Below are 144,179 nucleotides of genomic sequence, written 5' to 3' on the forward strand. Positions count from 1 at the left end.
CTCCTCTCTTTTGTTACTTCTTCTATGTGTTATTCTCATTCTTCTATTTGTTGTCCTTAGTGTTGTCTACTTGAGGACGATGCAAAGCATTGAGATCTCTTTTGGTCTCTCTCATGTTGACTCAAAAGACACGTGTTCCCTTCTTCTAGGTGACCTTCCTTGATTGGGGAATGAAGAACAATTATGCATACATACACATGATATACATGAATTATCATACAGCATACTGACCCCAAGGAAAGTGAAGTCACCTCGTGCTTTGTGTTTTGTGTCTATTATCCTTGGGTTTATCTCACACTTGGGGGCTAAATCTTTGTGATAACGTGCTCCTTTCCCTTCTCATTTCTTATGTGTATCACTACCTTAAAGAAATCACCCCCATTGAGGCATGTGCGATCGCTTTAATGTAGGGGGGCATACACCCCGTCCATATCTCTTCAAGATACTTGAAAATTTCTTGGCAAACTTAGCTTTGCCTTGAAAATTTTTGGTATTTCTCTTGCATGACTCATAGTGAGGGAACCTTACTACTGACAGTCATGGTTCTCCCTCATGATCTTCCCTTTTACTTTGTCAATCGAAGTCGTAAGTTCCTTAGTCCACTGGGGGCTTGGTGTGTCTTGCCTCCTTGACGTGGTGAAAGTCTTTCAATGTTGTTTCCTTGTACTTTACCGCAAGTATGAGCATATGCTTATACTCCCACTAAAGTGGGGGCTAAATGTAGCATCCTAAAATTGCGACACTTGCAATTTCGACTGCATTTGGGTCTTCATGATGGCGATGTAACATGGAACCTAAATGGAGACCCCGAAACTTGTCCACAACATCAAAAATTGCATTTTTCAGCACCCTTGCCTGATCCTCCTTGCACCCTGCTATCCCTGGAGGTGGGACCATGGCGCCCAGCACCCTGGTCCTTCAGGACTAGGGCGCCCAGTGCCCTGGTCCCCCAGGACCATGGCGCCCAGCGCCCTAGTCCCTGGCCCTATTTTTGGGCCCAGTCTCTTTTGGGTCTCGGGTCTTTATGTTTGCAAATTTGAAAATAATATTTCCTGGTCGGCCTAAGGTCGGGAAAATTAGTCTTTCAACCCTAATTGGCAAGTATATAAACTACATTTTCCTCTCCCATTTGGATGGATGGAAAAAAGGTGGAAGCGATACTCAAGTATAAAAACATTCAAACATTCAAGCATTCAAGCATTCCTTCAAGCAATTGATCATTCTAAGTCTCCATTCAAGGCTAATTGTTGCATTCAAGACAAGGATTCAACCATTGAAGAGGAGATCAAATACAACATACAACATACAACAACATCTACACCTTCGCATGTAAGAATACAAATATTCTTACAACAAGGTATCAGTACTTGTTTACATTACAATCATTTACATTTACAGCAATTTCTCATTTCTTGGTTAATTCCAAAACTGTGGTTTGACCTAAAGGCAAACCCCTTATCCCTAACCCTCCAATTGTCCTCTCTTTTCTATGTGTAGGTTACAGGTACGTGGCTGTAATTGAAGATCTGGAACCCTTGTGCAGAGACGAACAGATCCCCCTTCGTTTCGCGGATTTTTCGGAGGACCATGTGCCCGCCGGGCGCCATTGTCCTATCAACTTTCGCTCAAATTTGTAGGACAGTACCGTCTCAATATTTTACTACTAATTCCAGGTTTGTAGCTTCATCCTATATTCCTATCTCTATTTATAAGTGAATCTTTCTCACTTTACATGCATTCCTAGCTAAATCCTTCTATCTACATTCTTTACAAAAGAGGGTAGCCTTGCTGTCTTAACCCTTGAAACTCATTTAGAATCCAATCTTGCATTGTGTGGGATTAGATCTTGTGGGTTTCAACCCCTCTTTTGAAGGTAAAGTCTCCCCTAAGTGAAAACCGTCAACCCTAGTGACTCTCCCTTCTCTCTCCTTGGAGTTGGGGAGGGGAGAACAACTGGGGTTCGCGATTTTTCCACTTTACAGATACCTACTGTATAAGACATGGATGATTGAGCGTCTGGTTTCAAGAATGATACTGCCTATATAAGACATGGATGATCGAGCATCTAGTTTTAGGAATGACACCACCTATATAAGAAATGGATGATCGAGCATCTGGTTTCAAGAACAATATATCCTATATAAGAGCTGATCAAAACGTCTTGTTTCAGGAATGATATATCCTGTATAAGAGTTGATCAAAACATTTGATTTTAGGAATGATATATCTTATATAAGAGATAATCAAAACATCCAGTTTCAAGAAAGAGACAACCTGTATAAGACATGATAGAAGATAGTTTGGAAGAATGATGAAGATATGAAAGTGAAGAAAGATTCCATGATGATGCGATAGATATGCATGCAAGGGATGCAATGATGAATGTGACTAGAAAATGATTATGAGATAGATCTTGAAAATGAGATGTATGATAATGATAATGATGTGCAACTAAATGCAAGATTAAAAATGATGTGCAACCTAATGAAATATTAATATTTTAATGATGTGCAACTAATGCAAAGCTTGATATGCATTCTCATTCTAAATGTTGTCATCTGTTGTGATCAAAGTGTCGGTGCTTCCTTTGTTTTCATCATCGAGCCTTGATTTGTTGAAAGTTGATACAAGCATAATGGTATAATTGAACCATAATGACATGAGTATAACTTACATGGATTTTTATATTGAAAGATGACATAAGCATTGAGGTATAATTGAACCAAGATGACCCGAGTGTTGCTTGTGTAAACAAACAAGAGTTAACCTTTGTCCCATACAAATCCGAATTGTCTTTAGTCATATGTTACCTAATCACATCATAAGACAAATTTGCATAATAGAAGGCCTCACTCCCAAACAACAGACAAAGAAAACATCACATTCCTTGCTTGCTTCTCTAGTCATTGAGACATCCTCGAGTTACTTAGGAGATATAATAAGAAAAAAATTAACAACCATAAGTAAGAATGCATGCTATTTGGAATGTATTCTTGTCAAATAAAACTTCTTGCAAATAGATCTGTGTTTAGTTAAAATCAATTTAAGTCCGCCATGTCTAGCCTTCTTGCATTGTCATTTGTCATTTGTTGGTTGTTTTGATCTTTGTTGTCTTGCTACGTGTTTGGTCTGATGTTGAAAGATCCTGAAGATGAAATGACCCCAATGAGGTCAAGATTTTACCCCTTGTTGTTGATACTACTTCAATATGGATATGTACACTGATTAGGAATCCATTATGGGATATGATTTGGATAACTGATTCAGATAAACCAAGGACAATGACTACACTAAGTATGTCCAGGATTGATAAGCATTTGTGAATTTTTGCTGATGTCTTAGATGGGTGGATATGATATGTACAATATGACTTGTGAAACATGTACTGCCATGAATTGATAAAGATAAAGCTAACTATAATAAAAGCCAGCAGTCATACTGATCTATGTCATTGTTTTGATTTGTTCGATGATTGATAAGAATGTCTAGTTTCAAAGAATGAGTACCCTGTATAAGACTGATCTATTTGGTTTCGAGTGTACATATCCTTGTATAAGATATGTCGATGTTGATGTTGATAGATGGATTGATTATCAAGACTTGGTGATTGATAGGAATGTCTGGTTTCAAAGAAGGAGTACCCCGTATAAGACCGATCTATCTGGTTTCGAGTGTACCTATCCCTATATAAGACATGTTTGATGTTGATGTTGATTTCGAGTAATGAATTGATTAACAAGACATGTGATCAGTTTGATTGTAGACTTTGAGATTTTTCTTGTTGTTGATATGATTTGATGGATGGGTCATGCATTCATGTTTTGATTTTAAATTTTTATTTGATTTTGTTGATTTTGTTGATTTTTAGTTTTTGGATGTTTTGATTTTTTTGAGTTTTTTTTTTGTCCCAATGTATAGCAAGAAAAGGAATATTATGAATGGATGATTGAACCATTGAGGTGGAAATAGATAGGAGAAAGATGGAGGTAGCTTATGAGGAGACACATCAAGAGCTTTTTGAAATCATGTTTTTGTCCTTAGTTTTGATCAAGATCAAGGATGGAAAAGGGGATATGGATAGAGATAGGATATGGATAGCACTGGATGATGGAAGAAATGAATAGATAGGATAATGGATATGGATTAGAGGATATGGATGAGGTGTAGCAAGATTGTAGATAGAACTATATGATAGAAGTAATGAATAGATAGGATAAGGGATATGGATTAGAGGATATTTATAAAGTGTAGCAAGATCGTAGATAGCACTGGATGATAGAAGCAATGAATAGATAGGATAAGGGATATAGATTAGATGATATGGATGAGGTGAAGCAAGATTATAGATAGAACTTGAGGATAGAAGCAATGATTAGATAGGATAAGGCATATGGATTAGAGGATATGGATAAGGTGAAGCAAGATTATAGATAACATTGGATGATAGAAGCAATGAATAGATAGGATAGATGGTATGGATAAAGCGAAGCAAGATCATAGATAGAAATAGATGATAGAAGCAATGAATAGAGAGGATAAGGGGTATGGATTAGACGATATGGATAAGGTGAAGCAAGATCGTAGATAGCAGTGCATGATAGAAGCAATAAATAGATAGGATAAGGGATATGGATAAGGTGAAGCAAGATTATAGATAGCACTGGAAGATAGAAGCAATTAATAGATAGGATAGATGGTATGGATAAGAGGATATGGATGCGGTGAAGCAAGAGCATAGATAATGATGAAGTTAGATAGGGGTAATGGATATTAGAGGAAGGATAATGGGAGATATGGTAGGAAGAATAGAGTGGATGAATTTTGCCCCCAAGCATAGAGGTTTCTATTTGCAAAGAGGTGATATGTAAGATTGTCTGGGCATTTAGCACCATCTGAATAAGTGTTCTTGAACTTTTCAAAGATAGAGATGCAACCCACACTTAGAACCTCCAGAAAATTCAACCAAACATTTCTAGCAACTAGGAAGTAGACTCAAAAGGGAAGAAGAATGCCAAACTAGATCAAGGTACTTATTCTTTGATTACCCATGTGTGTGCAAGTGGGTTCATTTCGGCTCATATAATCATTGTAATCTTCAGAATCTAGCATGGCTAGCTACATTAGTTACCTTGACTTCAAAAGCATCTTGGATAGAGCGTCATTGTCAGCGAGCGTCCATAGCCCTGATGAGGTTATCGTTGTAATCTCACAAATATTGCTGCATTTCTAGCTAGGCATCCATAGCCCTGATGAAGTTACTTGCATGTTCCCATAGCCAAGCATTTTGATATTGCTCTTTTTTTTCTTTTTTTTTCTCTTGGTATTTCTTTTTGCTCTTTATTTTACTTGCATTGGCTTGTAAGTGATGAAACTTACATGAGTCTGATGATTACAGTGGTGCTGAAGCAATATTTTAGATTTTTCACTAGCCATGTCTTCAATTTAAGAGATCACAATGATTTTAGAGAAATCGATTAAGTGACTGAGATATAGTAATCAAAAGATGTCGATACCAAGATACGATAAGTGGTTCTTTTCTAGATTGAGTGTGTATCCCAGCCAAAGAAAATATTAAAGAGGAACAACCTCAAATTCGTAAGCGTTTCATGAATAGATATCTAGGAAAAGGACTAAACATGAGATTCAAGCATGGGATGTGACAAAATGACACAAATGTCTATCTCATAGATGAAGGATTTATGAAAACGATTGAATGAAAGGGATGGAAGGATAGAAAAGAGGCATTGGATAAAATATATAATGTTTGAAGATTTGTGTGAGGATAGATGGAAATGTATTCAGGATGAGTGTTGGTACACAACTCAAGAAGTGATGAAGAGATAGAGGAAAATCAAATTTTGGGACATAAGGACCCAAAATAGATAGAGGAAATGATGGAAGAATAGTTTTGGAAAGATGTTTAGATAGAGGGTTGAAAGAAGTTCAAAGATATGTGCCTTTGTTGATCTTTCTTCTGGATCATTTGAGGTGATGGATTGGTGGATGGAGGGAGGTAGGGACCCAAGATGGATGGAAGGGATGGAGAGTTTGACTTTGGAATGAAAGGACCTAAGATAGATTTGGAGGAAGAAGAGTTTGAATTTGGAATGAAAGGACCTAGAATGGGTTTGGAGGATGAAAAGTTTGGCTTTGGAATGAAAGGACCTAAAATGGATTTAGAGGATGAAGAGATTCCTTGATCTTGATCTTGACTTGGAGTAGGATCATTTGAGTTTGTGCTTTCCTCTTTATTTGGAATTAGAATAGTGGACGAGATGGAAAGGATATCATGCTCTTACTTAGGAGGTGGATGTTGAATGGGACTCTGCTCTTGAGATGAAAGGGGATCATCATGGATGGAATAACAAAAGATTAGGGAATCATCATAAGATTCTTGATAGGTGGGATCTTGATCAAAATTGGGATTAGATTGGAGAGCCATGATATCTTGATCGAGATTTACGCTAGGAGTCATTTCCTTTGACTAAGTTTCCTTTTTCTTGGTTTCATGATAAATGGTCATACAAATGATCAAAGTTGATGTTTTTGATAGGTTGATGTAGAGAAATTTACTCCTTTTGGTAAGGGCCCTAGGACTAGGTTGTCTCTTCTTTAACTTAGTTTTGTGATGAAAAGTTTTTCTTTTCAAAATATGAGGAGTGGTCATACACGAATAATCAATGGTTTCCTTTCATGCTTGGATTGAGATACTTTGTTTGAAAATCTCAAGCTTACTTTATCAAGTAGAGGTTTAGATTCGCCCCCATGACAAAGTGTGTCAAATGATATGGATAAAGTCTCTTGATATGGAAACTTGATTTGACAACTTAAGGTTTAAACACGGTATGTTGTTTGTTTGATAGAATTTGTTTAGATGGTGGAACTTTTGATCAATGTGATGGTACTACCTGATTTTGGTTGGATGAAGTCATACCTCTAGCTAGTTTAAGATCGATAAATTTTTTTTTAGGATGCTTTCTTGATTTGGAATTATTTTCTCTGATAATTGGATTCGGATTCTGACTGTTGAGTTTGATAGAAGACCTAAAATGGTACTCAAGAATGTTGATGAAAATTTCCTTAAAGACCTAATTTGCTCTCTATTTTTCTTGGTTTTTACCATGCACTAAAATAGAGACTGGATGTGCTAACGAATGTTCTAGATTGTTTGAAAATGACTACTCTAGATGGGTTATGCCCTAATATGTCCCAATTATGTGCTTTTGTTTAGACTGAAAGCGCTATGATATGTCTCGAATGCACTAGACTAATGTCTAAATGCACTAGAACGATGCTGACAAGCACTACCTAAAGTTTCACTAGTATGATACTAGTTATGCGCTATTTTGATTGATGAAAGTGCTAAGATTCAACTCGTATGCACTAGAGAATGTTCTAGATGTGCTAGGAAGTTGCTCCTATGTGCTAAACTGCTATGATTGCTTTGTTTTTGTTGTTTTTGAAATTTAACACTTGTGATTTTGATGGATGATTTTGTTTTGGATACTCAAGCTTACTAAGTCAAATAGATAAACTCTTGATTACTTGGTTTTATATTCCCCTAATCTTGTTGGATGAAAGTCTTTCCTAAAGATAGTTGAAATGTTGATAACCATCTCAAAAGATTCTTTCTTGGATTTGGAAATCTTCTCCACTTTATGATTTTTCCTTGTTTGAACTTACTTTTGACTTTTATTGTTGGATAATTTGCAAGATATTTTAACATTTGTGACAGGAATTCATAGCACACATGAAGACAATGGTCATCCTAATGCTAAGCATTGAGTGTATGTTGTTTTGAGGATGTGTTCAAATCCTCGATGTTATCACTAGTTTGATTTACAACAAAACACACATCAGATAGACTCTTTATTCAAAGGTCATTGACAATATCATAGCCCACTAGTCTCAATACTTCGTCAGCTCAAACAGCCATGTCACCCCCTAGGGGGTGCCCATTATTTTTCTTTTTTCCGGAAATTAACTCAAAGTGAATTGCTTCACAATTGAGTAGTTATCTTGGGAGATATATGGTGAGTAATCTTGGGGGCGGATTCTTCCCCAACCTTGCACTATGATATTGCCAATGTTTGGCAACTGACTCAGCTCAAAGTTTCTAATGCTAAGGTTTGTAATCAGGCTTTTGTTTGGTCTTCTATGATAAAATCCCTTAGGAGGTTTCCCAACCTTTAGAACAAAGGCTTTACGTATCGTAAAGATAGTAGGGAAAGGCTAATCATTTAGAAAACCCATTAAAGGGACTTTCGTCATCCTCCACTTTTGATTATAGCGGGTTGGAACACTTGGCGATAAATTCATTTCCCACTTAGGTCATTCCCCTCACACCGGCCGTAATGGATTTAAGAGTTTTTAGCTCCTTGGGAGGGCAAGATTGCTAAAGGATGTAAATGCTTGAAATGAAGAAAGCATAAGAGTTGTTTGGCTTTTTTATCACCCAGTTAAGGGGAGAGCATATACCTTCCACTTTTGAGACAAGGCAAACAAGGTTCATTTTAGCCTTCAAGACAATGATTTTCTAAATTCTATTTGGAGATGTTGCTCCAAAAAGCATGGTGTTCTTTTAACCTTTCATAGCAAAGTGTGTATTTAAAACACCTTTGAAAAACAAGCCTGGTCAACAAAGTAAATCATGATGTTGGTCAACAAAATTAAAGTCGATAAGAAAAAACTTTCCCTCTTTGCCTTGCACAAAATAAAATGAGGTTATTTTACTTTGCAATGAATTGAAATTGATCCTTTTAGGAACCAAAGGAAGGTGAAGTTCATTTTAATCTTGCTGAAAGTAAATTTGCTTGTTCTTTTTAGAGGCCCAAATGAAATGTTTTTCCTAACTTGCAGGAATGAAAGGTTTGTTTAGTTGTTATTTTTATCCATGCAATAAGGAAAAGATGAATTTTTCTTTCAAGCACCAAAAGGAAAGCCTGAAGTTCATTTTATGCATCCAAAATAAATCATCAAGTTCATTTTAAGCTTTTGCAAAAAAAGAAAGGTGAGTTCTTTTTACTAACTTTGAAAGAAAGTAAAGAAAACTAAATTAATTCATTTTGTTCCTGCATAAAAATGTTAGAACCTATACACAATCAGTTAGCAAAAAAAATCAAATCATCATGGTGGGCTTCATAAGCCTAAATTTTGATCTTGGTTACAAATTTTACAATCCTGATCCTAAATGCCCTGAAATTTGACTAAGTTTGATATTTGGAGGATCTTCCAAAAACTAGATTTTGCATTATAACTCCTAGAGGTCTGAAACCCCTCTCAAACATCCTGACAATATATATTTTGCCTCCCACAAGCCTAATTTTTTACTCTGCTACAATTTTTTGCCTCTGCCAACTCTATGCACTAAAGTTCGACATGAGTGTGCTACATAAAGGAATGGATGTGCTAGCAAAAAGACCCGATGCACTAAGATGTTGCTTTGATGTGCTAAAATAGTGCTCCTATGCCTTTGACAAGCACAAAAGAGTATGCACTAAAAAGAAGATTAGATGTGCTGAAAGATGGTTCCTATGCACTAATATGTGCCATGGATGTGCTAACTTTTAGCATAGATGCACTACAGAAGGTTTCAAATGCGCTATTTTGGTATTTTAGCATGATTGTTGTCTTCTATCTGCATGAAAAAATGATGTTATTTTTGGGGGCGTGCCCCATGGTGGGCACCATAAATGTATGCTGGAATGTGGTGTCAACCTATAATAGGATGAAACATTGCGTTAGAGGTTAGAAATCAAAACAAAGGAAGTGAAATGAATCTAAACTCTTTAAAATCATTCCATGTTCCTCTATCTCCAAGGATCTTCAAGATTCAAGGTGGCTCTTAGCTGGGAAGAGAACTTGATTCTTTAGGATGACAACCTAAAGAATGAGATTTAAATGATTCTAAGATCTAAATGGAATGCAACCAAGGTCCTAGTGATGAACTAGATATGAAACTAGATGATGATAGGGTGCAAGATATTGATATGAAGCTTAAACTAGTATTAAAATGATACTAAGATGAAGCTAACATGATATGAGATTAACATGATATATCTAAGATTATAATTCTATCAAAATGATCTAAAATGCTATTCTATCAAAGAGAGATAATGTGCTTAATGTTATGAGACTATAAGTTTGATGCACAAACACTTGATTTTTTTGAAGAATGAATGAGCTCTTTTTATAGGGCAAATAGGGCAATGGATGGTCCAGCTTGGATGATCTTATCAAGGGTTAGGATTGAAAGTTATCAATCCATGTTTACAACTCTCACTAATGAAATGGTGACAATTGTCAACATAAGATTGCTTGAGAGGGGATGTAAGAAGCATTAAATGCTTGAGAAGACCTCATGGTTACCTTAGGAGGTAAGGGTTAAGGTTAGGTTAGGGTTATCCATTGGACAAATCTTTTACCCAAGGGCTAAACTCTTATGCAAGGGTTAAGGAGATAACCAAGGGTAAAGCCATGAGTGCTTGATAAGACCCCTAGGCTACATAAAGGTTGAGTTAGGAAAAAATTCTCTAACCATGCCACAAGGGTGAGTTAACCATTAATGGTTTGGAAGACTTTGGAGACAAATTTGTAAGAGTCCTTCCAAATTTGGGCCAACTCAACAAGTTATCTTGTTGAAGACATAAAGGCTTTATTGCTTTTGGAAGACTTTCCTCCAAATTTGAGAAGTGACATCCTCAAATTTAGGGAAGGGGGATAATTAAAGGGTTTAGGCTAATTGATTAGGATTAGATGGGTTCTAGAAGAATTTAGAAAGAGGGTTAGGAGGCAAGTGGGAGATGTAGGATTTTGCAAGTGGATGGAGAGAATAGAATTTAATTAAAATAAAATTAATTTCTTTCAATTCTGGTTGCAACTTGCATTTGTAGGATTTTGCAAGTGGGGGGATTTAATTAAATGTAAATTTAATTAAATGGGCTAGAAGGGGGATTTAATTAGATGGCTTAGATAGAAGAGGGGTATATTAATTAAATCTTAATTTAATTAATAAGAAGAATTAAGAATAATTAAATGAATTAAATTCACTTAATTCATTGTGCTACTTTTAGGTGTCTACAATTATATATTATAGCTGAAATAAAGTTGCTCATATGAGTCATGAATGTAGAAGGAAATCATGTAAGTCAGATGGAAACCCCCACACCTCCACTTTCAACAGAAATGTAAGGTATAACAACTATGGTTAGTATGGAAGAAGCACAATATATGAGAGATAGAGACATGCATGGAACAAAGTCAGAAATGCTCCTAGAATATTAAGAAATCAATTGGTTCCATCAGCTGGTCACAAGATTGTAGATTGTGGGAAAAACCACAAGAGACCATCTAGATATAGAAAGAAGGGTAGTGCCTCAAATGTTTAGAACAAAGGGTCTGCAAAGGTATGGAGAAGAACATGTAGCCAAAGAAATTAAAATTGTAAGAATGTGTTCATGAAAAGGTATTGTGCATTCCATGCATAGCTGACATCTCCTCAAGATTAAGGAGATGAAGGATGCTAGGGGGAGCTATACATTGATTGCATCCTCCAACCCCCAAATTTGAAAAGTACTAGTGTAAAGATAATTTATTGGACAAGAACCAATAACAAGGATGTTGATTAAAATAATGATTGTTTATGTATAGTTTAATTGGCATTGAGTTAGTCAAGATGTTGCATATATGTTGTAGTTAGTTCAAATTATAGACGTTGTGCATTGGCATTATCATGCTTTAACATTGTTGGCATTCATATTTCTCTTGTATAGCATATGTTTTTGGTTTCACACTCACATATATGAGGTTGAGAATGGATACAAGTGAAGAAGGTAGTTAGAAGGTAGCTCACAATGTGAAGTAGGTTTATGCTACAAGGTTGCAAACAACCATTGCAAGCAAAATGTTGCAATAGAACTTGCATATGAAGGAATTGATACGAGTCCAAGTTTGAAAGGATTTTTGAATATAGTACGCCTCACAAATATTGGTGAAAATACTCTACTTGGGTATGGTGGAATGTAAATCATTGGATCAGTAGGTTAATTAGAATGGTGCAGCTAAAAATACAAGGATAGAGACTGTAAGAGGATTGATAGTTGTAGCAGGCATGAAGGACAAAGAAGTAGTGTTGAGAGTGCACTCATAAGAAGTCATGCAATGTATGAAAGAAGACTTGCAACAAACATGAAATTAAATAAATAAGTCTAGTCAAAAGTTTGGAGCAATGAAAAAGGAGGCCAAGCATGGTAACAAAGACATAGTGTAATGCTCATGAGGTAAATGCAAAATAAAATTTGTGATAGAATAGTGCATTTAAACAATGAGAGAATGAAGAGTATTTGTCTCAGGGGAAGCTTATTGATTACATCCTTGTTCATCCTTGAATATGTGTGTGTTCCAAGGGAAAAGGAGCATATAGGTTATCTCTCCTAGGAGAAGACCACTTCTCAAGTGGATAACAGAAAGATTGCATGAGTAAAAGGTGAGAATGTAATAGGAGTTAGATTATTGCTTAGAAAGGGATAGCTTATTGATAGAACATGTTGATGTTGTAAAAGCAGGAGAAGTTATGGTGTTGTTGAAGTTAGCACCGTGTTATTGACCACATGTACAATGCAATTGTCATAGGGGATGTGACATGTGTTTCCAACTAAGTGAATAGGTCAACATAATGGTAGCAAAAACTACAAATGTATCATAACCAAAAATTAAAAGTTTCATTCATTGCTATGTATCGGAAAAAGAGGTGCCTCAATTTTCTTAAGGATCAAGAGGATGACTATAGAGAATCTTCTAATAAAGATGCTCTAATCCAAAAGGGGAGAAGTATCTTAGCTACACATTGCAGTCAATTTGAAAATCAGATGAATTTTTACAGGCTACTTGGCCCCTTTGCCATTGTTGTCAAAGGGGAAGAATGAAGATAGGTATCGACATCAATGTGAAAGGGGCAGATTGTTGGTATTTAGGTTGTCATTGATGTCAGCATATGTGTGTGCAAGGCTAACTTGATGATGTTGTAGAGATACATACACTAAATTCACTGGTTGAAGATGTAGTAGGCATGCAGAGTTGATTGATATCAATAGTGGAGATGTTGCAATGGAAAATGATGTAGAGATGATAAGTACCATAAATGCCATGAGTAGCTTGAAGAGGAATGTGCAAGTGATATCTCCACACTCATTGGAGTGTAGAGACATCCAAGACACCCACTGTATGGAGAGGCAGAGAGATGCAAAGTCATGAAGAGACATCAAGATGGCAAGTTCAATGATGTAGGAATGATGAAAATCCTAGAGGAAGATTAGAGTAGCTAATATAGTGTTGTATTTGGGTATCAAAGTTGTGCAGGTTAAATTAGTAAATCAGTATACTTGGAGGTTGATAGAGGTGGATAGAGGACCAAGGGCATAAGTACTACTGCAACATCATATAACACACCATGTTCTATGCACAAGGAGATATAGAAGGAAACCCTGGAATGTTCTAAGAGAACAATTAATTGGATGAATAAGACAAAGGGAAATGCAGTGGTGAAGGCATCAACCAAACTGGTTTGAGTCAGGAAAGGTGTAATTGCAGATGTCAATAACACGTGACTAAGTTGTCAATAATACGCAGTTTATTACTATTTCTATGACCAAAGGGTTGTTGTGTACTATGAAAGGAAGTGTCAATAACACAATGGTTATGTGTCTGCATGTGTCAATAACATGTTGGCTATGTCACCAGTGTTGTCAATAACATGACTAGTTGGTAGTACTAGTCTCATGGTAGAGGATATCAATAACGCTCAACTTATGTAATCTCTGCTATCCCGCAACAAGAAATACCTAAGGAAAAACCTCAACGAGCTAGTCAGTAAATTGTCATAGAGATTTTAGTAACACACAGGCTATGTTGCTCGGCTTATTCTGCATATGTTAAGAAACTACAAACAGGTGACGTGGGATAACAAAGTAAAGCGAAGAACATTAAGGAAATCCTTATCTCGTGAGGGTTGACAAAAACAAGAAAGGCGTCATGGGATAAGAGTATAAAGGAAGAGGAAAGGTTTCCTTATCCTACACATATCTACGGGGATAAGGAAAGGGTCGCGGATAAGGAGAAGCTAGTCAAGGGAAGACAAAGCTTATCCCACATCAAAGGAGAAATGAAACACAACTAACGCGTGACAATGAATAATGCTTTTCTGCCATGAAAAAAACCTTATCCCACATGAGATAGAAGATTATGCAGTGGTCCTGTGAGATAAGGAAAAGTGAAGACAAAAGAGAGAAACCTTATCTCACATAAATTAACAGGCTGCCAAAATATTGTGAGGGCTAACAAAAGAAAAGGTACACCACACAAAGATAATGAAGGCTTATCTCGCGTAGGCTTATCTCACACAGGTAAATTGGACAGGCAAATGGTCTTGCAGGGAAAGAAGATAGTGGCCTTCAAGATGCAGAGATCCATGTGCTAGTCAACCAATTTTGACCAAATGACCTGGATGAGGATTAAAAAGAATTTTTATGCCATGAATGCCTATCGATAGACTCTGAGGTCCATGTGGATGATTGACCAAGTTTGACAAACATTGACCTGATGACATGGTGTGTATGGAGCGAATCAAAGAACACCTATCAAAGTGATGAAAGGGTATTTTGCCGATAGAAAATTAAAGATTGTGATCGACTTTGCAGCCATGACTACAAGCCAATAGTCTTTGAGGTCCACGTGGTGGTTGACAAAGATTGACTAAGTGCCTTGGACGTTGAATAAGAAGATGTATGCATGCCGATAGGAAAAATGATCTACATAATGGTTGACTAGGCTTGACTAGATGCTTTGAATGCTGAAAATGAAGACATGTGGCTCTCAAGTGGCCGAATATAGAAGTTGAAATACTATGTCAATGGATGCAGAGTTGGTGTACATAAATGAGGTGGTTGTCGATCAAATCTAAGCTGGTCGACAAAGGATGAAGATTGCATTAATGGTGAACTTGCAGAAGATCATGTGAGTGGCTCAAGAACATCAAATGATCTTCTATCGATAAGATGTCTAGGCTAGAAGCAGGTGAAGATTACTAAAGATAGTAATCTGAACCCAGTATTTGAATTGAAGAAGAAAGATACAATAATTATTAATGTTTGACAAAAAATTTGTGGGGCAGATATTAAAGATCAAATCTACTTGATCTCTTAGATGTACATTTGAAGTTCAACTCTTGGCAAGAATGTATGCATCCTCTCAAGAAAAAAGTGTGAATGCATATTGAATGAGGTGTCTGATTGTGTGGCACGTGGAAATGCTATAATAAATGGTCTTGAATCTTGGAGAATATAGGTTGGTGCAAGATTGACTTTCTAAGAACTTGAATTGCCAATTGGACTTATTAAATGAACTATCTATTGGCATTTTTAGATTGTTGGGATTTTGCATGTAGATTGCATTAGTAATATGTTGTCATTGATATCAATTGAATTGACATAATGGTATTCATGTTATTGCTGATGTTATTGTTGTTTTTGATATTGTCTTGTAAACTAGTGAGCCTATATGAAGGGTTAAACATGTCTATGAAATGTAACCGGTAAACCCTAACCTATTGATAAACCCTGACCGGTCATGTTTGTTGGTTTATTACCTGTTGAGTGAAAATGATGGAGACACATGAGATCATTGTATGAAGATATATTCAAATTGATTTGTCACATTTATTTGATTTCTTGGAAAGGAGAAAAGTGAATTGCATCTAATGCACAACAAGTAATGAGTTACAAGTTCCAATGGAGCGGTTCAAATTGTCTTGAAGAATGTGAAGAGATTGTTATGATTTCTAATGGTCAAGATTGTACTGACTTGTTTGTAATATTGATGATGAGAATTAGGTTTTTGTTTATGTTACCGACCTAATTGTTTGTTTATTTAAGGTCGATGAAGTTGTTTGTAAAAGTGTTGGCAAAGTTGACAAGATTGGTAGAAACTTGTGAGTGTGCAGTTGCCTAACTGATGGATGGATTTGTACTTTGAGTAAAGATAGATTGAAGGTTATAGAAGGATCTTATCAAGCAAATGCAGTGCTATTTAGACAAATCAAGAAAACCTGTTGTTTTCTAACAATTACAATAGAAGTAAAATCCCCTAACCGGGTAAGCTCTAACAAGCTTGGTTACTCATTAAATCCTCTAACAAGGTGGTCCATTAGCTTGGATTCTTAAATCCTTCAGCGAGGTTACTCCTAATAGGGTATTGTGCTTTTTATCAAGGCATACTTGTAAATCCCATAATCGAGTGATTCCTAAACATGAATTAGTTCTTAACAAGACCTATTGTAAAGCTCGAATAGGCTTTGTCTCCTAACAGCCTAGTGAACTTCAGAAGAGTTTAGATAGCTATCTTTGTGAGTCCCATCTCACCGTGGTTTTTACCTATTTGGATTTTCCACGTATAAATATTTGTGTCAAATGGTGAATGATTTTGTGGATGTGATGTTACATGATTAGATTAATTTCTGATGAAGTATTGAAGGTTATGATTAAGCATTATTGATTTACATAAAGGTTGAAGTTGATATAAAAGTCAACCAATGAATGTCAAGTATTTCTATTGATCTTGACTGAGATATGTTTACTTTGTTTGACTGAGTTTTAGTTTGGGAACTTTGTATCAGTTTTTCAATATATTGATTCACTCCCCCCCTCTCAATATTCTACTAAATACTAATTCTTTCATCATACCATCAATTGCTATTAGAGCATCTCAGGTCCTCTTTATCTAAAGCCTAACAACTTGAGGAAAATATCTTGTAGATCATGATAAAGAAAGAAGGTCTGAAGTTCAAAAAAGATAACTATAGAATATGGAGTGACAAAATGAAGATTTACATCAAAAGTCTTGGTGGCTAGTATTGGGAGCATGTAGAAACTAAGTATAACACACCTACTGGAATCCTAACTGATGATTAGAAAAAGGAACAACCAGGAAATCACCAAGCATTAGAAGCTATTATTAGTTCCCTGTCTGATGTTGAATATGTAGATGTTCATGGTCTTGAAACTACATATGAAGTATGGAAGAAACTAGAAAATATCTATAGTGGTGATGAGCATGTCAAGATTTCTAAAAAAGAGAGTCTAAGAGGAATGTTCGATGATATGAGAATGTCTGAAGGGGAGAATATCCAATAGTATTGTCAAAGGATAAAAGAGATAGCAGGAGAGATTAAGAGTGCAGAAGGAAAAGTGGAGGATGCCACAGTAATCAATAAGGTACTGAGAACCCTATTACTGGTCTATGTTATTTGAGTTGTAGCTATTCAAGAGCTGAAGTCCATTGACAAATCAAAGGTATCTCTTAACTCTATTATTGGCAACCTTACTACTTTTGACCTTAATGGCTATGATGGTAGTGTACAAAGATCATAATCAACATTTAGAGCCTCTGTTTCTAATCCATCTGTGAGAAGAAGCAAAGATGCTAGCCATAGCTATGAATCCAGATCTAGCAGAGATGTTGATGATGAAGACAACTTAGTGAAACTTGAAGCATCGTTGGCAAAATGACTTTCGAGAGGCATTGGTAAATATAAAGGTAACTTACCTTTAAAATGTTTTGCATGCAATAAAATTGGTCATATAGCAGCTAATTGCCCTAATGGTGAAAATGAGTACAAAAGAGACAAATTTAAGAAGTATAGGGGTAAAGGAAAGAGACATTGTCTTGTAGCTATTGACAGTGGTATCACTGATGAAGAATCTGATGATGATGCTAGTGAAGATATTGTGTTTGTAGCTATTAAGGAAGAATTATCAGATCAAAAGGCACTAGTATCTAGAATGGATAACTCTGATGATTGGATCATTGATAGTGGTTGTTCACATCACATGACTGGTGACCGAAGCAAATTTATTTCTCTAAAGGAATTCGATGGCAATATTGTTAGATTTGGCAATGACTCACCTTGTATGGTGAAAGGAAAAAGAGTTATTCTCTTAATTGGAAAAGCAATGTTGACGATGTCTACTGGGTTGAAGGCCTAAAGGACAATCTTCTTAGTGTGGCACAAGTTAATGACAAAGGATACACATGGGAATTCAGAAATGGTATGTGCAAAATCTTTGACAACAAAGGTGAATTGATTGCAACTGGTAAATAGACCAGAGGTAATCTATTTCATCTCAATCCTAAAGTTAGCAACTGTTTGATTGCAAAGATGGATGATAGCTGGCTTTGACATAGGAGATTTTATCATATTAATTTTCACAATATTATTAAAGTAAGAAAGTCAAAGACTGTAAGAGGTCTACTTCATCTAGACAAACCAGTCAATGCTCTTTGTAAATATTGTCAATTAGGGAAGATGACTTCCTCAACTTTCAAGAGAAAGTCCTTCTCAGCTGAACACTTGTTAGATTTGGTTCATACTGATCTATGTGGACCAATTAGAACAAGAAGCATTCAAGGTGATAGATGCTTTATGATCTTCATTGATGACTATTCAAGGATGATGTGGGTCACATTCTTGAAGGAGAAAAATGAATCTTTTGGTAAATTCAAGGCATTCAAAGCTTTAGATGAGAAAGAGAGTGGAAAGAACATTAAATGTTCAAGAAAAGATCAAGGTGGTGAATTCACTTATGTGGATTTCACTAAGTATTGTGATGATAATGGTATCATGCGGTAACTTTCTTCACCAAGAACACCACAACAGAATGGTATGGTAGAGAGAAACAACTGGACAATAGTTGAAGCGGCCAGGACAATGTTGATAGAAGGAGATGTGACAAGAACATTTTGGAGAGAAGTTGTAAGTACAACACTCTACACAATGAACTGGGTTCTGATGAAAAAAGGTAAGGACAAAACCCCTTATAAGTATTGGTATGGAAGATCACCTGATGTTATCTATTTTAAAATATTTGGAAGAAAACGTTTTATTAAAAGAGGTGATTATATAAGCAAGTTTGAAGCTAAGAGTGATGAAGGCATATTTCTTGGCTATTCCACCAAGAGTAAGGCCTATAAATGCTTCAACAACCAGATAGAAAGAATTGTTGAGAGTGTTGATGTTCTTGTAGATGAATGTCTTGAAGTTGCTGTGTTGGCATTTTTGATGTTTTTGTTATGATTGTCATTGATGGACACACACTTGCATTGAGATCCTCTTTATATGTATAAGTTAGAGCACAATCAGTATTTGTTCCAATCGGTATGTTGTATTATAGTCTTTAGACTATTGGTGCTTTATAGAATGTGTTTCCCGATCTGAAGCGGCATGTTGACCCCAACCGGTTCGTGGATCCCAAGCGGTATGAAGGACCAAAGTGGCATAACACATTTTTACCAGTCTTCATTTTTGTCAAACTGGCAACCAACATTTTGTATGAACCGGTAATACTCTGTGATGAGTTACCATCCACCGATTGTTTGACAGTGCCAACACATTAACAGTGCTTTTTGTGTTGTGTTACCAAGTTTGTCTAGGTTCATTGAACCTAGGAAATTGTAATGTAGTCCTATTGGACCGACATGAAATCAGATTTCTTTATAAGGACATCATGTCTAGGGTTTTAGGTTGTTGATGAGGTCGCAGCAAAAGTTTTATATTGTTGCTAGGGTTTAAGGTGGTTGAGGAGTTGGAAAGAATATGAATGTGTAGAAGACTGAAGTAATGCAAGATTGCATTAAGAATGAGCTATCAAGGATCTAACTAAGCAGTCTATGCTATTAGATAGATCAAACACTTGTTGATTACTCACATCTTTGGCAAGTCTGTAGCACTTAAGCAGGTAGGCCCAAAAGCCTTTTTGCAAATCCTCTAACAAGGTGGTTCACATCTGTGGATCTAAAATCCTCTAGTAAGGTAGTCTTTAATCGAACTTATCTCCTAACAGAGATTGAGATTCCTAACAAGATCTATTCTAGTAAAGAACATTGTAAGACCTTAACTGGTCTGGTTCCTATTCTGCAGATAGTGACTTGTGAGTTCCATCTCACTGTGGTTTTTCCCATTTGGGTTTCCACATCAAAATCTATTGTGTTATGGTGTTTGTGCTTCTTTGGGTGAATGCATTATTAGCTATTTGGTTTACATGTTTGTTAACCAGTTTGTCTATTAAACTGTTTTACTGGTTTACTATTAGTCTTGCAAAGTGTTTAAGTGCAAATATTTTTGGCATACTAATTCACCTCCCCCTCTTAGTATTCATCAATTGGTATCAGAGCCAACCTTTCTATAAGTTTAACCACTTGGAAAGAGATATGGGGGGATACACTTTGAGGGAACTTACCCACCGGCTCACTCAGTCTGAACAAGTGTATGATGATCTTATGGTCAAATACAAGGCATCTCAAGCAAAAAGAAGAGAACATGCAGAAAAATTGATGGAGCTATCTAAAAATAGTTCTTCAGAGTAAGCAAACATGGAAGCCCTAATTGCTGAAGTAAATAAGTTGAATGAATCAAACTCCAACCTGAGAAAGGAGTTGGAAGGACTGACTATCTGGATGTGTCAAGAACTTGAGAACCAGAGGAAAGCTGAAGATCTGGTGAGAGAAAGAGATCATGAGATCTCCAAGATGAAACAAGAGATCAATGCCCTAAATGCTCAACTCCATGCAAGCAAAGTGGAAATGGAAGACATGCAAGGAGAACTGAACACTGCCATCTCTGAGAATGACAACCTATTGGTAGAAAATGCTGCTATTTCCAAAGAACTCTCTGAGTCAAAGGAAATACTTGCTAAGTTCAACAAGAGCATTGTCAAGCTAGAGAAAAAGCTTGAATCTGCCAAATCGGTCAAGAATACAAATGGACTTTGTTATTTCAGTCATGAGGAAGGTGAGACCTCTGGTACAAATGTTGGAACATTAAAGAAACAACTAGCATCAAAGGATAAAGGTATGCAAAAGTTTAAGCATGTTTGTTTCAACTATCTTAAAGAAGGACATACTGCAAATGTGTGTAGGAGTAAGGCTTACAACAATTTTCCTTATTTCCTAAATAATAAGCCTAGATCCTATAGATTTGATGGTAACTATTATGCATGCAACAAGTATGGGCATAGAGCATCATAATGTAGGTCTATTATGAATAACACTGGAAGATATCCTCAGAGGACCTAAGGTGTTGGTCCTGAACCTTTTGTGAACCGGAGTCACAACCGGTTTAATGCCTTCAATCATCAGCCAAGAAGCGGTGGTTATCAAGCAGCAACCAGATGGAGAGAAAATTATATGATCTGTCATGGTCATGGTCACACTACTACAACATGCAAAAGAAAGAATGGAAACATGAACAATGGACCTTGGAGAGCACCTGGATTGGTCAGCTATCATTGCAACAAATTGGGTCACATTACCAGATTCTGCAGATCAAGAAGGAACATATCTAATGATATACTAGTCACTCCAGAAGGAAACATTGATGTTGACACTATTCAAGCGGACATGAACAAAACCTAGAAGAAGAAACCAATGGTGTTACAAGAGGAACCTATTTCTGCACCTAATGTGGACATCATGGAACCGACAAACTAAGCTGAAGAAAAGCTTAGGGGGAGAAAATGGCAAAATGTTTCAAACCCCTGGTTTACATTGGTAAAAAACCTTAACTGGTATGTGATACCTATCGTTTGGCAGAAGACCAAAAATGGTAAAAAGGAGAATTAGGGTTTATGCCGTAATGCAGGAGCATTAATGACAACAGGTGAGGAATAAGTTTAAAAGCATTTTTCAAATCATTTCTCACTATTAGTTTTCAAGTGAAGAAAAGTTTTTCAAAGAGAAGAGCGACGATAAGGTGATTTGAGCAAGGATTTTGAGAAGTTGAGAAACTACGAAGGAGATTCAAATTCAGACTGGAAATGGTCAAGTGGAGAACACAAAGCAGTGATTCAACAACCAGTAGAGTGTGAAGTGAAGGAGAATTGGCAAGCCCTAATTGCACATGTTTCAAAAGGTATTTCTTGAGTTCTTAAGATTTCTATCATGGCTTCTACAACTTATTCCAGTTCTAGTGCATCTGTTGAGTCTGCAAGTTTTATTCAACAGAAGTCCAAGTATAATGCCCTATCACAAGTTCCGGCTGGTGTGATAGTAGAAGAGGGAATTTCTGACTACATAGATTGCAAGATAGAAGACCTAGGGTCTCTAGCTATCCACACCTACTTAGGTTTACTTTGTGGTAAAGATAAGAAGATCAAACTAAAGTTTAATATTTTGGAGAAGAAAAAGCTCCACAATGTTGTTTACTTCCTGGAGGATTTCACAAAGGATCATATAAGGATCATTCTGAGTAGAGTCCATGTTGACAAGATGTACCTGGAGAGAACACATGATATCATGCCATAGGCAATTCATGTAGTCACCAGTTTCTGCAACACAAGGGAAGTGCCAGCCCTCAGGACGGTAAGCAAAACTGAAATGACTAAGCTCACTAGTTTAGTGAGCGACTCTCGAGGCATGACAGTCAATTCTATCAAGGATGATTTGGTAAAGTATGCATGTATGGTGATTGGATACCAGACATTCTCAGCCAACAGAATTAACTATGTATCTAATGCAGCGGTAAATGCTGCTTGCCGGATGATAAAGGAGGATGCATCATTTGATCTGTACACCGGTATGTAGAGACAACTCCTATTGAATCTGAAGTCGATCAAACAGGATAATGCACTAAGGTTCAAGTTTAGACAACTACTGGTTGGGTTGTTCTTCTATTTCCAAGGCTACTTTCCAGGAGTAGGAGATGTCCAATGGTTTGGTGACCAACCGATGACCAAGCAAATCAAGGAAAGCATTGAAGTAATTGGAACTAGCTACCCTGATATTTTGAACAAGTATTTTGATGAGTTCAGAAGGAAGATGAGTCAAAGAATGAGGATATCAGGTGAAATCGTCAAGAAATATGAAGACAATATCTACTTCACCATCCAAGTAGATAAATGCATAATGGAGGTTGTTGAGCCTAGACAGGAAGAAGTGGAGCTAATGAGCTATGAGGTGATGTACAATATGCTGGAAGGGTATGCCTCTACCCTTATTGCCTCACCACTTGATCCTAAGGAAAATAGAACTGGCACCTACTGAGAGAGGATAGCACTAGTTGAGGAACCATCAACAATAAAAGAAAAAGAACTGGCAATAGAGAAGGAAAAGGCAGTGCCTGCAGCATCAGCACCGGTTACTACTGCAACTCCAAAAGTGCCCAAGTGGTCACTAGCCAAGAAGAAACTGGAAGCAGCACCGACTAAAGTGTTTGAGAGAAAGAGGAAGACAAGGAATACCTCTCCAGACTTAGAAGAAACTGTGTTTGAGGAGCAGCCAAAGAAGGCGAGACAGACAAGAAAGAAGACAAAGAATGAACCAACATCATCTGCACTGGTAAATATTGATATCTCCTCCTACAAACCTTTGACACATTGCTAAAGAACCATAAAAAACATTAGGAGAAAAGTATTAATTGATTTAATTGATTATTTTGATGACTTTAATGATGATGAAAAGGAGGCGGTGGAAAAAGAAATAATTCAGTATTTATGTGTTAATGACCGGTCCCCTTCAGAAATTAGATCTAAAACACCGAATTCTTTGTATAAGTCCTCAGACAATAAATGGTGCATTGCCATAGAGTAGGAATAGGAAATAAGAGAAAAAGTTTTTGCTAAACATTTTCCTGATGTATCAAATTTGGAACTATTCGATGTAATGAACAAATACAAAGGTCTTTTCTTCTTGAGAAAAAGAAGACTCCTATTATTGGAAGGAAAAGGTAAGGAAGTGCTCAAGGATACACATACTCATGCCCTAGATGTTCTAAAGATGCATCAAGTGGCTGAAGCCAATCGGCAAGCTGAGAAAGAACCGGTTATATCCAAACTGGGTGAAGTACTTGATGATGAAGGAAACCTGGTTGATGAACTAGTTGACACTATTGATGTCAATGCCCTGGATGAAGAAGATGTTACTCAAAAAACACCATTTGAGGCAACACGATAGGAGCAATAGGCTAAATAGGTTAATAAGCAAGCCAAAGATAGACAAGAAGTGGTAAAGGAACAAGAAGAGAAGAAGAAAAAGGATGAAGAGGAGAAGAAGAAAAAGGATGAAGAAGAGAAGAGGAAAAATGATGAAGAGGAGAAGAAGAAAAAGGATGAAGAAGAGAAAAAGAAAAAGGATGAAGAAGAGAAAAACAAGAAGAATGAAGAAGAGAAGAAGAAGAAAGATGAAGAAGAGAAGAAGAAAAAGGAGGAAGAAGAGAAAAGAAAAGAAGATGAAGAGAAAAAGAAGCATGAAGATGAAAGGAAAAAGAAGGAAGAGGAGGATAAGGAATAAGAGAAGAAGAAGGAGGTAGAGAGGAAGAAGAAGGAAGAGGAAGATAAGGAAGAAGAAAGAGAAGAGAAGCAGCAAGGAAGAAAGTAGAAGAGGATAAGGAAAGAGAAGTAGCAAAGAGAACCCAGATGGAGAGAAGGCAACTAGTAGTCAAGCCAAACCGATTGACCTCGCCAGTCCTATCAATCTCTAGTCTGCAAGTGAAATAGAGCTAATGCAAAGCATCAACATAGCTCAAGAGCGCCTTGAAATCATTCGAAGCAAGAAGGAGTAGACATGATTCAAGCTGCTATGGAAACTCTTACCGGTTTGATACCTGGTACAAATCTTCCCAACACTGATTCATCACTAGCTAAACTCAAGCTCCTATGCACAGTAGTGGATGTTCAGGTGTAGAGCCTTGAAGAGGTAGCAAAGGCTATTGTTAAGAATGAGCATCAAAAAGCTCTTAATATAGCTCTAATGAAGAAGTTGAATGAGCTATGGACTGAACTGAAGAAAGAACAAAAGGATATAAGGGACGCTCTAGATGAGGGGAATCTACTACTCAACAAAATCTACCAACCCCATCTGTTCTATGATGATGTGCTAGCTCAAAAGAAAAAACTTGAAAAGGACTTGTAGTCCTACTTGAGCACATTCAAGCCACCTTATGATTCCTTTACAACTTATGGGGAAACCATTCACCGGTTTCACATCCAGTCAGCAAAAATGGAGGAAGAGATCAACACTCAGTCTAGAGATTTGCAGGAGCTACAACTAATTCTACTCCCATGATTGCAAATTCTTCAGAAGTGCTATCTGAACCTGGATGCCTTAATAGTTACACAGGAGATGAGCACAATTGACACCATGGAAGAATAGGTCTCCCAAATGCAAACAGAAAAAGAAGTAGCCACCTCCCTACTTGAGTCCTGGTCTTTGTCGATGAAACAATTCTTGCAGGACTTTAAATCTATTTTTGACAAGTATCATTCCTTGTTGTCATAAAATTTTAATATCAAATGAAAATAGGGTTGTTCAGCTATACTTTGTCATTATTGGCAAAGGGGGAGAAGAATTCTATTTGGAGAAGTATCTAGTAATCAAAATTTTGATTATATGCTCTGAATATCTCAATGTTTATACTCTATATGCAAAAGTGCTATACATTGTATTGTTAAAGGGATAGTGTATATGCTTAGGGGGAGCAATTTTGCTAATGGCATGATTTTGTTGTAAAACACTTAGAGGTCAAAATTTTATTTTCCTAAGTGTTTCCATCAATGCCAAAGGGGGAGATTGTTCGCATTTTTGATGTTTTTTTTGTGATTGTCATTTATGGACACACACTTGCCTTGAGATCCTCCTTATATGTATAAGTTAGTGCACAACTGGTATTTGTTCCAACCGGTATGTTGTATTATAGCCTTTAGACTATTGGTGTTTTGCAGAATGTGTTTCCCGGTTTGAAGCGGCATGTTGACCAGAACCAGTTCGTGGATCCCAAGCGGTACGAAGGACCAAAGCAGCATAACACATTTTTACTAGTATTCATTTTTGTCAAACCGGCAACCAACATTTTGTATGAACCGGTAATACTCTGTGATGAGTTACCATCCACCGATTGTTTGACAGTGCCAACACATTAACGGTGTTTTTTGTATCGTGTTGCCAAGTTTGTCTAGGTTCATTGAACCTAGGAAATTGTAATGTAATCCTATTGGACTGACATGGAATCAGATTCCTTTATAAGGACATCATGTCTAGTGTTTTAGGTTGTTGATGAGGTCGCAGCAAAAGTTTTATATTGTTGCTAGGGTTTAAGGTGGTTGAGGAGTTGGAAAGAATATGAATGTGTAGAAGACTGAAGTAATGCAGGAGTGCATTAAGAATGATCTATCAAGGATATAATCGAGCAGTCTGTGCTATTAGATAGATCAAACACTTGTTGATTACTCACATCTTTGACAAGTCTGTAGCCCTTAACCAAGTAGGCCCAATAGCCTTTTTGTAAATCCTCTAACAAGGTGGTTCACATTTGTGGATCTAAAATCCTCTAGCAAGGTAGTCTTTAATCAGACTTATCTCCTAACAGAGATTGAGATTCCTAACAGGATCTGTTCTGGTAAAGAACATTATAAGACCTTAACCAGTCTGACCTTAACCGGTCTGGTTCCTATTCTACAGATAGTGACTTGTGAGTTCCATCTCACCGTGGTTTTCCCATTTGGGTTTCCACGTCAAAATCTATTGTGTTATGGTGTTTGTGCTTCTATGGGTGAATGCATTATTAGTTGTTTGGTTTGCATGTTTGTTAACCGGTTTATCTGTTAAACTATTTTACTGGTTTACTATTAGTCTTGCAAAGTGTTTAAGTGCAAATATTTTTGGCATACTGATTCACCCCCCCCCCTTTTAGTATTCATCATGCTGAAGGAACAAGTTCAGACAAGAAGGATGAAGATCCTTGCATTTTGCTTTTGGAACCTAAAACTAGTAAGACAGAAACTGGTAAAGCAAATCCTGATGTACCTGTTCAACCAGAACAAATAAAATCATAAGAAGATGACAATGATGAAGATGAACTTGAAGAGAATGATCATGTTTTACCTAGGTATGTGAGATTGAATGACAACCCTGCATAGATAATTGGAGATAAGGATGTTGGAGTACAAACTAGAAGGAGATTTAAAGAGAACTCTTGCATGATATCCACTTTTGAACCTAGAAGTGCTAAAGAGGCATTTGGTGATAATCATTGGGTGAAAGATATGGAGGAGGAGTTAGATCAAATTGAAAAGAGCAACACTTGGACCCTGGTACCCCCGACTAGTAAACAAGAATGTTATAGGTACTAAATGGGTATTTAGAAACAATTTAAATGAATATATTGTTGTAGTTTGGAATAAGGCAAGATTAGTTTGCAAAGGCTATGCACAAGAAGAGGGAGAAGATTATGGAGAAACATTTGCACCAGTAGCAAGACTGGAAGGTGTTAGAACATTACTTGCATTTGCAGCTCATAATAAGTTCAAGGTATACTAGATGGATGTTAAGTCTCCATTTTTTAATGGGATATTGGAAGAAGAAGTTTATGTAGAGAAGCCTAATGGCTATGCATTGACAAATAAGGAAGATATGGTATGCAAATTGCATAAATCTTTGTATGGATTAAAGAAGGCACCTAGAGCATGGTTTAAGATGATTGGAAAAGTACTACCAGTGGAGCTTTCTTTCTAGGAGGAAGGTTAGTTTCTTGGAGTAGCAAAAAGAAGACTTGTACTTCATAATCTACTGCTGAAGTTGAGTATGTGGTAGCATATATGAATTGCACACAAGCTATGTGGATGAGACACATTTTGGAATGGTTTAAGATGAAAATCTCAGATCCTATAAAGATTATGTCTGATGACACAAGTGGGTAAGTGCACAAAGATGGTGATCAAAAAAGTAGACACCAAAAAAAAACATGAAAAACACCAAAACGGGCATGGGGTATTTCAAATTTAAAGAACCCCGTACGTGATTAGGCTCATTTTTCCAAGCCTAACCAAAGATAAACCACATACATGATTTAAAGCATACTAACCATGTACGCGGATTAAAAAGCTATAACCGCATACACAGTTTAGAAAGTAGAAACCTCGTATGTGGTTTTAGTTTATAAACCATGTACATGTTTGTCTGTCAATAAAATGCAATTCATTTAGCATTCCATTAATTTTTTCGGTAGGATATATCTTTCTTATACTTTAAGTTATATTTTATGTATATATTGTCAGGATGTTTGAAACTGGTTCCATATCTCTAAGAGTTGTAATGCGGATTCTAGTTTCTTGAGTATTCTTATAAATTTCAGAATTAGTCAAATTTTAGTAATCAACATGCTCATATCAGCATTATCTCTCTCATCTCTTCCCTAGATTCCTCCTCTCTCTTCCTTAACCCTTACTTTTTTGTCTCTTAGGCATCTCCCTCTTGGGTATATCTCCCTCTTTCTCATCTCCCTCACCCTCTTTCTCTCTTTCATCCATCCCTCTCTTTCTCTCCCCCTCTCAAATATCTCTATCTCTCACTCTCTCCCCCTCTCTTAAGTGTCTCTCTCTCTCATTCTCTCCCTCTCCCTCCCCCTCCATTTCTCTTCCTTTGTCAAGTATTTCTTTCCCTCTAACTCTTTCTCTCTCCCCCTCTCACTCCATTTCTCTTTCTCTCAATTCTATCTCCTTCTCTCTATCACGTCTTTAGCTATCAACCTTTATCTATCTCTCTCTCCTCTTCTCTACTCTCTCTCTCTCTCTCATTCTTTATCTCTGAAATCTCTCCCTCTCATCCTCATTCTCTCTATCTCACTATCACCTTCTCTCAGGTGTCTCTCTCTCATTTTCTCCCTCTCCCCTCCCCATCCCTCTCTCCCTTTCTCATTACCTCTCTTTCTCACTCTCTCCCTCTCTCCCTCTCTTCACACCTCTCTCTCTCTAGTCTCTTGTAATATCCTTCCATCCCTTCCTCCCTTTCACTCAGACTCTCTCTATCTCTCACCCTCTCTTTCTCTCTCTCTCTCACCTTTCCCCCCTTCACCTCTTAGGTCTCTCTTTCTCTCCCAATCCCTCTATCCACCTCTTAGATCTCTCTATACCTCCTCTCTCTCTCTCCTCCTTTGTTAGCTGTATCTATCTCCCATTCCCTCCCTCTCCTCCCCCTCCTCCCCCTCTCTCCCTCTTTAGGGTAAAATGGTATTCTTAGGGCTCATATGGTATCCTAGGGATCCATGCATGTGTCCTAAGGGATCATAGGACACCATATGACCCCTTAGCACACCATACAACCCATAATGACATAAAAGGGTGTTTTAAGGGGTTATAGAGAACTATATGGCCTCTTAAGACACCATACGACCCATAACGACACTATATGGAGTCCTGAGGGTTTGTAGGAGAACCTGAACTTGGGGGACACCATATGGAGTCCTAAGGGTTCTTAGGAGTCATATGATATCCTAGGGATCCATACATGTGTCCTAAGGGGTCATAGGACAACATATGACTCCTTAGGACACCATATGACCCATAACAACACATAAGAAGTCATATGGAGTCCTAAGGGGTAGGCCATACAACACATATGACCACTTAGCACACCATACGACCCATAATGACACCGAATGGTGTCCTAAGGGGTCATAAAACACTATATGACCTCTTAGGACACCATACGACCCATAACAACACCATATGAAATCCTAAGGGGTCAAATAGTGTCCTAAGGGGTTGTAGGAGACCATATGACCCCTTAGGACACCATATGACCCCTAATGAAACCATATGGTGTTCTAAGTGGTCATAAGGTGTCCTAGGGGTCATATGACAACATAAGACACATAATGATACCATATGGTGTCCAATGGGTCATAGGACACCATATGACCCTTAGAACACAATATGACCCCTAACGACATCTAAGGGGTCATATGGTATCCTAAGGGGTCATAGGAAACTATATGATCCCTTAGCACACCATAGAACCTATAATGATGCCAAATGGTGTCTTAAAGGGTCATAGAACACTATATAATCCTTTAGGACACCATATGGTGTTGTTATGGGTCGTACGGTGTCCCGAGGGGTCATATGGAATCCTATGACCCCTTAGGACACCATACAGTGTTGTTATGGGTCCTTTGGTGTCTTAAGGGGTCATATGGTTGATAACTCAATGATGAACAAATATTAACAAACCAGTACTAAGAGGGGGGGTGAATCAGTACAGACAAAAACACACTCTTGAACCAGTTTTTTTGCAGACACTGTGCATTGACAAACAAGTAGTAACATCGGTCCTTAAATAGAGTACAATCGGCAAAACAAAGAATAACTGAGACAAGCATAAACTGGTTGATACTTATCTTCTCATACAATCTCACACTTCATTTCCATTTCACTCTAATGCATGAACAAGTAATCTACCATCAAAGATATACATATAAGCAACTAGATCAACATGATTCACCGCTTGATAGAAAACAACATAGCATCACATGAAGAAGACATCACACATGACACACATATTTTTCATGTGGAAACCCTCTTGGGAAAATCCATGGTGGGGATGAATACCCACAAGCTTGTTTTTAAACTCTTTAGAAGTCTGCTTTGTTAGGAGCCTTGTCCGGTTAAAGACTAATACAATAGGTTCTATTAGGAACTGATCCTATTAGGGATCACCCGGTTAAGGGATGGCTAGAATACCCGATTAAGGGTTAAACCCTGTTAAAGGTTACCTTGTTAGAGGATTTCAAGAACTCAATGGTTTTGAGTCACCTTGTTAAAGGATTTACAGCAAGCTGGTTAAAGCTACTCTATTAGGGGATTTCTCAATTGTTGAAGTGGTTAGAGATCAACAGGTATTGCAATGATCTGGTAATAGCACTCAAAGCCAATACATATATGCTTAAGCTCCTCTTCATGTTCTGCACTCACACTCTATAGGTATCACTTCTCTCCTTTGGTCTGGCAAGAATCACGTATCCCTTCTCTTGGATACACACACACAACTTTTGCCAACAACCCTAGAAAGAATCACAACATTGACCTTATAGGAAAATAGATAAGTTGGTAGCATAAACCCTAAACCATAAACCTGTTAGGTTAAGGAATTCAAATGGTTCAATCCTAACCATTGAGCATATAGCATTAAGCTCCATTGTTTGTTTTTCACCAATTTCATGACAGCAGATAACCCATCACACATTATCACCATTTACATACTTCGCACATTCCTGAGGTAGATAGGAACAATCTTGTTCATGCAATATCCTTCATGCACACAATGCATACATGGAAACATGATTTTTTCTTCGTTATCATGCTCACTCATCACACAAAGTCACCAGTTGAGTGATGGTATGGGGTATGGGATAGACTAGCCTAGTCTATGCTCTTGGATCCTTCCCTTGGATCACTTGGTGTTCTCTTCACACCCTAGGGTCTCTAGGACATACCTTTCCTAAGAAATCCCCTGACCTTACCCAATCCACCCACCAATGAGTTGCAATGCTGCTCCTAAGGTCTCACCTACTCACGAGACTCAAAATCCCTTACTATGGCTAATAAGGGCTTGGCTTGTTCCACACCTTCCAAGGTCTTAGAAATGATAGGTCAGGTATCTAACAAGTTTTTCCCACCCATCCATGTGCCCCCAATAGGTTTCAAGCTTTCAACCCCTTACTGATTTCACTGTTTTGTGTTTTTGCCTACAAAATAGGGGTACAAGGATTTTGACCAATTAGGTCTCCTACCCGGTCCTTTAGGGCTCTCTCTCACAAATGGTGCACAAACTACCCAAACTCCCAAAATGTACTATCATTCATTTGGAAAGGGCTCAATAATTTCTCAGTTTTGGGCCTCCAAGTGTCCGTACAGTGCCTTGGGCCAATTTTGGGGTTTTTAAGGGTTTTGTGAGGGTTTTTATGGTCTGCCTGGGTCACAGTGGATGTTTTGTGTTTTAGCCACCTTGTCTGGATTGGTGGAGGCTCCTCCTTCACACTATTGGTGTGTCACACACCCCTCTACACCTCCTTCCAAGGGTGCACTTTCCTCTGACCAACCTTGCTCTCCAAGACCTTTGCAACTTAACCCTTCCTAGTCGGGCACTGTTCAGTCTCACCTAGGATTGGGTCTTTTGATGACCTCCTTGCATTTTCAAGGGCCCTTATTTCTTTTTAGTATAGTACAAGGTCTTCACTCTCATTTCCCATGGTTTCATGGTGGTTCCACAATGGGGAATGGAGTCATGATTCCATTTCCACAAACCAGTCCAAAACTAGATAGTGAGAAGACAACTTACAAAATATTTACAAGCACACCACACTTACAAGCCAAAAATTAATCTACTTGCTCAAAATGAAATTATTTACACCATAGAAGACACTTTACATAGTTTTTCATGTAAATCAATCCATTAACAATTCCTTTACTCCATTTGTGCCGACTGGCAACAAAATTGCAATCTCAGTCAGGTCACTTTGCTTGGGCCATACAATGTCTGACATCCAACCCATTAATTTAGGGTTTTCAAATACTTATACTACCCTCTCCTTGGTCTATGTTCCCATATTAGGGTTGTCCATGCCAAACTAAAAATTTTGGCTTCTAGGTGAAAAAGTTGCTTGACAACTTTTAAAAGTTGTCATGCAACTTTTGCAACCTTTGAGCAACTTTCTCAATGTTGCTTTTCTTGACTCCTAGACCCACATTGGGCCAACCTAAGGACACTACCATGCTATGAAGGACCCCTAAACACCTCAAGGGCACACATACCCTCAAATTTCAAGAAAATCTCAATCTTGACTTATGACCCTAAGACCTCAACTAGGACCAATGAGCACATGGCTCTTTATTTTATATACAATGGCTTCAGAAAAAGCATAACACCAACAAAAAAAAGAAGGAGGAAGAACTTGGAAGGGTGCTCCTACACCATACTCCCCCTCTACACACAACTAAGAAATAGAAGAAGAGATGAGAGCCGGGTCTATGCCAAGTGTCTTAAACCTACTCTCTTCAACCCAGGTAGCTTCAAACTCAGGCTGACCTGCCCACTTCACCAAGTGTTCCATGTAGACCTGGTGTTTGGTGGACTTCTTTACTCTGGATTCCAAGATCTCCTCTACTATAGGCTTCTTCACTTGTGGTAAGGCATTAACATCTGTGTCCTACAGCACCTTGGCTTGGGTCTCCTTTTGCCCTGCTATTTCACCCTTGTACATGATCAGGTCAGCTACATTAAAGACTGGTGATAAAGCCGAATCTGAAGGTAGGTCAACCTTGTAAGCATTCTCCCCATACTTTGACAGAATTATACAAGGTCCTACACTCTTCATCTGCAGTTTAGTAGGCTTGCCGCTTTACATTCTAGCTTTGCTCAAATGGACCATCACAAAGTCACCCACCTTGAACTGAACCTCTCTCCTTTTCTCATCCATTTTGGCTTTCAATTTTTTAGTGGATTCAAGGATGGCTTTCTTGACTTGCTCTTGAACTTCCTTGATGGTTTGAATGAATTCCTCTGCTTGCCCACTCTTCATTTCCAAAGTACCAAGGTCTCTCAACTCACATACTCCCCTTGGATGTCTGCCATAGAAAACCTCAAAAGGACTTCTACCAGTGGTCCTATTCACATTGTCATTATATGCATACTCTTCTTGAGGAATTATTAGGTCCCATGTCTGCCCATACTCCTTAGTTAAACACCTCAACAAGTTTCCTAACACCCTATTGATAACTTCAGTTTGACCATCCATTTGTGGATGGTAAGTTGAGCTAAATGACAAGTTAGTTCCTAGTCTCCTCCATAATGTTTGCCAAAAATGGCCCATGAACTTGTTGTCCCTATCTGAAATAATGCTTAAAAGGAGTACATGTATCCTAACAATCTCGTTAAAGAAGAGATGTGCAACATAGCTAGCATTATGTGTAGTCTTACATGGAATGAAATGGCCCATCTTGGAAAATCTATCTACTACCACATAGATGTTGTCCATACCTATCTTTGTCTTGGGTAGTCCTACTACAAAGTCAATTCTTATGCATTCCCAAGGCCTATTTGGGATTGGTAATGGTTGATAGAGACCAGCATTGCTTGATCCTCCTTTTGCTCTTTGACACACACCACGTTACTCCACATACCTCTTCACATCTCTTGGCAACTTTGGCCAATAGTATTACCTTTATACTAAATCCAAGGTTTTGTTGACTCCAAAGTGTCCAGTTAAACTACCATTATGTTTCTCCTGGATGAGGTTTTCCCTCATGGATCCTCTTGGTACACATAACTGATTACCTTTGAACAAAAGACCATTTTGGAGAGTATAATCTACATACTCACCAATGAAATGGTTCTCAAACTCCTTGCAAACCTTTTAAGCTAATGAGAAGTCTTCATCTCCTTCATAGAGGTCCTTGAAACCTTCTATTCCTATGCTCTGCAACTGTAGTTCTTGAACTGTCAACAACTTCCTGCTTAAGGCATATGCCACCTTGTTGAGTTGCCCCTTCTTATGCTTGATGGTGAAGGTGAAGGATTGGAGGTATTCCATCCATTTCAGATGTCTATTGCTAAGCTTCTCTTGAGGGTTAATGTAACTCAATTCCTGGTTGTCTGTGAACACCACAAATTCCTTTGGAAGTAGGTAATGCCTCTATTTTTTAAGAGACTACACTAATGCATATAGCTCTAAGTCATAGGCTGAGTACTTCTTCTTTGCTTCATTAAGCTTCTCACTGAAAAATGCCACAGGTCTTCCCTCTTGACTCAATACACCCCCTACTACAATTGTACTTGCATCACACTCCAATGTGAATAGCTTATCAAAAGTAAGTAGGAGAAGGATAGTTTTTGTGGCTACCTCTTGCTTCAACAATTGAAATGCTTTGTCAGCCTGCTCAATCCATTTAAGCTTAGTTTTAAGGCCTCCTTTTATGGTGTCAAGCACTGGTGCACATATGCCACTAAAGTTCCTCACAAACTTCCTATAGAATTGAGCTAAATGATGGAAAGTCCTGACTTCAGTCCCTATTCTAGGTGCAGGCCAATTCAAGATTGCCTCCACTTTGCTTGGATCCATTTTCAAGGTTTCCTTAGACACCACAAATCCTAAGTAGACCAGTTCTTGCTTCAAGAAGTCACACTTCTCTAGGTTGATTGATAACTTCTCCTTATGCAACCTTTCTAAGACTAACCTCAAATGCTCAAGGTGCTCCTCTTTGGTTCTTTTATAGATGAGAATGTCATCTAGGTATACCACCACAAACCTGCCTGTGGAATCTTTTAACACCTCATTCATCAACCTCATGAAGGTGCTTGGAGCATTGGTGAGCCCAAATGGCATCACAAGCCATTCATACAATCCTTCTGTGATCTTGAAAGCAGTCTTCCACTCATCACCCTCCTTGATTCTAATCTGGTGATAACCACTTTTAAGGTCCAACTTGGTAAAATCCATGGCACCTCCTAAATAGTCCATCAAATCCTCTATTCTAGGAATAGGAAACCTATACCTTATGGTGATCCTATTGATTGCCCTTGAATCAGTGCAAAGTCTCCACTTGCCTCCCTTCTTTGATGCTAGCACTACCGAGACTGCACATGGGTTGATGCTCTTCTTGATTAGTCCTTGTTCCAATAACTCCTACACTTGCCTTGCTACCTCCTTGTTTTGATCAGGTGTGAGCTTGTATGCAACTTTGTTAGGTAGGGATGCACTAGGAACAAAGTCTATTTGATGGCTTATAGACCTTCTTGGTGGGAGTGTTACAGGTGCTCCATCACTCACTATGTCCTTATACTCTTGCAACATTTGCTTCACCTCCTTAGGTACTTCTACCTATGACTTGTCTTCTTCCTCCTTTGGTTTCACAAATATGGCACACTTCACTATCTCCTCTAGCAAGTTTAGGAACTCTTTACCAGTAGCCAATAAGACACTACGTGTTCTTGAAGTTCCCTCTTCATTCTCTATCAAAGAATGAATCTCAAAGGTCTTGCTATCCTTTTTGAATGAAATGGAGTTCTCCTCTCCATCATAGATCACCTTCCTATCAAATTACCAAGGTCTACCTAGTAATAGGTGATAGGCATCCATAGGTAACACATCACAAAGGATCTTATCCTTGTATCCTCCAATAGAAAACTCTACCCAAGTCTGTTCATTGACAAGCACACTTTGTCCTGTGTTCAACCAAGTCACCTTGTAAGGGCTAGTGTGGGGTAGTCTTGTGAGTTTCAACTTCCTAACTACCTCTTCTGATATGATGTTGTCAGTTGATCTTGAATCAACTATCACCTTGCACACTTTACCAATAAATTTGCATCTCACCCTAAACAATGCTCTCCTATGTTTGGGTTCCTCCTCAACTGGCTATCTTATCAAAATCCTATTGAACATCAGATTCTCACCAAATTCTAATTCAATCTGGTCCACATCCAGTGTTTTGTTGTTTGATGAGTCTTCATGAGCATAAGCAACCTTCTTTCCACTGTTTGATGAGGTAGGCTTGTTAGGGCATCTATATGTCGAGTGTCCCAATTGACCACAATTGTAACATTTCATAGTTGCAAAGTAGGAGTTACCTCTGTTGGTACCTCTACCCCTACTTGGACCACCTTGTGCACCTCTTCCTCTAGAATGGCCCCCTCTAAGATTGGTTTCACTACCATGTTCAGTCAACTTGGCTTCTCCTTGGTTCCTTTGCTCATTTGCCTTGCTTTGGTAACCACCTCGGTGATTCATTTGTTCTCTACCTCTTCCTTTACCACTGGTATTGGAGTCTCCTTTCCTTTTGTTCCTCTCTTCCACCTTAACAGTAACCTAATGACATTTTTGAATAGTAGTAGGAGTCCATAGGCTTATCTCCTCTTGAATGTTCCACTTTAGGCCGCTTAGATACCTAGCCACCTTAATAGATTCATCTTCTTGGACTTTCGATCTAAGACAAAGTTTTTGAAATTCTTTAGTGTAGGAGGTCACATCAAGGTCTTTTTGCTTCAAACCCTATCTCTTCTTATGAAGTTGGACTTCATAATCCTCTAGTAAGTAGTTCTCCTTGATCTTACTCACCATGGCCTTCCTATTGGCAATAGGTAGCTTCCCCATGCTAACTCTCTCTTCTTGCAGGTACTTCCACCATGTCAAAGTTGCTCCCCTTTGTCTTGATTTGGCAACTTTAACCTTTTGAGCCTCTATCACTCCCTCACACTCAAAGTGGTTTTCCATGCCCTCTATCCATTCCATGATAGTGTCAATGTCCATCCTTCCACTGAAATGTGGCAATCCTTCAAAAGCTTTGGTGTTCAAAGCTTTGATAGCTTTTACAAATGGTTCTTCATTAAACAAGGGATCTGGTTCAGGTATAATGTCATCTATGTCTAAAGTTTTCCTGCCTTTATCCTTGGTGTCTTCTCCCCAAGGTCCTTCTGTCCTCTAATCCACCACTTCCTGTAGCTTATCCCTTATCTCACTCATAGCTTCTTCAAGGAGTCTATTCTTCTCCTTCTGTTCTTCTACCTCCCTAGCCAATTCAGCATTAGTGACCATTCTGCTCTCCCCTATTCATTCACTAGTATATAGAGACATACACAATCCAACAAATCTTTAACTTGCTCTGATACAAATCTGATGGGATGGGGTATGGGATAAACTAGCATACTCTATGCTCTTGGATCCTTCCCTTGGATCACCTGGTGTTCTCTTCACACCCTAGGGTCTCTAGGGCATCCCTTACCTAAGGAATCCCCTGACCTTGCCCAATCCACCCACCAATGAGTTGCAATGCTACTCCTAAGGTCTCACCTACTCATGAGACTCAAAAACCCTTACTATGGCTAATGAGGGCTTCACTTGTTCCACACATTCCAAGGTCTTAGCAAGGATAGGTTAGGTCTCTAACAAGGTTTTTCCACCCATTCATGTGCCCCCAATAGGTTTCAAGCTTTCAACCCCTTAGCGATTTCACTGTTTTGTGTTTTTGCCTACAAAATAGGGATACAAGGATTTTGACCAATTAGGCCTCCTACCCAGTCCTTTAGGGCTCCCTCTCACAAATGATGCACAAAATAATCAAACTCCCAAAATGTAATACCATTCATTTGGTAAGGGCTCAAGGATTTCTTATTTTTGGGCCTCCAAGTGGCCGTACAGTGCCTTGGGCGAATTTTGGGGTTTTAAGGGTTTTGTGAGGGTTTTCATGGTCTGCCTGGGTCACAGTGGATGTTTTGTGTTTTATCCACCTTGTCTAGATTGGTGGAGGTTCCTCCTTCACACCATTGGTGCTTCACACCCCCCTCTACACCTCCTTCCAAGGGTGCACTCTCCTCTGACCAACCTTGCTCTCCAAGACCTCTACAACTTAACCCCTCCTAGCCGGGCACTATTCAGTCTCGCCTAGGATTGGGTCTTTTGATGGCCTTCCTACATTTTCAAGGGCCCTACTTGCTTTGCAATATAGTACAAGGTCTACACTCTCATTCCCCATGGTTTCATGGTGGTTCCACAATGGGGAATGGAGTCATGATTCCATTTGCACAAACCAGTCCAAAACTGGACAGTGAGAAGACAACTTACAAAATATTTACAAGCACACCACACTTACAAGACAAAAATTAATCTAATTTCTCAAAATGAAAGTATTTACACCATAGAAGACACTCCACATACTTTTTCATGTAAATCAATCCATTAACAATCTTCCTTTACTCCATTTGTGCTGACTGGCAACAAAATTGCAATCTCAGTCAGGTCACTTTGCTTGGGTCATACAATGTCTGACATCCAACCCATTAATTTAGGGTTTTCAAATACTTATACTACCCTCTCCTCAATCTATGTTCCCATATTAGGGTTGTCCACACCAAACTAATAATTTTGGTTTCTAGGTGAAAAAGTTGCTTGACAACTTCTAAAAGTTGGCATGCAACTTTTGCAACCTTTGAGCAACTTTCTCAATGTTTCTTTTCTTGACTCCTAGACCCACATTGGGCCAACCTAAGGACACTACCATGCTATGAAGGACCCCTAAACACCTCAAGGGCACACATGCCCTCAAATTTCAAGAAAATCTCAATCTTGACTTATGACCCTAAGACCTCAACTAGGACCCTAACTAGGACCAATGAGCACATGGCACTTTAGTTTATATACAATGGCTTCAAAAAAAGAATAATACCAACAAAAAAAAGAAGGAGGAAGAGCTTGGAAGGGTTCTCCTACACCATTAAGCCAAACAAGCATGAAGCACTTCAACCGGAAACCCTGAAGTTGAGACTACCAACCGATAGTCATACAATGCTTCCATGTCCCGGTTCCTATAACCATATGTCAATTCACCTTGAACAAGCACACCACTTCACTTTGGCACAAATGTCAGTTCACAGTGTTATACCAATTCTCTTCTCTTCATCATATTGACATCAATGACAACACACAATGTCATTATATCCTCATACCGGTTCACATAATGCCAATAATCTCCCCCTTTGGCGTTGATGGCAATATACAAAGATATCTCTTTTCTTCACATCTTCTCCCCATTTTCTGTAGATATATTCTCCACTTCACATCTTCTCTCCCTTTTACAACAATGCCAAAGTGGAGGCATAAGCTTCCCTATTCCATTACGGTGCTCCCCCTGAGGAGTAGCATCCTTCAACACATCAATCCAAAAGAAGTTTGACTATGCAATACCTGATTGATGTGGAGCATATGCTTTTAGTTTACCTCCTAAAGGGGTAACACCCCTAATTCACCTCTTAAGTACATAAATGTAGCCTTCTGGAGAGGCTTGGTGAATATGTTTACTAACTGATCCTTACTGGAAACATGTTCCATTGCAATCTCTTTGTTATGAACCTTTTCCCTCAAGAAATGATACTTAAGCTCAAAGTGCTTGGTTCTAGAATGTAAAACTGGATTCTTGGAGATATTAATTGCACTAGTATTGTCACAAAATATACTTACCAGTTTAGATACAGGAACTTTGAAGCCATTTAATACATGCTTCATCCAAATTGACTGAGTGTATTTCATGAAAGCTGCAACATACTCTGCTTCCGATGTAGACTGAGAGATACAACTCTGCTTCTTACTTATCCATGAGACCAGTCTACCACCAGGAAAGAATGCACCACTGGTTGTGCTTTTCTGGTCATCTACATTTCCTACCCAATCAACATCTGTGTATACTTTTAAGTTGAAATAATTGCTATATGGATACCACAATCCATAATAAACAATTCCCTTCAGATACCTAAGAATCTGCTTGACTGCAACCAAGTGGGAGTCTCTTGGGATTTTCTGGAACCTTGCAGTAATGCCAACTACATGTGCAATATCTAGTCTACTATGCACTACATAATGCAACTTACCAATCATTGATCGGTATTCCTTCTCATCAACCAATGCTGATTCATCATCTTTGGATAGTTTACAACCGATCACCATCGGTGTACCAATCGGTTTTCTATCTTCCATGCCAATGGTCTTCAACACCTCTTTGACATACTTGGACTCAGTGATAAATATTCCATCTTTCATCTGTTGAATCTACAGTCCAATGAAGAACTTAATCTCCCCTATGAGTGACATCTCAAACTCTTTCTTCATCTCATCTACAAACTCATGACTCATCTTGTCATCTCCATCGAAGATAATGTCATCAAAAAATACCTCATAGATCAGGATCTGATCTCCTTTAGACTTCAAGTAGATATTTCTATCTTCACTTGTTCTTTCAAATCCAATCTTCACAAGATGGGAATGTAGATGTTCATACCAAGCTCTAGGTGCCTGCTTTAGACCATATAAGGCTTTATGTAGCCTACATACCATGTCACTATATTTAGATAGGGAAAACCCATCTGGTTGCTCTATATACACCTCCTCTTCAAGTACACCATTTACGAATGCAATTTTTACATCCATTTGATATACTTTGAAACCTTTAAAAGATGCATATGCAAGAAGCATACGAACTCCTTCCAATCTGGCTACAGGAGAAAAGGTTTCTCCATAGTCTTCTCCTTCTTCTTGGGAATATCCTTTGCACACCAATCTGACTTTGTTCCTAATCACTGTGCCATCCTCATTCAGCTTATTTCTGAAGACCCATTTGGTACCAATGACATTTTTGTTCTTTGGTCTTGGTACCAAAGACCATGCACCATTTTTCTCTATCTGGTCAAGTTCCTCTTCCATCGCCTTGATCCAGTCTTCATCTTTATGTGCCTCTTTGAAAGATTTGGGCTCAAATTCAAAGATCATACATGAGTTTTCTCTAACCTTTCTTCTTGTAAGGATTCTTGCATCCTTATCTCCTATGATCTGCTTAGGATCATGATTCAACTTGACATACTGAGGAATAGTCTTGATAGATTCCTCTTGCTTTTCTTCTTCATCCTCATCTCCATCAGTATCAGCATCTACATCTGCTAGTGTAGGAACACTGCTACTGGTACATGGTTGACTGACAACCGGTTCCTAGAAGGTTACAACTAGTTCATTTACCACTTGCTTACTATCAGTTTCATTAATTTTCTTAGAGGTTTCATCAACTCTTACATTGATACTTTCCATAATTCTCTGAGTCCTATTATTGAAACACTTGAGAGCTTTTCTCTTGGTGGAATACCCTAGGAATATTCCCTCATCACATTTTGCATCAAATTTGCTCTGGTGTTCACTCCTCTTAATGTAACATTTTCTACCAAACACTCTAAAGTAGCTAACCATAGGTGTCTTACTAGTCTAATACTCATAAGGAGTTTTATCCTTACCTTTCTTGATGAGTACCAGGTTCATTGTGTAGACTGCAGTGCTCATTGCTTCTCTCCAAAAGGTGTGGGCTACCTTTCCTTGAATCAACATGGTTCTAGCTGCTTCAACCATAGTCCGGTTATTTCTCTCTGCTAGGCCATTCTGTTGTGGAGTCCGGGGGGCAGACAGTTGCCTCTTGATGCTATGTTTTTCACAGTACTTGTTGAATTCACTGGAAGTGAATTCCCCTCCTTGATCAGTTCTTAGGCACTTGATCCTCTTACCGCTTTCCTTCTCCACTAATCCTCTGAAAGCTTTAAACTTTACAAAAGCTTTAGACTTATCTTTCAAGAATGTGACCCACATCATTCTTGAGTAGTCATCAGTGAGAATCATGAAGTACCTATCACCTTACACACTCCTAGTTTTCATAGGACTGCACAAATCAGTATTTACAAGATCAAGCAAATTATCAGCAATGAACGATTTACGTTTGAAAGTTGAGGAAGACATTTTCCCCAATTGACACTCTCTGCACAAGGTATTATCTAGTTTGCTTAGCACTGGCAACCCTCTAACTGCCTTGATCTTACTAGCCTTCATAATGCTATCAAAGTTTACATGGCAGAGTCTCCTATGCCATATCCAACTATCATCAAATTTAGCCATAAGACATGTACTTATATTTGCATTCACCTGAAATAGATTACCTTTGGTCTACATGTCGATGGCCACCAATTCACCATTCTTCCCTTTGATTCTGCACACTCCATTCTTGAATTCTAGAGTGAGACCATTGTCATTCAGCTGGGCAACACTCACAAGGTTATGTCTGAGACCATCAACCGAATACACATTGTCAGCACTACTCTTTCCATTCAGAGAGATGGACCCTCTAACTTTTACCATGCATGGTGTATCATTACCAAAGTGAACCACACCACCATCATACTCTTCCAAGGATAGAAACTTGCTCTGGTCACTAGTCATATGGTGAGAACAGCCATTGTCATAAATCCACTCATTGGAATTATCAAACTGGGAGACAAGAGCCTTCTTGTCTAATACATCTTCCTTGACAACAACAAACACAATATCTTCATTTTCTTCATCTTCTGATTCCTCATCTGTGACACCTTCATCAACTACCACAAAATAGTTTCTCTGGTTTCCTCCTTTGAATTTCTTCAACCTTTTTGGTTTGTCCTTGTTGTCATCATTAGGACAGTTTACAACAATGTGTCCTATCTGGTTACAAGAAAAGCATTTCAAAGGAAGCTTACCTTTGTATTTGCAAGTTCCTTTAGGAAGTTTCCTGGAAAGGAGAGCTTCAAATGCCATCAGAATCTCCTCATCATCCATTTCTCTACTCTATCTTGGTTCACCACTAGTGCTAGCTTCTTTTCCTTTTCTAGATGGTACAATAGAAGCTTTAAAAGTTGATTCAGTCTTTTGAACACTACCATCAAAACTATTTAGCTCATAGGCTATCAACTTTGCAATGATGGAGTCTAGGGATACCTTAGTCTTGTCTATTGATCTCAACTCCTGAATGGCAGCAACCCTAATTGCATAGACCGACAATAGGGATCCCAGGACTTTGCTTACCATAGTGGAATCTTCCATTTTACCACCTGCACTCTTGATATCTCCAACAACAGTTTTGATTCTTATTCCATACTATTGAATGGTCTCACCTTCAACCATCCACATGTCTTCAAAATTCCATCTAAGGCTTTCTTCCTTATCTTGTTTTGCATGCTCATCATTGCCATAGATATTTTCAAGAGTATCCCATACCTCTTTGGGATTTACCTTATCTTGGACATCAATAAACTCAATGTCAAATAAACTACTAATTAGGGCTTCCATGACTTGCCCATTCTCCTGCATCCCTCTCTTTTGGTCATCGGTGAGAGTATTGGTAGGGGCAACATAGGCATTCTCGACATAGCTCCAGTGTTGAGCACCCATGCTTCTAATGTATATCTTCATTCTATCTTTCCATATACTGAAATTTTCTCTGTTAAACTTTGGACCTTCCCTCTTCATCATTAGACTAGGATCTTTACCTCAAGCAGTTAAGGTTATAACACAGAGGACCTGGAGGACGCTCTGATACCAATTGATAACTCAATGATGAACGAATAGTACCAAACTGGTACTGAGAGGGGGGAGGTGAATCAGTACAGACAAAAACACACTCTTGAACCAGTTTGTCTACAGACACTGTGCATTGATAGACAAATAGTAACATTGGTCCTTAAACAGAGTACAACCGGCAAAACCAAGAATAACTGAGACAAACATAAACTATTTGACACTTATCTTCTCGTACAATCTAACACTTCATTTCCATTTCACCCTAATGCATGAACAAGTAATCTACCATCAAAGATATACATATAAGCAACTAGATCAACGTGATTCACCGCTTGACAAAAAACAACATAGCATCACATGAAGAAGACATCACACATGACACACATATTTTTCACGTGGAAACCCTATTGGGAAAAACCACGGTGGGGATGAATACCCACAAGCTTGTTTTTGAACTCTTTAGAAGTCCTCTTTGTTAGGAGCCTTGTCCGGTTAAAGACTGATACAATAGGTTCTGTTAGGAACCGATCCTATTAGGGATCACCCGGTTAAGGGATGGCTAGAATACCTGGTTAAGGGTTAAACCCTGTTAAAGGGTACCTTGTTAGAGGATTTTAGAACTCAATGGTTTTGAGTCACCCTATTAAAGGATTTACAGCAAGCCGATTAAAGCTACCCTGTTAAGGGATTTCTCAACTGTTGAAGTGGTTAGAGATCAACAGGTATTGCAATGATCTAGTAACAACACTCAATGCCAATGTAGATCTGCTTAAGCTCCTCTTCACCTTCTACACTCACACTCTGTAGGTATCACTTCTCTCCTCTGGTCTAGCAAGAATCACGTATCCCTTCTCTTGGATACACACACAACTTTTGCCAACAACCTTAGAAATAATCACAACATTGACCTTATAGGAAAATAGATAGGTTGGTAGCATAAACCCTAAATGCTAAACCTATTAGGTTAAGGAATTTAAACAGTTCAGTCCTGACCATTGAACACACTGCATTAATCTCCATCGTTCATTTTCCATTGATTTCATCGTGGCTAATAACCCATCACACATTATCACCGTTTACAGACTTCGCACATTCCTGAGGTAGATAGGAGCAATCTCCTTCATGCAAGATCCTTCACGCACATAATGCATATGTGGGAACATGATTTGTTCTTCGTTATCATGCTGACTCATTAGAAAAAGTCACCGGTTGAGCCACATAGGCTTGAAGCACTTAAACTGGAAACCCTAAAGTTGAGACTACCAACTGGTAGTCATACAACGCTTCCATGTGCTAGTTCCCATAACCATATGTTGGTTCACCTTGAACAAGCACACCGCTTCACTTTGGCACAAATGCCAGTTCACAATGTTATACCAGTTCTCTTCTCTTCATCATATTGACATCAATGACAACACACAATGTCATTATGTCCTCATACCGGTTCACCAAATGCCAACAATGGTGTCCTAAGGGGTCATAGGACACCATATGACCTCTTAGGAAACAATATGACCTCTAATGACACCTAAATGATCATATGGTGTCATAAGGGGTCATAGAATACCATATGACCCTTTACAACACCATATGACCCATAACAACACCATATGGAATACTAAGGGATCATATGGTGTCGTAAGGGATCATAGAACACCATATGACCCATAACGACATGTAAGAGGTCATATAGAGTCCTAAGGAGTCATAAGACACCATATGACCCCTTAGCACACCATACAACCCATAATGATATGAAATGGTTTCCTAAGGGGTCACAAAACACTATACGACCTCTTAGGACACCATATGGAGTCCTAAGGGGTAAAATAGTGTCCTAAGGGGTCATAGGAGACCATATGACCCCTTAGTACACCATATGACCCCTAATAAAACCATATGGTGTCCTAAGTGGTCATAAGGTGTCCTAGGGGTCATACGACACCATAAGACACATAACGATACCATATGGTGTCCTAATGGGTCATAGGACACCATATGACCCTTAGAACACAATATGACTCCTAACAACATCTAAGGGGTCATATGGTATCCTAAGGGGTCATAGGATACTGTATGACCCCTTAGCACACTATAAGACCTATAATGATGCCAAATAGTGTCCTAAGTGGTCATAGAACACTATATGACCCTTTAGGATACCATATAGTGTTTTTATGGGTCGTATGGTGTTGTGAGGGGTCATATGGAATTCTATAACCCCTTAGGACACCATATGTTGTCGTTATGGGTCGTATGGTGTATTAAGGGTCATATGGCATCCTAAGGGGTCATAGGACACCATATGACCTCTTAGGAAATGATATGACCCCTAATAGCATGTAAGGGATCATATGGTATCCAAAGGGGTCATAGAATACCATAGGACCCTTTAGGACACCATATGACCCATAACGACACCATATGGAGTTCTAAGGGGTCATATGTTGTCCTAAGGAATCATAGAACACCATATGACCCCTTAGTACACCATACAACCCATAAAGATTATACAACGAATACATCCACATGATCCAAAGAAACCAATACGTTCATTTTCTTCAAATGTTCTACTTTATATCCTATCTTCTTTTATAAAAAAGACAACCAACCACGTTGTCAATCTTCTTATATGTATATACACGTATTAAATATACAATATCATATTATACACGCTCCCAAAATTTTATCAAACTTAGTGCGTACGTGCTATTTATAGTGAAAATAGCGCATATGGGCTTTTTATAATAAAAATAGCGCGTATGCACTTTTTATAGTAAAAATAGCACGTATGCGCTTTTTATAGTTAAGATAGAACGTATGCGCTTCTTACACCATAAGTACCCCATATGCGCTTTTTATACCATAGGTACCCCATATGCGCTTTTTTCTGTTTAGGCTTGGAAATAGGCTTGGATGACAAAGCTACGGTTTGGAAGTTTTATTTCCCTCCACTTCCCTCCTTTTTGGCATGTTTTATTTTATCAACTTGGTTTCTCAACTTTGTCATCATCAAGTTTACACATCATCAAGTGGGTATTTCTAAAGTTTCCACCATATTTTCGCCCATCTTCTGAGCTTTCTAACCATATAATTTTTAAAAAATTTGAACAACAATAACATATTATTATTGAATTTCTTTTACCAGTGTCTCCATAGTTCTCACAGTCATACGTACACCATTTTTTTAATAAATTTTGATATACTTATCCAAATTAAAAAATATATATATATTATTGTAGTGAACTTGATTCTCTACAATTTTTTTTTTTAAAATTGCATTTTTAATTTTTTTAGTGCAACTTATGCTTCGCGCACAAACAGGTACCTAATTTTCAGGATGTGCTCGATTGGAAAAATCATTAAAAACAAAATATTCAACAAAAGATTACAAAACAATACACATATTCTAGTGTTCCATCTTAACTATCTTTTTGCCAAAGGATTTGTCAAAATACTAAATCTAACTATGACTTTTTTGATGCGCACGTCAGTCACTATGTTATGTTTTTTCTGAAAAAATCAGGGTCTATTTTTCATGTGCGAAGGATTTGACCCCCTTTATCTTATCCAATTTTGAAAATGTTTAGTATTTTGGAAACTAGATTAAGAGTACTAGAATATTTATTCTTTGATTATCTTCATATCTTGAGTGGATGACTTTCAAATTTTGCCTCCAAGTTCAGGTTCACCTGATTTCAAAAAAAAAGTGTCCACTTATACCCCCCCTTTTTGACCACCATCTTTGTGCACTTACCCAAGTGCAATAAACATTTCAAAAAATCATGTTTTTCATGCAAGAACTAAACACATTAGGTTGAAATATCATTTCTTGAGGGAAAAAGTTCAATGTAAAGATGTTGTCTTGGAGCATGTTTCTACTAAGGAGCAGATTGTAGATATCTTTACCAAACCTCTGCCTAAGACCACTTTTGAGTATCTTAGAAGTTATTTGGGGGTTGTCCCTCTTCATGAAGTTAGTTGAGAATGATGCCTATTGCATCAATCCCTTAATTTCTTGCATAATTTTACATGGATTGATGAAGGAGTGGATGTTTTCCACAGGGGGAGCATCTAGTTGCAGAATGATGTTGATGCACAGTGAGAGAAAAGTTGTGTGTTTTACTTTCACTTTGGCATTGTTGTCAAAGGGAGAGAAATATTATGTGATTGAAAGAGAGAAGAAACAGTGACAGACTAAAGACAAACAAAGCAAGGTGAATACTTGGTAATGTAAACCAAGATTCCTATTCACCAATCACAGTAGCAATCGAAGCGTTGTATTTGTATTGCCATCAATGCCAAAGGGGGAGATTGTTGGCATTTGGCACATAGATTGCATTAGTGATATGTTGTCATTGATGTCAATTGAACTGACATAATGGTATTCATGTTATTGCTGATGTTATTATTATTTTTTATATTGTCTTGTAAATTGGTGAACCGATATGAAGGGTTAAACATGTCTATGTAATGTAACCGGTAAATCCTAACCTGTTGATAAACCCTGACCAATCATGTTTGTTGGTTTATTACCTATTGAGAAGAAATGATGGAGACACATGTGATCATTGTATGAGGATATGTTCAAATTTATTTGGCACATTTGTTATTTCTTGGAAACAAGCAAAGTAGATTGCATCTAATGCACAACGCATGATGAGTTACAAAGTCCAATGGATAGGTGATCATGGAGGGGTTGAAATTGTCTTGAAGAATGTGAAGAGATTGTTATGATTTATAACAGTCAAGATTGTACTGACATGTCTGTAATCTTGATGATGAGAATTGGGTTTTTTCTTATGTTACCAACCTAATTGTTTGTTTATTTAAGGTCGATGAAGTTGTTTGTAAAAGTGTTGGCAAAGTTGACAAGATTGGTAGAAACTTGTGAGTGTGCAGTTGCCTAACCGGTGGATGGATCTATACTTTGAGTAAAGATAGATTGAAGGTTATAGAAGGATGTGATCAAACAAATGTAGTGCTATTTACAAAGATCAAGAAAACTTGTTGTTTTCTAACAATTACAGCAGAAGTAAAATCCCCTAGCCGGGTAAGCTCTAACAAGCTTGGTTACTCATTAAATCCTCTAACAAGGTGGTCCATTAGCTTGGATTCTTAAATCCTCTAGTGAGGTTACTCCTAATAGGGTATTGTGCTTTTTATCAAGGCATACTTGTAAATCCCTTAACTAGTTGATTCCTAAACAAGAATTAGTTCTTAATAGGACCTATTGTAAAGCTTCTAACAGGCTTTGGCTCCTAATAGGGAAAACTTTAGAAGATTTCAGATAGCTATCTTTCTGAGTCCCATCTCACCATGATTTTACCTATTTGGGTTTTCCACGTCTAAATATTTGTGTCAAATAGTGAATGATTTTGTGGATGTGATGTTACATGATTAAATTAATTTCTGATGAAGTATTGAAGGTTATGATTAAGAATTGTTGATTTATATAAAAGGTTGAAGTTGTTTTAGTGTTAAGTTGATATAACAGTCAACCAGTGAATGTCAAGTATTTCTATTGATCTTGACTAAGATATGTTTACTTTGGTTGACTGAGTTTGAGTTTGGGAACTTTGTATCATTTTTTCAATATACTGATTCACCCCCCCCTCTCAGTATTCTACTAGATACTTATTCTTTCATCATACCATCATGATCTGCATGGTGCATAGGAGATTCTACAGACCATGTGGCATGACAACAAAGAAGAACAACGGTTTCCCTGCATATGATGAGTTATGATCTAATCAAGCTCGTGAAGGTGGATGTTGAATACAAAAATATAGACTTGTCAGCATAGTGTGAGGAAGATGAGAGTTATATGAGTGTGTGCTGATGTGGAGAAGAAAAGAAGCCCAGGAGAGAAAGAGAGAAGTTTGTTATGGTTTTAGGGTGAATACATAGGGAGTAGAAAAGAGAGAAAGCAGTAGAGACCAAGAAAGAGAGCAACAGAAGCCAAAGTGTGTAGAGATAAGGTAGAAAGGTAGAAAGGCAAAAGAGGAAAAGTGGTTTGAGCAGAAGACAGAGAGAAAATAGCAGAAATCAAGTGCAAAGATATATAGAGAACAAACAATAGAGAAGAAGATATAGAAAAAAAAGAAGATCAGTAAGGTGTTGCAAAACCTCATTTGCAACAAGGTACATAACTTGTATTTGTAATTATATTCATTGTAATCTCTGAGTGGGTGCTCATAGTAGGGGCAGATTCTCCTTTGAGTTGAAGCTTGTAAATTTTAGGGGTTGGTGCTCCTTTGGTTGGTGCCCTAGAGCTAGGGGTTGGTTCTCCTTTGGGTTGGGGACCTTAAACTTTAGGGGTTGGTGCTCCTTTGGGTTGGTGCCCATAAAAGTTGTAACCAGTTATTTCATTGTGAGGCTGGATTAGAGTAGTAGACTCCAACAACTATTCTCATTGAGGTTGTTCCCACATTGAGTTTTCCTCATACATCTAGTGTTATGTGATGTTCCTTTTATGTGTGTACCAACCCATCCATGGTTTTGTAATTCTTGCTAAGGTTTTTCCCTTATTGAGTTTTCCTCATACATCTGGTGTTATGTGATGTGCCTTTTATGTGTGTACCAACCCATCCATGGGTTTGGTACTCCTTGGGTTGGTGCCCTAAAGCTAGGGGTTTGTGCTCCTTTGGGTTGGTGCCCTTAAACTTCAGAGGTTTGTGCTCCTTTGGGCTGGTGCCCTTAAAATTTAGGGGTTGGTGCTCCTTTGGGTGTAAACACATAAAAGGCACATCACATAACTCCAACAACTATCTTACTGAGGTTTTTCCCACATTGAGTTTTCCTCATACATCTGGTGTTATGTGATGTGCCTTTTATGTTTGTACCAACCCATCCATTGGGTTGGTGCTCCTCGGGTTTGTGCCCTAAAGCTAGGGGTTGGTGCTCCTTTTGGTTCGTACCCTTAAACTTCAGGGGTTGGTTCTCCTTTGGGTTGGTGCCCATAAAATTTGTAACTAGTTATTCCATTCTGAGGCTAGATTGGAGTAGTAGACTCCAACAACTTTTCTCATTAAGGTTTTTCCCACATTGATTTTTCCTCATACATTTGGTGTTATGTGATGTGCTTTTTATGGTGATCTCCTAAATATCTCTACTCATGTTTTTGTAATTAATGTTATTATTTCTTACATCTTTAGAAGGTAAAAGTTTTTATTTATTACCACTAATTCACCCCCCTCTGAGTGGTCCATTGTGTTCCTTCAGGGTAGAGGTGGAGGCTCTGCCAAAGATAGACCTAGAGCCCAAAGAGTACTAAACATCAAAATTCCCATCCCTCTAGCAGCAAAACCCGTGGTCCATGTCACTATCCTAGTAGCCTTGAAAGAGTCTATGGAGGTATAGACTCTTCAAGAGGCCACCACATTTACCAATGCCATCATTCAACATGGCACACAGTTATCACATCCTCTTGGCCTAGACAATGATGCAGTAGTTGAACCATCTGGCCCTGGTGAGCCTATTCAACATGTGTGTCCTAGTTGTTTAGGTATATTCTCTGGTATAGATATCGAGGCCAGTGTAGGTGATTCCACATCCCATTTTTGTACATGTGGTGGGGAAACATTCTAGGCTAGCATTGTAGAGGATGTGGTACTAATTGATGATCTGATGGATATGGTGTTTGGTGGTCAAATGTAGACATAGGTGTGTTGATTTGAATTGATAACATTTCATCTATTAATCACTCAAAAATTGTGAATGTAAGTAAATTTTCATTTATAGATCGATTTAAATTGATACAAACAATATGCATTTCAGAATGCAATAGCTAGTGTTAATACACCATCTCATATTTCTCCCATTGTTGTTGTAGTTGTAGCTTCAATGCCTGAGGTAAAAATTTTGTAACATGTTAAAATAAAATAGTATCTTGAATTCAAAATATATTTTTATAATATATACTATCTCTCTTTAATATAAATTTAATTTAAATTTTATGCATTATCAAGGGATCAAATGTCCCAAATTGATATTGTCATGCTTTCAGCCATTGATTTTGGCCTAGAAGGCTATGTGGTATCATATTTTGTACACCTCTTATTTATGTATTTTTTTGAATATGCAAGTCATTTAAATTTGTTAGATTATATTTAATATTATCTACTAATATCTCTTGTTTTAATTTTGTTTCTTTTAGGGTATCCCACGTGTGTCTAGGACACCTCCTGGGCAAAAGAAATCCTCTAGGACACCTAAACATCAAAAGGTAATTGAACACATTTTTAATTGACACAATTGTTTGAAAATATTGAGATTGTCTTAATTGGAACTTTTAGATTGATTATTTTTTTGTTCTCTTTTATATACAATGGCAATTGGGCTTTGTAGAATTGATGAATGCACTTGATATGCCAGAGTATCAAGAGAGGGAAGAGGTATGCATCTCTACTTTATTTTCTTGATTTGATGATTATATGCACATGTAGAAGTGAACTTTAGATAAATTATAATCTTACCATTTTTCATATAGGAAATAGCCATAGTTTTTTATCAACGGTGAGCCCTCCTAGGTCAACATGAAAAGCATCTCAGGCTTCGGTATACTTTTGTTCTATATATTGTAGATTTATAGTGTTTTTTATCTATATATGTTATTACCTTGTATTAGTTCTATTTAACCTGCAATAGGCCCCTTCACGGTTTGGCCATGTAGTATCCTAAAATTGCACCCCTTGCAATTTTGACTGTATTTTGAGCTCTCACCTTACCAGTCTCATGCCCATGCTTGATCAAGATCTGTTTATGCCTCCCCTAAGAACCTAACATTTATTTTTTACACTTCTCACCTTGCATAGCCCCTTGTTCGTGGCCTAAATTAGGACAACACTAGGGTACCACGCCCTGGTCCTCCCTAATTAGGACCTATTTTGGCCCCTAGGTCCTATCTCAAATTTGAGCTGGAAATTGCTTCCCCATGTCGACCTATGTTAGAAAATTAAATGTTTGATGGTAGAAAAGTATATAAGGACATCTTCCCTTCTCATTTGGACATGGGGTAATAGCATGGTAGATTGGAGAAGGTGAGGAGACTATATTCAAGCATTCATCATCAAGCATTAATGGAGGCTACATATTCTTCATCTATCAATTGAAGCATCACATCATTCGTTTGCAAGCATGTGCATGTTTTAGGGTTTTTCCATGTTCATGCCATTTCATACAACACATGTGATTACATCTAAGAAGTAAAGAATCATTATCATCTAGTGTAGATCTGAAGGTATACCTTTCCATCTTTTATTTCAAGCATTTGCATTATTTCTTTCAAGGTTGATCCAAACTGACTTAGGCAAACCCCTATTCTTAACACCTTTCTTCTTCTTTCTATGTGGATAGAGTAGGTGCACAACTCTACTACTAGAATTAACTTTTATTTGCAAAGATAAAAAAAACCCTTTTCGTCATATGAAAAGTTCAGAGGACCCATACGAGGGCAACCTGGTTTGGACAAACGATCCCCACAACTTTAGGCAAATTTCTCAGAGTAGCTCCAAATCATCTCAAATTCCTTAGATCCAAGTGCATGACTAAATACCGAATCTATAGCCCACTATTTTTGCTTTCTTTGTCTTCAATTTCAACACTTTACGTATTCAACTTACAAAAGAGGGTCAAACACATTCCAAACAAAATCAATCTACTTAGTATTCACTACTTATATCATTTAGGATTGGATCTAGTGGATTCATCCCCTCTTTTTAATGTAAATCTCTCCAAGTGAAAATCATCTTAGTGTTTTCCCCCTTCCATGTGGTGAATTTGCAAAGCCCCCTGAGTTTTCTACTTTATAGGCCATAACATGGATCCTCTCAAGTACCAATGTAAAAGGACTCCTAAGACTAACAAGGCAAGGAGAAAAAAGACAGTTTATCCTAGATCAACACATGAGGTAATCTACAATTCAGTTGCAAAGAAATTATAGTTGAATGTATAGTTATTTTGATAATTGTGAACTATTTCTTACAAAAAGAATCTAACTTGTCTTTTGAATTGTGGTTGTATAGCCATCTACACAAACTACGTACTGCATCAAATAGGCTTGATTTTGATGATCCACAACAACTATAGGATCACATAGTGTTAGTTGTGGTCATAGAAGGACCAATATATCTATATATTATACATTTTTATTGTATATTAATCTAGATTTGACATATGCCACAATTTTGTAAAACTTTTATTGACTTGTCATATATGCCATTTTGTATACATACACAATTATTGTACATTTTGATATATATAAATGATGATATTCGATCCAATTTGTTCATTGTGTGCATGTCTTTGTATTTATAAATTTAAATATTTACAATTGAAATGTGATCCAATTATAGCATATTCTAGATTTATCAGATTAGAATCCAAAATTTTTTATTAATTTTTACAATAGTATTTGCATGGTGGTATAAGTCATTATCATTACATGGAATTTGTTTGACAATTTTATCATTGATGTGCTTCCAAATCTTGTAAGATGTATATTATATTTGCGTATAATTACATGATGAAGACACATCAATCATGAGGCACTTAATAACATATGTTGAAAATGTTGGTATTTTGGTATGGTTTTGTCATTGATGTCAACACCTACTAAAACACTAGCACTTTGGAGATCCAGTAGTATTCACCGGCAAGCAAGTAACTATTGCACAGTCACTGGTATATGGTACACCGATGGGATATAATGATCATCGACACCTGATATGGCATGAAAGACATTTGGAAATGTTGAAGACATCATGTGGACATCTTATCTTGGAGAAGTAATCATTGGTATATTCATATTTGCATATTTGCTTTTACCGGCAAATAGGTCTAGGGTTACCTAGGGTTACACCGGTAGGTTTATCTTTTCCAGATCAGCATGGCACGCTATGGAAATGATTAATTAATGGTGTAAATGCATTAAGACGGCATGTTCAATCAGTTATTGCATCGGATATTATATTGTTTGTAAAATGTTTTATTGTAATATCTTGTAGAACTGACCTACTAAAATTGGTCTTAGGTTATGGTATAAATGTAAGATCTTAATTGTAAGATCAAGTGTGGAATGCGAAGAAGGTATATTGTGAAGGGATATGCGAGATTAAGCAAAGCTATACACGAAGACATCATTTGAAGGTGAAGTTAGGGTTTTGTGAAGGCATATCAGCATTACACTGGTACTGAATCCAGCATATGAAGATGTTATTTCAAGCAATACATTCTTATTGGATTTAACCATCCAAATTATAGTCAGTGTGACTCCCATTTGTGTTTGAGTAGTGACCTCTAGGTACTTGGCCTTTCTGCATGTGCAGACCCCACTTATGTGCACTTACTATCTGCAGTAGTATCATCTGATTGTGGGTAAGGTTTCCCACCGTAGTTTTTCCCCTTACAAGGTTTCCACATACAAATATTAGTGTCATGTGTTGTGGATGATTTTATGTTTTGATTTCATGCATTAATCTTTACCAGTTTTGCATTTATCTGTTAAATCTATCCACTAGTATAACAGACTATCTCACCGGTATTAAAGCAGTAATTTATTAAGTTGTTTTTGGTTTAAAGTTTTTGACAACTGATTCACCCCCCCCCTATTAGTTGCCACCAGAACCTAAGAGAAAACACCCACAACTTATTGATTAGGACCCTTGATCCTATCCATAACCTTGAGCCTAATCATGACCTCTTACCCCTTGTTCACCCTCAACTTATTGATTGGGACCAATCAGGACCACTCCACTTAGATGTTTTTCAACATGTTGAGGCAATCAAAAACTTTCTAGGAGCACGAAGTGACTCACCCCTTGGAAATCATAGAGTTGGATTCACCATAGAAGTCAATAGTGTGACTTACTTTGGAGATGGTGCCAAGCCTTTCAGTCACAAAATTATGAAAAATATCAATAGGTATTCTAGTGAAAACCATTTTGTGGCACTATTAGACCCAAAAAAGGTAATAATAAAGGACCTATCTTAATGTGAAAACCTCTCTGAGGCTCCTGAGGATGGAAGGCTTGAAATACTCCCCCTAGCATTATACCATGAGAAGTCATTTATGTTAGTGGAAAAGAGAGTACCAGTAAAATTTGGCATAGAAAACCAACCAAAGATTATGCATCTAGCAAAATCATTGACAACTGAAGAGAGAATAGAGCATATCCAATTTTACAAGGGAAGATGGATTAATTTTTTATGGTCCTATACGTACATGCAGAGACTTGATCCTGATTTATTTATGCATCACTTGTCTTTGTCACCAGGGGAAAAAGTTGTCAAACAAAAATTGAGAAAAATGCATCCTCATGTCACACTATTGGTAAAGGCAAAACTACAAAAGTTGCTAGATGTTGGATTTAAAAGACCTGTTGACTATGTTGAATAGATTTCAAACTTGGTACTAGTTTCAAAACCTGATGGGAATGTCCATGTTTGCATAGATTTCATAGCTTTAAATAAAGCTTGTCCTAAAGATGGCTTCCCACTTCCAAATATTGACATGATAGTGGGTTCCATAACAGGACATGAGATGTTATCCCTCATGGATGGGTTTTTGGGCTACAATTAGATCAAAATTGCTCTTAAGGATAAAATAAAAACAACATTCACCTATCCTTGTGGAACTTTTTGTAGGAATGTCATTCCCTTCGAAATGAAGAATTCCAGAGAAACTTATCAATATGCAATGACCACTATTTTTCATGACATGATGCATATATACTTTAAAGATTATGTAGATGACTTGCTTATAAAATATTAACCCAGGAAAGGACATTTAGAAATCATAGATAAAATGTTTACAAGGTTGGAAAAATATATAGTCTGATTGAATCCAAAGAAATGTGTCTTTGGGTAACCTCTAGGAAACTCCTTGGATACATAGTATCATCTAAGGGAATTGGAGTTGATCTTGAAAAAAGTGAAATCCATAATTCATATGTTGCCACCAAGGAATATTCATCAGTTGAGATCTTTATAGGGAAAAATTCAATCCATCCAACACTTTATAGAACAAATAGCGGATAAGTGTTAACTATTCTGACTTCTTCTACATAAAAATGTTTCATTTAGATGGGATGACAAATGTGAACAATCTTTTCAATAGATCAAAGAATACCTAATGTCACCCCCAGTGTTAGTATCTCCTATAGATGACAAGCCTTTACCACTATATATATCCACAATTGTCACAACACTAGGGGCAATTTTGGTGCAACATGACTCTGAAGGAAAAGAACATGCAATATATTACATCAGTCGTACTCTAGTGGGATATGAGCTCAATTACAGTCGTATTGAGAGAGTATGTATTGTTGTAGTTTTTGCCTTATAGAAACTACGACATTACATGCTTACACACCAAACAAAGCTCATTGCAAAAATTGATCCACTTAAATATCTTTTGAGCAAAGAAGCTCTTACAAGATGATTGAAAAAATGGGTCATGATTCTCAGTGTCTTTGACATTGAATATGTAGAAAGAAAAGCAATCAAAGGAAAAGCTATAGTAGATAACCTCATTGATGCTCCTATCATAGATGATAATCCACTTATCATAGAGTTACTGGATGAGTCAATCTTCAACATGAAATCTTCACATCTCTGGACAATATTTTGATGGCTCCTTCACACATGGTGTCTTTGGTGTTGGCATTCTCTTTGTTACGCTGCAATTGGATTTCATACATAAGGCTTATAAGATATAGTTTCCATGTACCAACAATATTGTAGAATATGAAGCATTGCTTTCTGGACTTCATATGGTTGTACAATGAAAAATATTAGGGTTGCATGTTCTTGGTGATTCTTAGTTAGTGATCAGACAGGTTAATGATGATTATAAGACAAGATGAAAAGGTTATGCCATACAAGATCATGGTGGATGATTTCGAGGCTTATTCTAGTATTTGATAAAATTCCTTGAGACAACAATAGAGAAAGTGATACAATGGCTATGATTGCATCCCTTGTAATAATTCTAAGTAATGTCAAATGTTGTGAGTTATTGGTTGAACCACTATTGGAGCTTGCCTACAATGTACCAAAATGTGAAATGATATGCCTCATCATTAGTCCTAATTCCCAATGGTACACATATTTTTATGCCTACTTACATGATAATATCTTACCTCCTAATCTATCCAATAATCCCCAAAAATCCTTTATTAGTGGAGACTCCCATTATGCCATTTTAGCTGATACCCAATATCATCCAAGTCTTGATGGTACCTTAATTGGGTAAATGCACAAAGTTGGGTCCCAATCCCGTGGAAGTCTGTGCATTGGAAAATGAGCCCGCTAGAAATGGGTGCTTGTTTTTTAAAAATCGAGCACCCATTTAGCTTCAGGTGCTCGAGCCATAAAGAAACGGGCGCCCGTTTAGCAACAGGTGCTCGAAGCTAAATAGGCACCCATTTCTTTCAAATCGGGTGCTTGATTTGAAAAAAATGGGCACCCATTTTTAAAATGTATTTATTTATTTTTTTTAACCTATTTCCCATCATTTTCACTATTTGGAAAATGGGTAGGTATTTCTAAGGAGCACGGGTACCCATTTTTTTCACCCTAGCTGACCCCCTAGACCATTTTTACCTCCTTCTAGGTATTTAGTTTTATTTTTTATATTCTATTTAATTTATTTTTATTGTTTTTCATAAAAAAAAATGTTAATGTATTGTTATTTTTTAATTTTTATGTTTTAAAGTTTGAAAATCATCTTTTATTTTATTTTATTTCATCTTTAAAATAGTTTTTAGTTTTCAAATATTGCAAAAAACATGAATAGTAAAAACCATAGGGAAAAAACAAAAAACAAAAATGTAAACGAACAATAAACATTAGTCACAAAAGACAGACAATAAACCCTGAACAGAAAAACAAACACTAAACCCTAAATAGAAAAAAACAAACACTAAACCCTAAATAGAAAAAAATGAACACTAAACCCTAAATAGAAAAAAATGAATAGTAAACCCTAAATAGAAAAAAATGAACAAGTCCTAGGACAAATTTGACTATCTTGGTTGATTACTTGGTCAATACAACATTGGATTAAGATTCAATAGTGGCAATATACCATGATTCCTAGCTCAAGAAAACATTTAGAGTAACATGTATGTTATCAACCACCTTAAGCATTCGAAATGGTGGCTATATTTAGTGTCAGAAATTTTAACATTTTCATGTCTTAAGCAATTGAGTTGGACACCATGGATTAATGTTCCTTAACTATTATTGAGGTTTGATAAGGATTCTATTAAGGAGAATTATAAATTTTAAATATAAATGGTTTTAATTTCATTAGATTAGTGTTCATTTTGTAGAATGCTAATTTAATGGACTAACTTAATAAAGGTGGTGCTATAACATTTGAAGGAGTCTTATTGGTGCTTATGGTATTAAATGGTGCTTAGTGATCAGTGTTTTTCCTAGTAGTGTTGTATCAAATGGAACATATATTTAGTTTTTAATTGGAGCTTTTAGAGTTAAATTTAGTTTTTTTTGGTTATAGGAGAGTGTATTTTTCCATTGGATTGGATGATAAGTATAATAAACTCTATGATTCATGAAAGTTGCACTAGAAGAGACAAGTATGGAGGTAGTTAATATCACAAAAAAATTTATCTAAGAGGGGTTTTTCTTCAACCTAATTATGTTCATTATTAATGTCGGCTTATGAAAATGGATCTTAAGGCTCCTTTTAATTATGGACATGAAAATTGTTAAGGGAGAATCAGGGTAGGGTTGTCTAAGAAATGTCTGTTGATTTCTCAAAAGGATTGGACTTATTGACCTACTTGCCTCAAATGGAAAGCAAGAAAGTATAAATAGAAGGTGTACATCAAGAGTTTGAGGTATTGCAATCTTATTGTAGCAATATTAGTAAAGTGTTGGTTGGTTTCAAAAATGAACATGAAAATAGTAGAGTGTGTGTTGGAAGTGAATGTATTATATTATGTGAAAGCATTAATTGAAATAGTAAAATAAGAACTAACAAGAAGGGAGAGTTGAGGGTGGTGTCTATATAGGGTAGATGAGTTATGTATTTATTTTCCATTTGTATCTTATAGGAAATTGTCCATACCTTTTCTTTTATAAAGAAACATGTTTTTTATTAGTACACATATTTTACATATTTTGTTTACAACACATAGATATATAGCAATCTTGTGAGTCATGATCCTTAATTTATATGGTAAGATAAAATATCTTATTCTAATATATGACAAATTTTCTTGGATAGGTTTCATTTTAAACCCCACTAAATTACTTAAAAATTTACACTTCTATATAAATTTATTTTGCCAAGTATATATTAAATTAAAAAATTGATTATATATTTATATGTGTATGTATCATTTTACATTTAGAATGAATTGATTCTAAATTTTTTATGATAATTGCTTGTATTTCAAATTACAAAATGTTTATTCTAATTGATATAATTGATGTACATAATTAAAATATATTTTAAAAATTATTTAATATGTAAATAAAAGTTGATCTTAAGTAAATAAATTATTTAATATGATATAATAAATTTCCTCTTAAGTATCACCATCGAAGGGTATGTGATCTTCATCTACAAAGGGAATGAAACAGTCTACAATAGGATCCTCTAGGAATGGAGAGATATGTGGGTCTCCATGGATCTCCTAAAGTATATTACAAAGTGTGTGGGGGAAATAAATATCCAATGCAATACACATAGAATCATGATCTTGATACTAGATCAAATCACTCCTACATGGTCAATAATGTTACACCAAGATTATATAATTTCTAGTGTTTTTAGTTTAGGTATGACTCCATACATAAAGGAAAATGATTACACCACCTAAAACTTATCAAGATACAGTTTTACAAAAGAATCATAGTTATCCCTTTCTAATTTTACCACAAAAGGATGAATAGAGAAACCTATGATACCTCCTCAAATAAAAACTTAAAAGATCAATAAAATCAATACATATATAAAACATATCAAACAAATTCATCTCATGTAAGATGGTCATTTTCAAGTGCCAAGATGTCCAAGTAAATGACTAGAATGTGAAATCACAAAAAAAAAAATATAAAATATGAGGGAATATTCTAGAAAATAATTGTGTGATCTATGAAGAGTTATGAACCACCTTTTCAATGCCACATGAATCATGAAAAAATATTCTCTCTATCAAAAGTTATGAGGCTTTAAATTTACATAGCTTGATTTAAGTTAAGAGGACAATAAATCACACTAGTGGCATATTTAATAAAAATAACAATCAAATATAGATCAATATAGTTTTTTTTTGTTTTAACTCCTCCAAGAGTAGAGAACCTAGTATTTATTCAAGCTTCAACTTAGTGTAGTACTACTAGTTACTATCACTAAATCATCCAATGATTCTAGAAAAGAACACAACAAAGTAACTTACATGTATTGACAAGTTCATAGATATAACTTAAATGACTTTAAAACTTATGATTATTTTTATGATTTTGATGAAAATTATCCTAATTCATCTTTAGATGTTAAAAACTATTGTTTGAGTTGCATGGGCATTATGATGTTTTATTTTGTAGTTTTTTTCTTATGCTTTGATTTAAGTGGATAATATTTCTTAAATGATGCTTATTATTACCCACCTATTAATAATATTATAGATCTATGTGAGTTTCCTTTTTTAATATTTAAGTTGCTAAATTGTATTTAATTATAAGTTTTTTTTGGAAGGTGAAATGTAAACTTAATAGTTTGTAATTGTAAATTTTCATGTTTGTAATTGTATTTGTAAATTTTCATGTTTGTAATTGTAATTATAAATTTTCATGTTTGTATATATATGCAGATTATTTTCACATGATGGATGAGTTTGAGATAGATGAGCTATTAGGTCTAGTACCACCTCCACCTCCACCTCCACCTGATTAGTTGAGACAGACAATTAGGACAAATATTGATGCTTTGATTAGAGATATTCATACTATTAGGAATGAGCGTCATCCACCTCCTCAGTTGTTACGCCTTGCAGATAGCATGCAAGGCATTGTACAGTCTGTGCAGGAATTAGATAGCGAGCTAGATAGCTATCATAGTTGCCGTGATGGATTGCATGCATTTTACGCTGATGGCCTCACATACAAACAAGTTAATGAATTAAAAGTAATGAAAATGGATTTGAAAAAATATTTTGAGAACCCTAAGACGGGCGAGGAGATAGATCTGAAGAAGCCACAGATCTCTATTTGATGGTGTAGGCACCCGAGCATTGCTAGCAACTTTTGGGAGCGGTGGTGGATGGTCTTTGACCATCCATCACACTCCAATCATGAGGTCTCGATGTATTTTTTGAAGAAATTATAGGCCAAATTTGAATTGGGCAAAAATCCCAATTACATTGATATGCAATCATTTCAAGGGATCGGGAGAGGCATGCCCCAGGATAGGCTAGGAGAAAAATTGAGTGATAGGGTTAGAAACTGTGTGTGCAATGATCCATTGGTTCCTCTTCCATCACTAGTTGTTCCAGCACATGCCCATCATCGAGCAGTGGATTCTACTCTAGGTTCATTGAGTGCCCTATTGGGCAATTTGGTATAGTAGTTTCAGGAGGTGAGGTTTGCCCCCAACTTAGCACATGTTTGCATGAGCTGTGGAGATGTATGTAGGGGTCCACATAGTGAGGCTACCCCTAGAGGAGATGGTGATTTGGATGATGTTGATGCTGCCCATGGTGGTTATGATGATGTTGAGGAGGTTGCACATGCTGATGCTACCCATGGTGGTTATGATGATGCTGAGGAGGCTGCACATGCTGATGCCATCTCTTCATATGTTGATCTCCTGTGGGTAGATGATGATCAGCCTATAGAGGTACAAATTTATTTGTATAATTTATAGTGCAAAATGAACCATAACATGAGTCATTTTTTTCTGAATAGAGGATGGATCATACCACAAATTGAGGAACCAACAACATGTTACCTAAATACCTAAAGATGTTGGTACCCCATTTACGGTATGCACTTTCATCTAGATACATTGTATTGATATGTACAATTAAAATAAACAATAATTTTTTTAATGTAATGATGTATATGATATGTTATTTCAATTTTGTAGGGTGCTTCGTGTAGCACTGAGGTGGGTAGTTCTTCATGTGACCCATGGACCACTGAGGCTCAGCCTTATATACCACTAGTATGTTTTTCATCCATTAATTTGAAGTGTTTGCATGCTTACTAATTTATGTACAACTTTGATTCATGTTCATTATTATTTGCAATTGTAGGCTTCTAGATTGTTTGATGGTGCATCACATGTACGCCTTCGACCATCAGTTACTTTGCCTATATCACATTTATGTTTTTCTGTGATAATCTTGTAGTCTATATATATAATTTATAATTTATGTATATATACAAGTTTGATTCATGTTTTATATATGTTGTTCAGGTCGATACCACTACCAGTATTGGTATGGCTATGGGATTGAGCCAGATGTAACCATCGACATTATCATTTTAGGTGATGATTAGAAAAACAATTTCTAATTTGTTTATACTGTGTACCTGGCTTTTATAGGGATTATGAAAATTGATGTACAATGTTTTTTTTTGCAGGACTTGACTACGACCAATTTTCTTGTTCATGATAGTGGACCTCCACATACCAGTGAGGACATTGTAGAGCACAGTCGTATGGTATTTTATTTTAAATTTAATAGTATTTAATTACTTTCTATGTGAATTATGCAAGTAACTTCTTCTCATGTTAAATCTTCTTCTCATGTAAAATCTTTTAATAATGTACAAGAGGGTGCAGACATTGATACTGCACAAGAGGGTGGAGTCACTGATACTGCACAGGAGGGTGGAGACACTGATACTGCACAGATACATGATGGTACATCTCAGGACCATGTGCAGTAGGATGATTCATCTCAGCCACCTTCACGTGGACTGAAGAGGACTATAGATGAGATGCATGCGAGTTCTTAGATTGTATATTTTAGATCATGTCATGTTATTGTATTGTGGACTTTTTATGATGACACTTGTTATGTTATCCTGTGACTTGTTATTATGTGATTATATATAGGACTTGTTGTTATGTGATTATATATAGGAATTTTTATTATGTCATTTCCTTTCTATTATGATATCAGGTTGTGTTATGTGATTTGGCACACTCTAGTGATTATATATGTGATACATTGTTTTGTTATTATGTTGTTTATGAAACCAAAATTGTATCATGCATATAAATTTAAAAGAGTTCACACAAGTAACAAAAACTTACATGCATATAAATTTGATATGAAAATTATAAAAGGATTATTAATTATAAATGAATCTCATAGAGGAATCCAATAGATTGGTGGAACTAAGGCTAACCAAATTATTAGGAAGGTTTGAAGAACATTAACACAAGTAACACAAACTTACATGCATATAAATTTAAAAGAGTTCACACAAGTAACATAAACTTACATGCATATAAATTTGATATGAAAATTATAAAAGGATTATTAATTATAGATGAATCTCATAAAGGAAGCTACAAACATAGTATTGACTTTCCTCTTAAGTTGACCACACTACTTTACTAGTGTATTGATGGTTTATTAGTACGGATAGTAGTGGTTTACTAGTTGACTTTCCTCTTAAGTTAACTTACATTTAATCTATGAAGAGATTACGATAAAATAAATATATCATAAAAAATTAGAATTCAATTGTAACACAATTACAATGTGCACAAAATAACATTAAGAAGAAGATAACTAATACAATGTTGTTTATGAAACCAAAATTGTATCAAATGTAGACAAATACAATGTTAAAGGGACAATGAAAAACAATTATCATGATTAAATATAAAAGAGTTCACACAAGTAACACAAACTTACATGCATATAAAATTGATTCAACCTAATGTACCATCTGCATCCTCTCTCTTTTGTAATGTGTCTATGATTGCCTCATGCTCTTCTACTGAAAGTGTCCACAATACCTTATTGGAAGGTCTACCTTTGTATCATTCTAATTTGATGTTTGTTGCCACCACCAAATGAGAATAGTGTATAATCTTCTTAAGTTGGTAAGCCATTCCTTCTTGTTAAGTATTTGCATAGCCATGTACCAACTACCACAACAGATCCAACTAGATACTAAAAACCATCATCATCTACTTGATCACATATCAACTTTTTCTTACATTCTACACATCTAGCTAGCCAATACTCAACCTGCTCATCATTATCTTTAGGTGCAACAATAGCATACACATGTCCCAGAAAAAATTTAAGTACATGTAGAAATAAAACTTGTTAGAATTTATAATTCAAATATGAAATCATAAATTATATGACAATACATAAAAATATATAATTTAAAGTTATGAACAATAAATTGAATTAAATTACCAGGTTGTATGAGGTTTGAAACACGATCATAATCTTCTGATGCAAATGCATGATCAGGGTCTTCATTTCTTCTAACATCTTCATATTGTGTCTCAGTAGGTGTTAAGGATTTGTGTTGCCATTCTTCGACCCATTCCGTATTCTCGTATTTTTCCCATTCACCTACAAGACAAAATTGACAAAAACATGCAAGCTCTCTAGTCCATATAGTCCAAGTGTTAGAATTAGAACTCTTAAATGAATGCCATCTAGCTGACCCATTGATTGTATCACAATCATATCTTGGAAGGATATTCTCCTCTTTAACTAGCCAGAAGAAATGTCTAATTGTAGAGTTTTGACTTGATCTTGTGGATAAATTTGCACTACACAAATCCACAATTGCACTTGCATATTTAAATTTAGCCTTTTCCTCAAATTTGAGTTGCTCTCTGTAAAGGGCTCTCTTAACACATGCACTAGCACTGTCATGTTCTCCTTTCCCGTGTCCAGCCTCAAAAAAACTCCACATGTGTTTTTTATTAGTTTTCTTATGAATCCTACTCAACCAATAAAACATTCTAGCATTCTTGAATTGCCCTATGCAATTATCAGACCATATTAGATGTTGTGTCATTTGAATTTCTCTCTCCCTCAAATTCTCAAAAAAGGTCTTGAAGCAAAACTGGACAAACTCATATGAGTGTAATTTATTATCACTTATATAGAAATGGTACTCTCTCAAAATTTTACGATCGTCTTATGTACTATCTGGTGCATGCCTATAGACAATATGGACAAAAATTGATACTTGCACTGAATTGTAGTATTGTGATTGGACCTCATCTTGTGGTGCAAGCGTGTAGTTCTTTGCAAAGTCAACAACCAAAAGTATACTACCAATAGGAACTGTATCCTTACATATTCTAAACTGACCATCGAGCCATCTAGCATTTTGAGTGTGTTTAACATATTTAGGTACAATGTTACTCTTGAATTCATTCATAAATACATGAACACTAACTTTTTCAGTGATTAGATCGCATCATTTTCCAACCTTTCCATCCTTCAGTGGATACTCAATAGTTTTAAATCTTTTAACATCAACTAATTGTTGTCCAAAATCATTTGAAATATTCATCCAACAATGCAAGATTGCCACATATATCACATACACCACAAACACATGCATTGAAAATAAACTTTTGCTCATTTAGTGGGTTGCAAAACAAACTTGAAATAAACTCCTTTATAGTTTCAGGTGGTATATTTATACCACATTCTTGGAACATTCCATTACTATGAATGGCAACACGCATATATCGAAATACATCATAATGGTAGTGAAATTGAACATGAGTTTTGCAACAACACGTGACTTTTTCCTTGTTAATTCGAACATACCAAGGTTTACACTTTTCAAAAGACCTTTGACAAATGCTAATAGTCAACACCTCATCATCCAAAAATTTTTTATACAATGTAGTTTGAGTCATGTCCAATAGGTGTTTTGGATGTGGATCACGAATTTTTGACCCAACTCTTAATTTAAGAACATCTCTAATATTAGGTGATACTCTCATATTATCGTGCCAGAATTTTTCGATCAAATTTTTTACTCCACCAGTAAGTTTCATATCAGGCCTTGGTAGTCTACCACTAAAACTCCACAATTTGTTTGCCGGATCAATTTCAAAATTACATCTTCTTTTTACAACTCTTGACAAAGTTTTGTGATGAATATTAAGATATCCACTGATGTTACTCATCATTATTTTATTAGAAGTTGTTTGGATTACTAAAGATGTTGTTATTGCCCGTCGTGCCACATTTTTATCTTTAGAATGACTTTTCTTTCCAATTGTATCAAAGGCACTAGCAACAGTCGATACAACTTGTTTTAAAGACTCATCCTTCTTCTTGGGTTTGACATAAAAGCCTAACTTCTTCATCACTTTTCGCATTTTAGTCATTTTAATTAGTTGTACCATTAATTGACACTGAAGCCCAAATTTCTTATTATAAAAAAAATGTCTAAACAGTCTATTTGCATGTGTCCTATTCTGTCTCCATGAAACCAAGCCACAAAGGTTGTCTAGTACATCACTTTTAATTTCAAAATTTTCAAGAAGATGATTATCATTCAAACATGTTTCATTTTCAATTGGTGTTTCCATGTCTACATACACATTATTGGTTTTAGTTGCAGGTGGATTTTCAATTTCATTTGGAGTTTCAAATTCGGTTTCAATTTCGGTTTCAAGTTGAGATCTAGTTTCATTTGGGGTTTCAATTTGGTTTTTAATTTCAGTTTCAACTTGAGTTCTAATTTCATTTGGGGTTTGATTTTCAATTAGAATTTCATTTAATAAGTAACCTGCTTCTACTAAATCACCAATTTCTTCATGAGAAAAAACATAGGGCTGTGAAGACATACATGTATCTAATAATGGATTAGAAAATGCACTTGAATTAAATGGTTCTATTGTGTTTCCTTTGTCAGCATTTATGGTCTCATTGATGTTCTCCTCTTCTAAAATGATTGTGGAACTTGAAGCTCCTTCTCTCATTCTTGATCTTCTCTCTCATTAACACATTGTCTCCTACTCCCTATTTTCTGCAATCTCCTCAGTTGTTAGAACCTTCCTTTGTCTCTTCTTGCATTGATTTGATCCCATGGCTACACCAAAATTTGAATTTGAATTGATTTCCTTACCAAATTGATAATAAGACAAACAAAGAGAATTATTAATCAAAACATTCTCTTTGCAGATCGTACCTGTCAAGCAATGGTTGAAAAATCATTCAATCATTGGGATTTGTGCTTGTGGGCCAGATTCTAGCCCAACGGATCTTTTCAAAAATGGGCACCCATTATTGAATGAAACAGGCACCCGTTTTTAAAAACGGGTGCCTGTTTCACTTTCAACAGTACAAAGCGAAACGGGCACCCGTTTTTTGAATTTAAAAAGCGAGCACTTGTTTATTAAAATTAGGGGTGGGAAACAACCCTCAGCTTTGTTTTTTCTTTGGGATAGGCTTGGTGGGACAAATCGTATGCTTGGACCTCCAAAAAAATGACTAAGGTAAAACGACATTAGATTTCTACCTTGGCCTAATTTTTTGAGAGTCTTTCTGATTGAATTTTTTGACAAAATGAAAACCCATTAGTATTTTCAGTGTCCTGATTTTAGAAATGTAAATTTCATAGTGATAAGATTACTTTTATTATTTTTTATTATTTATTAATCAAATGTGGAACCTAAACCTAAAAAACCAAGGTTCACTAAAAGTTTAATAACTTTTCTGTTTTTAGGATTTTAGAAAAAAAAATTATATGACATCAATCTACATACAATGCTTTTGAATATAAAAAAACAAATTGAAAAATATGAATTTTTATCAAATTATGGTGGTCGTACACCTGATGTTTTGAGAATATACTTTATTGTCAGTTAATAATTAATAGAAAAAATATTCAATAAAAAAAGAAGCAAAAATATTCTCGTCAATATTTGGTGTCTTAGGTATCATTTCCTAGAAGGATTTGCAAAAATTCATTTATTCACTTAAAAAAAGGGTGGTCATACATGTGTGGTATGGTCCTGAAATAGGAATTTTGGAATACTAGTTTTCAAACATGCCTACTAAAAAGGGATTTATAGCATGTGGGTATTAAAATAAATTACATATTTGAAAAGTAGACTCTGAGCACTACATTTTCTATTACTGAATTTTTTTGAGATTCAATCTCTAAGTGCATCAAATTTTGACATCAACTGATAGAAAATTTGAAAAACAGAGAGCACTTCCACTTTTTGCCCAAAAGTGGGACTCAACTTCTTGCAGCCACCCACTTATATGCCTTGAGCATGAAAAAGCCAACATTGTCATGTGAGAGGTACATGAAGGTATATGTGGGGCACATTCAAGCGGTCCTACCCTAGCTAAGAAACTTTTGCATACTGGTTACTACTGGCCTACCATGGCGAAGGATATTTATCAATTTGTTAAGAAACACAAAAAAATGCTAGATACAAGGAGACTTGATACATGCATCGACACAAGAATTGCAAACTATTATCAATCTTGGCCCTTCTGTCAGTGGGGACTCAACCTCATGGGAAAAATCCATCCACCCTCATCCAACGACCACAAATTCATCATTACTGCTATTGGGTATTTCATAAAATGTATTGAAGTCATTTCTCTTACCGATATTATAAGAAAAAAAATTTCCACATTTATCCTAAACTACATCATATGTCGGTATGGTCTCCCCTTTTCCATCATTACTGATAAGAGTTGTCCCTTCATGAATTAAGATGTCCATGCGCTTTGTGAGAAATTCCATATCCAACACCATTTCTCTACACCATACTACCCTCAACGTAATGGTCAGGTTGATGCCTCTAACAAAAATATCCTTAGAATCCTCAAAATGATGGTCAAGGAAGTTGGTTGTGATTGGCATATCCAAGTGAACCTCACCTTGTGGGCTTACTACATGAGTGTCCACAAACCCACAAGTGCCACTCCACACTCCCTTTTTTATGGTGCTGAAGCTATATTGCCCATTAGGTCAAGATACCTTCCCTACGGGTCTCTTTGTGCAACTTGATCAGTGATGAAGATCATAGAGACTCCTGTTTGCATGGCTTAGAATTGTTAGATGAAAGAAGGCAAACTAATTTTGATCACCTCAAATCATATCAACAATGAATGTGCAGAAGTTAGAACCGTAAAGTCATATCTTGCACATTTGAAGTCGGTGATCTTATCCTAAGACAAAATTCAAAGAATCAACAAGATAGAGAGAAAGAGGGCAAGTTCGAACCTAATTGGCCTCATCCATATATATCACTAATGCCTATGGATTAGGAGTGCATATCAGTTGGCTAATCTTCAGGGTGAACCACTTGAAGATCTAGTCAATAGAATTCATCTTTGCAAGTTCCATGTCTAAGTATTTCAGAGAATTTATTTTAAAGATCCTCAAAAAATACCAAAAATGAGAAAAAGACCTAAAAAAATTATCTCTTTGGCGAAAACCTAGCAAACAAGCACCTTGTGACATCATTAAAAAAAAAGAACTAAAAACGTTAGTTTGGTGAAAACCTCGCAAACAGGTGCCTTGCGACACAAATAAAAGTAAAAAAAAAAGTAAAGAAAAAATTCATCCACTGGTGGAAACCTGGCAAACAGGCACCTTGGGCAAGTACCATGGTGAAAACTGGGCAACCAGAGCCATGCATAGAGATTTCACTCATCTTTCCTTCAATACTTTACTTGATCATACCCTATCTATATCTCCTCTCCCATTCTATAATACCCTTCCCATCCCCATCATAGCTTGTGGATTGTTTTGCATACCTCATCCACAATGTTGCTCTTGCATGCTAAGCTAGTCTTATCCCTCATTGGGGCATCTCCTCAAATTTAGCGGTGGGTTGGGATATTTGGGCATCTCACGGTCAGAGGAACTATCTAAAATGTCTTGAAAAAATCATAAAATTTATAAAATGCCGTACAAAATCATAAAAATTATTAAATATCCTGAAAAAGTCATAAAAATTAGAAAATATCCTAAAAAAATCACAAAATTATAAAATGTCTTGAAAAATCACAAACATCATAAAATGTCCTAAAAAATCCTAAAAATCCTAAAAAGTCTTGAAAAAAAGACCTTAAAAATTAAAACAATTATAAAACCCTAAAAATTGTAAAACTCCAAAAACATGTAATTAATGTTTTAGAGACACAAACACTTCAGACAAGCATGCACCTTTGAACTTTAATGAAAACAAGATGTGACATGATTATGATTGAGCAGACATAACAACACCCTATTGGCTTACCAAGTATAACAACAATACTTTGATGTTTTCTTCTTTGCTTGAGGATAAGGGTTCTATTTATAGAAGAAATGGGGAAATGAAGGGTTAAGATTGAGCAATCTTAACAAGGGTTGGGATTGAAAGATATTCAATCCATGTGAGACTTTCAGCCCAATAGCATGTTGACAAGTGTCACCATGAGGAGGCTTGAGAGGAGAGATAAGGAGCATTAAATGCTTGGGGGGACATGATGGTTACCCTAGGGGGTTGGGTTAGGGTTAGGTTAATGGATATTCCTTTTATCCAAGGGGTAAATGAATGTGCAAGGGTTAAATGGTTACCTTAGTCAAAGAAATAAATGCTTTGAAGAGACCCATGAGTCAAAAGGATGGTTAAGTTAGAGGAAAGTCTCTAGCCAAAGGTAAAAGGTGAGTTAACCATAAATGGTTATGTAAGAGCCTTTAATGGTTTGCAAGACTTTAGAGGTTAACCATTTGAAGACATAAAGCCTTAAATATCTTTCAAAGGCTTTGAGTGTTTTGAGAAGTGACTCCAAGTTGCTTAGGAATGTGACAATATTTAGGGGATGGATTAGGCTAATTAGAAGGAGTTAGAAGAATCTAGAAGAGACTTAGGCATGCAAGTGGATTTTGTAGGAGAATGCAAGTGGGGGGAATTTTGGGATTTTCAATTAAAATAAAATCATTTATTTCAATTAAATGGTGTAATTTGCATTTGGATAGATATTTAAATAAATATTAATTTATTTAAATGAGTAAAAGGAAGATAAAGCATTAAATTCTTGAAGACTTTAAGGGAAACCTTTAAAGGCTTAAGAAGATTCTAGAAGGAAGCCATTAAGTTTGAAGACTTTAAGGGAAACCATTAAAGTCTTAAAAAGACTTTAGGGAAGCCATTAAGTTTGAAGACTTTAAGGGAAACCATTAAAGGCTTAAGAAGACTATAGAAGGAAGCCATTGAGTTTGAAGACTATAAGGGAAACCATTAAAGGCTTGAGAAGACTCTAGAAGGAAGCCATTAAGTTTGAAGACTTTAAGGGAAACCTTTAAAGGTTTCAAGTGGGTGAGGATAAATAGGATTTTAAATAAATAATTTATTTAAAATAGTTGTGCAACTTGCATTTGTAGGAAAATGCAAGTGGGTGGAGGATAAAGTTGATTTAAATAAATGTTAATTTATTTAAATGTGAGAGATGGGATTTTGGTGGTTTTAAATAAAAATTAATTTATTTAAATGTGAGAGAAGATTTAATTAAACAAATATGATTTATTTATTTATTTAATGGTCTGAATTTGGTTAAGTGAATTAAATCAAAATAAATGAATAATTTATTTAATTAATAGGAGAAGAGGGTTAAGATGAATTAATTAAATTAATTATTGATTGATGGTTAAATAATCAAATAAATACTAAATATTCATTTAATTAAGTGGACAAATTTATGTGACTACACCATGAAATCTAAACTACATGTTGTTCAAGTTTCGTGGCCCAAACTACATATGTCCTTGCCTTTACACAAGTTGCATCACTTGTAGTTCAAGTTATGAAACCTGAACCACAATGTGATAATATGTTAACATTCTGCACGTTGCATTCTATCTATTTAGTTAGCATCCATTGTTTTCTGCATTTTCTCCATATGAACTTGACGGTTTTGTCTAGCCCTGTATTGTATCTGACCTACACAGTAGTGCGTCACGCTATAGTCCGCTAACCACACTGTAGTCTCAAACCTGTGATGTCATCTTGGCTACAAAGCCTTGCAGATTTTGTCAAAGGTCCGTCTCGATTCCCTGATAGGTCCAAAACATTATGTTATCCCCTTGCCCAGATTTGTGCCAGTTCGTAGAGGTATCGAAAGGACCATTCTCTCTCTGAGGACTCATCACTCCCGAGGTGTCTAATTCCCTTCGTTACACTTGCCAAAAGGAACCCCCTGAAAATCTCAGAATTCCATATTTATAAAAGTTAATCCAAAAACCATAGCTCATCCCAGCCAATCAAAATGATAAAAAATATAATTAACCTTACCAACCATATCAAAAATTGAGGTGAAATATAATAAAATAAAATTAACCTCCAATTCACACTCCCAAAGCCAATGACAAAAGAGGGTAGGTAAGATAAATAATTAAAAAAATGAGTAAAAGGGTAAATGATAGAAATAAACCAATAGCTAATAAATTAAATAAATCTAATTTCCAAATACTATAAATACTTAATAAATTTAAACCCATAAAATAACACTAATAAATATAAATCTTTAATAATTAAATACACATAATATTAAATATCAAGACCAACCTTTAATTTAATATTAATAAACTATATAAATCAATTAATTAATAATTTAAGAGCCACAACTCCACAAGGCATCCCAACATAGAGATCACATAAAATGCCACACAATGCCTATAAGGCAACTCTAGCCAAGACACAAGACTAACAAGCTACCAACTAAGCCTAGAGTATGTGATAGGGTCTCATGTCACCTTCGATGAACTTGCCTTTGGGAATAGAGACATGCTCAAAACTATGAAACTGGATGGAGTTGATGTCTAGTACCTGCAACCCTGCACAATACCAATGTCTATACAACCATGTATATAATGCATATAATATGAAGTAATCAAATAGGTGAAAGAGAGTTGTGACATTACACATAGCTCATAAATGAGTGGTATAATATCATTCCTTTCATGATCCTAGTAGAAGAACAATTAAGACAACATAACATCATCAATAGCCTCATCATAACCAATATAAGCATGGAATAATTTTAGCACATAGCACCATATCATCATGAGTACATATAAACCTCAACATGCATATAGAGAGTGCATATGGATAACCAAATGTTCATATGTCCATCATCATAATAGTCCTAATTATATCATCATCCATAATAAACCATAATATGTCTACTATCAATATGAAATATCAAGCATCAACTATAAGCATCTTAAATATACATATATCCATAAGTATCAATAAAAAGAATCTAAAGAGAGTAATAGCTAGGACCATAAATTCTATCAATGCATAAACGTAAGATGAATCGGGGAGGGGCACTACACTCTACCCCTCCCTCCTTTTCTCCTTCCCTCTCTCTCTCCCTCCCCCAAGCTCTAGACCTCTCTCTATGTCTCTCTTTATCTCCCTTTGTCTCTCTCTATCTCTCTAACTCTCTATCTCTCTATCCATCTCTCTCTCGAAAATGGTAGAATCTAAAACAAGATCAAACCATGACTACAAACAAAATAATATAGGAATATAATTATCAATGAACATCGGGTGGTTATACATAGTTGCACAATTTTTATTATAGCCTTGTGAATCTCGTGAATAACCTCTAATGGGAATAACTACTCAAAAAAACCTAATTATTAGTTTATTTATTAACTATTATAAATTAAATATATCAACTAATATTATATTATCCCCCTTATAACATTAATCCAAACAAATGGTCGATCACTGCAAGAGTTTATCACAACAACCCTCCTAGATACTTTACTAGAGTTCCTTCACCAATTTTCCTCACTCACCAAAGAAGCACTAGACTATCCTCATTAATGGATCTCCTAACTATAGAACCTATAAAACACTACACAATGTGAGAGAGTATAAAGTTTCTCCAACCTCCTTGCATAATGAGAGAATAACTTTCCTCCAAAACTCTACATCTCCTTTGTGTCAAATGTTGGAATAATGATATATTTGTCATCAGTGAATACCACTTAGCGAAAACACTTATTCGATTTTGAATGCTTACCGAGCTCATCATTCAGTCCACAGCCTATACTGAGCATTCGGCAAAGCTTACCGATTAAACAGTTCATACCGAGCAGTAAGACTATTACCGAGCATATGAGACAAACAGCAGTAACCGAGAAGTCAATTCTTACCGAGTTACCAGTGGTTACCGAGTGACACTATATCTACCGAGTCACCACAGCTACCGAGTTCCAAGCTACACTTCGGGACTAGTATGGACCGAGCTTCTACTCTTACCGAGAGCATGACGATGCCGAGTACTGTAGTGGACGCCGTGTATCAGAAGATCACCGAGCCAGCTTGAGGAACCGAGTATCTACCGACTCAGTAATATTTTGTTCACCTATGTAAGGCCGACTTAAGAATGAGTTTATGTTATTAATTTGTATGAGGCTGACTTTATGAAATGTAAATGTAATTATGGACGGTATATATATGTGATGTATTATACCATCTGTAATCCATAATGTGAAAATGTATGTAAGATGTATGAATATGTTAAATTAGAAAGAGCAGAGCAGAAACTGCATTAAGGCAGCAGACCAGAACATTTTCGCAGAGTCAGTAAAGGAGCAGAATCGACATATCTATCTCAGAAGGAGATCAATACTCAAAGGATCTTATCAGCAATAAAGTTGTAAGTCAAGATCTACTATTTCATCCTAACAGTTGAATCAGTTTGTAAATCCTTTTACCGGGTAGACTTAACAGTCTTTTGTAAATCTCTTAACCGAGTGCATACTTCATTGTATGTTTGTAAATCCTCTAACAAGGTGGACCTAGCAGTCCAAATTTGCTTATAACAGGGCAGATCATCAGAAGTGATCATTGTAAGCCTTAACCGGCCAACTTTTACTGCAGTACCAAAGTTTTGTGGGTACCATCCCCACCCTAGTTTTACTTTCTATTTGGAAGGTTTCTAGGTCACCAAATCTTTGTGTTAAGTGTTATGAATGATTATACTTTCATGCATACAGTAGATTAAATGAATGAATGGTTTAATATATACAAGTGCAGAAATGAGTTAAAAAGTTTAAGTGTTACTGATTCACCCCTCCCCTCTCAGTAACTTGGTTAGTCCTGAATATTTTCAACAATTGGTATTAGAGCATTGTGGTTCTCAGAGTAAAAGTTTGACAGCTTGAGAAAAGGTCAAGACAATGGAGATATTCAGACTTGACAAAGCTATTGAGAATGAAAAGCTAGATCTGGAAATGGCCATTGCTCAACTCAAAGAAGCAAGAGAACATCTTTCCCAATCCCTAAAAAGAAGGAAGGAACTAGCAAAAGAAATAAATGATCATGAGTATGTTGAAGAAAAAATTGAAGATCTCTTTCCTACAAGTAGTTCAAATGAAGTAGATGAAGCAAACAATGCAATCAAAGAACTCCTAGAAAAGAATGGATTACTGCAAAAAGAAGTAAGGATGCTAAGAAGAGAACAGGAAATTCAGTCTGCAAGATTTTGTGAAATCCTGGAACAAAGGAATACAATGCAAAATGAAATAGAAGGAAGAAGCAATGAAATTGTACAGCATGAAGATCTCACCGAGCAACTCTCCAATGCAAATGAAGAGATCAGAATTCTCAAAGAATAGAATGAAAGTTTGAAAAATGAGCTAGATATTCAAAAGCAAGCAAATGAAAGGATGATGAAAACTCAAACAGACTTGGATCAATTAAATGAGCAAAATCTTCACAAACAAAAGGGTAAAGCTGGTCTTGGTTACAATGAAGAAGGTGAATCTTCCGAGCAAGGTAGCCAAAGAAATCAAAGACCTACATGCAATTACTGTGGTAAGACAGGTCACACATCAAACAAATGTTGGAGCAATGGAAAGACAAGATTCAAAGGCAAATGCTACAACTGTAATCAGCATGGTCACAAGGCTAGTGAATGCAAGGAGAAACCAAAATTTGAAGGCAAATGTCACAAATGCAAGAAACAAGGTCACAAAGCATCAAAATGTAGAACAAAGATATTCACTCCAGCAGAACAAATTGTCAAAGCAATATTTGGTTGGGATTACAATACCTGGTGCAGATGTCATTATTGTGGAGAATATGGACACATTGGGTTGAATTGTACAAGGCATCATCTAAGGAAGAAAGATACAACCATAAGATGTTATACATGCACTGAACTCGGACATATAGCCAAGAACTGCATGAACACAAAGAAGATTGAAGATGAAAAGAAAGCTAAAGCTAACAACATTCGGAAACAGATGAGACAGCAGTGGGTTCCTAAACCTACCGAGCAGGATAATTCAAGCAATGGTCCTATCACTCAAGAATTGGGTGACCCCACCATTACAAATTAGATCCATTAAAGAAGATAAGGAACTGCATCTTCAAAACTTTACCATAAGCAGTTCTAAAATACAAAAGCATAATCGATGAAATTAGTATTTCCGATACATACAGAAAAGTCACTTACCGAGTTGAATGTTACCGAGCATGGTAAAACTACAGACCTTACCAAGTTAGGTCAGAAATAAGAACACCGAGTTAGGTCAATCTTACCGAGCAATCGCTAAAGTCATTAAGTCATCTCACCTACCCACTTATCAAGCATTAATGACAGAATGTTAATAAAAAGGGCAAAATCGACTTCATTCTTCACCGCGTTATTCAACATTCGAAGAGCTTAGGTTTTCAAAGTGCTTAAGGAGATTTAAGATGAATTTGCAGCGAAGAATCTAAAAGGAACTCAGGTTATTCAGCAATGACTTCTACTAGCACAACCAGCAGGAGCAAGGCGAAGAAGACTTCCAATATGTTGGTGAAAGGAGTTAAATGGACAGCGCCGAACTTCAAACTCGTTCCAGCGATCGCAGAATCACTCGACCCAAGTGGAGCACAGTCCAGAATTCCTTCCAAGGTACTTCTCATCAATGACATTCGTACTCATTTCAAATGCACTATTCAGGAGTTAGGGACTTTGGAAATGGACAATGCCCTAGATCAGCTATGTGTTGACAAAACCCTGAAACCCATGCATAGACATTTGGAAATCAAAGGCTTGACCCATATCCCACACCTACCAAGAAACTTTCAAGTAAAATGGATTAGGTATGTATTGAGCCGTGTACATGATGGGCAACTTTGGTTAGATCAACCTATCTTAATAACAAAGAAGATGATTCATAGAATCATAGGATTATCGATGTCAGACAGAGCAAAATCCACCAAAACCCTAGGTCGGGACGAACTGCAGGAGTTAACTCAAGCCGAGTGGGATGGCAGAGGAATGAAAATTAACAATGTATCTGATGTTGAACTTAAATTTGGTATTATCATCATTGCATATAAGCTGTATAGTTCCAGTAGGCTAAATAGTGTGGCATGTGAGGCGGTAGACCTTGCCTACAAGGTAGTAAAGAAGAACATGGATTTTGACCTAGCAGAGGTTTTACTAACACAATTCAACAAGAACATGGACAGTATAAGGACATCAAAGAATAATCCATGCAAATTTGGTTCTTTGTTGATTTGTATATTTTTCTATGTACAAAACTTTTTCCCTTCTAAAGGCACGGTAGTATGGAGGAAGGATACTCCAATTTTGTATCAGATAAATGAGTTTATAGTAGAAATAGGTCAGAATTTTGAGACAGTAATGGATAATTATTTTGAAGAATTTAAGGACAAAATGAACAACAGGTTCAGGATTCCTCCTAAGTTGGTAAAAGATTACAAGGATGATATATGCTTCATGGTAGACTGTGATAAAGTTTACATCCAGGCAGCCATACCTCGAGTGGCATGGGTAAAACCATTACCCTATGAAATTAACATAGATGAAGCAAGGGATATAATAGAAGCCCTGATAAATGAACCAGCCATTCCCAACACCCCTGCATTTGGCACTTATGATGAGGCTAAAGCCAGAATTGAGCTTGAAAACAAGCTTCCAAAGGCCACCACCAGTACCAAGAGAAAGGCAGCTAAAACAGAAGAAACAGAAGAGGAATCAGAGGAGGAAACAGAAACATCAAAGAAGAAAGGCAAAGTAGTAATCACAAAGCCCAAACCTAAAACTGTAGTGTTCACAAGGAAAACTAGAAAAGGGCAGAAAGAAAGTGAAATTCTATTCAGGAGACCCCCTCCTACCTTCGAAGAAAAATTGAAGCAGTTGGAACAAGGATCTGGCATGTCTAACTTCAAGGCACTGAGGTATGAAAACAGGTCAGATGCAGAAAAGATGCAGATCGAGGAGCTTTTACTGAACAAAATGGGTAAATGGAAATATACCCCAGATGATATCAGTCCTCAAATTCCAAATGAGCTTCTAGTCAGGATTAGACCAAGATGGACTTCAGCAGTGCAAACTGTCAAAGACATTTATGCACAAACCTTAAAATAGTTGTTACCAAACCTGACATACAAAGAAGTTAAAGAGGCATTAAAGAAGAATGAACACCAAATGACACTTAGGTTTCATACCTTCTTAGTTCTCTCCAAGCAGATAGAAGCAATAGTAAATAATGCCACAATTGTGTGGAAAAGGATATATAATCTGCCAATGCCATCTGACCCCACGGTAACAACTGAGGGTGAAAAAGAAGAGGATGAAGAGGATGAAGAGGAGAAGGAAGAAGAAGAAGTAGCTGAGGAAGAAGGAGACACGGTAATCATAAGTGAAGAAGAAGAAGGTGACACGGTGATAATAGGTGATGAAGAAGATGATCCTGAATAGGTAGCAGCAAAAGTCATTGCATCTCTTCCTCACTCACCGCAGAAAGGCATTGCATCATCACCTTCAGCCAGCAGGATTGTGAGCACAGTAGCTACATCTATTGCTCAATCCTTGCCAATCACCTCTCAGCTCCAGACTCCAATAGTTACCTCATCCACTGAGCTGCAGAGCATGTCATTATCTACCGGGATGCAGAGTGTTGCTTCTACCGAGCAACAAGTGATTTCTTCAGTCACCGAGATCACAACTTCTCCTGCAGCATGTATAGTAAGTTTTGCAACCTCTCCAGTTTTGACACATTCTTTTGCACCTATCAGCACTCCTGCATGTACATCAATTTTGGAAACAGTCGGTACATCCATGAGTCTTCCTATTCTAGTTATAACAGCTAGTCCAACCTTATCAACCATTATAACTACATCAAAAGATAAGGTAGTAAGCATAGAAGTAATACAAAAGACACCTTTAAAACTTCTGCTTACCGGCAAGGCTATAGAGGAAGATATAGATCTGGATAAAGAGATTGTCATACCACAAATAGACCTCAATACTGCATCAATTGATGAAATGAGATTGATCAGTCAGATGTTAGAACAGAAAGCAAAACAAAAACAATTAAGAAGTGAGAGAGACAGGGAATTCAACATCATAAATGGTGCAAAGACCATTCTTACAGATGCCTTAGGCATAAAAGTTGATCCCTCTCAACACATTTTGCTACAACTCGAAGAGGCTGTGAATAGATTCAATGAGGACTCATCAGGAGAAGAGAAACTGATAGAACGAACCGAGAAGAAATTTGATAACAAGGTGCTTGAGCACATTGCTCAGCAGATAGCAATAAAACAAGTTGAATTGACCACTAGTTTGGCCAAGTTAGAAAATTATTTTAATAATGTAACTTCATTCTTTGCAAAGTTATGTGATGTCACCGAGTTCACAAAAGGAATCAGAGATCAACTGAAGAAAGTTGATGATGATCTGAAAGCAAGTGCACAATAGTTGTAGCTTGACCCCAGCTCAAGCTCAACTCACCATTCAAAAATCAGAGTCCTATCAGATAAGCAATCAGAATTGCTTAGGGAAGATGCAAGGATCCGGTCTACATTGTTAGATATTCAGAATATGATCCTCCCTAACATGGATACAATGCAGAAACACATTACACATTCCAAAACATTGATCCATGATAACAGTTTTTCAATTGCAGAGCATGTAATTGAACTATCAGCCAAAGTTCAAGTTGCATTGTCTATTTGCACAATTTTGCAAGGAAATTGGGATAATACCTTGGCTCATATCAAACAGGTACACTCAGAGTCTATCTCACGCTTTAATATCTCTATTTGAGTTATCTATTCTTTGGCATTATTGTCAAAAAGGGGGAGAATATGGAACATATTATTAGAGACAAGGGGAGAATGTAAATAACAATTGGTATAGAGATAAGTATAGAATAATGTGTATATTCTATGGGGGAGTTATGTACAGTGAGATATACAGGTATATACAACAATCTACAATTGGTATCAATTTTGAAGAATCAAGTCAGCATGACAGATTCATTTTTGTCTCATAAGTGTTTTTGTCACTAATGCCAAAGGGGGAGATTGTTGGAATAATGATATATTTGTCATTAGTGAATAACACTTAGCGAAAACACTTATTCGATTTTGAATGCTTACCGAGCTCATCATTCAGTCCACAGCCTATACCGAGCATTCGGCAAAGCTTACCGATTAAACAGTTCATACCGAGCAGTAAGACTATTACCGAGCATATGAGACAAACAGCAGTAACCGAGAAGTCAGTTCTTACCGAGTTACCAGTGGTTACCGAGTGACACTATATCTATCGAGTCACCGCAGCTACCGAGTTCCAAGCTACACTTCGGGACTAGTATGGACCGAGCTTCTACTCTTACTGAGAGCATGATGATGCCGAGTACTGTAGTGGACGCCGTGTATCAGAAGATCACCGAGCCAGCTTGAGGAACCGAGTATCTACCGACTCAGTAATATTTTGTTCACCTATGTAAGGCCGACTTAAGAATGAGTTTATGTTATTAATTTGTATGAGGCCGACTTTATGAAATGTAAATGTAATTATGGACGGTATATATATGTGATGTATTATACCATCTGTAATCCGTAATGTGAAAATGTATGTAAGATGTATGAATATGCTAAATTAGAAAGAGCAGAGCAGAAACTGCATTAAGGCAGCAGACCAGAACATTTTCGCAGAGTCAGTAAAGGAGCAGAATCGACATATCTATCTCAGAAGGAGATCAATACTCAAAGGATCTTATCAGCAATAAAGTTGTAAGTCAAGATCTACTGTTTCATCCTAACAGTTGAATCAGTTTGTAAATCCTTTTACCAGGTAGACTTAACAGTCTTTTGTAAATCTCTTAACCGAGTGCATACTTCATTGTATGTTTGTAAATCCTCTAACAAGGTGGACCTAGCAGTCCAAATTTGCTTCTAACAGGGCAAATCATCAGAAGTGATCATTGTAAGCCTTAACCGGCCAACTTTTACTGCAGTACCAAAGTTTTGTGGGTAGCATCCCCACCCCAGTTTTACTTTCTATTTGGAAGGTTTCTGGGTCACCAAATCTTTGTGTTAAGTGTTATGAATGATTATACTTTCATGCATACAGTAGATTAAATGAATGAATGGTTTAATATATACAAGTGCAGAAATGAGTTAAAAAGTTTAAGTGTTACTGATTCACCCCTCCCCTCTCAGTAACTTGGTTAGTCCTGAATATTTTCAACATCAAATCCCTTAGTTTTGCAAATAAGAGAACAAATTTACTTTGAGTGTGCCAAATACATCCTCCAGCATTATGGAAATAATTTGTCCTATGTTGTACCAAACATCCAGCAATGTATGTACATCAAGTGCATTCACAATAAAATCCCAAGACCCCTTGCTCCTCAAAGGGACACAAATAATGCAAAGCCTATTCTTTTCTTCTGGGACACAAATGTGAAAGGTGCTTCCCATTTGATAAATCACCCTTTAGCAAGAAGCTATCTTGGGATGACAGATGTCCTCCTAGATCCATTTCCTCCAACCTCTAATTATGCCCTACTTTAATTTTTTAAGCACATAATTCTCATCCATATCACATCGTGGTGATTATTTTTCATGCATGTTAAAAAAACAATATTGTGTTTCACCTTCAATCATGGTGAGAGCTTTATTTTTCTTCAAATTTCCATCAATGAGATATTTAGCCTATTGAATACAATTTACTTCAACATGTCCACTTTTCTGATAATAATTTCATTTGAATTCTTACTTTATTGAAATGTGAAAATTGTTTTTAATAAGAAAAGAAATTTCCTCAACAATTAATTTTTATTCTCACTATGCTTGCTTCATCAATTAAAGATGAGATCTAATTTCCAAATAAGAATTTATTTTGTTTAATGTACAAAAATAACACCATCAAAACTTGAAGTCGTACTACTTAGTAAGATTGCCTTAGCATCATCATCATCAATTGTAGAGTTTACATCTACAAGTTGATTAAGAATATAATCAAATGTAGTAATATGTTTTTCATAATAATATTATATCCCTCTTTCATATTCAAACCATTTTTTTCCCCTTTTTTATGGATATTTTGCACTTGAATCTCGTGAAAGAAATAAAGAATTAAGTCCTTCACATATTTGTTTTGATGCCTTTGTTAGGTCAATATGATGAAAAATACGCGTCAAATAAATCAAAAGTAACCATTCAACTTTCCAAGACTCAAACACCAAATAACTTCTATATTCAATTTAGCATAAACTCACAAATCAATACAATTAAAGAAGCCAATAAATATAATAAAGACAACTATATGTGGAAAATCACATATACATACTTCAAACTCAGTTCATTGAAAAATGCTTTAAATATCCTCTCCATCAGTTATAAGAAATTCAAAAGTGCATATCATGGGAACAAGATGTGACCTATCCATGCAAGAAAAGAAAAATTAGTTTTGAATAAGAATTCAATATGCACAACAACAAAATATGGAAACCCCACTAATACCCCTACATATTACTCAAAAATAGCTTTTTTTTTACCATAAGAACACAAAATTATAACTCCCTAGGTGAATTTTGTTTCTTTATAAAAAATAACCTTTAAATTATGGTATTCAAACTATATTAATTAGTTATTAGCTGGCTATCAAGTGACCCACTAGCAATACATACAATAAGCAGAGGTAGTGCTCCATCACTAGCTAGTTGTACTAGGATCAACCTCATTGTTATAGGTGTGATGAAGGGATAAGACCTAGGTGTTTATTTATCCATGTTACCATGATTGGCCCTCACTAGTGTTGTTTAAATTAAATTCTATGTCCACTCTTTACTGCTAATGTTATCAAATCACAATTTATATATTTTTTTAAATTATCTTGTGTGTGCCTATATATAATAGTTGGTGTAGGGAATATTTTTCACCATAGATACGACAGTAACTAAAACTTATTCTTTTGTATGGTAATATGGGGTATATGAATCATTATTACTATGATAATCTTTGCAAGATTCTTGTATGGCCCTAAAAGTGGCCAAAAATTTTCAACAAAAGATAATGTATTTTATATTGACCCATAATTTTTGGGCCCCTTGGACTCAATTATAGGGCTATTTTTTGTCTCTCAAGTCTCCAACAAAGTGTCACCCTCAAAACCCTCACATAAATATCCTAAATAGAAAGCCTTCTTCCCAAATCTTTATCAAATCATAGATATACAATTATTTAAGTTTGAAAATGCACTTATAACTTCAAATTATCTTTGTTATTTTCATATAATTCCATAGATTAAACTATGCACAACTAGGATAGAATACCAAATGAAAACTAAAATCTGTAGGCATAATAAACTCTTGCCACATAACCACAAGAGATAACATACATGAACAAGTGTATAAAATAGTTTCGACTAAAGAGGTATCCTCCTACATCTTAACAACTAGGATAGAACACCAAATGAAACCTAAAATTTGTAGCCATAATAAACCCTTTCTACATAACCACAAGAGATAAAATACTTGAACAAGTGTGTAAAATCCACAATATAAAAGAATAGATAAACATACCATCTAGATGATGGAATAAAGGTAAACAACTCTTCCAATTAAATATTAGAATTTTTTTATAATGGGGAGTACAAGTGGCTAGCTATTGGTACACATGGAATATTTTAGTGGGCTTTTAGTTATAATTTTTTTTTTTTTTTTTTAAAGTTAATAATTGAGGGATGGGTGAGCAAGGAGTCCATAGTCACTGGAACACGGGTAATTGAGCCACTTACCCCAATTTATCTATATACATACATGTATTCTCATATATCCTCCTTATTAGCATATTTATCAAATTTATTACAATTACATATGTGTAAACCTTAGCCACCAAGATCTAACCATTTTCCTACTTGAGATGACTTTTTGCTTTATAGTACTATTTAAAGAAATTTAATTGGATTCCTTTTTTCACATCCACCCACATTTATCATATTATGTTGACGGTCAAGATTGAAAGTTGATATAGTTTTGGATAAAAAATAGTTGCAAATGAATGGAAAAGATTTGTCAAATTGATATGAGGGCTAGGATTGATTTGATGATTTTGATAGCTAGGATTAAATGCTATTTGTATTTGGATTTTTAAGAAAATTTAAATTAGGGAAGTGGATGATGTGGATTTTGGATAAAAGGATAAATGATATATTTTTTAAAAGAAAGGGTGATGTTGAAAATTAATTTAGTTAATTAAATAATATTAATATTATTTAATTAATTAAATTAAATTTATTTAACTAATTGATATTATAATTTAAATTAATTAAATTATTTATTTAACTATAAGTTGTTTAAGGTTGATCATAGGAACCAGTTAAGATAAAATTTAGGTGTATGCATAGACATATACAAAAACATCCTTACATTAATAACATATTAATAAATTCATACATTGTTTTCCAAATAAAGAAACTTATCATTCTTTTATGAATTTTCAATGATTAAAAATGATGACCTTTTAACAGTTATACACTTGGCATACGTACTTCAAAAAATGAAAAATAAAAATCTAGGGATATTATAATTATAATATATCTAGGTGGATACAAATCCTAACTTTTCCCACATCCCTTAAGTTAGTTATATTAGAGCATGTTGATAAATTGTGTACTTAGGTATATTATGTGATGTGTATGTCTTCATTAGGATCACCCCTCCATTATGTCACTAGGAGGAGGTTATATAAAGGACGTGATTATCATTTTAATCATAGAAATTTATTATGTATTTTAATTTTTATTCTTAAAGATGTAGTGAGGAGTCCAGATTCTTCTATAATGAGTGTACCATGGTGTTGTGATGGTGAAAAATAGGATGGGGTAGTTTAAGACCTAATCCCACTTTCATACATACATTGGAATACAAAAGAGCCTAAAGAAGTGATTCACTTTGACCAGCTCTTGTGAAAGAGAATCAAGGTATACTTTAAAGGTTTCTATTCCTTTGCTGGTGTGAAAGGGGATGATTCAAATATGAAATAATGACAAATTAAGCAAATAGAATGAATGAAAACAAACAGAACTACAATAATAATAGCCTGATATAGAGATGAAAATGAAACACACAATTTAGATCTAGAAATGAATATCTGATGTGTATCTGATACTGAAATTTGAGCCTAATCTAACTGGACCAAGGAGGTGGGCGCTCTAGTTCCAGTGATTGTATTGAGCTGAAAGCTGGAAATATTCAAAATGAGTTGACCTGAACCTTATGTGCCAAAACCTGCAACTAACTAAGGAGGACCAGGGTGCTAGGCACTCCATTCATTGAGATTCAGGACCAAATTTTAGAAATGGATCTATGATAGATTGCTGAGAGCCCGCTGAAATTACTCGCTACAGTGAAAACCTATACATGTGCCTGCAATATGAAAAATGGCATGTTTGTGGCTATATAAGGTTTTACTTTAGTCAAACCCTTTTTATGGTGATTTCCACCTCCACAAATGGATGATAATATATTGAAAAGTGTGTGTTCCCTAGAATTTTGCATGTTTATAAGATTCCTCTGAACTAGAATGCAAACTAGAGTTCTACTCCATGTTTTGAGTAAAAACCCTAAATGAATGTGTCATGTCTGTGAAGTGTGTACCTGTTATACCTATAGCTGCAACACAAAAAACTCAATAAATCATTAAAAGGAATGGTTAGAAAATTAATCAACGAAAGATAAAACCATAGCTAATCGATGTATTGCCTCCTAGTAAATGCGAGTATGAATTTTGCTCTCTGATTTAGTTACAATTCTAGTGACTTGACTACACTTAAATGGAGGATTTAAATGATGAAGATGCATAAGCTAGCAATGATAGAATGATCAAGCTAAATGATTTCATGATTATTCTAGAAAATAAGCTAGAATGAAGATGCAATTAAGTTAAAATTGAACATGATAACAATGCTAAGAATGATTTGCTAAGAGCTATATGCCTATAGTAACAATGCTTGAATGCAAATGAGATGGGATCAATTAGGGACCCTTTGTGCTCCAAATGGGGTCTATTTATAGGATTTCCAAGGCTAGTGGTGAGGTGGTAAGAATAAACGGTCAAGATTAAGTCTGAAGACATCAATGGTGAAATTGGAGGAGGTTGGCAAAGAGGTTGGATTAAAGGGAACATCTATCACCTCTATGGTGAGAAGTGTCAAGAGGCTTCTAGAAGAGGTTGGATGAAAGGGAAAGCTTAGTGACAAGTGTCCCAAAGCTTTGCCTATGTGAGGGTAAAATGTTCAAGGAAAGGGGACATGTGGTTAGATGGAATGGGTTAGGTTTAGGAATGGTTGGGTTAGGTGGTTAAAAGTTAGGAGAATTTGAATTTAAAAATTCAAATAATAAGAAATGGCTAATTAATTTCAACAACTCATAATTGATTTGTTTTAATTAATTATGAGATTAGAAGAATGATTTTGATGGAGAAGAGTTAATTAATTTGAATTAATTAATCAAAGGGGATTATTGAAATGGACCTATTAAATAAATCCTTAGATTTATTAATAAGTAGATGAAAAGGGAGGATTTAATTAAATTTTTTATGAATTCAATTAAATTGGGGAGGAAGATTAATTAAATAATTGCTTATTCAATTAATTATCTTTAGACCATTTTTAGGTGTATACATTTTGTCCCTCTTTGAAGCGAGGTGTGATGACGTGTTGATTCAAAGAATAATCTCATTTTGATGATGATATTGGTTTCATAGGATGCCCCAGCTCTTGATTGCTAGATTTCGATATGATGATGCCCCCTCGGGAGATCAATTGAGATAATTGATCTTTGGAGTGTTTTGGATCTTTGCGAAATTGATATCCTGATAGATTTGATTTGATTTCTATAATTGTGTTTGATTGAAATGTGAGTTCTTTGATTAGCTTGATTGCTTAGATTGATAAGATTGATAAATCTTGATTGATTAGATTGAGATTTAGTCTAGTTTCAAGAATGACACCTCCTATATAAGACAAAGATGATCAAAGCGTCTGGTTTCAGGAAGGATTCATCTTGTATAAGACATGATTAGAACGACTAGTTTCAGGAAGGATACATTTTATATAAGACATGAATCAGAATCAATTAGGTTTGATTGAGTGATTTGATTTGATAAGGTTGATTAGATAATGAACTAATAGTTTGTTGATATCAAGTTCCAGAAAGATTCAGATATGCTGATTGTTGATTCTGTTGAGAGGGATAGCATAAGATTTTTGTTGGGTCAACAATATCTGAAGAGATATGAGTCATTAGTCTGATTGCGTATACACTTGTGATGATACCTTGATGATTCCTCCGATAGATTTAACCTTGGATGAAAGAAGCATGCGGGATCCTATCCAATAATGAAATGCAAGCTAAAATGAAAAGCTACGACCAGTCACTGGATTATTGTGTTTATGTGGGAAGTGAGTGCAAACATCGATGGTATAATTAAACCATGATGACCTGAGCAGTATTCTTGCACGAAATCTCAACCGTTAAATTGAGTTGATCTTTTCCGATCAATATAATCTCAAGGTCTACAAATTGGTCTCTTGTTTCCTCATTTTGACATCTTAGTAGTTTACATTTACACTATCATTCTAGATCTTGTAGTATTCTTGTCTATCATGTTTTCATATGATTTGCATAATTGATTGTTTATGCTTTTGATGATCTTGTTGTGAATGTGTTTGATTTTACATATTTATGTGTATTTTGTTGTCACATTTTCTAGTGAACCTGACGTGAAATCGATTTCCAGGAAAACTTCATTATTTCGCTGAGAGGTGACCTACAATGGGATTCAAGTTGTCCATAAACAAAAAAACAATTTAAGATAAAGTTGATGGTTGCATTCTAGTTTTCTATATGTACAAAACAATAAAAAAGCCGTTACAAATTTGTATGTGTCTAGCCATAAATGGTTTGTGCCAGAGCTGTTACAATTTTACATGTAGCTGGTAGTACGTTAGTTATGGCAGGTTACAATTTGCACTTGCATTCTCCAATTGAAAACTTTGTGTTGTGGGGCATCATAAATATGCATGATACGAGATAGCTAAAGATGGCATTTTATTTATATAGCAAAAGCGTGTTGGTAGGGTAGTAGAGAAGTAGGCAATGTGATTTAAATTCCATACATTTGTTCTCACATTTTTCATTTGAGTGAAGATTTCAATGGAGATTGCAGACCCGAGGGTAAAGCAGTCATACGACCCTCAACAACCTAGGATTTTCCACAACGTGGTATGAATTTAAACCTATGCCACTCCACAACCAATGCAGCTACAGATTTATTGTATAAGTCAAGATTGACTCTTTATTTTGTGGCCTCATGTAGGCCGAATTTATTGTTTGACAATGTTGTTGTCTTTGTTTCTTGCTCTTATACAGATTTATTATAGCAAGTTCTTTATAAAAGTGTTAGGAAATAGATATTGTACCATAAAGATAGCTATTATATTTTGATTTTTCTACTGTTTCAATAGAAAAATAGACAGGGTTAAATCTAGGCACCAAGGCTTAAAGGGTAGACCAATAGCCATTTTGTGTTGGTTTAGATCTAATGAAAGATTTGTTTTTGCATGTATTTGTGTGGAGGTGATGGCTCTGTTGGGACAAGGTACTGCCATGCAACTTCGTCAAGCACATATGGGAGCAAAGTAGGCAGAGATTCATTCATGCTAAGATTGTGTTCTAGAAAAGGCCGCCTTTTTAAGATCTCTCTATTTTTGTCTTTCATTACTCTGTTTTTTTGCATTCTCTGTTGCATTTTTGTTTTCAGTAGCTTGATAAAATTGTGGAAATAAAAAAACTCAAATGCTTTTTCATGTTTAGAAATAGTAGTTGAGAGAAGTTCCTAGATTCAAAGTTTGATTTGATGTAATTTTTATGATTTATTTCTTGGATAAAGGGAGCATGTAAGAGCCGCATTGTTGGTCATCAAACAGATACAGTTTTATTGTAATAAATGCCACAAGAATCTAATTGTAGAGATATATTTACTAAACATTTACTTAACATTTGAAATTTTATATATATTAGTATATTTTTTCTGAAGCAGTTATGATGCTCTGGAAATAGACAATCTGATTTGTGTTGTTTCAACATCGTATTTCATGATTTAATTAAAAACATTGACATGATGCATTTTCAGAACTATTTTTAACTACAAATGAATTTATCAGTTTTATTATGCAATATACTTATGTTTCATTTTTTGATTAGAGACAACACATTAATCTGGGACATGCAACATAGAACTAAAATAACTGCTGATAAAAAAAAATAGGTATGTTTGAAACAATCTGTTCACTTATTCCAATCTCCATTTAAAAAATTCGTGGAATGCTTAGAGATATCGAGTGATGAGGATTGTGTGGATTTGATTTTAGCAGCTATTTTATTTAAGAAATGATTCTTCACTTAATTTTTTAATTAAAATCACTTCATTAGCATTTTGTTTTAACCCATAACATTTTTTTATAGAAGGCATTGACTACAAAATAATGAAAGAAAATTTGAAAAACTGGTAAGAGTAGCTATTTGCATTTCTTTTTAATGTATTATTTGTATGTTTATTAATTAGATAATTTAATCAATATTTAATATTTAATGTAGGTTTAATAAATAATATTGGTATTCATTATTTGGACAATTAGTATTCAAAATAGTTTCATTGGAAGTTTATAAAATATATGTTTTTAATATATTTTTTTTATAATTTGTATTAGAAAGCATAAATATTTATTACAAAAGATTTCATCACATATCTATTATTAACAAATTCATAAAAACGTACATTTATTTCAAATTAAAGAAAGGAAATTCAAATACACATCAATATTATGAAAATAATGATAACTGTGAAGTCTTGATGTGAGGAATTTTAAAATGATATATCAAGTGTATAATTGAATATGTAAAAGATATCAACACTATTGTAACAATTTTTAATTAATATATGCCCAAATGCTACTCCATTCTCTATTTAATATATTGAATTGTTACAATAATTAAAATCATAAAGTTCTAAGTCTTAAAACATAAAATTATAATGTTTCTAAATTCAATAAATCAAAATTACATGCATATACAAATATTTCAAAAATAATATATAATTTTTAGTTTTCAATTTAGAAAGATCAAGAAAAAGATTTTTCATGATTCTAAATTTTAATGATAAAGTTATAATGTTTTTAATTTCAAAAAATCAAAATTATATAGATACAAAAATGCTTCAAAAATAATATATCATTAAAATAAGTTTTAATTTATTATATAGATGTGATTTTTCATAGATTTGTATCAACAAAAAAGATTTTTTATGTTTCCAAATTTTAATCATAAAATCATAATGTTTCTAATTTCAAAAAATCAAAGTTATGTATATACAAAAGTGTTTCAAAAATAATATATCATTAAAGTAATTTCTAATTTATTATGTTAAAGCATAATATATTCTTATATCATAGACTTTATTTTTAATACAAATAATTATATTAATATAATATTAATATATTAGTATAATATTAATATCATATTAATATATTAGTATAATATTAATATTGATATTAATATATTAGTATAATATTAATATTGATATTAATATATTAGTATAATATTAATATATTAGTATGATATTAATATATTTAATAATATGTAACTAGATTAAGATAATATATTATTTCATATCAAAGAATAGTATAGTATTAATAATAGCAAGATGACATTCAAGTTGGAGGTATGGTTTAAATATGGATAAATTAGACTTTGATTATAGTTGAGGTTAGGGTTTGATTATGATTACTTTGAAATACAATTAGGATTTTATTTTGGTTAGGGTTTAATTATGGCTAGATTAGGGTTCAAGTTGGAGGAAGGGTTTGATTGTAGGGTTAGAATAAAGTTTAGGGTTGGGTTTCGGTTAGGTTTCAATTATGATAAGATTAGGTTTAGGGTTAAAGTTAGGCTACAAATAGGGTTATTATTTTAGGATAATGTTTGTGGTAAAGATTGAGGTTCAATTAGATTTAGTTTGATGATTAGGACTAGGGTTCAAATAGGATTAAGGTTATTGCAACAATTGAATTAGGGTTAAAGTTAGTGTTATGATTCAAAAATGGTTTCGGTTTAAGGATAAAGAATGATGTTAGGGTCAAAGTTCTATAATAAAGCCTGGTTTCAAAGTTAAGGTCTACTTAGGGTTATGGATTACATTAGCATAAAGGTTCAATTACGGCTGGGGTTAAATTATGTTAAAATTAGGGATAGCTTTAAGGATAGGTTGGGTTTAGGGTCAAGGTTACTATAGTGTTTGGGTTTACACTCAAGATAGTCTTTAATTATGGTTAGGGTTAACTTTAGGGTTAAATTGTCATAAGGGTTCAATTATAATTAGTGATGGAGTTCAATTAGGTTAGAATTAGGGTTATGATTCAATTACATTAGGTTTTAAGTTAAATTAGCATTAGAGTTCAATTTGGATTAGGGTTTGAGATAGATTAGGGTTCAATTATGATTAGTGTTAAATTAGGGTAAGGGTTAAGTTTCATGCTATAGTTTGATTAGAATTACAACCCAACTATGGTTCTAGGGTTAATTTTAGGGATCTATAGTCCAATTATGGTTACATTAGGGTTCAAGTTGTAGTTAGGGTTTTATTATAGGATTAGTGTTAAGTTTAGGGTTAGGTTGAACAATTATGGTAAGATTACATTTAGGGTTAAGGCTATGCTACAATTATAGTTATTGTTGTAGGATAATGCTTGGGGTAAGGGTTAGGGTTAGGGATGTGGTTCAATTAGTCAAATGGATAATTATTATTACAATTCATTTAAGGTTAGGGTGTATTTTTTAAATAGTCATTATTTTCTCTATGATGCATTGAAATAATACTTATTAGGGTTACAATCAAATTTTAACACTAAACCTAGCCACAATTAATTGAAATCTAACTAAATTGTAATACTAAAGAAAATTCTTATTTTAACCTAACCCAAAGAATATCTTTAGAATGGTAACCCTTATTATGACCTAACATCAACCGTAACCTAACCTTAACCCTAAGCCTAATATAATCATAATTAAATCCTATTAAATACACACATTAAAATTTAACCTTATCATAATTAAACCCTATCTTGAATTTAAATCCTACCACTAACATAACCTTGTCCCTAAACCCAACCTAACCTTGATTATCTCCTGTAAAGCGGAAAATCGCGATCGAACCCTAGTTGCTCTCCCCTCTTCCAACTCCAAGGAGAGAGAAGGGAGATTCACTAGGGTTGATGGTTTTCACTTAAGGGAGAGATTTTACATTCAAAAAAGGGGTTGAAACCCACAAGATCCAATCCCACACAATGCAAGATTGGATGCTAAATGTGTTTCAAGGGTTAAGAAAGCAAGGCTACCCTCTTTTGTAAAGAATGTTGATAGAAGAATTAATCTAGGAATGCATAGAAAGTGACAAAGATTCGCTTATAAACTGAGATAGGGATATAGGATGAAGCTGCGGACCTGGAATTAGTAGTAAAATGTCGATATGGCGCTGTCCTGCAAATTTGAGCAAAAGTTGTTGGGACGATGGCGCCCGAGCGCCACGGTCCTCCGAAAAATCCGCGAAACGAAGGGGGATCTGTTCGTCTCTGCACAAGGATTCCAGATCTTCAATTTCAGCCGCGTACCTGCAACCTACACACAGCAAAGCGAAGACGATTGGGGGGTTAGGGATTAGGGGTTTGCCTTTAGGTCAAACCCCGGTTTTGGAATTAACCAAGTAATGAGAAATGTTGTAAATGTAATGTAAAACAAGTACTAATACCTTGTTGTAAGGATGTTTGTATCCTTATGTGCGAAGGTATAGATGTTGTTGTTTGTTGTATGTTGTATGTTGTATGTAACATGTAGTAAGTGATCTCCTCTTCAATGGTTGAATCCTTGTCTTGAATGCAACACTTAGCCTTGAATGGAGACTTAGAATGATCAATTGCTTGAAGGAATGCTTGAATGCTTGAATGCTTGAGTATAGTTTCCACGGTTGTACACATATGTCCTTCTTATCCCAAATGGGAGAGGAAAATGTAGTTTATATACTTTCCAATTAGGGCTAAAAGACTGATTTTCCCAACCTTAGGCCGACCAGGAAAGTTTATTTTCCAAATTGCAAACAAAAGGACCTGAAGCCCCATAGGAAACCGGGCCCAAAATAGGGCCAGGGACCAAGGCGCTGGGCGCTCTGGTCCCACCTCTCGGGACAGCAGGGTGCAAAGGAGGTTCAGGCCAGGGTGCAAGAAAATGCAGTTTTCAGTGTCATAATCAGGTTTCGGGGTCTCCATTCAGGTTGCATGTTGCATCGCCATCGTGAAGACCGAAATGCAGTCGAAATTGCAAGTGTCACAATTTTAGGACACTACATTTAGCCCCCACTTTAGCGGGAGTATAGGCGTACGCTCATACTTCCGGTAAAGTATAAGGAAACAACATTGAAAAACTTTCACCATGTCAAGGAGGCAAGATACACCAAGCCCCCAGTGGACTAAGGATCTTACGACTTCAATTGACAAAGTAAAAGGGAAGATCACGAGGGAGAACCATGACTGTCAGTAGTAAGGTTCCCTCACTATGAGTCATGCAAGAAAGATATCAAAAATTTTCAAGGCAAAGCTAAATTTGTCAAGAAATTTTCAAGTATCTTGAAAAGATATGAACGGGATGTATGCCCCCCTACGTTAAAGAGATCGCACATGCCTCACCGGGGGTGATTGCTTTAAGGTAATGATACATATAAGAGAAGGAGCACGTTATCACAAGGATTTAGCCCCCAAGTGTGAGATAAGCCCAAGGATAATAGACACAAAACACAAAGCACAAGGTGACTTCGCTTTCCTCGGGGTCAGTATGCTGTATGATAATTCATGTATATCATATGTGTATATGCATAATTGTTCTTCATTCCCCAATCAAGGAAGGTCACCTAGAAGAAGGGAACACATGTGTCTTTTGAGTCAACATGAGAGAGATCGAGAGATCTCAATGCTTTGCATCGTCCTCAAGTAGACAACACTAAGGACAACAAATAGAAGATTGAGAATAACATATAGAAGAAGTAACGAAAGAGAGGGGGAGAGAATCTGCTATGCTAATGAAACTAGTCTAGCACGTCATCTACCCCCCGATCTTGCTGATCAATGTTTCGGGAAGGTAGGGAACACGCTAGAGGAGGAACATCCAACACAGCAGATGGAGCTATCACAAGATCCAAACAAGGGCTATGTTCATATTCCGAGCCACGTTGTTCTTGTCTAGGAGCTAGGATAAGTGCTTTAGAAAATTCGTTAGATAGATGGTTATCAATATCAACAAGTTCATATTCACTATCAGAATGAACAGGAGAAGCATTTTCATCATGAATAACATTTTCATCCATATCATCATCAAGATTTATAAAAATAGGATCTTTAACTCACACAGGATCAAGACCATCATGCATCTTATGTTTAGGAGATTTCGGCTCAATCATTGGCTGAGGAGAAAATGGAATAATGCTTGTTGAAGGTGTTTTTGGGGATTGCGAAGTTTGAGAAGCAACTGCCTGAGCTCTAAGATGACACTTTCGCCGGCGTTCACGTGCAGAACGATTTCGTCTAGTCTTAGTAGGAAGATTAGGAGATTGAGGAGGAGGAATGTTCTCATCCTTATCACTTGGGTGTTTAGATTGTGGTCTCTTAGGTTGAATAATAGGAGAAGAGGAAGGTCTCTTCTCTCTATAAAAGGAAGGAGGAGGAACTGCTCCATATAAAGGAGGAATATTTGGTTTAGGAAGGAGACCAAGTCCATCATGATAAGGAGGTATAGGTCTACTTTTAGGAAGTTTATTAGGCATAGACATAGTCACATCCATGGGGACGGGTTGGGAATCTTCTTGAGGAAAGACATTAGTTTTATCTTTCAAAGGAAGAACTTCCTTCTCAAGAATGATAGGAATGTCAATTTTGGGTGTTCTAGGTTCACTTAGAGATAGGATCATATCTGTTTTCCACTTTTGATAAGATTTGAAAAGATGATCACTTCGCGGAGGAAGAGATTGAAATTGTTTAGGCCAAAAGTAATCAATAGGAACACTAGAAGTTCTTTCAGCTAGTTTAAAGAGACTATGATTGACAGTAACAACTTCACCATTATGGGGAAATTTCAAACACTTGTGAATAGGAGAAGCAATAGCTTTCATGGAAGATAGCCAAGGATAGCCAAGCTTCACACGAAATTGTTCAGATGAAGGAATAATAGCAAAGTTCACATCAAGGGATTTGTTATGGACCTCAATAGGTAATGTAATAGAACCAATTGCAGGAGAAGAAAATGCATCAAATAATTTCACAACCACATCTGTTTTGTCATAGATCACTTGATTCAATTGCAAAGTAAAAAGAAATTCTTCAGTAATGATATTAACCATACAAGAAGGATCAATAAGCACTCCATGGCAAGGTGTATTCTTGACTTTTGCAACTATGTATAAAGGACCATCAGGTGCCCTAATAGTTTCACTAGAATCAAATGTGATGGAAGGTTCTTTAGGGATTTTCTGCTGCTCTACAAAGTTAATCACATTCGGAGTCATAGACACGAGATCATCAGGTGAGACAGAGGAATCAGTAGTATCAATCGCATTAGAGGTATGAGAAGGCAATGGATCAGTGAAAATCTAAAGATTTTGGTTAGGAGGAGCTACAAATGTGTTGCCTTTATCATTCACACCAGAAACAGAGATAGTATTATTATCGATCAAATCTTGAATTTTCCCCTTTAAGGTAAAACATTTTTCAGTATCATGCCCAGGTTGACGATGAAATTGACAAAAAGATTTGTTATCAAAATAGGGTGAATTAATCTTTGTAGGATCAATTTGCCTTATAGGAGGAAGAGTAAGCACATTTTGTTCCAATAACTTATTCATAATACTATGCAATGATTCATTCAAAAGAGTAAACTTTCTTTCTCTCTTGAAAAACTTAGAAATAGGAGGCGCACCTGATGCTGCATTCACATTGTTGTTGATGATGTTTTCATTGAATTTAATGGACTCTCTGTTCGGTTTAAACTTCCCAAATGGTTGTTGACTACTATCACCCTTATCACCCGGAGCCATAGGATGTGATTGTTCCATTTGACTCACAGTCAGTTGATAATTGTGAAGAGTTGCACACAACTGTTGGAAAGAAGTAAACTCAGAAAATAGGAGTTTTTCTCTAATGTCTTTTTGTAAATTAGAAATAAAGATTCTTTGAATATCATTGTCAGGAACTGGAAAAGAAATTTGAGCATACAAATGCTTATATCTACTAATGAAATCAGTCACTTTTTCTTTAACACCTTGTTTACAATGCATTAAATCAATCAAAGTAACTTTAGGACTTATATTGTTTTGAAATTGTTGAATGAAAGCATTTGCAAGTTGTTCGAAAGAAGAAATAGAATAGGAAGGCAACGAGCAATACCATTGTAGGGCTTTGTCTCTCACTGTTCTAGTAAACAGTTTTGCAAGCAACCTTTGGTCATAAGCAAAATCAGTACATATTGTTTGAAAGGTCTTAACATGTGTTAGAGGATCACCCTTACCATTATAAAGCTCCAAACGTGGGATTTCAACATGTTTAGGGGGAATAGCTCGAACAATATCAAGAGAGAGTGGACTCACAACATCAAATGTGGGCACACTAAACTTAGATTGATTCATAGAGGCAATTTGTTGCTGTAAAGAAGAGACAGTTTGTGCAAGATTATTAATGGTCGCTTCAGTCGAAGAGTTCATATTAGACGTGTTAGATTGTGATGGAGGTGTTATGTTATTGAAAGAAGGTAGAGAGTAAGGTGGTGGGACACTATGATAGTTAGTCATAGGAGATGATTGGACAGGAGGAACACTACAAGGAGGAATGGAAAAAGAATTGCCCCCTTGTGTCATGTTCATTTGTGGAGATATAATAGGGACACTCATTGAAGGAATGAATGAAGAAGTCGGATTAAATGAAGGAAGAGGGTTAATTGAAGAGGAAGGATTGCCCCCATGACTGGTGATCACAGGAGGAATGTCTTGTGTAGCAGTAGCCATTATGTTTGATGTAAAGGTAGGTATGCTAGCAATAGAAGTCATCAAAGGAATAGAATGATTGACTTGAGTAGGAGGTTGTGTATAACCCAAATTTTCAGCACAACTCTTCATAGGCATCACATTCGAATCCACAATGTGTGCAATACCACGCAAAATATCAATTCCATTCTTATCACTTTGGAGCATACGTTTTAGATCCTCAATTAAAGGAAGAGCTTGACTATCAGGGTATTCTTGAGACATCCATTGTCGAAAATCGTCAAATTGGTTATTCAATTTCGAAAGTTGTTCTTCAGAAACCTCATGGAGAGCTTCTTCATCATTAGGAGGATTAGAGGAATTACCCATGTCCTCGTTAAAAAGGCTATTCAAATTAGGTTCCATCTCCTCAGTAGTTAAACCTCGGAAAGACTTAATTCTACGGCTTCGTCTAACGGGAATAGTGTAAGTAGGGCTTATTGTTGTAAAACTCATGCACTAGAGAGAGAGAGAAAGTTTTGAATTTAGATGTAGCAATTTTCAATAAAATCAGCCAATCTTCTGGATTTAAGCTGTTGAATACAATTAGGACAATCTCCCAAAATTTTAGAAAAAATGTCAGGGACCGTGGCGCTTCGGAGTGCACACGGTCCCGGCAACTTTTTTTGAGATTTGCAGGGATGAAAGTTATGATGATTTTAGAGCTAATCTGAAAAAATTGAGTGATTTTACGATCTGTAGATAGGCCAAATTAAAGTTGCAATCTCGAAATTGAACCCTACCAAGATTGTCGAAAAATGCAAAATTTGAATTTTGAAAAAGAGAGGGAAACTAAAATTTTGAATGTTATGATTTTAGAGGGAATGTCAAGAGCAATGCAAATTTTGAAATTTAAAAATTGACTCAATTTCATGCAAAATTCAATTTTGAAAGCGGAAATTAAAGTTGTTGTAATTAAGCACTTAATTTCAAAAGTCACAAATTGTAAGAATTTGAATAAAGCACTGAAATTTCGAATGAATGCAAACACACTTTTCAGATTTAGGACTGTAAGAAACACAATTTTGACACAAATTTCGATTTCGACAATTTTTGAATGATTAGACGCCTCAATCAAAGCAATCGCTAGACCAACTTTGACTGTAATTTTGAAGGTGTTAAAATTGATAAAATCAGCCAAAATTCTGGATTTTAGCAGGAAAATACAGTAAGATCTAGCTCCCGAAATTTCGGAAAAAATGTCAGGGACGATGGCGCTCGGAGTGCACACGGTCCTCGCAACTTTTTTCCAAATTTTCAGGGATGAAAGATATTATGATTTTATTGCGGAATCCAAAGTTACAGCTGATTTGGAAATGTTTTGATCAGTGAAATTGTCAGACAAAGGTTGAATCAAGAGGGTTTCAAAAATTAGGGTTTTGACACTTAACCACTTAATTTTCAAAATTAATGCACAAATATGAATTGACAATTTGTAATAGAAGGGCAGATCTAAAACAAGCATTAACAATTAAACATTTCACAAGTTTAATTACTTAAAAAGAAAATTTAGGGTTTTTATGCAATTAACCTCTAAAATTTTGCAAAAGATCAAACATGGAAATGTAATCAAGGAATCCAATTTTCAGATCTAAATATGAATAATCAGAAAGGATGTTCACGTTGGGTTCACCAAAATGTAAAGCGGAAAATCGCGATCGAACCCTAGTTGCTCTCCCCTCTTCCAACTCCAAGGAGAGAGAAGGGAGATTCACTAGGGTTGATGGTTTTCACTTAAGGAAGAGACTTTACATTCAAAAGAGGGGTTGAAACCCACAAGATCCAATCCCACACAATGCAAGATTGGATGCTAAATGTGTTTCAAGGGTTAAGAAAGCAAGGCTACCCTCTTTTGTAAAGAATGTTGATAGAAGAATTAAGCTAGGAATGCATAGAAAGTGACAAAGATTTGCTTATAAACTGAGATAGGGATATAGGATGAAGCTGCGGACCTGGAATTAGCAGTAAAATGTCGATACGGCGCTGTCCTGCAAATTTGAGCAAAAGTTGTCGGGACGATGGCGCCCAAGCTCCACGGTCCTCCGAAAAATCCGTGAAACGAAGGGGGATCTGTTCGTCTCTGCACAAGGATTCCAGATCTTCAATTTCAGCCGCATACCTGCAACCTACACACAGCAAAGTGAAGACGATTGGGGGGTTAGGGATTAGGGGTTTGCCTTTAGGTCAAACCCCGATTTTGGAATTAACCAAGTAATGAGAAATGTTGTAAATGTAATGTAAAACAAGTACTAATACCTTGTTGTAAGGATGTTTGTATCCTTATGTGCGAAGGTATAGATGTTGTTGTTTGTTGTATGTTGTATGTTGTATGTAACATGTAGTAAGTGATCTCCTCTTCAATGGTTGAATCCTTGTCTTGAATGCAACACTTAGCCTTGAATGGAGACTTATAATGATCAATTGCTTGAAGGAATGCTTGAATGCTTGAATGCTTGAGTATAGTTTCCACGGTTGTACACATATGTCCTTCTTACCCCAAATGGGAGAGGAAAATGTAGTTTATATACTTGCCAATTAGGGCTAAAAGACTGATTTTCCCGACCTTAGGCCGACCAGGAAAGTTTATTTTCCAAATTGCAAACAAAAGGATCCGAAGCCCCATAGGAAACCGGGCCCAAAATAGGGCCACAGACCAGGGCGCTGGGCGCCATAGTCCTGGGGGACCAAGGCGCTGGGCGCTCTGGTCCCACCTCCCGGGACAGCAGGGTGCAAAGGAGGTTCAGGCCAGGGTGCAAGAAAATGCAGTTTTCAGTGTCATAATCAGGTTTCGGGGTCTCCATTCAGGTTGCGTGTTGTGTCGCCATCGTGAAGACCGAAATGCAGTCGAAATTGCAAGTGTCGCAATTTTAGGACGCTACATCTCCCTAACCTAAACCTAATTGAAACCTAACCCTAATTAAACCTTTATATAGAAGTGTAAACCATGCTAACCCTTTTTGAACCATAACACTAACACTAACCTTATTTAATTGTAATACTAACCCTAATCCTAATTGAAGCCTAATCTAGCCATAATTGAACCTTAACCCTAATTGAACCCTAATTGTAATTAAAATATAGCCTAAAACCTAACCGTAATATAATTAAATAATAACCCTAATTCTAACCCTAATTAAATTATCATACTAACCCTAACTATCAGTAAACCCTTACCATGTAATCAAACCCTAACCTTCATAATATCCCTAATCTAGAGCTAATCAAATCCTAACCCTAACTAAATCATTATGCTAACATAACCCTAATTAAATCTTAACCCTTACCTTGAACTATAGTTCAAACCCTGACCCTAACTCCAAGCTTTATCCTAGAATAGCAACTTTCATTTCCATTCAAGGATGTTTGTTTTAATGCAAATACAAAATCAAACTATTCAACTTCACCAGTAGACCAAGGTCCCATTGACATGAGAAAATTGTTTGAAGAATGCTTCTAAATGGAAAGATTTTCATAATTATTTGAAGTGGACAATATGTAAAAATTAAATTTTAAACTAAGATATTTCTCGGTGTACTTTACCTATATTTCTCTAAAGATAGGTATACTAGTATGATATTGAATCTGTATATATTGAATCGTCGAGATCTTCTCCATAAAGTGGACTCTTGGATTGTTCACGTTTACTTTTGTCCACTTTGAGTGTATTGGATTTTTTAATCTATTATTGCAGGGCAATAAATCTATATTTGCATGCATTATTGCAAAATCTGATTTTTTTTTAATCCAAATAGTTCGCAAGCATTGTCTTTGCTTCGATATCAATCTATTACAGAGCTATTTGTTTGAGATTGTTTTATTTTCCTGCTCAAAAAAAATTCCAAAATCTGCAACAAACATCCAATAAGCACGAAAAAACATCGCAATCTGCTTAAAAAAAAAACAAGTTTCAATCTGTTACAAATCTGTCAGATACGTTTTCAACCTGCCAAGTCTTTCTGGACAACATTAGAAATAATTAAAAAAGAAAACTGCCAATACCTTTTTTGAGAAAAAATCGTGCTTTGTCTGTATGAATGAGTTTTGGCGTAAAGCGTGGCATGAGGTATGCGTGAGATTTAGTTTTTATTGAGTTTTAGTTCTTAGTTTTCTTTTACTTTCCAGTTTTTATCACGGAGTTCTTACTTTTCTTTAAGTTCAGTTTTTTTTTTAAGTTATGATTAAGTCTTAGTTCTTTTTTATTAGCTTTAGTTTTACTTAGGTTTTTTTTTTTTCAATAAATATTTTTAAGTTTTTAATTTAATTATTTAGTTTAGTTATTAGTTTTCTTTTATTAGTTTATTTTCTTAATATAGATTTTTGTTAATTTTATTTAAATTAGATTTTAGTTTTTGTTATTAGATTTAAATTTTTGTTAATTAGATTTAAATTTTATTTTTGGTTATTAGATTTAGATTTTGTTTTTAGATTTGGGTTTAGTTAATTAGATTGTTGTTAGGTTTTTAGTTAAATTTTGGTTAATTTAGAATTAGATTTGTTTTAATTAGATTATTTTTGTTTTTTTAATGAGATTAGTTTGTTAGTTAGTAACTTTGTATGTTAGCATTTTCTTGTGGTTAGTTTTTTATGTTCTTTTGGTACTCAATTTGGGGCTTTTGATGTGTGCAGGTTTGGAGGTTGCATTTTCATGTATTGAAGATGAACATTGAAACCAGTGACATATTTGTTGTAGGACGTGGCCAAAGAATTTTATCAACATATTTGTTGTAGGACGCGGCCAAAGAATTTTATCAAAACTGAGTGTTTGCAAGTTTTTAGAATAGTTACACACTTCATTTTCTAAAGGGTTAATGAAAACCATGAATGTCGTGTTTGTTTTTCATTTGCCTGTTTGTTTTGGCCTTTAGATAGTGGGCTTACCTCTCGATTTCCCTAGCACCTTGCATAGGCATTGGTGAGAGGGAACAACCCGAAGTGGTGACAGGGTTGAAGATGAACCTCTTCCGAACCACTATAAATAACTGTGGATGCAATGAAAGTTGTAGACAATGGGTGCTAGAATAGCATAGCGATGATTAAATTTTTTAGATCCACATCCACCCGAATGGATGCCCTAACTAGAACCCTTTGTCTGTAGAGACCAAAAACTTTCTATATGTTGGCTCAAGCATTGTGATACACACATGTTGAAGACACTTCTCATGTACTTCTCAGTCAGAGATAGCAAGTTCTTGGGAAGTGATGCCCCTTGAACTTGAAGCTTGGTATGCCCGAGAAGTGAGTGCACTATAAGGGGAAGCCAATGCTACCAAGCATCTAGCTATCCGGTTGAGTGTTGTATTTTATGGTTAGAGGATTCAATAGATATTGCCCTGGCCAACCATAGCATATGTTGTGAATGAGCATGATTGTCTTGAGTGTAAGTCCAACATCTTGTCTTTTGTGATTGTCAAAAGTTGAATCATACACATTGTCACAAAAATAAAAAAGGTTACTTTCAAACAAGTCAAAAAAAAGTCCAAACAAGTGCAAAACAAAAACATTCATCCAACAAAGATCAAACTATTTTCATAACATGGCTTTCAAAAAATTGGAAACTTTTATCTTCAACTACATGTCACTTAGAATTAGGTCAATCATAGTCCATACCTAGATTTTAGGGGATAATAATTTTCACTATTAGTATCCTCATTTTGCATTAAGTGTCTTCATTCTTAGTGTCCCATTTTTTGTCCTCTTTTTTCATCAACATCATTGTCAAACCTAGCTTAGTATTCAAGCATATAGGTGAGACATCATCATTTGTCCTATTGTCACTTGGTCATTTTGTCCTTGAAGGTCTAGACATCATTGTCCTTTAAAGTCTAGACATCATTTCAATTTCCCAAGGATCAAATCTTTTAGGGTTGCATTTTAAAGTTTATCTAAATATTCCTAAAATAGTAATAGCATAGGTTTCATTCCTACCCTAAGTTGCATGATCATATCCCAAAGTCACATGTAGTTTCATTTAATTGTCACTCCAAAAATTCAAAATGTCCAAAAAACATTTAGTTGAAATGCCAATCATCTAGGTTGCAATAGTTGCATCCATCATCCAAAATCTAAAAAAAAATAAAAAAATATTGCATTGCATAGTGACATGCCAATTGAAACAAGGTCTAAGTCCAAGAAGTCACATGAATCAACATATCAAGTTGTACCCTTTCCAATGGATAACACAAAAAATGCAAATGCAATAATATCAGACTCAGTCACTTGATCCAAATGTGGGTTTGTTAAGCAATGTACCACCATAATATGAGAGTACAATTGGGACCACCTCCACATTATGAACCCATATTTAAGCCATTGAAACCGGGATTTGGAAGTGTTCCACCAACACTGTCAGGGAGTGCACCATTCGATTTCAATCAATTAAACTAGCAACATGAAACGCAACCTCCAATGCCATATGAGGAAAAAAACCTTATACAAGGATTTGGGTAAAACAAAGACCTTCAACAAGAAATAGATCCAAATAACCCATTAGATTCCTTGTCAGATTCCAATGATTCAAATGAAGTTGAAATGTTTATTAGATTTCCAAAAATTGAAAAGAAAATGAAAAAATTCTTCAGTGAAATGTCTAGATTGTTTCTTGACAAGTATAGAAGCATGCTTGAAGCTTCTACAACCTCAAATGATCAAACTAATGTACAAACACCAACATGAATTTGGTAATCTTTTGATTTTGAACCTCATCCAGATGAAACAAATGCACAATAGAAAGTACCAACCACACCACTTGAGAAGAGTGTCTCTAAATCATTGGGTGTGAGTGTTCCACTGAAATCAACCTTTGACATAATTAATAATCTATTGTACAACACTACGTTATTTTTGCAAGATAAAATGGTGATGGTGAAATCATTGAAAAACACAATGTATCCAAAGACATCAGAAGTTCTTCAAAGTGGATCACAATCACAAATGTAAGATCATTTTACGACTGTAATGCCAAACATTATTGATGTCCAAACCAATCCAATGACACAACAAAGTTCTTAGGTTCACTCAAGTTTGGTACATGCGATAAATACACATTCATAGTTGACATAAATTTTATCGACGTGACCTTCAATTATGGCAACAAAAAGAACAAATAATGGCACACAATTGCAACAATTTAAAAATGCACAATAGGCACCATCCAATATGCAAACACATAATGCACAACAATAGACAATACTACCTTTCGTGCCACTACAAGTAAATACAAACTTGGAACAACAATAATCATTTGGACAAAATTCACAACAAGTAAATGCAAGTGCCATTCTGCATGTAAAAGTGAAACAACCTAAAGCACATAAGCAAATATTTTTGAAATTAATGGCGTTTACATTAGGAGAGAAGCAAATGGCACAAAATCAACAAATTCTGATTCAAAGTCAACATCATGAATATCAACAACAGAGTGTGCCCTAGTATGTGCAACAAGGGCAAGCAAGCTATTAGATTCCCCTACAACAACAACAACAAGAAAAAGTGCATTATCGAACCCAAATAAAATTTCAACAACCTAAAGTGCAATATCAACCACAAATGCACATGGCAATTCCATGTCACTGGGCACAACAAAATACTTTGCACCAAAGCATGGCATTACCTCAAAAACATGAGCAATTCCAAAATGAATATGTGCGGAGACACCAAAGATAGTGATTTATGAATGTCAACAACCATTTGGAAGTACTATATATCAAAAACAAGGACATCTAGGGATGAATAATGACCCTCAAAAGCCTTCATAATAAGATGTGTTGGTGCAACAAATTTAAAAGATGTAATGACAAATAGAGACATTACAAACAAAAAATACAAAGAAGTTATACATAGAACAAGACTTATGTCCTAATCCATTTGATAAAAGTTTGTACATGCCTCCCTTTCCTAACCACTTTGAAGAAACAAATTTTAAGAAATACAAGGGAAACAGTAATCCAAAAGATCATATTCAAGCTTTATGAGATCTATTTGATGCGTCTTTTCCTGCACAGTCTTACTAGACAAGCTATGGATTGGTATGCACATTTGCTTGGGAATATAAAATCTTGGAGTGAATTGGCCAAGAAATTCATTTGTCATTTCGCATTCAACATTGATAATGAGATAACCATGTTAGATTTATGCAACACAAAGCAAAACCTAGGAGAACCATTAATGACTTTCTTACAAAGATGGTGAGGATTGGTTAGTCGATTTTCCCTTGACATCCCAGAGGAACAACAAGTTAATTTAATTATTCAAAACTTGATACTAGAGATGATGTATGAGCTTAATTTGAAAGGTCCTAGTACTATTGCAAAGCTCATTAAAAAAGGAATGGACATTGAGGATTCTCTTATTACTAAGGGGGTTATTAAAGTGAATAAGGACAACAAAAATCTGACCAACGCGAGTGATAGGAATAATTTTTCAACCAAAAATAAGAATGTCACTAATGATGGTGTAGTTGACCCAAGAACTGTAAGCACTAGTCAACCTAAGTTTTCTATAAAAGGACCAAGTGCATTGACTGCTCCAACTTTCCAACATAATCAATAGACAAAGAATTAAACAAGTAACATTATTCAACAACCACAAAATCAACAGTGTGATCAACAACAACAAGTTTAGCAACATAGACCTTTCAAATCAAGAGATGGGCTTCCTTGTCAATTTACACCATTGGGAGAGCCTATTGAATTGGTAATGAAACAATTGATTCAGGCTAATTTCATTAAGTTGCCAGATATCAAAGAGGAGCCACTAGTAAAACCCCATTGGTGGAATGATAATGCATATTGTGAATATCATCGGTTTAAGGGACATAAAATTGTGTTATGTTTTCATTTAAATTACCTTATTCAAGATTCACTGGATCAGGGTGTGATTGAGGTAGATTCATCTACTAGAACTTCTAACACCAATCATACAATTGTCAAGACTCCCTTACTTGATCATGACAAGGGAAAAGCATCCTCTTCAAATTCATTTAAAAAAGGTAATCTGAACTATACCAACACAAGTCGTAACATGTTATTAATTGTTTTCGTGTGTCAAATGAGTGTGTGTCAACCAATAGAATAAAAGAACAAGATTCCTCATGTGCAATGAACACCCACTGATCCAAAATAGTTTTAAAAGGAGCACCTTCCAATCCTCCTAAGCTAACCTCAACAAGCCAATACAATCTCCTTAATCATTTGTGAAAAAACCATGCACAAATTTCAATCCTTGAGTTATTAAAGATGTCTCCCATGCATCGCACTATCTTAGACAAAGCCCTAACCGAGTCAGTCGTACCTACTAATATTAATGTTGACCCATCTCAAGCTAGGATATGAAACCTTGCAACTTTCCAACATGTTACCTTGTGATAAAAATCATCATAATGATCCCCTCCATCTTGAAGTGTTCTTCCATAATTGCAACAAAAATGAGTTTTGATAGATGGTGGAGTAGGCCTGAATATATGCAATATGAGAGTCATAATTGGCCTTGGTTACTCTAGAAATGACATAGATCCTTCAAAGAAGATAACAATAAAATCCTATGATGATGTTGAACGCCCATGTAAAGGAGTAATTGTTTTGCCTCTCAGAGTAGGTCCAGCAATAGAAAACACTTTGCTACAAGTGCTAGATCTAGATCTCCCCTATAACATGATTCTAGGCTATCCATGGATTCATGCAATGAAAGCAGTTCCTTCAATCTATCGCCAGTGCTAAAATATTCATACAATGGAACTGAGATAACAATTCCTGGAGATCCTAATCCATTTCAATTTTTTACTAACCTGAAGGATGCTCTACAACAACAAGTGCCAATAAAAAGAGAGTCATGCTTGCCTAATTATGTGGATCCCAATACATTGTTAGAATCTATCAAAGGTAAGATGAAAAAAAGATCAAGGATGTGGAGAGTATTCAATGTCCCAAACATTCATTACCGACAAGCTACCTATGTCACCAAAGTCACATCGAAAACCACATTTGTTGCAAAAGGAATCCAAAACAATAATCCAATATGAACCTCCCACCATATTTACAAAGTGGGGTGAACTAAACAAGAAACTTTGGATGATGACGCATCAGGATAGCTCTATAAAGATGAAGCTGATACAACAGACACTACACCTATCAAATTGCCACTAGAACAATATGGCAAAGGATTTAGCATAATGCAAAATAAGGGATATGATGGATGTAGTGGTTTGGGACTTGACAGAAAAGGAAGATTAGAGGCTATCATCCCTGATATGCAACATAAAAGTTTGGGTTTACGTTTTGTACCATTGTGAATTGAAACCTCATCTACCAAAGTGACTACGTGTGAAGAAGGGTGTGATTCTGATGATGAAATGACACCCGAGGATACCCATCTTGAAAACTGACTCTAATCAATGGGAGTGGGACTCTTATTCCTCAAGCTCATATGCCCTTGATAACATCTTCATTGAACCTAGTGATTTGCCTATGGAAGACAAACATGAAATTCCTCCTCTTGTCAAAACATGTCCTAAAGCTTGGATATAATCATTTTGGAATCCCAACACTGAATCTGACACAAGTAGCTCAGATAGTGATACCACTAACATTCATATCTATACGATCTGGATCCAAACCTTTATTGAAACCAATGATGACATCTCCTTTGTATACCCACAGCTTATCCAATGTGACCAATAAGGACCACTTCAATTAGATTGCTTTGAAAATGACAAGGCAATAGAAGAATTCCTTGAGCTTAGAGAAGACATACCATAAGGTGATCACAAGGTTGGATTTGCTATTGATTTATATTCCACAACATATTTTTGGGATTCAACTCCATCTTCCAGTCACAAAACTGAAAAAGAAAATAAAAAAGGAAAAAATCAAAAGAATAGGTCTCTGAGTGGAAACCGCAAGGCACCCTTTGACCACAAAAAACTAAAAACAAAGGACATACATGGGGGTGAAAACCTCTCTGAGGCACCCAAAGGTGGAAGATTGGACATAACCCCATTAGGTAAGGACAAATCAGCATTGCTTGTGGAAATGACTGAAGAGATAAATTTGGGTACACTTGACAATTCTAAGGTCATTCATTTTGCTAGTTCATTGTCAGAGCAAGAAAGAATAGATTTTGTCAACTTTTTCATTGAGAAGAGGATCAATTTGGCAAGATCTTACGTAGACATGCCCAGCCTTGATCCAGAACTAGTCCTTCATCATCTGCTACTAAAACCAAGTGTAAAAACCTGTTAAACAAAAACTAAGAAAAATGCATCCACAAGTGGCCCTACTAGTCAAAGCCAAACTCAAGAAATTTTTGCATGTGGGATTTTTTAGACCAATTAATTACATAGAGTGGATCTCTAACTTAGTTGTGGTCAGTAAAGAAATTGGGGGCATCAAAATTTGTACTGATTTTAGAGACTTAAACAAAGCATGCCCTAAAGATGACTTTCCTTTGCCAAATATTGATATCATAGTGGACATGACTGTTGGATATGAGATGTTGTCATTGATGGATGGCTTTTCTGGGTATAATCAGATTCAAATAGCTCCTGAAGACCAGCGTAAGATGACCTTTACATGTGCTTGGGGAACGTACTATTGGAATGTGATGCTATTTGGCCTAAAAAATGTAGGAGCAACATATCAAAGAGCCATGACAACACTTTTTTATGACTACATGCATACAATAATGGAGGACTATGTGGATGACTTGCTGTGGAAATCAATTACTAGAGATATTCATCTGGCTCTTTTAGGACCAATCTTTGATTAGATGGACAAATATAAGCTTAGGCTCAACCCAAAGAAATTTGTGTTTGCTGTTACAATCTGGTAAATTATTTCTCAAAGAGGTATTGAATTTGAACTAGCAAAGGTCAAAGCAATCCTAGATAGGCCAACTCCTACCAATCTTCATCAACTAAGAAGCCTTCAAGGAAAGTTACAATCAATCCGATGATTCATAGCTCAATTGGCAGTCAAGTGTCACCCCTTCCAACATCTACTGTACACAAAGGGGTATTTTTTAAATGGAACGATCAGTGTCAATAGGAATTCTAAGCTTTAAAAGATTAGCTTCTATCGGCACCTATGTTAATGCCTCCCATAGATGTAAAACCCTTCATTTTGTATATCTCTACAACAAATACAACAGTAGGAGCTATTTTGGCCCAACAAGATGAACAAAGAAAAGAGCACGCTATTTATTATATTAGTTGGACATTAGTGGGCCATGAGTTGAACTATTATAGCATTGAGTGAGCACGCTTTGCAATTGTATTTGCAGCACAAAAGTTCTAACAATATATGCTAAATCATAAGACCTTATTGGTCACCAAGATTGATCCATTGAAATATTTGCTTAGAAAATAAGCTCTCATAGGCCGATTAGCAAAATGGGTCATGATTTTAAGCGAGTTTGATATTGAATACACTGGAAGAAAAGAAATAAAAGGACAAGTCATAGCTGATCAACTCGTAGATGCACCTATCCAAGGTGATCATCCATTGTTGACTGATTTTATAGATGAATTAGTCTTTGTTGTAACATTTTCTAATGAATGTCAATTATATTTTGATGGATCCCTTATAGGGAGGACCCTATATTACTTGAGTCAACTTGACTCACTCCAAGGCTTTCTTCCTAGCCAACCCAAGAATGCTCCTCTCTATATTCCCCTAATCCTCTGTATGTCCTTACTACCGAGGTTTCATACTCTACTCTTTGTGAATTCACTTTCGTAAATCCATCGGATCTCACTAGACACCTTGCAGGGTTTTCTCTACCATGAATTATACCTACAACTTCTCCTAAGTTGTTTTCCTCCTCATGTGTGGATCTTCTCTCCCTCTAATCCCATCTTCCCCTCATCTGAGGCTAATAGCCTATACTCTAGTCTACCCTGCAAGTGATTCCTCTTTGTCACTAATACCTACTCGAGCTATCATCAAGCTCGCCTAGGGCCAGTCTGCTGAAACGATCGATGCCATTCCCTGGTCTGCTCCATTTAGAACTCTACTGTACATGGTTGGCTCTTCTTGACAACCTCATATGGTCATGTGGATCCCATGATGGAGAATAAAGATAGAGCCATGTTATAACTACTTGTCACCAACAAAACACAAAAACAGAAAAACAACTTTATCTACAGAGCCGAGCTTGGCATGATTTCAAAATTGGAACTCACAAAACATAGACAAGTAACATCTACTCTATCACACTAGTATTTAAAGTTTTAAGCCATTATTTACAGTTTACTAACACAAATTGAACTCTAAGAAAGAAACTAGAAAATGATCTTCACATTGCTATTCAAAAGAAGTTTGTTCTTGTAGAATCAACACATCCGACAATCCCAATCCAGCCTTCTTATATAATTCCCATTGGGTATTTTATAGCATCCTAGACATGTCTTGAATCATCCCTAACAGAGGAGATTCAAGTTGACACAATTCAGTTTCTAACTGTAACTGACTTTCTATTTCCATCAGGTCATCAGGATAACATCAAAACATTTGCTCTGATGACCGATGACAGTTTACAACTCGCTTTTCTATCGGGTCATCGAAGTAGCATCAAAACACTTACTCCGATGTCCGATGATATTTAAGAAATTACACACTTCCTTGTTAGTTTCCATCGGGTTATCGGAGTAGCAATAAAACATTCTTGCCAATGGCCGATGGTGCACTCCACTTCCTCATCGGGTTATCAGCGTAGCTCTGAACTTGTTATGCTGATAGCTGATGATGCTCATCGGGTTATTGGTGTAGCTCCCAATCTGTGATGTAGATCGGCAATGATGCACTCCACACAATATGCTTTCCCATCGGGTTATTAGGTGGCACAAAAACTAGTCTTACTGATACTCGATGGCTCCACTCCAAACTATCTCCACTCGCTCCAATCCGTTGGCGACCTCATCAGGTTATGGGGGTAGGTGGAAAATACTCTTGCTGATAGCCGATGGCTCTTTTCGACTTGCTCCAACCTGCTGGTGATCTCATCGGGTTATCAGGGTAGGTAGAAAACACTCCCACCAATGGCACCTCATCGGGTTATCGATTTTCAAAAAGAAAACAAAAATGCACTCCAAGCTCCAAACGGACAACCTAATGGAGTAGAACTAGTCCTTATGTCAAAATTGCCAAAATTGAACAAGGGTCTTTGCTTACCGTTAGGTGCTCCTGCACCATACTCCCCACACAAAAAAAAATCAAGTCCCCCATACGGGCAGCAAGGTGACATCAATGAGAGTCTTTTGAAATCAAATTCTGCAACCCAAGTGGCTTCGACTTCAGGTAAGTTGCACCACTTTATTAAGTATTCCATATACATGCCATGCCTCGTTTACTTCTTCACCCTAGAATCTAAAATATGTTCCGCCTGTGGTTTAGAAATGGGTGGTACTGGAATATCACTGAGAGTAGTCTCCTTGTCCGGATTTGGTCCATCTGTCATTGCTATGGGATGCTTAAACTGAACCAAGTATTGGACATTGAATATAGGGGACAATTCCAAATTTGTGAGTAAATCTACCTTATAAGCATTGGAGCCATACTTAGCCAAAATTTGGCAAGAAACCTATTCTCCTCACCTGAAGCTTACTAGGGACTCCCTTCTGCAATCTTGCCTTGTTTAAATGTACCATAACCATGTCTCCCACTACAAATTCAATGTCTTTTTTCCTCTCATCTGCTTTATCCTTAAGCCTCTGCATAGCATCGATCAAAGTTCTTTGCACTTATTCACGCACCTCTTTCATAGACTAAGTGAAATCCTCTGCATGTCCACTTCTTCCTTCCAGGTTTCCTAAATCTCTAAGTTCACAAACACCATGTGGGTGGAGTTCATAAACAATCTCAAAAGGACTCTTACTTGTAGTTCTATTGACACTATCATTATAGGCAAATTCTGCCTGAGGTAGCACTTGATCCCACATCTGTCCATATTCCTTTGTTAGACACCTCAGAAGATTACCCAATACATGGTTAATGACCTCAGTTTGACCATTTGTCTAGAGATGATACACAGAACCAAAAGAAAGGTTAGTTCCCAGTCTTGTCCACAATTTTTTCCAAAAGTGTCCCATAAACTTCGCATCCCTGTTTGAAACTATACTGAGAGGCAGCCCATGAATTCTTACCACCTCTTTGAAAAATAAATTTTCAATGTAACTAGCATCAAGCGTAGTCTTGCACGGAACAAAATGACTCATTTTACTAAACCGGTCGATAATGACAAAAATACTATCTAGGTCAGTCTTGGGTTTTGGCAAATCTACAATAAAATCCATGTTGATGTACTCCCACAGTCTTTTGGGAATCGGCAAAGGTTTGTATAGTCTAGCATTTGAAGTAGTACTCTTGGCTCTCTGACACACATTACACTGCTCAACATACTTCCTGATATCTTTATGCATTTTCGTCCAATAATAAAATATTTGCACCATCTCAAGTGTTTTATTCAAACCAAAATGTCCACTAAGACTTCCATTATGTTTTTCCTATATGAGATTTTCCCTCATAGACCCCCTTGGCACACATAACTGACATCCCTGAAACAAAAGACCACTCTGCAATGTTTAATATGCATACTAGCTATTGAAATGATTATTGAACTCACTGCATACCTTGTATACCTCAAAGAAGTCTTCATCTTCCCTATAAACCTCCTTGAAACTCTCTACACATATGCTTTGCAAAGTCACCTCTTGGATAGTGAGAATTTTTTTTACTTAAGGCATCTGCTACCTTGTTCTGCTGTCCCTTTTTGTGCTTGATAGTAAAAGTGTATGCCTGCAGGTATTCTATCCATTTGATGTGTCTATTTCTCAACTTTTCTTGAGAATTGATAAAACTCGGGGCTTGGTTATCTATAAACACTACAAATTGTTTGGGTAAAAGATAATGCCTCCACTTCCTAAGAGCTTGGACTAAGGCATAAAATTCTAAGTCATAGGATGAGTATCTCTTTTTGGCGTCATTCAATTTCTCACTATAGAATGCTACTAGTCTTCCCTCTTGGTTCAAAACAGCTCCTACTGCTATATGACTAGCATCACATTCTAGGGTAAACAACTTATCAAAACTTGGTAAAAATAGGATGGGTTGGGTAGCTATCCTCTTTTTGAGAAACTCAAACCCCTAGTCTGCTTCTTTACTCCACCTAAACTTATTTTTCAATCCACTCGTAATTGTATCAAGAATAGGAGCACAAATTTCACTAAAACCTCGAATGAACTTTCTATAAAATTGGGCAAGTCCGTAAAAATGTCTTACCTCAGTAGCAATTTTCGGTGTAGACCAACTCTGTATTGCTTCCACCTTGCTAGGATCCATTTCGAAAGTGCCTTGGGATACTAAAAAGCCTAAATAAATGAGTTCTTGTCTCATGAATTCACATTTTTCAAGGTTGACTACCAACTTTTCCTCATGCAATTTCCTCAATACAATCTACAAGTGTTCAAGATGCTCTTCCTTTGTTCCACTGAATATGAGGATATTATCTAGGTATATCACTACAAATATACCTATGTAGTCCTTCAACACCTCATTCATTAATCTCATGAAGTTGCTAGGGGTGTTAGTAAGACCAAATGACACAACCAACCACTCATATAACCCCTCTATAGTGTCAAAAGTTGTTTTCCATTCATCCCCTTCTTTAATCTAGATCTGGTGATATCCACTCTTCAAATCCAGCTTATTAAAATACTTTGCTTCTCTAAGACAATCCATTAAATCCTTAATTATAGGGCTAGGAAATCTATATCTTATGGTGATTCTATTTATTACCTAAGAGTTAGTACATAATCTCCATTTACCTCCTTTCTTGGTTGTTAACACCACTGGCATAATACATGGGCTTATACTTTTTCTGATTAGACCTTGGTCTAGCCACTCTTGTACTTATCTTGCTACTTCTTTGTTTTGTTCAGGATTCATCTTATATACAACCTTACTAGGTAGTGATGCTCTGGGTATAAAGTCTATCCGGTGACTTACTCTTCTAGGAGGAGGTAGCATTGTGGGTGTTCCATCACTCACAATGTCCTTAAACTGTTCTAACAACTACTGAACCTTTTTGGGTAAAACTTCTTGCTTAGGCTTCTCTACTTGATTAGGTTTCACTAAGAGAGCATAATGTTCTCCACCTCCTTTCTTGAGATCTCTAAAAAGTTCTTTTCCTCCAACCAACAACACATTAGGACCACTAGTCTTGGTTCCTTCATCCTCTACCAAAGATTGTATCTTGTATGTCACCCCTTCATTTGTGAATGCATAAGAGGTTTTTTCTCCATCATGGATAGCTTTTTTGTCAAATTGCCATAGTCGGCCTAGCAACAAATGACAGGCTTCCATGGGTAGAACATCACACAAAATTTTGTCAAAATATTTCCCAATTGCAAGTTTAACCCATACTTGTTTATTTACTAACACATGTTGTCCTTTATTCAACCATGTGACCTTGTAAGGATGACTATGCAGCATGCTACTCAACCCAAGTTTTCTTACTTCTTCATCGAATATGATATTGTCAATTGATCCTGAGTCAATGATCACTTTATAGACCTTACCAAGTATCTTGCACTTTACTCTAAAAAGAGACTTCCTCTGTTTAGGCTCTTCCTTAACCGGTTCCCTTATTAGTACCCTTCTAGCCATCATATTCTCACCATTCTCTAAGTCAAGGTTTACTTCAAGAGACTTCACGCTATGAGAATCCTCTTGTATATAATTGATTCTTTTCTCTGAATGTAATGAGGTTTCCTTCTCTGTACGCCTATAGGTAGGATGACCAAAATTACTGCAATGGTAACACTTCATGTTTGCAAAGTATGAACCTCCACCATAACTTCCAGATCTACCTCTATTATGATTGTTATGACCTCTTCCTATACCATAGTTTCCTCTTCCACTAGATTCATTAGACTGCTCAGTCAATTTTGACTATCCTTGTCATCTTATTTCACTTCCTTTGCCACTGTAGCTTCCTCTATAACCTTTTGAATCTTGACCTCTACCCCTGCCTCTACTAGTGCCTTCATGTTTCTTCTTATTCTTTTCTTCTCCTTTTAGGGCCAGCTGATAATATTTGTGAATGGTAGTTGGACTATGTAGATGTATAAAAATGACCATATTCCTAAATGAATATTTTATGTTCATTTCTCTATTTAATTAAATCCAATTTAATTAAAATACCCGCATTCCTCTATTTAATTAAGTAAATTACTCAATTTATTTAAATTAAATTCACTATACCATTTAATGAATAAATCATTTTATTCAATTAAATTCCCCCTATCCACTTTTAATTAAATACAAATTTAATTAAATAGTTATGCTAAATTGAATAAATCTAATTTATTTAATTTCCCCGAATTGCAACCAAATTGAATTAAATCATTTAATTCAATTAAATCCTATTATCCCTCCATCCACTTGCAAAATCCTACATCTCCCACTTGCCTTCCTAAACCCCTTTCTAATCCCTTCTAGACTCTTCTAATCGCTTCTAATTAACCTAACCCATCTTCTAAACTTTGTCACATCCCTAAGTAAGGGGAGGTCACTTCTCAAACCCTCAAAGTCTTTGATAACCATTAAAGGCTTCAAACCTTCAACCACTTAATTCCTCAAAGTCTTTGATAACCATTAAAGGCTTCAAGCCTTCAACCACTTAATTCCCCAAAGTCTTCATAACCATTAATGGTTAACTCAAACCCTCCTACATGGTTAAAGAATTTCTTTTAACTCAACCTTCATCCAACCCAAGGGTCTCATCAAGCATTTAATGCTTTGACCATGAATATCTCTTAATCATTTGCACAAAGGTTTATCCTTGGATTAACTCTTAATCCAGTGGGTAATCCTAACTTAAGCTTGACCCTTACCTTCTAGATAACCTAAAGGTCTTTTCAGGCATTTAATGTCTCCAACCCCTTCTCTCAACCAAACCCTATGTTGACACTTGTCACCATTTCATTGGTGCAAATTGCAAACATGGATCCCCAACTTTCAAACTCAACCCTTGATCAACTCTTTCAATCCTGACCATCCATTGCCCTATTTTTGCTATAAATAGAGCTCTCATTCCTCCATTTTAAATCATCCTTACAATTTGTAGTATCATACTTATGCTCAAATACATTCAAGCTTTCATATCTCATTTTATGCTCATCATTTTAGCCTCTTTTAAATTAGGAACTAGTCTAAATATGCATGTTTAGAATAATTTCTTTATCATTTTAGCTCAATCATAGACTAAATATATCATGTTAGGATAGTACTCATACTAACCTTTTCATCTTATCATCTAGTTTATTGCATTTCTAGAATCATGCATAGCTTAGGATGCATCTCATACTAAAATCTATCAAAGCATCCCTCGTTCTTGCATTTGCCATCCCTAAACCATTTTGCTCAGTGATCTGAGAGCAAAAACATTGGTTTGAGGGACATTGTAGGATAAAGAACCATGGGATCAACCTTGGGAAGTTGAGTAATACTTCATTACTCCATAGCTTGCACCAAGAAGTCCTCTGTGTGTTGGTGGACAAGTCTTTTAGAATATTTTCACATATTAAGTTCTATCAACCCGCTTTTCCCACATACAGACTCAACAAACTTATTTCCTCTTCTATGTTCCATATAAGTCCATTAAGATATCTTGCTACTCTAATGCTTTCATCCTCCATCACTTTTGATCGTAGACACTATTGGCATATGTGTAGAGTTTGATGACATGATGATAATGTATGCTATCAATAATGGAAACACACAAATATATCTCTACATCTTCTTCCATATTATATGTCTTCATTACTGTAGATATCTTCTCTACTTCACATCATCTCCCCCTTTGACAACAATGCCAAAGTAGAGGCACAAGCTTCCATGTTCCACTATGTTGCTGCCCCTGAGGAGTAGCATCCTTCAACACATCAATCCTGAAAAGATTTGACAATGCAATACCTGACTGACATGGAGCACATACCTTTAGTTCACCTCTTTAAGGGGCAGTACCCCTAATTCACCTCTTAATTAGGTAAATGTATCCTTCGATAGAGGCTTGGTGAATATATCTGCTAACTGCTCCTTGCTGGAAACATGTTCCAATACAACCTCTTTGTTTTGAACTTTCTCCCTCAACAAATGATACTTGAGCTTGTAGTGCTTGGTTCTAGCATGCAATACTAGAATCTTGGAAATATTAATTGCACTTGTGTTATCACAAAATATACTCACCAGTTCAGATACAGGGACTTTGAAACCACTTCATACATGCTTCATCCAAATTGTCTAAGTATAATTCATAAATGATGCTACATATTTTGCTTCTGATGTGGGTTGAGAGATACAACTTTGCTTCTTGCTTACCCATGAGACTAGTCTACCACTAAGAAAGAATGCACCACCAGTTGTCCTCTTTTGGTCATCCACATTACCAGCCCAATCGACATCGGTGAACACTTTGAGATTGAAATCATTATTATACGGATACCACAATCCATAATCTATAGTTCCCTTTAGATATCTAAGAATTCGCTTGATTGCTACCAAGTGGGGTTCTCTTGGACTTTTCTGAAAACATGCAGAAATGCCCACTGCATGTGCAATGTCCGACATGTTGTGTACTACATAGTGAAATTTACTGATCATTGACCGATATTCCTTCTCATTCACCAATGCTAAATTATCTCATTGACCGGTTTGTTGTCTTTCATGCCAAAGGTCTTCAACGCCTCTTTGACATTCTTGGACTGAGTGATAAAGATACCATCTTTCATTTGTTGAATCTATAGTCCAATGAAGAACTTGATCTCTCTAATTAGTGACATCTCAAATTCCTTCTTCATTTCATCTGCAAATGTATGGCTCATCTTATCATCTCCACCAAAAATTATGTCATCAACAAACACTTCACAGATCGGAATTTTATCTCCTTCTGACTTCAGATAGATATTGCTATCTTCACTTGTTCTTTCATATCCAATCTTCACAAGATGGGAGTGTAAACATTGATACCATGCTCTAGGTGTTTGCTTCAATTCATACAAGGCTTTATGTAGCCTACACACCATATCACTATCTTCTGATAGGGCAAACCCATCTGGTTGCTCTATATACACTTCTTCTTCAAGTATTCCATTTAGGATTGCATATTTTACATTCATCTGATACACTTTGAATCCCCTGAAGGCTGCATATGCAAGTAGCATTTGAACTCCTTCCAATCTAGCTACTGGAGCAAAGGTTTCTCCATAGTCTTCTCCTACTTCTTGAGAATATCCCTTACATACCAATCTTGCTTTATTTCTTGCCACTGTGCCATCTTCATTCAGCTTGTTTCTAAAAACCCATTTGGTGCCAATAACATTTTTGTGCTCAAGTCTGGGTACCAAAGACCATGTACCATTCTTTTCTATCTGGTCAAGTTCCTCTTCCATATCCTTAATCCAGTCTTCATCTGTGTGTGCCTCTTTAAATGTTTTGGCCTCAAATTCAAAAATCATGTAATAATTCTCTCTGACCTTTCTTCTTGTAAGTATTCCTGCATCCTTATCCCCTATGATTTGCTTTGGATCATGATGCAACTTTACATACCTATGAATGATCTTAGCTGATTCCTCTTGCTTTTCCTCTTCATCCCGGTCTTCATCTTCATCTACAACAACATCTATTGGTGTAGGAGCACTATTACATGTGCTTGGTTGTCTTGCAACCGATTCCCAGAAGGTTACATCCGGTTCACCTATAGCTTGCTCGCTACCAGTTTCCTTAGGTTTCTCAAAGGTTTCATCAACTCTAACATTGATACTTTCAACAATTCTCCAAGTCCTGTTGTTAAAACACTTGAGATATTTTCTCTTGGTGGAATACCCCAGGAATATTCCCTCATCACATCTTGCATCAAACTTTCTCTGGTGTTCACTTCTCTTGATATAACACTTTCTTCCAAATACTTTAAAATAACTTACTACTGGAGTCTTACCAGTCCAATACTCATAAGGAGTTTTATGCTTACCTTTCTTGATGAGTACCCGGTTCATAGTGTAGACTACAGTGCTCACCGCTTCTCTCCAAAAATTGTGAGCAACCTTTCCTTGAATCAACATCATTCTGGCTACTTCAAGTATAGTTCGGTTGTTCCTTTCTGCTAGGCCATTCTACTATGGAGTCTGGGGGGCAAAAAGTTGCCTCTTGATGTCATTCTCTTCACAGTACTTGTTGAATTCATTAGAAATGAATTCTCCTCCTTGATCAGTTCTTAGGCACTTATCCTTTGGCCACTTTCCTTCTCTACTAATGCTCTGAAGGCTTTGAACTTTCCAAAATCTTCAGACTTGTCTTTCAAGAATGTGACCCACATCATTCTTGAGTAGTCATCAGTAAGAATCATAAAATACCTATCTCCCTAAATACTCCTAGTTTTCATAGGACCACACAAATCAATATGCACAAGATCAAGTAAATTATTTGCTGTGAAAGATTTACCTTTGAAGGTTGAGGAAGATATTTTCCCTAGTTGACATTCTCTGCACAAAGGATTCTCCAGTTTGTTCAGCACAGGCAATCCTCTAACTGCCTTGATCTTAGTGGCCTTCACAATATTATCAAAATTTACATGGCAGAGTCTCTTATGCCATATCCAACTATCATGAAACTTAGCCATTAGACATTCACTCATATTTGTATTCAACTAAAATAAGTTACCTTTGGTTTGCATACTGATGGCCATCAATTCATCACTCTTTCCTTTTATTTTGCACACTCCATCTTTGAATTCCAGAGTGAGTCCTTTATCATTCAGCTAGGCAACACTTAAAAAGCTATGCCTGAGACCTTCTACCCAATACACATTATCAGCATTTCTTTTTCCATTTAGTGAGATGCACCCTTTTCCTTTTACCATACATGGTGCATTATTACCAAATCGGACTACACCTCCATCGTACTCTTCCAGAGACAGAAACTTTCTCTGGTCACCAGTCATGTGGTGAGAACATCCACTATCAATAATCCACTCATTAGAATTAGCAAAGTGGGAGACAAGAGCCTTCTTGTCTGACACATCTTCCTTAACAGCTACAAACACTATGTCTTTGCTTTCTTCATCTTCTGATTCATCATTAGTGACACCTTCATCGACTACAACAAGACAATTTCTCCTATTTCCTCCTTTGAAATTTTTTTAATTCTTCAGTTTGTCCTTATTATCACTATTAGGATAGTTGATAGCAATATGTCCTATCCTATTGCAAGAAAAACATTTCAAAGGGAGCTTACCTCTGTATTTTCTAGTTCCCTTAGGATGTCTCTTCAAAAGAAGGGATTCAAATTCCATCAGGATCTCCTCATCATCCATATCCCTACTTTGTCTAGGTTCATAGCTGGTACTTATTAGGATTCCCAAAGACACTAAGATGGGGGGTGAATCACTATCTAACCGGTTGTAGATTTTTCTGAGTTTATTATATGAAAAGCAATTCAAAACTATGTACCAGTAAACCAGAATTAATGCAGTAAATAAGAATGACAACCACGACATGAAAGACACACCATAGCACAATAATTTTAACAAGGAAACCCAGTGTGGGAAAAACCTCGGTGGGATTTGTGACTCACAATATTCTCTTACTGACCAATAAGGGGCCTGCACATGCAGGAAGGCCAAGTGCCTAGAGCTCACTGCTCAATTACAAAAGAAGTCTCATTGAATTACAAAAATAGATTGTATAAATCCAATGTCTTGTACTTCTTCAGATCAACATCTACTATGCTAGATTTAGTACCGGTTTAAGCTCTGCAATAACATAAACCCTTATCCAAAATCTGCCTTACAATTCACACATTAGGTCTGCAATAATCCTTCCATGTTCTATATCCTAAATGATCTACAAGATCTCATACTTATATGAGTCTTATTACAATTCACCAAGTCAGCTTACAAAAGGATTTTATAATTAAATACAAACTACAATTAAATAAAATTCTTGTCGGCCATGGTGCAGGTAATCTTCCTTTTCGATGCCGGTGAACTGTATGTTGGTGTTGAGTCTGCTGGTGTCGGTGCCTGCCGGTATCATATGATTGGAATTTTACCATCAATCACAATACCTTCAATCACCTAAATATTCTCATTGGAGTGTGCATTTTCCAACAATCTCCCCCTTTGGCATTGATGGCAACACTCATGAGAAAAATCCAAAAAGGTGTATCCAAAAAATGTTTTGCGAAAATTGTCTTACCAAAAACTGTGTTACCAAAAAATGTGCTCCCCCTGAGCTGATGATGTCTTTCTTCTAATCATTTTTCTTAGTTCCACTACTCCCTCTTTGACATCAATGACAAAGATTGTCAAAACATGAATCGAGTGCAGTTTCAGCATGATCCTTGTAACTGATGGGTTACAATCTAGAAAGGGTCTTCCATTACAAGATTCAGGCTCTCAATGAATTGTACCAATGAGGTATTGCATTTGTTGTTCCGATGTCTTTAGTCCTTGAACAAGTCCCTCTGAGATCTCTTTTCTCAAAGAGACGAGGTAGTCCAATTTGGGACTGAGTCTCCATTTAAGATATTTTGCCTTTCCTTTTATTATTTCCTTCTTTTTTTCTAATTTTTCAAGTTTCTCCTCAAAACCTGCTATTTTCTACTCTATAACTAATACTGGTTTAGATGAATCAATGAAATTATTAGCTATATCATTTATGTCTTTCTGTACCTTACTGATCTCCTTGTCCATATCTACTATCAAAAAGTTAGTTTTACATGTGTCTCTATATAACTCCTTAAACTCCTTTATTGTTTTACTTAGTGCCGGTAAAAGGGCATCAATGTGACCCATGCACTTGTTTATTATTTCATCAAAGAATTTTTGTTTTTCTTTCTCCATTTTCTCTTTGATTGTTTCCTCAATTATCTGATCAACTGTCAAAATGTTATTGGTGATATACTTAGACAATGTGTCTAGTTGATTTAAAGAGTATTTATTTTCCACATTGCACTTGGGTGCTATCAGTTTTAGAATAGGAATTGTATCATCAATAACCTTAAATGCTTGTGCACTATACTCTATGATTTTCTTAATTAAATCCAATAAAACTTCTGTCACATTTGTTGGTCTGGATCCTATCATGGAAGAGCCAACAATTTGCATTCTACTAGTGTGAGTAACCTCTTTGCTTGTATTGAACTCTGGTAGGTCAGTTTGTGTTTCCATTTCAATTAGCAAAGGCTTGGGTTTCTCAGCTATTTCCGGTGGCATTGTCTCTGCATGAACCTATAACTCAACTTTTTTCTATTATAGTTTCTCAACTTGTGCCTCAGTGGGTTTCTCTATACTCTCTACTTCTAGTTTTTCTCATGAAGTTTCAGTTTTCACTGCTGATTTCTCACCATCTATTATCGGTGGCTCAGTAGCCACATCTTTCTTCTTATCTTTAGTGGTCTCTTTATCCACCACAATGTTTACCTCCTGGGTGTCTATGTTCATAGTGCACAAAATTTTAGACTCGGGATTTGTATCCTCGTGAGGAGTCTCCATACTCTCTATTTCTAGTTGTTTGTCAACGGTATGTACCAGTGGAGTAATAGAAGAAGGTGGGAGAAAGTTATCAATTATCTTTAGGCTTGGAGGTCCACCTACCTTACCTTTCCCCTTATCTTTGTCCTTTTGGTAGACTGTGATGTTCTTAGGTCTTTTAAGTTCGTCCTATTTCTCTTTTTCAACAAAGAATATATCCCATTGATCTGCAGTTTCTTTAGAGATTTCATTCACTCTTCCTGCCATTAGTGCTACATGTCGGTGAGCTGTTGAAAACACTGACCTATTGGCCTCAGTGATTAATTGATCTATCTCATCAGTGGAGTTCACTGGGTGAACTGTAAGCAATTTTTCGATTTTTATCTTTTTGTCTAACTCAACTATAGCTACCCTTCTAGCTTCCAGTCTTCTATACAAATCATTTGGTATTTCATCAACAATTTCCATCAAAAATTTCTTGTATATATCTAAGTGTAAAATTACACTATTCTCTATGCTCTCTTTATCATCAGTAGAAAGTGTGTTATACAAATTGCTAATATTTTTCAGTTTTCCATCCTCTGTTATTTCATTTAGAAATTTGTCTAGTGGAGCAATATCTTGTTTTACCTTCTTTTTCTTTGGGGTTAACTTCTTAGCTGGAGGCCTAACTACCTATTTCTTTTTCCTTTTTTTTCTGGTGAAGGTGATGGTGTCGGTGAGGGTTTTCTTTTCCTTTCTACCCTTTTGAATTTTGTCAGTATATCACTTTCAGAAGAAGTTGCAACCGGTGAAAGATGAGCTTCCGGTTGAAGTCCTTCCAACTCACTTTCCTTGATACCAGTTTTGCTTAGTACATCTTCTTTGATTTCTTTAGCTTGCCTGGTGCCTTTCCTCACTATTTGTTCAATCTTCTTGACTCTTTTCTAAGATTGAATACCACTCTCAATTGTTTCTGCACTGCCAAACACTTTCTCTTTTGGTTCCTTTGGTGCTTCAAGGAGGGATTTTGCATAAGTCTCAATTATGTTATCATCTGTTTCATATCCCATTTCAGTTACCCAAAGAGTTCTAGGGATATCTGCCTCCATCCAAATTTTATCTTTCTTAATTACAAAGCATATCTCATTTTGATATTTATCAACAATTGCTTGAGATAGCCTTATTCTTCTCTTCATTCTAGCCTTTAGTTTTTGAAAGTATTAATTTATGTGTTTCTCTCTATCATCTCCCATGTTGTTTAATATGTTCAATAGTTGCTTTCCTACCAGTATATCAAAGCCAAAGTCTTTCTTACCAATACCGGGTACTTTCTTGGTAATGTACAACATCAAACAAGCAAATTTCCAAATCTGAAAGTTCCTTTCTTATTAGCTTTGATCTTCTTCAAGTTGTCTATCAATTCATCTTTAAGCCATTCACACACATCTATTCTTTTATTATCGTTCACCTATTTGCATGTGTGGCTTTATAGCCAAGAATCATACTGACAAGTCTGACATTCATATCCTTCACATCATTGACTCTAAGTGATCTCTTGTCAAATGTTGTGCCGGTTAGGTCTATTACTATGTCATTAGAGACCTTTTTAGTTCTGTCAAGCCTACTATCAGTGGAAGGTAGTCCTATTACTTCCCTAACTACTTCTTTAGTGATCTTATGGATGGAATCCAACCAAAAGAATTCACCATGCACTCTACTTAGCACAATCCTTATAACATCCCTGGGAAAATTCGGGATATTAAGGATTTAAGTTAAACCTAGGGTTCCACTATCTTATGTTCTGGTTTAATGTTACCATTTGCATCACAAATCATTATCCTATACATGTCCTTGATTTCATCATCTCCTAGTTCCTCTAAATGACAATGTATGTATATCCTAGGATCTTCAGCATATACTACTCCCTTAGGAATTTGAGAGAATGCACCTAGGGTATCATCTTTCTTCGCTATTTCAGGAACAAGTTTGAATACGGGTCTAGAGTGCTTGATAACTTCAATCATAGTCGATTTTGCTATGAATTCAAGAGTAGATGAAGAAGTCATAGTTATAAATACCTCAATCTACCTTTAGGATTATTGCTTCGATGAACTGCTTCTCTTTTCGCTAAGGATGCCTTCGCTTGGGAATTTTTGTGCTCTCAAAGATTTGAATGATTGGTGAATAAAAAAGAGCCAAAGCACTTGCTTTATAGTGTTATAATCTTCAACTACCACATTTAATGCCTGTTGGTTAAGTCAAACTTAACTCATCTTGTCGGTAAAGAAGTAATTCACCTTCTCACCATCAACCGAGGGTTCCTTAGCATGTTTTTCAATTTGTTGCCAAACCCCCAAAGGATTTTCCTTCAGTTAGATGAAGAGTCTCCTACTAGTGGAGTGATACTTTGTTCTTCCAGTGGAGGAGTATTCCCATCAACATTTTGATCTGACTTTCTAATCCATTTCTTTGAGAATTCTTTCTTTACCTTTCACTATGGGTCCTTTGTTATTTTCCGGTGATGTCTTACTTCTACAAAATTTTGCAATATGTCCAATCTTGTTACAAGCATAACAAGTCACATTGTTTTTCTGAATATCTTTTCCATATCCTATGCTGGTATGTGTTTTGAATTGATTAGATAGATGTCCAAATCCTCCACAAACATAACATCTTACATTCATTCTACAACTCTCTGAATTATGTCCAACTTTGTTGCATTTAGAACATTGATTGGTGGGTGTATTAGTGTTCTGATAATTTTTAGATCTACACTGATTTGCTCTATGGCCATATTTGTTATAGTTAAATCATATCCCATTATATTTGTAAGCATTAGGTTGTCTTACTGGTTTTCTGTGATCATGATTGTTTTTAGTACTGGAGCTTTCACCAACTTCAAAGCCAAGGCCATTTGTGTCACCATTAGGTTTCTGATTCTTTATCATGTCATCAAGTTCCTCTGTACTTTTCTTGAACTTATCCTTGTGTTGATTTGCAGTAGCCAGTTCACTCTCCAAGATTCCTTTCTGTCTCATGAATTCATTTGTGTCATTTTGTGTATACATCAAGTCTGACTTCAACATATCATTTTCATGTGGATCCCAATACATTGTTAGAATTTGTCAAAGGTAAGATGAAAAAAAGATCAAGGATGTGGAGAGTATTCAATATTCCAAACATTCATTATTGGTAAGCTACCTATGTCACCAAAGTCACATGGAAAACCACATTTGTTGCAAAAGGAATCCAAAACAATAATCCAATATGAACCTCCCACCGTATTTACAAAGTGGGGTGAACTAAACAAGAAACTTTGAATGATGACACATCAGGATAGCTCTATAAAGATGAAGTTGATGCAACAAACACTACACCTATCAAATTGCCACTAGAACAATATGGCAAAGGATTTAGCATAATGGAAAATAAGGGATATGATGGATGATATGGTTTGGGACTTGACAAAAAAGGAAGATTAGAGCCTATCATCCCTGATATGCGACATAAAAGTTTGGGTTTAGGTTTGGTACCATTGTGAATTGAAACCTCATCTACCAAAGTGACTACGTGTGAAGGAGGGCGTGATTCTAATGATGAAATGACACCAGAGGATACCCATCTTAAAAACTGACTCTAATGAATGGGAGTGGGACTCTTATTCCTCAAGCTCATATGCCTTTGATAATGTCTTCATTGAACCTAGCGATTTGCCTATGGAAGACAAACATGAAATTCCTCCTCTTGTCAAAACATGCCCTAAAGCTTGGATATAATCATTTTGGAATCCCAACACTGAATCTGACACAAGTAGCTCAGATAGTGATACCACTGACATTCATATCTATACGATCTGGATCCAAACCTTTATTGAAACCAATGATGACATCTCCTTTGTATACCCACAGCTTATCCAATGTGACCAATAAGGACCACTTCAATTAGATTGCTTTGAAAATGACGAGGCAATAGAAGAATTCCTTGAGCTTAGAGAAGACATACCATAAGGTGATCACAAGGTTGGATTCGCTCTTGATTTAGATTCCACAACATATTTTTGGGAGTCAACTCCATCTTCTAGTCGCAAAATTGAAAAAGAAAATAAAAAAGGAAAAAATCAAAAGAATAGGTCTCTGAGTGGAAACCGCAAGGCACCCTTTGACCACAAAAAAATAAAAACAAAGGATGTACATGGGGGTGAAAACCTCTCTGAGGCACCCAAAGGTGGAAGATTGGACATAACCCCATTAGGTAAGGACAAATCAACATTGCTTGTGGAAATGATCGAAGAGATAAATTTGCGTACACTTGACAATTCTAAGGTCATTCATTTTGCTAGTTCATTGTCAGAACAAGAAAGAATAGATTTTGTCAATTTTTTCCTTGAGAAGAGGATCAATTTTGCAAGATCTTACACAGACATGCCCAGCCTTGATCCAGAACTAGTCCTTCATCATCTGCTACTAAAACCAAGTGTAAAAACCTGTTAAACAAAAACTAAGAAAAATGCATCCACAAGTGGCCCTACTAGTCAAAGCCAAACTTAAGAAATTTTTGCATGTGGGCTTTTTTAGACCAATTAATTACATAGAGTGGATCTCATACTTAGTGTTGGTCAGTAAAGCAATTGGGGGCATCATAATTTGTATTGATTTTAGAGACCTAAACTAAGCATGTCCTAAAGATGACTTTCCTTTGCCAAATATTGATATCATAGTGGACATGACTGTTGGATATGAGATGTTGTCATTGATGGATGGCTTTTCTAGGTATAATCAAATTCAAATAGCTCCTGAAGACCAGCGTAAGATGACCTTTACATGTGCTTGGGGAACGTACTATTGGAATGTGATGTCATTTGGCCTAAAAAATGTAGGAGCAACATATCAAATAGCCATGACAACAGTTTTTTATGACTACATGCATACAATAATGGAGGACTATGTGGATGACTTGTTGTGGAAATCAATTACTAGAGATATTCATCTGGTTCTTTTAGGACCAATCTTTGATCGGATGGACAAATATAAGCTTAGGCTCAACCCAAAGAAATGTGTGTTTGTTGTTACAATCTGGTAAATTATTTCTCAAAGACGTATTGAATTTGAACTAGCAAAGGTCAAAGCAATCTTAGATATGCCTCCTCCTACCAATCTTCATCAACTAAGAAGCCTTCAAGGCAGGTTACAATCAATCCGATGATTCATAGCTCAATTGGCAGTCAAGTGTCACCCCTTCCAACATCTACTGTACACAAAGGGGTATTTTTTAAATGGAACGATCAGTGTCAATAGGAATTCGAAGCTTTAAAAGATTAGCTTCTATCAGACCCTGTGTTAGTGCCTCTCGTAGATGTAAAACCCTTCATTTTGTATATCTCTACAACAAATACAACATTAGGAGCTATTTTGGCCAAACAAGATGAACAAAGAAAAGAGTGTGCTATTTATTATATTAGTTGGACATTAGTGGGCCATGAGTTGAACTATTATAGCATTGAGTGAGCACGCTTTGCAATTGTATTTGTAGCACAAAAGCTCTAATAATATATTATGCTAACTCATAAGACCTTATTGGTAGCCAAGATTGATCCATTGAAATATTTGCTTAGAAAATAATATCAGGCCGATTAGCAAAATGGGTCATGATTTTAAGCGAGTTTGATATTGAATATAGTGAAAGAAAAGAAATAAAAGGACAAGTCATAGCTGATCAACTTGCAGATGCACCTATCCAAGGTGATCATCCATTGTTGACTAATTTTACAGATGAATCAGTCTTTGTTGTAACATTTTCTAATGAATGTCAATTATATTTTGATGGATCCCTTATAGGGAGGACCCTATATTGCTTGAGTTAGCTTGACTCACTCCAAGGCTTTCTTCCTAGCCAACTTAAGAATGCTCCTCTCTTTATTCCCCTAATCCTTTGTATGTCCTTACTACTGAGGTTTCATACTCTACTCTTTGTGAATTCACTTTCGTAAATCCACTGGATCTCACTAGACACCTTGCAGGGTTTTCTCTACCATGAATTATACCTACAACTTCTCCTAAGTTTTTTTCCTCCTCATGTGTGGATCTTCTCTCCCTCTGATCCCATCTTCCCCTCATCTGAGGCTAATAGCCTATACTCCAGTCTACCTTGCAAGTGATTCCTCTTGGTCACTAATACCTAGTCGGGCTATCATCAAGCTCACCTAGGGCCAGTCTACTGAAACGGTTGATGCCATTCCCTGGTCTGCTCCATTTAGAACTCTACTATACATGGTTGGCTCTTCTTGACAACCTCATATGGTCATGTGGATCCCATGATGGAGAATAAAGACAGAGCCATGTTATAACTACTTGTCACCAACAAAACACAAAAACAGAAAGACAACTTCATCTACAGAGCCGAGCTTGGCATGATTTCAAAATTGGAACTCACAAAACACAGACAAGTAACATCTACTCTATCACATTGGTATTTAAAGTTTTAAGCCATTATTTACAATTTACTAACACAAATTGAACTCTGAGAAAAGAAACCAGAAAATGATCTTCACATTGCTATTCAAAAGAAGTTTGTTCTCGTAGAATCAACACATCCGACAATGCCAATCCAACCTTCTTATATAATTCCCATTGGGTATTTTATAGCATCCTAGACATGTCTTGAATCATCCCTAACAGACGAGATTCAACTTGACACAATTTAGTTTCCAACTGTAACTGACTTTCTATTTCCATCAGGTCATCGGGATAGCATCAAAACATTTGCTTTGATGACCGATGAGAGTTTACAACTCGCTTTTCTATCGGGTCATCTGAGTAGCATCAAAACACTTACTCTGATGTCCGATGATATTTAAGAAATTATGCACTTCCTCATTGGTTTCCATCGGGTTATTGGAGTAGCAATAAAACATTCTTGCCGATGGCCGATGGTGCACTCCACTTCCTCATCAGGTTATCAGCGTAGCTCTTAACTTGTTATGCTGATAGCCAATGATTCTCGTAGCTCCCAATCTATGATGTCGATAGCCAATGATGTGCTCCACACAATATGCTTTCCCACTGGGTTATTAGGTGGCATGAAAACTAGTCTTGCTGATACTCGATGGCTCCACTCCAAACTGTCTCCACTCACTACAATCCATTGGCGACCTCATTGGGTTATGGGGGTAGGTGGAAAATACTCCTGCCGATAGCTGATGACTCCTTCCAACTTGCTCCAACCCGTTGGTGACCTCATCGGGTTATCAGGGTAGGTGGAAAACACTCCCACCGATGGCACCTCATTAGGTTATCGGGGTAAGTATAGCCAACACATGAATTTTCAAAAAGAAAATAAAAATGCACTCCAAGCTCCAAATTAACAACCTAATGGAGTAGAACTAGTCCTTATGCCAAAATTGCCAAAATTGAACAAGGGTCTTTGCTTACACTTAGGTGCTCCTGCACCATACTCCCCACACAAAAAAAAATCAAGTCCCCCTTAGGGGCGGCAAGGCAACATCAATGTGAGTCTTTTGAAATCAAATTCTACAACCCAAGTGGCTTCAACTTCAGGTAAGTTGTACCACTTTATTAAGTGTTCCATATACATGCCACGCCTCGTTTACTTCTTCACCCTAGAATCTAAAATTTGTTCCGCCTGTGGTTTAGAAATGGGTGGTACTGGAATATCACTGAGAGTAGTCTCCTTGTCTAGATTTGGTCCATCTGTCATTGCTATGGGACCCTTAAACTGAACCAAGTATTGGACATTGAATATAGGGGACAATGCCAAATTTGCGGGTAAATCTACCTTATAAGCATTGGAGCCATACTTAGCCAAAATTTGGCAAGAAACCTATTCTCCTCACCTGAAGCTTACTAGGGACTCCCTTCTGCAATCTTTCCTTATTTAAATGTACCATAACCATGTCTCCCACTACAAATTCAATGTCTTTTCTCCTCTCATCTACTTTATCCTTAAGCCTCTGCGTAGCATCGATCAAAGTTCTCTGCACTTATTCATGAACCTCTTTCATAAACTAAGTGAAATCCTGTGCATGTCCACTTCTTCCTTCCAGGTTTCCTAAATGTCTAAGTTCACAAACACCGTGTGGGTGGAGTTCATAAACAATCTCAAAAGGACTCTTACCTATAGTTCTATTGACACTATCATTATAGGCAAATTCTACCTGAGGTAGCACTTGATCCCACATCTGTCCATATTCCTTTGTTAGACACCTTAGAAGATTACCCAATACATGGTTAATGACCTCAGTTTGACCATTTGTCTGCAGATGATACACAGAACCAAAAGAAAGGTTAGTTCCCAGTCTTGTCCACAAATTTTTCCAAAAGTGTCCCATAAACTTCGCATCCTGTTTGAAACTATACTGAGAGGCGACCCATGAATTCTTACCACCTCTTTGAAAAATAAATGTTCAATGTAACTAGCATCAAGCGTAGTCTTGCATGGAACAAAATTACTCATTTTACTAAACCGGTCGATAATGACAAAAATACTATACAGGTCAGTCTTGGGTTTTGGCAAATCTACAATAAAATCCAAGTTGATGTACTCCCACAGTCTTTTGGGAATTGGCAAAGGTTTGTATAGTCTAGCATTTGAAGTAGTACTCTTGGCTCTCTAACACACATTACACTGCTCAACATACTTCCTGATATCTTTATGCATTTTCATCCAATAATAAAATATTTGCACCATCTCAAGTGTTTTATTCAAACCAAAATGTCCACTAAGACTTCCATTATGTTTTTCCTGTATGAGATTTTCCCTCATAGACCCCCTTGGCACACATAACTGACATCCCTTAAACAAAAGACCACTCTGCAATGTTTAATATGCATACTAGCTATTGAAATGATTATTAAACTCACTGCATACCTTGCATACCTCAAAGAAGTCTTCATCTTCCCTATAAGCATCCTTGAAACTCTCTACACATATGCTCTGCAAAGTCACTTCTTGGATAGTGAGAATTTTTTTTACTTAAGGCATCTGCTACCTTGTTCAGCTGTCCCTTTTTGTGCTTGATAGCAAAAGTGTATGCCTGCAGGTATTCTATCCATTTGATGTGTCTATTTCTCAACTTTTCTTGAGAATTGATAAAACTCAGGGCTTGGTTATCTATAAACACTACAAATTGTTTGGGTAAAAGATAATGCCTCCACTTCCTAAGAGCTTGGACTAAGGCATAAAATTCTAAGTCATAGGATGTGTATCTCTTTTTGGACTCATTCAATTTCTCACTATAGAATGCTACTAGTCTAACCTCTTGGTTCGAAACAGCTTCTACTGCTATATGACTAGCATCACATTCTAGGGTAAACAACTTATCAAAACATGGTAAAACTAGGATGGGTTGGGTAGCTATCCTCTTTTTGAGAAACTCAAACCCCTGGTTTGCTTCTTTAGTCCACCTAAACTTATTTTTCAATCCACTCGTAATTGTGTCAAGAACACGAGCACAAATTTCACTAAAACCTCGAATGAACTTTCTATAAAATTGGGCAAGTCCATGAAAATGTCTTACCTCAGTAGTAGTTTTCGGTGTAGACCAACTCTGTATTGCTTCCACCTTGCTAGGATCCATTTTGAAAGTGCCTTGGGATACTAAAAAACCTAGATAAATGAGTTCTTGTTTCATGAATTCACATTTTTCAAGGTTCATTGCCAACTTTTCCTCATGCAATTTCCTCAATACAATCTCCAAGTGTTCAAGATGCTCTTCCTTTGTTTCACTGAATATGAGGATATTATCTAGGTATATCACTACAAATCTACCTATGTAGTCCTTCAACACCTCATTCATTAATCTCATGAATTTGCTAGGGGTGTTAGTAAGACCAAATGACATAACTAACCATTCATATAACCCCTCTATAGTGTCAAAAGTTGTTTTCCATTCATTCCCTTCTTTAATCTAGATCTGGTGATATCCACTCTTCAAATCCAGCTTATTAAAATACTTTGCTTCTCCAAGACAATCCATTAAATCCTTAATTATAGGGCTAGGACATCTATATCTTATGGTGATGCTATTTATTGCCTAAGAGTCAGTACATAATCTCCATTTACCTCCTTTCTTGGTTGCTAACACCACTAGCATAATACATGGGCTTATACTTTTTCTGATTAGACCTTGGTCTAGCCACTCTTGTACTTATCTTGCTAGTTCTTTGTTTTGTTCAGGAGTCATCTTATATACAACCTTACTAGGTAGTGATGCTCTGGGTATAAAGTCTATCCGGTGACTTACTCGTCTAGGAGGAGGTAGCATTGTGGGCGTTCCATCACTCACAATGTCCTTAAACTGTTCTAACAACTACTAAACCTCTTTGGGTAAAACTTCTTGCTTAGGCTTCTCTGCTTGATTCGGTTTCACTAAGAGAGCATAATATTCTCCACCTCCTTTCTTGAGATCTCTAAAAATTTCTTTTCCTCCAACCAACAACACATCAGCTTGTTTCTAAAAACCCATTTGGTGCCAATAACATTTTTGTGCTCAAGTCTGGGTACCAAAGACCATGTACCATTCTTTTCTATCTGGTCAAGTTCCTCTTCCATATCCTTAATCCAGTCTTCATCTGTGTGTGCCTCTTTAAATGTTTTGGCCTCAAATTCAAAAATCATGTAATAATTCTCTCTGACCTTTCTTCTTATAAGTATTCCTGCATCCTTATCCCCTATGATTTGCTTTAGATCATGATGCAACTTTACATACCTAGGAATGATCTTAGCTGATTCCTCTTGCTTTTCCTGTTCATCCCCATCTTCATCTTCATCTACAACAACATCTATTATTGTTGGAGCACTATTACATGTGCTTGGTTGTCTTGCAACCGATTCCCAGAAGGTTACACCCGGTTCACCTATCGCTTGCTCGCTACCAGTTTCCTCAGGTTTCTCAGAGGTTTCATCAACTATAACATTGATACTTTCAACAATTCTCCAAGTCCTATTGTTAAAACACTTGAGAGATTTTCTCTTGTTGGAATACCCTAGGAATATTCCCTCATCACATCTTGCATCAAACTTGCTCTGGTGTTCACTTCTCTTGATATAACACTTGCTTCCAATTACATTAAAATAACTTACTACTAGAGACTTACCAGTCCACTACTCATAGGGAGTTTTATGCTTACTGTATGCGGTAAAATCGGTTCGATAGAACTCAATATGTGAAAATATTTCAAAAGACTTGTCCACACACACACACGGGACTTCTTGGTGCAAGCTATGGAGTCATAAAGTATCACTCAGCTTCCCAAGGTGGGTCCCATGGTTCTCTATCTTACAATGTCCCTCAAAGCAATGTTTTTGCTCTTAGATCACTGAGCAAAATGGTTTAGGGATGGCAAATGCAAGAACGAGGGATGCTTTGATAGATTTTAGAATGAAATACATCCTAAGTTATGCATGATCTTAGAAATGCAATAAACTAGATGATAAGATGACAAGGTTAGTATGAGTACTATCCTAACATGATATATTAGTCTATGATTGAGCTAAATGATAAAGAAATATTCTAAACATGCATATTTAGACTAATTCCTGATTTAAAAGAGGCTAAAATGATGAGCATAAAAATGATATATAAAAGCTTGAATGTATTTGAGCATAAGTGTGATACTACAAATTTGGAGGATGTTTAAAATGGAGGAATGAGAGCTCTATTTATAGCAAAAACAGGGCAATGGATGGTCAGGATTGAAAGAGTTGATCAAGGGTTGAGTTTGAAAGTTGGGGATCCATGTTTGCAATTTGCACCAATGAAATGGTGACAAGTGTCAACATAGGGTTGGGTTGAGAGAAGGGGTCGGAGACATTAAATGCCTTAGAAGACCTTAAGGTTATCTAGAAGGTAAGGGTCAAGTCTAAATTAAGATTACCCATTGGATTAAGAGTTAATCCAAGGATAAACCCTTGTGCAAATGATTAAGAGATAATCATGGTCAAAGCATTAAATGCTTGATGAGACCCTTGGGTTGGATAAAGGTTGAGTTAAAATAAATTCTTTAACCATGTAAGAGGGTTTGAGTTAACCATTAATGGTTATGAAGACTTTGGGGAATTAAGTGGTTGAAGGCTTGAAGCCTTTAATGGTTATCAAAGACTTTGAGGAATTAAGTGGTTGAAGGTTGGAAGCCTTTAATGGTTATCAAAGACTTTGAGGGTTTGAGAAGTGACCTCCCCTTGCTTAAGGATGTGACAAAGTTTAGAAGATGGGTTAGGCTAATTAGAAGCAATTAGAAGAGTCTAGAAGGGATTAGAAAGGGGTTTAGGAAGGCAAGTGGGAGATGTAGGATTTTGCAAGTGGATGGAGGGATAATAGGATTTAATTGAATTAAAGAATTTCATTCAATTTGGTTGCAATTAAATAAATTAGATTTATTCAATTTAGGATAATTATTTAATTAAATTTGAATTTAATTAAAAGTGGGTAGGGGGAATTTAATTGAATAAAATGATTTATTCATTAAATGGGTATAGTGAATTTAATTTAAATAAATTGAGTAATTTACTTAATTAAATAGAGGAATGTGGATAATTTAATTAATTTAAATTTAATTAAATAGAGAAATGAAGAAAAAATATTCATTTAGGAATATGGTCATTTTTATACGTCTACATTTTGCCCCTCTTTGAAGTGATGTGTGTGCACATGTTATTTCAAAGAAAATGATGCCTTATCATGATTTATGATCAAATACAATTTTTGTGTCGCTCTTTTGATTTGCAAGTTGTGCCCCAGATTTGATATTTTGATGGTGATACCAGATTTGATTTGATGTGTGATGCCCCCTCGGGAGATGAATCAATATTATTTTTTGAAATTTTTTGATTTGATATGATGTGTTGCTTGGATTTGTAGGATTTTGTCGATGTAATTTGTGTGTAAATTGATTCATCTCCTGATAATGTACAACATGTAAGTTATAGGGGAGACCGCGACCATATTACAGGTCTGTTTGGCTAACCCTAATTTTATTTTCCTCCTATAAAAAGGGGAAAAGAGCTTTGATATGATTCATTTGTGCCTTTTTGACTTTGGAGAAAGAGAATTTGGTCTGCAGAGAAAATGCCTATTCCGTATTCCATACACCATTTCGAGTGCATTTGGAGGTACTAGAGACCTGCCGCGTATGAACCACCAGTAAGTCAACGTTTTTGACCTTCTTTTGATATTTGATTTGGTTGTTTTTAGTCATTTTTTGATTTTTAAAACTCGGGTATAGCGTTTTAGTGCGTCTAAGGCATACATTAGCGCATACGAACTTTTAAGTAGCGCATCAAGTTTATTTTAGGGGGTGCATCCGAAATAAAATAGGGTAGCGCATAGGAAATAGAGGTTAGCGCATAGACACAGAATAGCGCATGGCAATAGTCGGGTAGTGCGTAGGGTCAGCAGGTTAGCGTGTAGGGTAGACCTAGCATATAGGGGTCACAGGGGTTCGCATGGGTAAGGGGGTTTAGCATGTAGGGATAACCTAGCGCATTGGGTCAAACAGGTAGTGCCTAAGAGGGATAGATTAGCGCGTAGAGTCAGTCTAGCGCATAGGGTAGGTTAGGTGGCACATGGGAGGAAAGAGTTAGTGCATAGAGTCAGTCTAGTGCATAGGGTGAATAGATTAGCACATATAAAAAAATAGCCTAGCGCGTGGGTGAGTTTTAGCGCAGCGGGAGTCTATTTTAGCACATCTGAAAAATTTATGCAAGATGAGACGATTGTCCAATATGAGTGTCGATATAACTTGTGTTGATTTGCATTTTTTCAAGTTATGTATAGATACCAATGTGGTGTTTTGATCAAAATATGATTTGTTTGCGTACCGTGTTTCAAGTTCAATGTGTGAAGCCTGATTTGTGTTACAAGCTGAAATGGGTTGGAAACTTGAGCTGTGTTACAAGCTGATATGGGTGTGAAACTTGAGTTGTTTTACAAGTTTTTGTGATGGCGGAGACTTGAGTTGTGTTACAATTTTTGATATAGTTTTTTATAACTTGAGTTGTTTTACAAGTTTATATGAAATGATAGGATTTTGAACTTGATGTAGATGAGCAAATTGTTTCATGTTGTTGATGTAAGTTTGATTTTGATAGCTTTGTTTTGATGTGGAAACTGATATTGGATTTGTTTTCCTTGTTTGACAGGAGCGATTGGGTGTGGTTTAGTCACAAGAGAGATTTCCCAGACCGTGGACATTGATACCATGGTTGTTGCAGGCCGATCTTGACATTATTGAGAGATGTGGGTTGACCTCTCTTTTGGATATGCCTCGGTTCACTGTGAACCGGGGGCTACTAATAGCTTTGGCAGAGAGGTGGCATAGCAACATGAACACCTTCCATTTTGCCATTGGAGAGATGAGAGTCACACCAGAGGACTGTTACAGGATCCTACGCATTCCTATAGTAGGTGCACTACTACCATATGAGTAGTCAAAGGAGGGTGGTACAGAGGCATTGCGCCACATTTTCCATGATGATACAGTCTGCGACTATGAGATCCCATGGCAGGAGTTCCTAGACCTAGATTACACACCACTGCCATCTGTACTAGTAGGGTTCATTAGTGGATTCCTTTGTCCTGATCACAGGTCAAAGGGATTCTCGGTGGGATGGGGGCTAGTTTTGGAGGAGATGGTCACACAGGGCCGACGATTTTCATGGGGATCAGCTATGCTGGCCTATCTTTACAGGGGTCTACATGAGGTGGTATACCTCGGTTACGACAGTTTGTCAACTGGCGTGACACTATTACAGGTATGGTGTTGGGAGCACATTCCAGCAACAAGGCCACTAGCAGACAGGGACAGGCCCATGGGATGCGCATATGCGTACGGATACAGGGGTCTTACGATGGGCAAACTAGAGCATTGGAGGAGAGTATTGGATGATATAAATATGGTCATCTGGCGACCATACACAGGATGCAAGGTGTAGGCCAAGGATGGGCTGGAGATGCCCTTTGTTTTTATGACCAGATACCTGATCGGGAGGACCCCGTTTGTGATTGAGAGGTGTGTGGTGACCCGAGTTTTGAGGTAGTTTGGGCACCAGCAGGGTATTCCACAAGGAGTGTGCCTATATGCACAGCGGCGGTAGGATGTAGCGGATTGGGGGCCGACCATTGATAGTGCAGTGGCGGTGGAGGAGTTTGTGGGGTTGGCCGAGCAGATATGGGATTATGCCCCTAAGATTCAAGATGCGGGCATGACGGATGAGTTTGCCTGATTGTTTGCGGCGCGGGCGGTGGCCAGGATATCTAATCCTGATGAGATGAGGCCAGCTTTTGATTCTGATGAGGAGGAGGGAGAGGGAGATGATGATGATGATGGAGAGGATGGAGGAGATGGATGAGGGAGAGGAGCCAAAGGGAGGCAAGGAGGTAGAGCGAGGAGAGGAGATAGGGGTGTGGAGAGAGTGGTGAGACAGGGGATGATAGATAGGGGGAGAGGTGGATTGGCTATTGGAGCCAGGGGAGAGGGGAGAGTGGGAGAGGTGCTAGCTGCGGTGGGGGGTGGTGATGAGGTGAGGAGACCAGCACAGAGGAGGAGGACAGATGTACTACCACCTCCAGCACCGAGGACAAGCAGGGTTGGAGGAGTTGCCCCGGCACAGGTACCACTACGGGTTTGGATCCCTACACATGTTGAGGATGCATAGATCGGGACCCTACAGGTGACTGTACAGCAGCTGCAGGCATAGATTTTGACATATTAGCGACAGATTGCTCAGTTGACCACTGAGCGGGACACTGAGATAGAGTGGAGGGGGCGAGCGGAGGAGGTGGTGTCCAGCATGCAGAGAGCAGCGGCTAGTGGTCCTATGAGAGACACCTTGAGAGAGATAGCGTTGATAGCTCAGGAGGTGGAGTACTATCGGCAGCACTATGAGGCTGTGGTACCAAGGGACCGACAAGTACAGAGCTTTGCACAGTCGAGATCTAGTCGATCTCAAGATACTGGGTTGCAGTCTGAGAGTCGAGGTGTTACAGGGCCACTAAGACAGGACCCTCCTAGGGATCTAGGGGTGGGCGCATCTGGAGCTAGACCATCTTCATCAGGGGATAGTCATACTTGAGAGATGTGGTCTCTGTTGTATTTTTTATCATTGTTATTCTTTGTAATGGACACAGTGTTGATACATTTTGTACATTTTGATCATTTTTGAGATATATATATACGACACCATTTTCTTTGATCATGTTGTATGTTTATATGGATGCATGTGATGTGGTTTATTTTTTCATGTTGATGCAATGCTTAAATAGATGATATAATGTATGTTGCAGGATGTATGCTTTTATATGCTGTGAGATGTATCTTAAAAATGAGATGTATGATTTGATATGCAACTAAATGTAAAATGATATGCAATGATGTTAAAATGATATGCAACTAATTGTTAAAATGATATGCAACTAATTGTAAAATGATATGCAACTAATTGTAAAATGATATGCAACTATGTTTTTGGTAGCATCCCCATTCTGTATTGGCCATCCGATATAGCCATTTGTTTGCTTTCTTTGTAGATATCATCATTGAACATTGATTTGTTTAGGATATGTTGAAAATTTATACAAGCATAATGGTATAATTGAACCATAATGACCTGAGAAAAATTTACATGATATTTGATTTTGCAAGATAGCACAGGCGTCAAGGTATAATTGAACCAGGATGACCTGAGTGCGTATTGCGTAAACAGACAAGATTAGATCATTTGTATGCGTGAAGTGGAATCAGGCCTTTAGTGATAATTGATGTATCATGTCTCGAGGCAAGTATTCACACAGTACAAGTGATCGCCTCCCAGACAGAAGACTAAGAAAATATTGGAGTTCCCCCATGATTTCGAAGCATTTTAGTGAGAAAAGGGAGAAAATCCAATAAGTCAAAAAAAGTTCAAAATGCAAAACTAGTTAAGATGTTTATGTGATAATGCAACATCTAGTACTTCAGAAAGTCATCCATCCTTGGTATTTTTGTGAATTGTTTTGTTTTCTTTTGCAATGAAGCGTAGTTTTTGGTTTGTTGGATGTCATGCTTTTGAGTTTTGCAAATAGCCCTGATGTCTTGAATGTTTACCATATTTAGATGATTGGAATGCCCCTAGCTGAGTGCGCCTCTTGATGTGAATATGTGCAGTGATTTCCAAGCCATGGTGGATTAGCGATAAGAGGATATATATAGACAAACCAGGATAGTGACTACGCTAAGTATGTCCTGAATGGATATTTGCTAAGTGTCGGGCAATGGCCGATAGTGTTTGTACGGATAAAATGGTATGGATATAGATAGAGGAGCCATTCTTTGACAAGAGCGCCTATTTACCAGGTTTTCACCATTTGTTTTTATTGTACTTTATATTTTCTCTTTTTCTGGATTTTTTGATTTTTTTTTGCTTATTTTTGGTTTTTGTCGTGCACTAGGCTACTTAAGTGTAGTATTTCTTTAGATGGATGCTATTAGTTGGTTCATCAAGCACATCACCTTCTAAATTTGTTAGCTAATAGGCACCTAATCCATAGATGGATATGATAACATAGGGACCCAACCAGTTAGGTTCAAATTTCCCTTTCTTTTCTCGATCTTGCTGATTTCTTGGATTTTCTTTGAGGACTAGGTCACCAACCTTGAAGTTGTCGAGGATGACTTTGTGATTGTAGCTCCTGCACATGCATTGTTGATATGCTTTGAGATGGGTGTAAGCATGCTGACATCTTTCATCTAATAGTTCAAGTTCTTGCAGTCGGTTAACTCGATACTCTTCATCTAGAATTAAGCCTTTCAAAGAGACTCTGAGAGATGGGATTTCTACTTCCAGGGGTAAAATGGCTTCTGATCCATATACCAATGAGTATGGTGTTGCTGCTATAGGTGTGCGGATGCTGGTTCTGTATGCCCAAAGTGCTGGATTGAGTTGTACGTGCCAATCTTTGCCTGCATCATTCACTATTTTCTTGAGGATTTTCAGTATTGTCTTGTTAGATGCTTCCGCTTGACCATTTCCCTATGGGTAGTATGGTGTAGAGAACCTATGTTGGATTTTGAATTTTTCACATAGTTCTTGGACATCTTGATTCTTGAAGGGCCGTCCATTATTGGTGATGATTGAACTTGGAATACCATATCTGCAGATCAGATAATTGAGGATAAAAGAGGCAATTTGTTTCCCTGTCACTGTGGTCATGGGAACTGCTTCTATCTATTTGGTAAAGTATTTTGTTGCTGTTATAATGAACTTGTGTCCATTTGATGATGAAGGATGAATTTTTCCCACTAAGTCGAGTCCCCACTGACAAAAGGGCCAGGATGTTGTAAATGGTTGTAGTTCCTATGCTGGTGCATGTATCAGATTACCATGGATCTGGCATTTAGGACATTTCTTAGTGAAGTGATATGAGTCTTTCTCGATTGTAGGCTAGTAGTATCCCATCCTTAGAAGCTTTTTAGCAAGAGTAGTACCACTTGAATGTGTGCCACAAATACCTTCGTGAAGCTCATGTAAAGAAGAATCAGAATCATGACGATCAAGGCAACAAAGAAGAGTACCATCGAGACCTCGATGATACAAAGTATTGGCAGTAAGGGTGTAACGAGTAGCTTGCCAGATAAAGTTATGTTTTTGGTTACGGGATTGGTCAATTGGTAAGATATTGTGCTTGAGGTAGTCGTATATTGGTCCATATAATGGAGAATCTGAACCAATCAAGGCATAGATAACTTGGGATTCAAAGTCGTCATAGGCGGGGAAGAATAGTTGCTCTACCAGGAACTCGTAATGACTCTGTTGCTCTGGAATTTGTAGTAGTGAAGCGATAGTAGCCATTGCATCAGCTGCTTTGTTGTTTAACCTTGGTATTTGTTCAAAGTTGATGTGCACAAAATACTGTTTGAAGTCATCCACCATTCACTTGTAGGGTAGTAGCTTGTCATCCTTTGTCTGATAGTCATTGTTTATTTGATGGATGATTAGTTGTGAGTCTCCATAGACTTTTAACTCTTTGATTTTCCATTCTACGGCCATTTTGATGCCTATAACTAGTGCCTCATATTCAGCCACATTATTTGTGCATGGAAACATAAGCCTATATGATCTTGGTATAGTGTGTCCTTTAGGAGTGATGAACAGAATGCCAGCACCGGAACCATGTTGTGTATAGGATCCGTCAAAGTATAGGGTCCATTGTTTAGTAGAAAGAGCAAGAACGTCCCTGTTTGGAAATTCAATCTCCATGGTGTGTTTGCCTAGTAGTGGTGCTTCAGCCAACTGATCTGCAATTGCTTGTCCCTTGATGGCTCTTCTTTCTGTGTATTGGATGTCAAATTCACTGAGAATCATGACCCATTTAGTCAATCGGCCTGTAAGAGCTGCCTTGTTGAGTAGATATTTGAGAGGATCAATTTTTGCGACTAGCTTGATGGTGTGTGCTAGCATATAATGTCGGAACTTCTGAGATGCGAAGACCACTGTTAAGCAAGCCTTTTCAATGAATGTATAGTTGATTTCAAAGCCATTCAATGTCCTATTGATATAATATATGCGGCGTTCCTTCCCTTGTCAATCTTCTTATGCCAATAGTTCCCCCAACGATATATCTGTTGTTGAGATATATAAGATAAGAGGCTTTCCTATGACTGGTGGTACGAGAACTGGTGGATTCATCAGGTACTATTTGATTTGGTAAAAAGATTCTGCACACTTCGTCTCCCATTTAAATGGTACATTTTTGTGTAGTAAATGGTTAAATGGTAGACTTTTATTTGCTAGCTGAGCGATGAATCGCCTGATTGATTAAAGTCATCCTTGTAGAGATCTGAGTTGACTGATATTCTTTGGTGGTGGCATGTCCATAATGGCTTGTACCTTTGCTGGATCTACTTCAATACCTTTAGCTGAGACAATGTAGCCTAGTAACTTGCCTGATGTAACCCCAAAGACACACTTCTTAGGGTTGACCCTGACTTGGAATTTCTCCAATCGATCAAAGATCTTTGTTAGGATGCTGAGATGTTCTGCTCTGGTGAAGGATTTAGCGAGTAAATCATCCACATAGTCTTCCATAAAAATGTGCATCATGTCATGGAATATTGTTGTCATTGCTCTCTGATAGGTGGCCCCTGCATTCTTTAAGCCAAAAGGCATAACATTCCAACAGTACGTTCCCCAAGGACAGGTGAACGCGGTTTTATCTTGATCTTCTGGGGCTATTTTGATTTGATTATAGCCCGAGAAACCATCCATTAGTGAGAGCATTGCATGGCCTACTGTGAGATCGACAATTATGTTGATACTGGGCAGAGGAAAGTCATCCTTTGGACAAGCTTTGTTGACGTCTCTGAAGTCAATACAGATTTTGATACGACCATCTGGTTTTGATACTGGAACGATGTTGGAAATCCATTCTGCATAGTCAATGGGTCAGATGAATCCGACGTCTAATAATTTCTTTAGTTCAGTTTTGACCATGAGTGCCACCTATTGATTCATCTTGCGTAG

This window comes from Cryptomeria japonica, chromosome 7 (assembly GCF_030272615.1).
Source record: "Cryptomeria japonica chromosome 7, Sugi_1.0, whole genome shotgun sequence".
Taxonomy (NCBI): Eukaryota; Viridiplantae; Streptophyta; class Pinopsida; order Cupressales; family Cupressaceae; genus Cryptomeria; species Cryptomeria japonica.